The 143,887-nt window shown below is 42.3% G+C and overlaps 5 protein-coding genes across 11 annotated transcripts in view; 3 read left to right on the forward strand and 2 right to left on the reverse strand.

Annotated features, from left to right (window-relative positions):
- The first annotated feature begins 4,621 nt into the window (after positions 1–4,621).
- On the forward strand, positions 4,622–29,202 carry ITPRIP (inositol 1,4,5-trisphosphate receptor interacting protein). The gene is made up of 2 exons (XM_083741609.1): positions 4,622–5,054; positions 27,291–29,202. Exon 2 carries the CDS (start codon positions 27,304–27,306, stop codon positions 28,951–28,953), a length of 1,650 nt encoding a protein of 549 aa, XP_083597735.1. The 5' UTR covers positions 4,622–5,054; positions 27,291–27,303; the 3' UTR covers positions 28,954–29,202.
- A 5,046-nt stretch (positions 29,203–34,248) lies between these two features.
- GSTO1 (glutathione S-transferase omega 1) lies at positions 34,249–42,959 on the reverse strand. The gene is made up of 6 exons (XM_083741620.1): positions 42,833–42,959; positions 40,691–40,799; positions 39,543–39,765; positions 38,188–38,289; positions 37,227–37,333; positions 34,249–34,705 (listed from the first exon to the last, which is right to left on the reverse strand). Exons 1-6 carry the CDS (start codon positions 42,948–42,950, stop codon positions 34,552–34,554), a joined length of 813 nt encoding a protein of 270 aa, XP_083597746.1. The 5' UTR covers positions 42,951–42,959; the 3' UTR covers positions 34,249–34,551.
- A 5,483-nt stretch (positions 42,960–48,442) lies between these two features.
- Positions 48,443–102,213, forward strand: CFAP43 (cilia and flagella associated protein 43). 2 transcript variants are annotated; one of them, XM_083741533.1, is made up of 39 exons: positions 48,443–48,670; positions 49,927–50,180; positions 51,849–51,945; positions 53,120–53,287; positions 55,089–55,239; positions 55,456–55,615; positions 56,892–56,942; positions 58,426–58,505; positions 61,080–61,211; positions 62,914–63,030; positions 65,063–65,143; positions 65,656–65,804; positions 66,452–66,555; positions 67,709–67,849; positions 68,854–69,023; positions 70,459–70,611; positions 73,023–73,153; positions 73,841–74,012; positions 76,294–76,392; positions 83,390–83,467; positions 86,288–86,413; positions 86,890–86,994; positions 88,371–88,487; positions 89,850–90,056; positions 91,169–91,375; positions 91,889–91,978; positions 92,080–92,160; positions 93,485–93,610; positions 94,576–94,695; positions 94,776–94,883; positions 95,612–95,698; positions 96,591–96,679; positions 97,621–97,828; positions 98,503–98,615; positions 99,063–99,222; positions 99,536–99,700; positions 100,099–100,179; positions 101,159–101,312; positions 101,862–102,213. In XM_083741533.1, exons 1-39 carry the CDS (start codon positions 48,606–48,608, stop codon positions 102,035–102,037), a joined length of 5,073 nt encoding a protein of 1,690 aa, XP_083597659.1. In that variant the 5' UTR covers positions 48,443–48,605; the 3' UTR covers positions 102,038–102,213. The 2 variants fall into 2 exon arrangements, with proteins under 2 accessions (XP_083597659.1, XP_083597660.1); XM_083741534.1 differs by lacking the exon at positions 48,443–48,670 and adding an exon at positions 48,844–48,961.
- A 423-nt stretch (positions 102,214–102,636) lies between these two features.
- On the reverse strand, positions 102,637–106,097 carry SFR1 (SWI5 dependent homologous recombination repair protein 1). Of its 5 annotated transcripts, none has more exons than XM_083741622.1 (4): positions 105,653–106,097; positions 104,850–104,971; positions 103,983–104,393; positions 102,637–102,965 (listed from the first exon to the last, which is right to left on the reverse strand). In XM_083741622.1, exons 2-4 carry the CDS (start codon positions 104,949–104,951, stop codon positions 102,774–102,776), a joined length of 705 nt encoding a protein of 234 aa, XP_083597748.1. In that variant the 5' UTR covers positions 104,952–104,971; positions 105,653–106,097; the 3' UTR covers positions 102,637–102,773. The 5 variants fall into 5 exon arrangements, with proteins under 5 accessions (XP_083597748.1, XP_083597750.1, XP_083597752.1 ...); XM_083741624.1 differs by lacking the exon at positions 105,653–106,097 and adding an exon at positions 105,443–105,583; XM_083741626.1 differs by lacking the exon at positions 105,653–106,097 and adding an exon at positions 105,311–105,436.
- A 20,488-nt stretch (positions 106,098–126,585) lies between these two features.
- The window catches only part of COL17A1 (collagen type XVII alpha 1 chain), a 59,261-nt gene continuing 41,959 nt past the window's right edge, over positions 126,586–143,887 (forward strand). Inside the window, exons 1-10 of one of the 2 annotated variants that reach the window (XM_083741535.1) lie at positions 126,586–126,855; positions 134,761–134,822; positions 135,771–135,815; positions 137,204–137,302; positions 139,653–139,784; positions 140,627–140,674; positions 141,355–141,390; positions 141,923–141,970; positions 142,576–142,719; positions 143,698–143,853. In XM_083741535.1, coding sequence (XP_083597661.1) covers positions 134,768–134,822; positions 135,771–135,815; positions 137,204–137,302; positions 139,653–139,784; positions 140,627–140,674; positions 141,355–141,390; positions 141,923–141,970; positions 142,576–142,719; positions 143,698–143,853 — 763 coding nt within the window. In that variant the 5' untranslated portion in view covers positions 126,586–126,855; positions 134,761–134,767. The remainder of the gene's footprint in view (positions 126,856–134,760; positions 134,823–135,770; positions 135,816–137,203; positions 137,303–139,652; positions 139,785–140,626; positions 140,675–141,354; positions 141,391–141,922; positions 141,971–142,575; positions 142,720–143,697; positions 143,854–143,887) is intronic. The other variant, XM_083741536.1, reaches the window with a different exon arrangement.

Below are 143,887 nucleotides of genomic sequence, written 5' to 3' on the forward strand. Positions count from 1 at the left end.
AAATCCATATGGCTCAACAGATTAGTCTGTTAATCAGAACCATTTCTTCCTATTTTCTTGCTTTGCCCTTTCTTCTTCTGTCCTCTCCTTCTTTGCAGATGTTTGTCAATATTGTCTCTTGGATAGATGTATCTGCATCTTTTGACTTAAATAAACATAACAGCCTCTGCTGATTTGATATTGGTGACATGGCTTATCTGCATTGCAACCAGCATTCAGCCGGAACTGAAAATTTCTGAGAATCAGTGTAGGCACTTCTATTATTGCACTAAAATTAAATTGCACCAGTCCAAAGAGAATAAGATTCCCTCTTCAGACTAAGGCACTGCAACAAGCATGCAGGCAGATTATTAAGGCTTACTTTTGTTCCTATAATATTACTGTGCTATTAATTATCTCTGTGTGAAATGATACAGCCACTGAGAACGGTTGTAAAAAATGACAATGGCTTTCGACCCTGTATCTTCTGCTCTTTCTCAACAAACCACAGCATGCATATATGTGTCTGAATGTTTTGCTTTGTGCCAGCAAGGTTTGTAAGCATATGAAGTACTGCAAACATGAAGTATTCCAAGGTACGTGACCTGGCATAAAGCAAATGATCTATGCAGGCTGTGGCTTCTTGAGAAATAGCTGATGATGTCAAGGCATATAAGAGTAGAAGAATAAGTTATGTTAAGATTATTACTAATATGCATATGTGTTATATTTAAGTTATTTTTTTCTTATTACCTTGTGCCTGACTGTAACACAGTATGCATTGATTATATGATAAAACAGAAAAGCAATTTTTTAAAAGAGAGAAATAGCTGATGATGCAATGTCAGTGTGTTATAAAAAATGCAAAGTAAGCTACAAAAATATTAGCAATATTTTACAGCAAAGATGTGGCCAATAAAGTTCAGACCAGTTTATGTGACTATTTGGTGGATACTGTATATGTGTTTTACCAGTTTTGTAATCATAGCGTTAAGGCAAAAGTTTAAAGCCTCCGTTGGATTGCAGTGGCATTGAAGTAGAAAACTGTTCAGGGGCTTCAGGGGCCATTTCTAATTCATATACAATGAAACCTCTCTACTGTCTCCGCACCTATAAACTCTCTTGGAAGACAGGTTACCCAGGAAAGAGCATTTGCTTATGCATTGTTATAATGAAGAAAAGCACTAGATGGCACTATACAACCATAATCCTACAGTGGAGATGCTTAGTTTTTGCCTAAATTCTATTTTTTTAAAGAGTAAACTCATTCCAAAGCTTTTTTATGTAATGATTATTCCCCATCTCCTTGATCATTGCTTTTTCTGTTCCTTTTCCATTTCAATTATATTCACCTTGTAATCTGATCATGTTGTGTGTTGTCTGCTGAATCTTAACAATCTTAATTATTACTATCAGGCTACACACAGCTGTTGATAACTATAGGTTTATTAACAATTTTAAGGTTGTCTGCGGTTTCATGGGAGGTAAGAGATCACAAACTCACATGGAAAAGATATGTAAATTGCCTGCAGCCTGCCCATCCCCATTGTCCCCACTGGAAACCATGAAGGTTAAATTTAACCATGAAGGGCAAGCATGCAAACATTCACTTACACCTTACGCTAGCCACCTGCGGCCTGCCCTTTAAAGGAGAAATTGCGAATTACAGAAGTTTAAATACCCATCATCATCCTTGGCCTCACTCAATTTTGTGTACAACACTCTTCCATTTTCTTCTTGTGGGGAGGGGGAGGGGGAGGGGCCTCAGAAGTGAAGTAGCCTAGAGCCTCTCTTCATCTAAATTTGGCCCTGGGGTGTTCACTGTCCCTCAGACCTTGCGGGGGAGCGGACTGTGGGAGAATGAACACATTCCTATGCCCCACAAATAACCCAGAGATGCATTTTAAATAAAAGGACACATTCTACTCATGTAAAAACACACTATTCCCAGACCACCTGGCAGGCCAGATTTAGAAGTCGATTGGGCCGGATCTGGCCCCCGGGCCTTAGTTTGCCATATTAAGTCAAAGTACAAGCAGGCTTTCTGTATGGGAAGAAACAAGAACACACACTATTTTTTTTGTGGTCCTTCCAGGGCTGTGTATTCAAATAACATGTACATTATCACCTTTCTAGGAGTAAAACCTGCTAGAGGGCTGAAAATTATAAGGGAATATAGCAGAATTATGCTTGTTGAAAAGACATAACACCATCAAAAGGACTATCACAAGCCAGTCCCTGGGAATGCTGACTGGATGAAATTTGGGGGAGGGGGGAATCCCCATCTGAGAATAAATGTCCCAGATGTGCTGCCCTTTAGAAGTACTTTTAGATGGAAAGGTTAACAACATTAACATTCCAACAGATCATGCTCCCCGTTAGGTGTTTGAATGAGAATAGTCAAATGCAGCAGAGGGAAAAGCAACAGGCATGAAAACAGATTGGCTTGGTTCTATGAGACTATATCGTTCTGGTTGGATCTCTTTCTCTACCCTGGACATGACTGTGCCAAGCTGTAGGAGAAATGCTTCTCTTTGATGTGTCAGTCAGTGATACAAAATGAACAGTATGTTCTACTCTCAACATTTCGTACTGGTTCGGTAGTACAAGGAGTATACCGTACTAGACAGAGTGCATCAAGCAGAACTGGCATGTCCAGATAACTGGAGTCTCCATTATTCCCAATAGTACATTTGATGCAAGATCAGCTTATGCCGCGTAACTTCCTAAATGGACTGCAAACAGTGCTGGATTTATGTATAAACTAAACAAGCTATAGCTTAGGGCCCCACTCTCTTGCCCCGCCCCCAAATGTAAAGGAATAAAACTTGGATGTACATTTCCAAAATATAAGATAAAAAACAAATAAAACCTACATACAGCAACAGTGTTTTGTGATGTAAGTATGATGTAAGTAATGGGCCCCGCCTGCTAGCCTGCTCCTTAAAATATCACTGGTAATTATTTCACTATTAATAAACTTATTTCAGTTCAACAATTACTTTGATAAAATACATATTTTTTGATGTCCAAGTGGCTTTAAGATACCTATTAGGTCCATAAATTACCATATAGCATATATTCAACACACAAAAAACAGCAACAATTTGTTGTTGACAAAGGACGGCTGGACATATAAAGGGCCCCATTACCTTCAGTAGCTTAGGGCCTCATCAAACCTAAATCTGGCCCATAAGTACAATGTAGTAGAATGTAGAATCGGATGTATAGATGCCACCCTTCTTGTGGCCTGTACATCAGGGCAACCAAAGCCAATAAAACAAGTGCTCTGGTGCTAGAGCAACCTCTTTTTGCAAACTAAAAAACACACACACATGCATTACAACTGATTCTATTGGTTTTAAGAGAATGCTCATTTTAAGCCTAACTTATTATTATTAATCTGGAGCATTTGTACCTCACTCTTCAGCCAAAAAGGCTCCCAGAGTGGTTTACATACAATCAGCCCACAGGCTTGAAATCTAAAATAAAATGACATGGGTACCAATCTACACTTGCTGTGTGTACAGTGGTACCTCGGGTTACATACGCTTCGGGTTACAGATTCCACTAACCCAGAAATAGTACCTCGGGGACGGGTTAAGAACTTTGCTTCAGGATGACAACAGAAATCGTGCAGCAGCGGCGCAGGAGGCCCCATTAGCTAAAGTGGTGCTTCAGGTTAAGATCAGTTTCAGGTTAAGAACAGACCTCCAGAACGAATTAAGTTCTTAACCTGAGGTACCACTTTATAAGGAATAAGAGTCCAGCATCCTGTTATCATCATGGCCAGCCAGGAAGCCTGCAAGCTGAACATGACACCAACAGTACAGTACTCTGCCCAACCTGTGCAGCCCAGCAACTGGCATTCAGAGTTGTGGGAGTGGAGGTGAAATGCAGCCATCTTGGCAAGTAGCCATCAATCACAGCTTAAGAAGCCCAATCCTATGAAGAGTTAAGCACACCTAAACCCTTTGAGTCCAATGGCCTTAGGCAGGATCAGGCTGTTCATATGCAAAGTGTGGTCCTTATCTCTCTTGTCCATTATTATGTCTTCTTTCACAGATTGGGGGGGCGGGGCGGAAGAGTCTGAGAAAGGATGACCTGCCCACAGGGAGGCCAGGCAGCAAGTTCTAGGCACACGTGACACTTGAATCCAGCCTCTTGCACCGTCTGCCAAACAAACGCTGTTGCATATTAACATTTAATATCTACGTTAAATTGTTTAAAATGCTTTTCTCATTTGTTTCTTCACTCTCCTCCCAAGGAGCTTGAAGTGTTGGGAGCTCACAACCACCCTGGAGGGTAGGGAAGAGCAGGCTGCACGCTTTCACCAAAGCAAGGCCCGCGGGTATTTGAACCTGCATTTATAACGTCCAAATTCTTGGCACCGGCAATTGACTATTATCGAGCAGACTCGAATATAGCGATTGGCAAGCCGATTTTACCAAAAAAGAAAAAAAAGTAAAGAAAGAAAGTGAGTTTCTGAATTTTTAATAGGGTGTGTGAAAACACAGCCTATATAGAGGTAGCAACGGGAGTTGCTTCAGTTCTCGCTCTGTATTTCATATATATTGCAAGCCACGAGGAGCAAACTCCGGAAAGTTGTTGCGTCGTTGCTTTTCCCCTTTCATCGCGTCTTGCACAACAAGCAGAATTTAAGGGCGTCCGCGATTTCTTCACCCCTCCGCGAGTTTCTGCTGTGATCGCCAAAGGCTGAGAGCGCTGATTTTATTTTTTTTAAAGTCTTCTCTTGCTTTCCACCTTAAGGGCGTCCCGGGACTCGACCAAAACTTGTGCGCGTGGGAAGGGGGGGGGGCGGGGGTTGTCAGAACGAAAAACAGCGGCCGCCAGGAAATGAGTAAGTTAGAAAGTGATCGTCGTAGTAACGCCAGCTTCGTAGGAACGAGCGTGGAGGATGCCGAGAGAAACGGGAAGGAGCTCCGACTGAGCCCTTTGTCCGCCTAAACTTATCCGGTATGAAAGCCGCGTGAAAAAGTCCGGCGTAGGAAAGGACGCGGGCAAAGAGATCCGTGTTAACCGTTTAGGGTCGTATAAGAAGTTTGCAGGACGCTGTAAGTATGAAGTTTAGCACATTCTGCCACCAAAAGGTGGCCATGCAATATATTACTTTGGTGTGTGCGCGCGCGTGTGTTGTGTGTCTTTGTGTCTGAAAACGCGGTTCCAGGTTTGAGCCCGTGTTGCTTGTAGAGGAGGCACCTCCATCTTCGCCGACCGGGGGATGCGAGTCTTGCCCCCTCGCTTTGCCCGCTTCCGCCCTCCCCTTCTGCTGCGCGCAGCCCCCGGAGGTCGCCTCCTCGTGAGGAAGGGCGAGCAAGGCAGAGCTGCTTCTCCGAGGGTCTGCGAGAGGTATGCGCGATGTGGCCTTAACAAGAGGAAGTTGGGCTTGTAGTGAACAGGGCAACAACATCTTTCTTAGTTTCTTGAGAAATGAGAGCGGAAGAGGCGCATCAAGCAGGGCAGGGGAGAAAAAGCACCATTTAAAGACATAGTCTCTGTCCCAAACCCTGCACTTCCCCCACGAAAATAACTTCGTTTTTGTAGCTTGCTGCGCATCCTTTCTTCTTTTTTTTGCACACACGCCTGGGTTGTACTAAATGCATTTGCTTAAAAGTAAGCCCTACCGACTTCTGCTTCACTTAATATTAAAGAGATGTGCTCATGGACGTAGCCAGGATTTTTGTTTGCGATTCTGTCCCCCCTAACAAAAGGTCCCCCCCTGGTTTGCTATGGATTTTTATGGAGTTTTATTGAGGGGGGCAGCTACACCCATGGGTGTGCTTAGGATCAAGGCCTTGAACATGTCATTGACTTGTTAAGTTTCTTGGCTTCCCGGTCATGCAGCCTTTGATTTGCTTATTCAGAAAGTAAGGGCTGCCATCAGATAGTAAATGATACAACATTCTTCAGATAACGCGGGACAAAGAATAAAGGATGTGTTAGTTAAATAACACTGACTTTGTTCTGTCCATCAAACCTGCAGTATGGACTGTTCATATCCAATCTAGTTTCTCATCAGGTAGGTACTCTAAGGACCTAATGCTTGGAACTAATTTATTTACAGTATTTATATGCTGCCCAATAGAACTGGCCTCTGGTTGACTTATGACAATAAACCATTACAATGCAATTACAATCAATAAAACAATAACAAGTAGCATAAACATGTCAGTGGCATCAAGAAAAAAAAGTATAATAAGATGCACTGTGTTACTAAGAGAGCACAGTAGATCTACAATTTGGAGGATTAAGAGTGTGCAGATGTAACAGAGCCTATGAGAATTGAATGGTTTTCACCTGGTGCTGAAAAAGGCTTTAAAAAGCAGCAGGTAAGCCTCCCTGGGGAGGACTTGGGCAGCAATCCTGCATACACTTATTTGGAAGTGAGCAGCACTGGGCTCAGTAGCACTTGTTTCTGAGTAAATATGCATAGGGATGGACTACCAGACTCATTTAATTCTACTGCTTTGGATAATACATTGCTACTTCTGACTAGAAGGGGACTGGAGTATGAAGTCTCAATAGCTACTAGTCACGGGTTGCCTCTGCGATCAGAGGCAGCATACCATGCAATGCCAGTGGCCAGGGAGCAACAATGCGAGAGTGCTGTTGCGTTTAGGCCGTTCTTGTGGGCTTCCCAAAATTATCTGCTTGGCCACTGGTGGGGGGGGGGGAAGGATGCTGATGGTTTAAATAAAATTTTCAGCATAGTTCTTCCACTGGCCAGCAGTGCTTGCAAAAGCATTATGATTATTGGTGGAAGCACCTGATAGAAACATTAGCAGCAGAAATTAGAGGAAACCAGCCACTAGGGTAACCAAAGAAGGGGCTCAATGAAATATGACACTATATTTTGCATATTTGGCTTGACCCACTCACTGCTGAACTGAAAAATATACCTGACACAACTCTGAGAAAAGATGCGGTGTGTGCCTGTGGCTCTATTATATACGTGCAACAAAATGTTTGCCTGTAACTGTGTCACAAAATTTATGCCCAGCTGCATAGTTTCCATTTAGGTTTTTAATAGCGGAGTGCTCCTGAAAGGTAGACATTCCAGTTCTAGGTTGGGAGCTGGCACAATTAGGGTGTGGCATGGGCAGGGATGCAGCTGTGATTGAGGATGCCTGGCCCACGTGCTGCCAGAAGCAGTAGGTGCCAGCTCAGCTGTATAAGCAAAAGCCCTGGCCCACATTTTTTTAGCAGAGAATGTGCTAAATGTGCAGGATGTGAGGCAAATGGGAAAGAATGGAGCAATGTGCAACAAACAAAACAGATACATGAGGAAAAGAACCACATATTTGGAACCTTGCACAACATTAACTTAGTGGAACTGGTGTAAACTTTGAATAATATGCATGTTAACCATGCGGGTGGCGCTGTGGGTAAAAACCTCAGTGCCTAGGACTTGCCGATCGTATGGTCGGCGGTTCAAATCCCTGCGGCGGGGTGCGCTCCCGTCTTCGGTCCCAGCTCCTGCCCACCTAGCAGTTCAAAAGTACCCCTAAGTGCAAGTAGATAAATAGTTACTGCAAGTAGATAAATAGTTACCGCTTTATAGCCGGAAGGTAAACGGCGTTTCCGTGTGCTGCGCTGGTGCTGGCTCGCCAGAGCAGCTTCGTCACGCTGGCCACGTGACCCAGAAGTGTCTCCGGACAGCGCTGGCCCCCGGCCTCTTAAGTGAGATGGGCTCACAACCCCAGAGTCTGTCAAGACTGGCCCGTACGGGCAGGGGTACCTTTACCTTTAACCATGTCTACTTCTGTCAACCGTGTGACACCTTTCTGAGGCACATGTTGCAGTCCAATTGGCAGTAGTCTAGTGCAGTTTGAACCAACTTCTTCAGCACTATGGACAGTTTTGGAGAAAATATTTTGAGTTGTGGATTGCTGCTGTTTTGCAAGTTTATGTAAACATTTGCATACATTTAGTGATGGCTCATCTAGGCCCCTTCTGCAATATACATTAAAAGCAATACAGTGGTACCTCAGGTTACAAACCCTTCAGGTTACAAACTCCGCTAACCCAGAAGTAGTTACCTCAGGTTGTGAACATTGCCCCAGGATGAGAACGGAAATTGTGCGGCAGTGGCACAGCGGTAGCGGGAGGTCCCATTAGCGAAAGCGCACCTCAGGTTAAGAACAGTTTCGGGTTAAGAACGAACCTCTGGAACAAATTAAGTTCATAACCTGAGGTACCACTGTATTACAGTATACCACTTTAAATAGTCATGGCTGCCCCATGCCCCCTGGAATTCTGGGAACTGTAGTGTGTTATGGGTGCTGAGATTTGTTAGGAAACACCAATTCTCCTCAAAGAGCTACAATGTCCAGAGTTCCCTAGGAAACAGGATTGACTGTTAAAGAGAATTGTAGCTCTGTAAGGTGAATAGGGGCCTCCTAACAACTTTCAGCAAAATCTTTTCTTCATTGAGAATCACTATCTTCCTGAGGATAAAGATCAGCAACCTAAAGTTCAGATTCTGCAGAAACAGTGGTATTTGGACCAGTCTCCCCAAACCATTTAATAGACACAGTTGGCAGAATCTGCACCTTGTCAGGACAAACAACCAAAACTTTTCCATCTTCAGTAGTAGGACAGGTAACAGCTCATGCAAAAGGCAGAAAATGGTTGCAGGCAAACCTGGTTTGAACATGATTACATAGCTTTGTTCATTCCTGCAACCTACTGCATGTATTGGTTGTGGCTGGCAGGAACTGTACTTCAAAACAGCTGGAGGGCATCTGGATGGCAAAAATACCCTTAGGCCTGCCAGATGCTCTAATCATGTGAAGTGTTTGGCTGTCAAGATGTCTACCCTCATGAAAGGGGTAAGATTACTTCTTGCTAGGGCTTTCACCTGATCAAAGACATCTTCATTGATTGAATTTGTTGATTAAATGTATTAAATCTGCACAAGTTAGCACGTGACTAAAACGATAGTATTGAGGAAAAGGAGTGCTTTCTTTGTTTTTAAATGAGGTATGCATGTATCACAGGAGGCAGCATTTTAGAAGTGGGTATCTGATACTGTGTGGGAGTAAAAGGGGAAAGCCTCCTTCCTGCCCACTGCAATTATTACCAAGCGTTGTACTACAAAGAAGCAACACGGGGAGATTTTTTAAATGTTTCGCCCAATTAATTGGGAACACTCCTTCATCAAATAATGCAACCTATTAAATAATGCAACCCATTAATCAGTGAAAGGTTGCAGTTCAGCTTCCTGGATGGTCTCTGTTCAGTGAAGAGGAGCTCAAATGTACCAAGCAAGAAGTTTTATTAAATAACTGTGTACAACAGGGCTTCTTTCCTTTGGCTACTTCCTCTGGCTTCTAGCTCTGCCTCTTGCTCGGGGTTGACCTCTAAATTTGATATGGGAATTGCCCTTAAAGGAGGGGTGCGGAGCCTCCAGCTCACAGGCTAAACTTGGCCCATTCATCCTCCTCACACTTTATGTTATGTCAGATACGGGGCAGATAAGGGCAGGATTTTAAAGGAATATTTGGGAGCTTAAGCTGGGCTCAGCAGTGCCTGGCACTTGGGAGCCCCACAAGGGATTTTGACAAGTGGATGGGATGAACCACCTGAGAGCCAGTGTGGTGTAGTGATTAAGAGTGGTAGTCTTGTAATCTGGGGAACCGGGTTCACGTCTCCGCTCCTCCACATGCAGCTGCTGGGTGACCTTGAACTAGTCACACTTCTCTGAAGTCTCTTAGCCCCACTCACCTTACAGAGTGCTTGTTGTGGGGGAAGAAGGGAAAGGAGAGTGTTAGCCGCTTTGAGACTCCTTAGGGTAGTGATAAAGCGGGATATCAAATCCAGACTCTTCTTCTTCAGTCATGTGAGATGTGATTGGCAGGTTGATGCCCATACCCACCTGTCAGATTTGACCCCAAGACCAATCCTGATAAGCATCTGGCTCATGGAGCCAGAAAGGTTATCCAATCCTGCCTTTAAAGTGTGGCGTTGAATTCAAGTAAGTTGCGCTAGCAGAAGCCAATATAAAGTGCCCTGCTAGCGCAATGGGACTTTCCTCCCTTACTCCACCCACACCCCAAATCAGGATGGTTGCCAGTATCTCCAGAAGAGCACTTGGGGTAGAGAGGGAGCAGGGAGATATGCCATGATCTCCTTAGTGTTATGTTGAATTCCACCCATAGTCATATCCTTACAGATGGGTTCTCCCCCTGCTCCTGGTCTTTGATTCAGACTCTTAACCAGGGTGGATTTGATTTAAATCAAATTGATATAAATCACAATTTAATCACTAGTCGGTAAGACTTGGTTTAAATCACAAGTCAGTAAGACTTTATTTAAATCATTTTTTTACAGTAAGACTCATTCTTGCTGGTATAATCTTAATATTTGCAACCAGATGAAGGTTTCATTTTCTGAGAGCCAGTGTGGTGTAGTGGTTAAGAGCGGTAGTCTCATAATCTGGGGAACCGGGTTTGTGTCTCCGCTCCTCCACATGCAGCTGCTGGGTTACCTTGGGCTAGTCACACTTCTTTGAAATCTCTCAGCCCCACTCACCTCACAGAGTGTTTGTTGTGGGGGAGGAAGGGAAAGGAGAATGTTAGCCGCTCTGAGACTCCTTAAAGGGAGTGAATGGCGGGATATCAAATCCAAACTCTTCTTCTTCTTCTTTTGAATAATGATAATAATAATAATTTATTAATTATATCCCACCCATCTGGCTGGGTTTCCCCAGCCACTCTGGGCAGCTTCCAACAGAATATTAAAATACAATAGTCTATTAAACATTAAAAAGCTTCCCTAAAGAGGGCTGCCTTCAGATGTCTTCTAAAAGTCAGAGTAGTCGTACAGTTATATAAAAAATTATTGATTTGTTTATACTATTAGAAATACATAGACAGATAATTATGAAATTATTGTGAGGTTTAATAAGTTAACTGTTTATATTTGGACAACTTTTCTGCTGTACTTTTTTGGAAGGAGAAAAATAATCATTTCCTTAATAACAATTTAAACAATTTATTTAACTAAAACAATCAGATCAAAGCATATGTATCCATGTTTGTAAACTGATGTGGTTAAACGGTTGTTGTTTTTAAAAAAATTAGACTGTTTTAGCACACATGAAAAACTTAAAACAAATCCTTATTTCCTGAGGAATAGCCTTTGGACTGTAATGCAACTTAAATAGAAAACTATATTTAAAAAGATTTTTCCTTCAAAAGCATTTTATTTTAAAAATCCAATTTAAATAAAAAAAATCCAATTTAATTTTTAAAAATCTGATTTATTTATTTTTAATTAAAAAGTCATTGATTTTTATCCACCCTGCTCTTAACTGGAAAACTGCCCAAATCTGCTTTTTGACATCTGGCAAAACTGCCCAACTCTGCTTTTTGACATCTGGAACAGTATTATCATTTCTAAACAGAAGGTATAGACACGGCGAGAGTCTCTGTGTCACTGTGAGGCCTTAGAGTCATGATGCATCATTTCCCTGGTGCTGCAAATTAGCCTTCTAATGGGAGAAGAAGACTTCCATTTGGCTATTCTACAAAGCAATTCTTTGTTGCCTCCTGGTTACAAACCAAGCAACCATTTTTGCTCACCACAGACGTGTCCCAGATGAGTAATGTGTTGGCCAATTGCCTTGTATTTGGTGGATCTGCCATGGAGACACATGGCATGGCCCTTCTAATATTTTCTGCTGCTTCTAGAAGGAAGAGGGTGAGTGATATTTAACTAAATTTAAATTATAAGATCTAAAGTTTCTGGTAATATCGGAGCATCCAAGGTGCACCTCTGCACAATGCCTCTTCAGTTGTTGCACTGCAGCTCCCATAATTTCTTACTTCTTTTAAACTTTTTATTAGGGAATTGTTTGGTTTTATGTTTTTTTATTGTGGACTGCTGTGATATATTTTCATGATGCAGCGGTATATAAATCTTTATAGAAAGAAAGCAAGAAAGTTATATTGGCATTCTTCACTTTGCGATGAAAGTGGGTGAAATGCTTTGGTGAGTCACCACACCTGTCTGTTCTTGTACTCTTTATTCTCTGCTTCTGTTTAAATGTATGTGATGCAGAAACTCAGCTCTCCTTCTGGAAACTGCATGTGGTGTTAACAGTACAGTGGTACCTTGGGTTACATACGCTTCAGGTTACATACACTTCAGGATACAGACTCTGCTAACCCAGAAATAGTGCTTCAGGTTAAGAACTTTGCTTCAGGATGAGAACAGAAATCGTGCTCCAGCGGCGCGGCAGCAGTAGGAGGCCCCATTAGCTAAAGTGGTGCATCAGGTTAAGAACAGTTTCAGGTTAAGAACGGACCTCTGGAACGAATTAAGTACTTAACCAGAGGTACCACTGTACATGTTTTATTTTAGCATCTTTACTACTGGCAAATTCATTGTTCCTAAGGGGCTTTCACTTTCTTCATCTCTTACAAACAGGAAAGGAAAAGCAAATGTCCATCAGATGTGAACTGTTGATTTCACGTGAACTATTTCCCAAACTCTTCCCCATCATTGCAGTCACTTGTAGGCGTCTGTCTTTCATTTATGGCAAGACCCTTGACAATTTAAATTGTAGAGGTCAGTGTCTGGAGTATGCTTTGGGTCCCTTCAAGGGTTTTGACATAAAAAGGGAAATCTGGTGACATTCTGATGCATTTCTAAACATTCTGTCTCATTGCTGGTGTAACTTTCCTCACCTTCAAAATCTATAGCTTTAGTTTATTCTTTTATAAATCAAACGAACTAGAGAAGGAGTACCTTTTAAAAGGCTTAAAGCAGTGTCTTCTGACACTGTCCAGTGACCAAGTAAAATAAAACTAGAAGCAACACAATTGAGCAAATCAGCTGTAAATGGTTGAAAACGAGGTTATTAAGGTATGGTCATGCAGCCTGCTAGTCTTTTCACACTTTAAACAATATTACACTTTATAGCTTTAGAGTTTCTTATGGGCATGGTTTATTCCTGTTAAGGAAAATTCCTTTTTTTTTTTTTAAAGAAATTTTTATTAAGAGTTCTTTTTATAGCAATAGAGAAGACAGCATAGCAAAAAAGAAACGGAAAAAGAAAAACAAACATAAAATTTAGCATCGTACATTAACCAACTTTTCTTCATTTTTTGGACTTCCTCACGTCTCTCGCTCCTACTTTCCCAATTTATAAAACTTTAACCAGCAATTTATCACCTTATTTCCATTCTTATTGTACACTTTTCTGATGTTTTGTCCCTAACTTTGAATATTTTTATCTAGGTCTTAAATATCTAATCTTACCATCATATTTATTCAAAATTTATTTTTCTCACAAAATTCACTCATTTTCACAGTCTTTTCACCCAATTTTTATGGTGCCCTGTTATTTTCAAATCCCTCATCCTTCTTAGCACTCATATAATTTACAGTGTTTTTGTAGGTAGTCCTTGAATTTCTTCCAGTCCTCTTCCACTGCTTCCTCTCCCAGGTCTCGGATTCTGCCAGTCATTTCTGCTAGCTCCATGTAGTCCATCAGTTGCATCTGCCATTCTTCCAGCGTGGGCAAATCTTGAGTTTTCCAATATTTAGCGACAAGTATCCTTGCTGCTGTTGTCGCATACATGAAAAATGTTCGATCATTCTTTAACACCCTCTGGCCAACAATGCCCAAAAGGAAGGCCTCTGGTTTCTTAGGGAAGGTATACTTAAATACCTTTTTCAGCTCGTTATATATCATTTCCCAGAAGGCCTTAACCCTGGGGCAAGTCCACCAGAGGTGAAAGAACGTTCCTTCAGTTTCCTTACATTTCCAACACTTATTATCTGACAGGTGATATATTTTTGCTAGCTTGACTGGGGTCATGTACCACCTATATATCATTTTCATAATGTTTTCTTTCAAGGCATTACATGCCGTAAACTTCATACCGGTGGTCCATAACTTTTCCCAGTCAGCAAACATGATATTATACCCAATGTCCTGTGCCCATTTTATCATAGCTGATTTAACCGTTTCATCCTGTGTATTCCACCTCAGCAACAAGTTATACATTCTTGAAAGTACCTTAGTCTTAGGTTCTAACAGTTCTGTTTCCAGTTTCGATTTTTCCACCTGGAATCCTAACTTTTTATCCAATTTAAAAGCCTCTTTAATCTGAGCGTAATGTAGCCAATCTCGCACTTTATCTTTTAGTTTCTCCAAACTCTGCAATCTCCAATTGTCTCCATCTCTTTCTAATATCTCCCAGTATTTCGGCCATTTGACCTCCATATTGGGTCTTTTCACAGCTTTAGCTTCTATAGGTGATAACCACCTTGGGGTCTTATTTTCTAATAAGTCTTTATATTTTGTCCAGACATTAAACACTGCTTTCCTTACAATATGATTCTTGAAATTCTTGTGAATCTTAACCTTGTCATACCACAGATATGCATGCCATCCAAAAGCATTGTTAAATCCTTCCAAATCTAACACATCAGTGTTTTCAAGGAGCAGCCAATCTTTCAGCCAGCAGAAAGCTGCTGATTCATAATACAACCTTAAGTCTGGCAGGGCAAACCCCCCTCTTTCTTTAGCATCAGTTAATATTTTAAACTTAATTCTGGGCTTTTTGCCCTGCCAAACAAATTTAGAAATGTCTCTTTGCCACTTCCTGAAACACTCCATTTTATCCACAATCTGTAAAGTCTGAAATAGAAACAGCATTCTTGGCAATACATTCATTTTTATAGCAACAATTTGACCCATCAAGGAAAGTTTCAATCTTGACCAACTTTCTAAATCTCTCTTAATTTCTGACCAGCACTTTTCATAGTTATCCTTAAATAAACTCAGATTTTTTACTGTTATGTTCACCCCTAGATATTTTACTTTTTAAACCACGTTTAACTCTGTCTCCTTCTGAAACCTTTCTGACTCTGAAACTGTCAAATTTTTCTCCAATACCTTAGTTTTTTGCTTGTTTAATTTGAAACCCGCCACCCGACCAAAGTCTTGAATTAATTGTAATGCCCTTTTCGTACTAGATTTTCCTGTTAAGGAAAATTCCAAGGTGAGCTGGGCTGTTGAGTATCTTTACATCATGGGATTTTCCTTAACATTCCTAATCAACCATTGAATTCCTGGCGTTAAATCTTTTTCATCGTCTGAGAAATTGAAAGGGATCATTTTAGGGTTACCTTGTTTCAAAAAGTGAAAATCTGGACACACAAGGTTTTTTTGGGGGTGCCTTCGACCACAGTATTCTGGGTATGTTTGGACGTATGGCAACCCTGTCTGTAGCAGTTATGTTGTTGGCTTTGGAGCTGCTATTGAACAGAGATGCCTGAATGTTCAGCCCTTTTTATCTGTGATTTGAGATAGATGTTGTAAGCTGCTGTAAATGCCCATGTTCTGACCACGCAGCCTGTAAATGACTGCATATCCTTAGTGGTACAAACAAGACTTCTCTTAAGTTGTCTGAGGGATGAGGAAACATTTGAGCTCTTGTTTACTTTTATACCTAGATCTAATTCTTGTTCCTTTCTTAGTAATTGGCAAGTGTCCAAGTGGGGAAGCTTTTGGTCCAGGAGTGCATTTTGTCACCATGAATTCTCACCGCTTTCTGCCAAGTTTTCTCCACTTCCTCCTTTTGTTTTGACAACTTCCTGTTCCAAGGCATGATCCGAGGGCACATGATGCAGCTACTTTGCTGAAGCAAATTAGGTCTGGATCTGGCTGGTCAATTCCTAGATGGTGGACTGCCCTGGAAACCCACCTGTCCAGCCTTGAGTTCCATGATGAAAGAAAGAAAGTTGGGAGATGATAGATAGATGAATGATAGATAGATGATAGATAGATAGATATAGATATAGATATAGATATAGATATAGATAGATGATAGATATAAATGCTGGTAGGAGAAAGGAGAATGGCAAGTGGTTGTATAAAGGAAACCATAGTTACTGCTGGAAACAGGACATCCAGGTATACAGGGGTACCCATTCAGCCCTATCTTTGTTTCAGTCCATAAAACGAATGGGATAGGACTGCCTCTCTGCCTTCAAAAAATGTGACAAATAGGTAACTGGGCAAGTATTTCAGTAGAGCAACTGGATTGGTTCCAGAAGCAGCTGATTTGAATAAAAGTATTTGCCTTATTGACCAAGAGAAAAAACACTTAAAGTCTGGCAATAATTTTACGATAATAACCCAGTACATTTTTTGTGTGCAGAAGCTACCCAGCCCAGTGTTCCTGTTGGATATATAGGGATTTTTAGTCCTATTGAAATACTACCAAAAAAATTGCTGTATGAGAATCTTGTGGGATCTGCTGGTCCTGGGTCTTACATATTGTTCCCTTGCTGATAGGAACACATCTGGCCAATGGAAGGAAGAAATGTCAAAAACTATGTGTAGTGCTTGTATTGACTAGGATTGTTATTGCGTATGGCCCCTTTTCATAGGCATTGTTATTTTAGGGAGTCCCTAAAAGCAATTGTCATGAGGCAATGTGATCAAATGAACTGCTGCTGATGCTGCTTTTAAGCTTCTCGTTGAAACCAGAGCAACTTTCATAATATTGTAGCACAGTCCTCAAGCAATAAATGAAAAAAGCAGAATGTCATTTTTGACGCATGTAGTTGTGCCTTGTAAAACCTCACGACCGAGAAGTGCTGAATTAGATTTGGCTGGGTGCTAAGATCTTCTTCAGTACAGCATACTTTTAAAGACAATTTAGAACAAGATGCTAGGTTTCAGATAAAACTGGTCGAGAATAACTTTGGTTGTGCAATTTTGTTCAACTATTTTTTTCAGGAGAAAAAGTGGATCATCCTTGCTTCAGGAATACTACACTGCTTCTGTTTGCTTTGTACAGGAAATGTTCTTAGGCTGTTAAACAATATGTCACTCCTATTGTTTTCTGAAAGAACAAATACTTGACCCTGTCTCCATTTGTGCTCTGGTAAAGGAGGAGCCACTTTGAACATCACACAGGAAAAACGTCAGGATTTCCATGAAAATTATTTACCCGTAATAATTGAAAGGGAGGTCCTTTCCAAAAGATATCAGCATGTATGCTGGAAAGAGTGGCCAGTGCTGGCTGGCTATGTGACTGACTGCTCTGGCAAAAGCTGGATGTTCCTAGTATTTGTGATCAGTGGCAGCATTTTGGCAAAACGAAAGTTTTCTTTTGAATCTCCACAAAGCTATCTGGAGATGTCCGATCTGCTGTGTACCTATTCCTAATTGGTAGCTTAAAAAGCCACATTGATGGGGAAGGGCAATCACCTCATTATTGCCATTTTTGGCATAAGTAGCACAGGACCCATCAGAAAGAGTGTTCATAGTGGGAGGCAGAAATGGGCAATTCACATTTTTCTTCTGCTTCATCCCCAGGTCTAGTCTGATACCCAAAAGGCTGGTAGAGAAAGTACTGATGCACTGGGCCCATAATCAACAGGATCCCCAGACTCCTTTTGAAGTCAAATGTGCAGCTCTCCTTCTAAGAAATTTCTGTGAGATGAGCCAGTCTAGCTATTCCTGCCTTTTAGTGTTTTTAACCAATAAATAAAGGCAGTATTGTGATTGATTAGTTGTTTAGACAGCAGGTGATAGGAACCCCTGGTGTTGCTATCCACTCCTCTTGAGTGCAGTTTTCCTGCTTCTGTCTTCTTTTCTACTCTTTGGAATCTCCATATTTTGCTTTTCCTTTCTCCTAAGCAACCAGGATGGACCTTCCTGTGGTGGACTCTTCTGAGATCAGATACTCCGTAGAAATTAATTTTTGAAAATCCCGCTGGCACCGTTGCTGACATCAGATATGAAATTGGCAAAGATGTTCCTGGCCATAGAGACAATGTGATACGAAAAGCTTCCTTTTCTTTATTTCTGCATAGTGCCTGCTGTTAAAGACAAAGGAACACTATGTATGCTGTGGCAGTGGCAATCCTAGATAGCATACAATCTTGGTGGAATACCAAAAACGCTGTGAAAATGCTTTTTTAAAAAACGTTTTGGAAAATATATTGAATTTGCCATAGCTCACTATCTCCATCTAGTGTCACATTTGTATATTGCACTTTACAACACACCTAAAACGTTTTATTTGCCACTCTATAGCTGAGTCCCTAGAAAACATGGCCAGAGAAACTAAGAATCAGGATATGTTAGAAACACAAAGGAGAGTACAAGGAAATGCTGAGGCAATATTTGCTGCTTTTAAAAAGATGTGGGTGGAATTCAATATCGTTCTAAGGAGATTGTTCTCTCAGCACAAGCGTTTATGCTTCCGTGATGAAACGACCTCCCCATTTCACCCCCGCCCTGTTATCAGTTAATACAGGGATAAAATCTTATCACAAATCCCTCATCAAGGCAGAATCAGCTAAATAGTTAACCTTTGGTAGTACGCACAGGCATTTTGCTTTGATTTTAAAGTAAAACCTTGTATTAGACCATACGGCATTAGCTGAATAATTTTAAACTCAGCATTTGAACACCACCAAGGGTGAATGCCATTGTTGCAGGCATGCTTAGAGACCACAAAAATATAAATTGCTTTGCTGTAACCTCTGCACACTTTACTCTCTTATGTGTAACAATCTTCCTTGCTGATCATCTTTCTAAGGTGGAGTTTCCTAATCTTTTAAAACTTTCATCATATCACATAAGCTGTCTCATGATAGCGGGTATCACTAGAATTCATAGATGATCCATTATTATAGCAAGAGCTTTGAAGAGACAGCAGGTGTAATTGAAACAACTGCCTATCTATGAAGTTTTACTCTCCTTGTATAGCCATTCCTTTAACGAGGTTTTAAAATGTGTGTGAGCTACAGTTTGTCAAGACAGATTGGCCTGATTCATTTGTAACGCTAAACCATAATTTAACGCTTCATGCAAGAGCCTTCTCCTTCTCCTCACCTCCAAAGTGTCCACAGATCAGAAGTGTCCCTCGCAGTGAGGGAACCACCAAAAGTCCCTCAACACTGGACCTAAGTGTCCAGGTAGAGCAATGGGGGAGCATGGAGCTGTCCCATATAGGGACCAATCCTGCAACCTAGGCATTACCGGCACTATGCACTGACCAGCTGAGCTATCCAGGATGATCCCTAAAGACGCAGGACAGCCGCACCCTGACCCCTGTAGAGGTCCAAGGTGATGTCTGAATTATCATCCCTGCTCCTCTTTGCCCTCCTCCTGGATTGCAGCCTCCAAAGATGCTTCCTTATGGAAGGCACCTGGGGCGTCCACAAGTCATCCCCTGCAGGAGAGGCAAGCTCTGGAAGCATCTGCAAAACCCTGTCATAATCTGCAAAAACTAAACCATGTAAGGAACCAGTGAAACCAATGCTTCATGGACCACACTATTCAGGCCGGAAACGCTTCCAGGCCATCGAATTCTAGGGCAAAGCCCTAGGATCACCTGCTAGGCCAGGTATAAATGTCTCCAGTGAAATAGCAGAGTTGAGGTAGCCCACAGCCTGTCCAGGTACCCCTGCTTGCCCTTTTAGAGGGAAGCACCCCTTCAAGAAACCCAAAGTTCTTTTACCACAAACGGGCCGAACTACAGAATAGCCCAAAAGGAGCAGTTTGTTTTGTTTTGTGATAACAATGGCTAAGAGGGGGATATGAACCCTGTCTCCCAGGTCCTAGTCCTACACTTTAGCCACTAAGCCACAATGGCTCGTCTCTAAAATGGCAGTCGCCACTATCAGGGCAAAACAAACTTAACAAAAATAAACTTGTTCAGAAACAGCATAGTTCAAGAGCATATACAGAGTGCTCATAGTCATTGGAGGCACAGAGAGCCTCTGTCGCCCTGTCTGCCTCAGATATACATTAGCAGCAACTGAGCCTGCAAGAAGATACATTCTTAAGAGAGGTCAGAGACTTAACAGTTAACTGCTACCTGTAGCAGACAAGGCTTGGAAGTTATGTGCAGGCCAAATAGGCCTCCCTGCCTCTGCTCTTGAGAATCTTAGTCTCATAGCAATATTAAAAGAACTCAAAATAGTGCTCCCGCTCAAGGCTAGATTAATATTTGGCCAACAGCGCTGCACACACTCAAATAAAGCCAATCTTCGGGGGTGCTATAAACGAAAATGATTCCAGCTAAGCTGGGAACAGCCCTGACTAGCCTCACAATTTACAACAGGAGAAATGGGGGAAACCTTTTTGCGAAAGAAAGCCCCTACCAGGGGCCCTCTCCCTATTGGGAAAGGCAAGCCACAGATACAGGGAGAATCTTCCCACAGGGCAGGGTAAGGGGTGGGGTGGGAAATCGAACAGGAAAAGGGGGGAATTAAATTATTTAAGGGACTAAAGAGGATTAAAAGAAGGGGGAAATAAATAAATGTAACCAGACAATGAGAAGATTGAATCACTGTCCTCCAGACAGTCCCAGTGCTCCATGTGATCCGGTGTCCACAGCGAAAGAGAAAGGAAAGAGCAGTGGACCTTACTTAAATAGCCTCAGGTCCCACACCTAAATTGGCAACATCATATTTACCCCAGCAACTCCAACCTCCAATCTGATTCAAGGCTCTTGAATCTATCCTGCCTGGCAACTATGGGGTGTTCTGTTAGCCCCATCCGCAAGCCGTGCTCTCTTTCAGTGAGAACATGCTTTGTAACGCTAAACCATAATTTAACGCTTCATGCAAGAGCCTTCTCCTTCTCCTCACCTCCAAAGTGTCCACAGATCAGAAGTGTCTGCAGTTTCTCATAAATAAAATAAAAATTAAATAAATGTTCACCCTGTTTAGCATCCCAACCAGAGCCACATTCCTACAAGAATCTGCTGCATTGAAATGTCACAGAAGGAAATAGCATTTTTGGTGCTAAACAGAAGAGTGTTCAGAACCTCTTTCGAGGAGCTTATCCCTATGTTTGAGTTTCCTGCAAATCTTGCCCCTCCCAAAGTGAGTTGCCTCTATTGAGTTCATCACTAACTTTGTAGGTGAGGTCGGGTGGCGATGTTTCTATTTTACTTAATGTACGTGAGGGGTTTTGTGTCAGCGTCGCTTCTGCAGGTTCTCTTTGCTATTCGCTTGTGTTGCTTTGGTGTTGAGAGAGGTTGGGCGTTGGCCTGGGGTGTGGTTGTTCATTTGTGATTGGTTGTGGTGGGGTGGGTGGTTGTTTTGGATCCGGTTAGCCACACACACCCCTCCACCTCTTTCCACCTTTTCTTCCTAATGTAACACTAATGTCTCAACAAATGAAACTGATCTGTAGAAAATGTAATTTGAAAAAAGAGACATTCCACATACTTTTGTAAACCAAGAAATCTTTAATAAAAATACATTTTAATATTTTTTTTACTAACTTTGTGGGGGTAATGAAAATATGGGAGATGGGAAGTTGGGGAACCTTGGCTTCTATCTTTATGGGCTCAAACAAGTCCAGAAGCCATTTTCCTCTTTCATAATTGGCAACACAATGAAAGCGAAGCAGCTTAATCACTTGGTAACAGAAGCCAGGTAAACACCCCCTGAAGGGTTTATGTCAGAGCTGCTCTGCTCTTTTTTCTTTCTTCCCTCTACACTACCCATTGAAGTAGACATGCAAAGTGGTGTTGGTGACGCCCTTGTTCCATCTGATGTTGCTAACCAACTGGTGTGCACAGGTAGGGTGGGAAAGCATGTATAAATATTAATAAAAGCTTTGTGTGTTTGTCAGGGCCGGGATTATGGTTGTTATGCATCTAATCTCTCATACGCAAGAAGCGCGGCCACACCTTTCAGCCCCAAGGTGAATGCTGCTGGAGCACTAAGATCAACCAACATAGCTTGCTTCTCACCAAAATGTCAGGTCTCTTAAGGAAAAACCTTCAAGGCATGCAGGTCTTGCTATGATCTTGGCTTGTGGCATCTCTTCCCACCGGTTCCCAGAAAACTTGTTAGATTGCACACCCTTGCTTTGAAAGGAGCATGTTGGTGGTGTTGCTTGTTTTCCATGTAGCATTTATACATAGAAATAGATGTCATGCACACATACTTCATATAAAATCTGCTTGTTGGTTTCCCCCTCCCCCTTCTGTCTCTGTATTATGCCCTGCTGAAGCAATTTTAAATCACCCTTTTGTTTATGAACTGTGGCCTCCAGTTGACTGTAGAAGAAGCCATGCCCATTTGATCAGGTAAGGGACTGGGGCATGCCCCTAATGAGCGCCCGCCTGTTATCTTGTTGCTGTCAAGCGTCTTCCCTGCTCACTTCCATGTCAGAGGCGCCTTTAGTTAGTGTTTCAAGACCAAAGCCCCGTCGCTGGCAACCCGCCATGCTATATTTGAATCTCAAAACATACAAGCTGTTCTCTAAAAATACAGAGCCAAAAAAGGAACTCTGTGGCACTTCCTGAAGATCTCTTGCAAACGGATGAAGGCACCTTGTAGCTTATTTTTAAACAACCTCGGTGGGATTTGGGTTTGGAAAATAAGTATTTCCTCCTCTCTCTTTTTTTTTTTAGTTAAATAGGATATATTTAATTTTATATGGATGCCTTCTAATTGAAGTATTACCTAAGAGTTTAAGATAACACTTTTTTTAGACCATTCATGGTCCTCCCCCATTGCCTCTTCTAAACAAAGCAGCCCTAATACTCTTGGCTGTTCCTTGTAGGAAATATGTTCTTTGCAGGGCTGCTTCTGCTATGCAGCAGGGTATAGTGAGGAAATATATGAAGGAAGGTATTTGGTGTTTGAATGGTGCATCAAGACTTGAAAGGGGAGGTAGCTAACCCAAAGTCCTCCAGATGTTTTGGACTACAACGCCCATCATCCATGGACGTTAGCTATGCTGACTGGAGGCTGATTAGAGATGAAGTCCAAAACAACTGGAGGGCACCAGGTTGGCTACCCTCATTCTAAAGTGTTTGTCTTAGCAGAGGAGGATTTTTTTTTCTGGCTTCAGGCAACAAAATATATTGGAGCAGACCTGGTTCTATGTGCTCAATAACCCTTTGCTTCTCACACCGTATACCCCTTGCAACACCCCTATGCTGGTTTCTAAGCCCCTCTTGGAATTCACACAAACTGTTTGTCCTCATTTTCATGATCTTGTGCCAGCTTCCCCCACCTGATCTTTCTGCCCTTGTCTCTCAATAAGCCCTTTCCCACTGATTGTCACTCCTTCCAACTCTTCCACCCGTAGTGTAGCGGCAAATCCAGATGTTCAGGGTCCCTTCATGACAGTCACAGTCATGCTCCTTCTAAGATTATACAATAATCTTATAATTATACTGTAATAATAATTGGGGATACATTAAGAGGATCTGTGCAGATCTCCATATGTTTCCTTTCAGATAGCTGTACTGTGCATGTGGTTGGGCAAATGATTCAGTGTGCTCCCAGTATCTTCTTCTGGAGTGGCTTTAAGTTGTACTTTCATGAAATTTCATTGTACGTAATAGAACTTGCACAGCGTTCTCTTGAAACTGAAGGAAGCGCCTTGTGTTTCCAGTGTTCCTAAATGCTTGGCGTTGGGGCATATAAAAACCCTGGGCCACTACCCGACTTTGAGCCACTCCAAAGTTGCCTACTTTTTCAAGCCACCTTTTTGGCAACCTCCTCTCAGACCATCTGCATGGTGCCCTTCCTTCAGATCTCTCCTCAAAGCCCACCTCTTCCATGAAAAGTTTAGCATGGCCCCTTAATTCATTCCCACTACCACCATAATGAAGTCTAAAACACCTGCAATTGCATTGGATCAATTTCTCATTACCCTTCCTGCACTCTCATCACTCTTCCCCATCATTATCAAAAGCTGCAAGATCCTCGAGGCAGAGGCCTGAATACTTCTTTTTCAATAGGCATCAAGTCATACGCTAGTGACTAGATCTTTGCAGTTTGATTCACCAAACAGAATTCAGTCTTGTAGCTAGTAAATCTGGTTTTTCTCTGTCAGGGACTGCAGAAACAGGTTTATCTACCCCCTCCAGGGCTATCACCAATCAAGGGTGGTGGATTAAATTCCACACTGTGCAGGGTGTTGTCCACCAGCAGCACTTAATTAAAAAATCTGGCAGATTTTTGTGTGGTTTTTGTGGTTGTGTTCTTGCTTTTAAAGCATCTGTGTTTGATGAGGTTTAGCTTTCCCTTTGGAGAGTGGTGTGCTGGAGAAAATGACAATTTTCTAATAATGTGCAAATGACGGCCATGTGAACGTCTGCTGCTGCAGATCCAACCTGATAAAAATTAATTGTGCTGCACTTGTAACAAGGATGTGAGGATGTCACCTAGGAAAGGGTGAGACAGGAAGAAATAATACCATTTCACTTTGCTCTTCTCAAATCAGTTGCAGGATTTGTGCTGATATCTCTGTGCTCTGGTGATGGATCTAGGGGTGTTCTTTTTAATACTATCATTGAAAGCAAAGAAACAAGAAGATAGATGGTTCGCTGTCCTTATCTACTCAGCAAGACTGGAGCAACTCTAAAATGTTTGCTAAGATGAGGTTGAGCCAAGGGACTCATACGCCTGCCCTTACTTTGCACATCCAGTTTGGCTAATTGTGAGTTTTGACAAAGAAGTCAAGATCCTATGTGTTCAAATGGTTGTAATCTATTGTCCTTCCGTCTGTCCGATAACACTTGTATTGTTGCTACAATGGGGATTGAGCTAGTACTGTTCTTCTCAGCCTGTAGACAAGACAGATAGGAAGGGCAGCATTTATCTCATGTATTCTCTTGTGCTGTGTAAGAGTAGATGGATCGTTCTGCTTTTGAAAAGGTCACTCTACCCTATTTTTAATCTGGAGTGCATTACACTGCATCACCTATACGGACTCCAGCATCTTGGGGAGAAACAGCAATAAACTATTGATCCATCTTCCAGTAATACTTTTTAACCACCCCACTACCACCAATCTAATTCATACTCAACCGCAGTAGGGTCAACTCCCATGTTAAATAGATGGACAAACGGTTTAAATTTTATAAAAGCCCCGATTAATGAAGTGTTGTTGATGATGTTGTCAATGAGATTGATATGTTTTCAACTGACAAAATTGAATGTGGTGCTTCAACGGTTGCCTATAGTTGGGAAGGTTTTTACTCCTCTGTCATATGTATGTGGTTCACTTGTAAATAAAGAAAGGCCTTGCTTTACGGCCATACCCAATCTGGTTGCTATGGTAACTAACTGCCAGGATTGAGGGCAAGGTGGCAGCTGGTAAGGTAGTGAAAGATCCAATCTTAGAATTACAAAGGGGTGGCTATGCCTTAGCCCCGCAGTGAAACCAAGCCAGTTGATGCTACCTAGTGATGAAAATGTGTCACTGGACAGAGGGGCTCCTTACCTGGCTTCTCACACCCATCCTCTTAAAAATCTCTGGACAGCATCCATGTTCTCTTTCCTCATGATTGTGATGTGCTCTGTTGTGGGAATTCTGATCTTTATTGCTAAAGTAGCAAAAAGTTCCTTGTATATTGATTGCTTTATAAGGTAGGATAGGCACCAGGTTGGGGAAGACTGGTTTAGGCCTTTCTCAACCTTGGGTCCCCAGCTGTTTTTGGACTACAACTCCCATCATCCATAGCTAGCAGGACCAGTGGTCATGGATGATGGGAGTTGTAGTCCAACAACATTTGGGGCCCCAAGGCTGAGAAACACCGCTTTAGAAGGGTATGCGAAGAAGGGTTCCTGCAGTGATGTCAACAGTGCAACAACAATCTTTCCTGATCCTCTCTCCTTTCTTGTTACATTTTTCCTCATGTTTTTATCTGTGTTTGCATCTACATCTACATTCTTCATTATTTTTTTGCACCTGTCTCCCTTAAGTGCAAAACCCTTGTCTCACTTTCTTTGGGATGTGCACAGGCTGCTAAACATATAAGGACACCTAGATGGGAAACTGCGGGAGGCAGTGGAAGACAGGAGTGCCTGGCGTGCTCTGGTCCATGGGGTCACGAAGAGTCGGACATGACTAAACAACAACAACAACAAGATGGGAAATCAATTTGCAAAACAAAAGAGACTTCATCTAAAAGATAAAGGCTGTGATCCTAACCCCATTTACCTGTAGGCCACATTGAATTCAGGAGGACTTACTGAGTAGACATGGCATGGATTGTTCTTATTAGTTAAGCTGGTGTGCTCGGTTACTGCAGAGGGGCAAATCTTTGAATCACATTCATTTACAGGCTAGAGGGGAATAATTATAGGTTACTGGCAACTGTGGGAACAGGATGGGTGCACATCAGCACTGTGGAAATATTAAATGGAGTCCTTTTGGATTCAGAATTATTATCTGCTTCCTCTCACTGTTCACATTATGCAGGATGTATATTTGGGGTGGGCTGCATGTGGCAGCCACCACTTACCTGTGACTCCTTCCATCACATGACTAATTTCTATACCTGCCATGGAGCTGGGTCTTTAGATCCCCTCTCCCACACACCATGAGCTCCGTGCTATTGCCATACAGTGATGACGTGATATGTGCTACACCATGAACAGAACTCTTTCTCAAATAGAAGCCTGCAACGGCAGTAGCGAGGGCTTTTATGGCATCCCAGGAATCACTATGGCGCCATGATGTTGGCTGCAGGGACAGCTTCTGATAGTGTCTGACCAAGGAACAGAGCATCCTATGGACCACAGCACTCTAGAGCAGGCATCCCCAAACTCAGCCCTCCAGATGTTTTGGGACTACAACTCCCATGATCCCTAGCTAACAGGACCAGTGGTCAGGGGTGATGGGAATTGTAGTCCCAAAAATATCTGGAGGGCCGAGTTTGGGGGTGCCTGCTCTAGAGGCATGATCCACAGGCCATGTGCATAAGGGAACACAGATTATTCAGGCAAAACAAGTGTTCATAATAAAGTAATTAGATGTGTTACACACCCACCCTTCACTAATAAGAAATCAATTTCATTTCTCTCTTTGCCACATACTCCTGAAAACACAGCCTTGCTGTATACTGGCCCTTAACAATATCTTCTTAGGAAAATATAACTACTTTCTATGGGAAGTATTCAAGTAATGTTTTGTGCTTTGAGATTTTATTACAATCAAGCAGTAAATAAATATTGTGACATAAATAAGGATTAGTGCCACATCAATTGAGATTCCCCACCACCACCACCATCCCCAAATCTGCTCCAGAGGGTTGGAGGAAACCCCAGCACAGAGTTAGGGGGCGGGCAGGGAAGAAATATTTGCACAGACGGAATCTTAGCAATATCACCACATTGAATACAACCCTGTATCTGAAAGTTCGCAGATATTTCTTGTGTTCCTGTTTGTTTGTTTTTATCCACTAAGCCGAGAATTCATCTGATTTCCTTGTGTGCATGTGCAGATCTAAACACAACTGACTGTTTCCTCTACCTCTTCCTCACAGGAAAGTTTTTGCCATGCCAGCAGGAATCTTCCGGGTGTGCCTGGTGGTTATCACAGCTATTGTCAACCATCCGCTCCTCTTTCCAAAGGAAAATGTCACTGTTCTTGAAAACACACAGGAAGTCATCCAGAAGATGAAAGAGCGGGAGGAGAACCTGAGGCTGGAGCAGCTTAAACTGGAGCAGGAGATTGCCATGCAGGAGACCTTAACAGAGCCTTCAGTGAAGGCTGCAGAGACAGAGGAGCAATACAGTCATAATCCCCTCTCTTGGAATTTCTGGACTGCTTTGTCCATGGTGGTTTTCCTTCTGATTGAGTTCTGGCGGCAGGACTACAAGGAAGGGACTTGGCAGAATTATGCCAATGAGGAGGATGAAATTAGTGTCCTTGGGAAAGCGCTCAAGGGAGTCGTCCTGCCAGACAATGCCACATTGGCCAACTTCTATGAAAAATGCCTCCAGGTTGTGACGGATGATATCGCCAGAAACCGAGAGCTTGTGGAAGGTTTTGCAGATGACTTGCTGGAAGCCCTGAGAAGTGTGTGTAACCGAGATGCAGACATGGAAGTGGAAGAATCCATAGGAGTGGGGAGCATGTATGAGAACTGGAGAGCTCACAAGCCCTTAGCTTGTGACTTCATTGTCCCTTTTACTCCTCCGGAGCCATATTGTTTCCAGTTAGAAAGCTGGTGTTCGGAAGAAACCGTCTCCCCAGACAAACAGGGTTATGGGATGATAAAGATCTTGCGGGCGGATGAGAACTCAACAGGATGTATCTGCGACAAGACTAAACTCGGGGAAGACCTGCTGTGTCTTCTTCACAGCAAAATGAACCAAGCTAGGCAGAACCAACATATGGAGGACCTCCTTTGTTACAAGGACACTCGATACCTTGATTCTGACCAGGTTATGACATGGTTCCAGCTTGCGCTTACTAAGGCATGGAACAAAATTTCACACAAGTACGAGTTCAACCTCACTTTCAATCTCCTGGATGCGCCTGGGGCTCTAAAAATCAAGTTTCGATCTGGAAAGACCATTACTTTCAACCTCACCCCGGTGGTACAATATGCTGATTCTGATGTATATTTCATCTCCCATTTCCCATGCAATAGCCTGGCAGAGGGCCCCTCTTCCAGCATTCACTGGCTTCTCACGTTTGCAGTATATGAGAAGAGATACATCCAGTTTATTTCCAAAACTCTGCCTGCCAACTCCTGCCACCTCAGCTCCCTCCAGATTCTGTCCTTCCTTCATGGAAAGCAGTGCAGTCTAACAGGTGCAAGCAGCCTTACAAACTACCACTTGAAAACAGTGATGCTACATTTACTACAGACGCTTCCTTGTGCAGACTGGGCTTCTACACAGCTGCGAGCCAGGCTGCAAGACATGCTCAGATTTTTAGAGAAAAGCTTGCAGGAAAAGAGGCTTTACCACTTTTTCGTTGGGAACAGGCACCTGCCAGAGGAACTTGGTATCCCCATAGAGTTCCAAAAGGCAGAACCTCTAAACCTTTTCCGACGCTTTGTATTGCAACGAGACGCTTACAGAAAGACTATGGACACGTTTCATGAGATGCTAAAGAACACAGCAGCTTTAATAAATGAATATGCTATGCATGTTCCCAATGGACGAGTGACCTCACTACATAAAGAACCCCTGTAGCCAAATCTCTGAGAATTACAATATGAACAGATCTCCCCCATTGGGAGCAAACTGCTTTATATGCTCACATAACTCCAAAGATTGGTAGAATGGAGATACTTTTCTCATTTTCTTCCCAATGTTGTTGGCTGATATTTATGCAGCTTCTAACGTTTAAACTGTTGTGTATAAAGTTTGTTGTAAATAGTTTAAGCAAAGGAGGTATCTAATTTATTCCTATATCGACATTACAGACCTTGGGATTTGGTAGAGTCTGTGTGGTTTGTTTATGTGAAGATGGAGATGGTGACAGCTCTGCAAAAGGAGTCCTTGTGGGAGAGAAAACATAGTTTGAAAATTGGTGATAGATGGTCAGCCCTGTACTTCACAAATGATCAATCATCCACTGTGAAGGGAATTCTTTTATTTTGTCCTAAACTATTAAGCAAATGCAGAAATAGGTTGCAGAAATACCAGTTCAGTAGAGCTTCCTGCAACTATAGCCACTACATACTTTCACACCCTGAGCCCCTGGAGAGGATCTAGAATTTCTGTCCACCTCCAGTGAAATATATTCATATCTATGAACCAATGGGAATACCCACAAAAAGCTATCCAATGATGCAAGCATCATGCAGGGTATTTGAGCATGCCTTTTCTACATTTCCAGCTACTATTACTTTTAAGACTTGACACACCACTAAAATTCCTTTTTTGTATTTCTCTCCAATAGCACCAGACCTAACTGGCAAGAATATTTTCCAGAACTGTTAGATTAACCACTGGCCTAAACAGATCATTACCTTGGTGCCAGGGATCTGAGTTTATGATGCATTGCACACACTCTGGTTTATTTTTACATGTTAAGTGTCACAGGCAGACCACAGCAATAAACTGCTGTTCTCAACAAAATGAAAGAATGACCATATGTTTTAAGATTTCCTGAAATTCAAGTTCTTCTACAAAGATGACATCCTGGATTGGTGTCCATATGTTTGGTGTAATGTGGGGGAAAGGACAAAAATTCAGGTATGGGTTTTTTTTAAAAAAAGGATCCTTTTGAAAGGCAAAGGTGCTACTAGTTATAGTGGCTGGGCTCTGGCTCCACATTTGTAAACAGCAATTCTTCTGAATACCAGGGATCCACAGGAGGCGAGAGTGCTCTTTGCCTTAGGCCTGCTTGTGGGTTTTCCGCAGGCATCCGATTGGCCACTGAGAAAACAGGGTGCTGGATTAGATGAGCCATTGGCTCTTCCTTTGCTGCTTTCCACCTTGCATTTGTATCTGCCGCGATTCTGAACATGTGCTAGGTTTTTTTTTTTCTGGACAGGGGCTTTGGAAATGGCAGTTATCACTTAGGAAGTAAGACTTTGCTGCTGCTGCTGCTGCTGCTGCTGCTGCTACTACTCCTCTCTAGTGCCCAGCTGCATTGCTACGCTGCTACTTCTTAGACGGAACACGCTGTGTTCTAATAGTTAAATGCCAACAGTACTGCGGGGGGGGGGGGGTGTTGTTTTTGTTTTAAGAATGGTCTCCTGAATGGAGAACTTGACTGCTGGATAAACAGAAGTACAACCACCACATAGGTTCATAAAAGAACCAAACGTGATGATAGGCAGAATTTTCATCTTACATAATAAAGCACTGCTCTCCTGTACATTACCTGCATGCCCATGTAGCAGTGTAGGTCCACTCAAATGACACACAGAGAACATGGTTCCTGCCACCACAAATCTCTATTTAATCAGTTATTAGGAGGGAGAATATAGGGATCAAATTGTGCCCCTGCCCCACTCCCAGAAAACAACAACATAGCATTTGTGCTTTGTTAATAGACCAGCCAATGCCTTTGCAACCGGGTCTCTGGGTGGAAGGAACCATAGATGCATACATTACCAGTATGTACATGTAGTTCTTATGCACATTTATGATTCTAGCTGGAAAGAGAGCTTTCTGACATCTGTATTTTCATTAAACTCTTGTCTTCTGCCAGTTCCTTTCATGGAGCTACAATTCTCAAGATTATCCTGGTAAGATCATTAAACCACTCGGGGAATTGTAGCTCTATGAGGGGAACAGGGGCCTCCTAACAACTCTCAACTACCTTGACAAACTACAGTTCCCATGATTCTTTGGAATGGCACTGTTTTAAATGTGTAGTGCAGATGGGGCTGCTAATAATAATAATAATAATAATAATAATAATAATAATAATGGGCCAAAAAAGTGCATTTCAGCAGGTAAGCTAATTACACATCCTACCGGAAAGAGCTTGCTCACACAGTGCTATTTTTCTAGAAAAAGAGGTGACAGAACTTACCATGAACACAAGTTCTGGCTGGGGGGGGAAAGCCCTGCCCACACACTTCTTTTTAAATCAGCCCACTGGTTATTTCACTGACTGTGCAAATGCTTATTTGTTATCCAACTGACTTTAGGGACAGTGAAAGCTGAGCAACTCCAGTCCCTAGTGGAAGTGCTGAAATATCAAACCAAGTGTAATGTGCTCCTTTTGGCTCACACTATAAGGACATAAATCAATGATTGAGAAAAACCATTTATATAATGTAAAAAACTTAAGCGGAAGATGGAAGAAACAGTTAAAACCTCTCTACCTTTTTTTAAAAAAATAGTAAAGGTCTGGAAAATGGGTTTTGAAAAATGACAAGTCCAGGGAAGCCATAAAAAGGTGTCAGACACCTCACTGCAATACCTTCCTCCTTGTAGCGTTCTTTTTCTAGGCAGCTTCTGCACTTTTAAATTTTTAATGTTTCTTCCATTCTTGTCAACGTGCTATATAATTGACTCCTTGTAAAATAGTGGCTCCAGTTAATAGGCCTATTAAACAACCCATTGCGACTTCAGTTATTTTATTTTAAGTAATTACATGGTTGAAGTGGAAAAATCTCTCTCTTCTTTCTCAGTCAGCAATATTTCCAGTTTTGCTGGTCTTGAAACAAAGCCCTCTGAGGAAACACAAAATCTGAATGTTTATAGTATGACACTTTTTGAGGCTATGCGTTTCCACAAGAGTTGCTATCCTTATCTAGGTCGTTATCAAGCACTCGTGAGGGGTTTAATTAAACTGATGCTTTAGTAAGACTTTAAAAACACATACATTTACATGTAGTCTACAAAATGCAAGGTATTAAAAATGTCTTACTCAGCAAGCAAACCAGACTGGTTAAAACAATTTGAAGTATACATACTATACTTACCTTCCTAAACCTTCTGCATGAGCGGAAAAACATTTTGGAGAAGGGTAATACTAAGATTTCAACTGAGTGCATTCTTGCTTGGTAAGCCTCATGGAAAGCAGTCAGACTTTTCTGACAAAGCAGTATGTAGCAGTATGCTACTCAGACCAGCTAATAGGCTTTGCTTCTTTCTGGATGTCCAGTCTTGTGAATGTTCTGGAATATGCCTAGGTTGCCGTTGAAGGAGGAACTCATGGCAGAAATGAGAGACTCTCTTTGCAGGAATCCAGTACGGCCTGCACTGGATTTTGACGCTGAATACACAGGACAGCTGCCACCTGCAAAGACTAGTTTAAAGTCATTTCAAATGGCAGCTGTCAACCTGACAGAAAGGTGCTTGGGGATGCCTCAGGAAGAGTTAAGTGATATTTCCATTCCATCATTAAAAAAGAAAAAGAAAAGGCAAGCAGCCTCCATTGTATGCCTGTAATGTATGCATTCACCCTCAAGGTGACCTGAATAAGATTTATGCTTTATGTATTATTAATGGAAATCCACCAGTGGCAAAGGCGTTGTGTAACCAAAGAAAAAGGGGAAATTGCTCATTTTCTTACTTTGCATCCTTTCGGCTATAGCTATCTTCCCAAGAATAAGAGAACGTGCGTTGTTCAGTAAGTAAATCTGCAATTGGGCATGTTTTATGCCGATTCCAATTTAAGCAGAGTCCACACAACATACAATCATTCAAAAAATCTTTTATTTCATCTTCTACCATTGCCATTCCTTGCCTCTTGTAAAGGACCCAGGATAATGGCTGACACTAACTGGTAAATGACAAAGTAGTACTGTATATACCGCTTGTTCTAATTATTTACTGTTTCCTGTGGAACTGCCAAAAACTTCTAAGACAACAGCAGCTGCCCACATGTGGTATTTATCCATGAAGACATGACTTCTGGGATAATCATCCTTTTCTGATGCAGCACCCACTGCTGTTGCTCTAACAGCCTTGAGAATTGTGCATTGTTACACTTTTTTGGTTGGCTACTTGCAGCTAGAACCAGCCATGGAACCAAGCTGCAATGTACAGCACAGAGGTTGAATCTAAGCCATTGTGTTTGTGGAACAACTACTGCACTGCCCCTAAATCTTCTCTAGAGGGTCAGGAGAATCCCCAGAGCAGATTGGATCACAGGGGAGAGGAGGAGAGAGAGGGTAAGCTCTGTTAACATGACTGGCAGTTGTTCTTTTCACCCAATAATTGGATTCAAGCCCAGGTGGGCTGGTTTTACATGCAAATGGAAAATTGCAAGTAACTGGGGCAGAGTGTGGACATAAAATTGTCAGATGTAGAACAACTGAAAAATAGCCAAGAGCTGTACCTCTGCCAGATAGAAAGGCAGTAACAAGTAACTTCAACTTCTTCTTCTTCTTCTTCTTCTTATTATTATTATTGCCCCGCCCATCTGTCTGGGTTTCCCCAGCCACTCTGGGCAGCTTCCAACAAAATATTAAAATACAATGGTCTGTTAAACATTCAAAGCTTCCCTAAACAGGGCTGCCTTCAGGGCTGGTTGAATAATATCCCTACATGATGTAAAGCTGTTCATACAAGACCCCTCATCTATTTAAGTTAGCAAGTACAAGTGCTGCTTTGCATAAGGTTGCCAGCTTGCCCAAATTCTATACTTATGCCATGTTATCTGAATAGTAAAGAGGATGGGCTGTCGCTCAGTGGTAGAGCACATCCCTTGCATGCCAAAAGATCCAGGTTCAATTCCTGACATCTCCAGGCAGGGCTGGGAAAGACCCATCTAGAAAGTCATTGCCAATCTGTGTAGACTTCTGAGCTTGACGGACCAGTGGTCTGACTGTATAAGCAGCTTCCTATGTATGGGGGAAATGTATGGATTTTTTTATATGATCAATTTTTTGTTTCCACAATTAAAATAAAAGCAGCAACACAGCTTGCTTCCTAGGGTGCACCCTGAACTTTTCAAAGGCACAGCAAAACTCAGCCTAGCATGCACAGCATTATATTTTACTTGCACGCTAACATCTCCAGCGACATAACCTCTCCTGTGGAGCAGCAAGGAAAATTAACAGGAAACGCCTGTATTTTTAAAAGTGTGTTTATTTCAGAACAGCGGCAGAGCCAATACACATGCCTACCTGAGGGAAAAAGACGTTACAACTTTGCTGGGCAAACAAAGTTAGGCAAATTCTGAACATCACCCTTTTGGAAAAGAAAGCCTTATTTTTTGAGGTGACCTGTCACTTCAGCACAGCCATATCCCTACTGTACATCAAACAGAAACCAAACCAATAGTGGACAGTGCAGTGCAGGTACCAGCTCTGCATGTGACGGCAGTAGCTCCATCTTCCTTTTCCAACTATTGAAAAGGCTTCCCTCCACTAATTTTCAGAGGCCGTAGTCGCAGGCCTCGTGGCTGTTCTTCAGATAGAGCTCCAGGAAGCCTTTGTATGTCTGAACGTCAGTTACTGTAGCCTTGACAGCCGGATCCAGCTTCATGGCTTCAACCCAGTGTTTTAGCTCTGGTGTGTGGTCCAAACAGCTGCAGAGAAAATGAAAAAAGTCACTGTGAAGCCTACATCTATGGTGGTTTGTCTGCAAAAGGTCTCCAGTACAGCACATGTTTTAAATGCAGAAGGTCCCAAATTCAACCCCTGGCATACTTCTGAAACTCCAGAGAGCTGCTGCCAGACAGTGTAGAATACAATATTAAGCTCAATGCATTGTTTGTCTACTTCTCTATAAGGCAGCTTCCAAACTACTAAGCTGTCTGCATTTAGCTCTGTTGGAAGAAGAGAGGTTTTTGACATCCGTTATGCTTGGCTTCCTTAGAAATGATGAGATGCTTCAAAATAGATAGGGGGCACTGCTGCACTGCTCTAGTTTCGGAGATCAGGTGTGTCATTTCAGCACTTCCCGATTCCAACAGTTTGAATTAGAGGGGTTTTTCCAGGCTATTTGGCCGAGAGATCAGCCCACAGGCAATGCAGCCTGAAATAACACACTTTCCATGGCAAGAACTATACTGCTGGACCAAGAGCCATGCTACATTAAGTTTCTACTTCCATTTGCCAGCCAGAGGATTCTGGATACCCACAAGCAGGGTATGGAAGGAGTGGTCCCCTGTTTACTCCCAGCATCTGGAAGTTCCATTTGGCCAGCACAGCTAGAAGCTATTCATAGTCATCTTCTCCAGAGTGGCTCAGAAAAAAAACAACACCCACATCTCCTTCCTAGTTGTGTGCTACAGAGCCAAACTGGTATGGGATGTATAGTGCAGCTGTCTACAACCTAGAAATGGAAAAAGCCTGCTATCTGAAGGTGGCTCCACAAGCTTAACTGTAGAAGGGCCATAGCTCTGTGGAAGTGCATGATGCTCTGCATGCAGATGGTCCAATACAGTGGTACCTTGGGTTAAGAACTTAATTCATTTTGGAGGTCCATTCTTAACCTGAAACCGTTTTTAACCTGAGGTACCACTTTAGATAATGGGGCCTCCCGCTGCTGCTGCTGCTGCCGCACAATTTCTGTTCTCAACCTGAAGCAAATTTCTTAACCCGAGGTACTATTTCTGGGTTAGCAGGATCTAACCTGAAGCATCTGTAACCTGAAGCGTCTGTAACCCGAGGTATCACTGTATTCAATTTGTGGCACCTCCAGGTAGGGCTGGAACAGACCCCTGTCTGAAATCATTTGAGAGCCACTGCCAGTAAGTGTAGGAAATACTAAGATGGACCAACTGCCTGACTCAGTATAAGTCAGCTCCCTATGTTCCTATCCTGTCCCTAGTCAACTCATCATTCCATTTTTTTTAAAGGAAAAGTATACAAATGTCTTTCATAGGATGATAATCCTATACACTGTGTGCACCTGAGATGGCTTTGAAGTCAGATCTAAACCTGACATTATGCCAAAGAAAAGAAAGTAAAACCTGAACTACTATTATCTGATTTGCTGTACAAGTATAATACAAAGGGAATTTCTCAGAAATCCCAGAGCACTGAGCCTGACCCTGGACTCTTCAAGGAGAGCAGAGAAAAGGCAAATCATCAGAGGAGTCTGATCCTCCTCTAATTACCCTCTGGACACCTTGCGGCATAGTTTGATAACATTTAGCCTCGGCAATGTTTCTAATGAGAATTTTAATCCTCCCACAGTAATCACAAAACTGTTAGGTTACATTTAAAATGTTTTTTAAAAAAAATATGTGCAGGAGTGGCTGCATCAGATAAAGCAACAACAACAAAAACTCCATTAAGCTGCCACTAGAGCCTGAGAGATTGTGGTAGAAGCTTCATCAGCCTCGTGAAACATGCAGGTATTATTACTCATGGGATCCAAATATATCACATCTCAGCTTAACAAGGCAAGAGATGAGCAAGCCTTTTGACCAAGCATTTAGCTTCTTCACTCTTCCCTTTGCAGCTACAGCCAACACAACCAGGTAATTTTCTGTTAACTACAGTTTCTCAGTTTGGACAAAATGAGAAACCACAGTTAACAGCATTAGAACAAGGTAAGTTTCTAAACCACGGTTTGAAGTACATTTAGTATCCAAACTTGTTCTGAAGCTCTTAACTAGTTTTTTTCCTCCCTGAACTGGGAAGCTGTGGTTAACAGAAGACTTTGCTTGCATGGGGAAGACCAAAGGGGCTGTGCATACAGCCAAAAGGGCTGTTCATACCTTGGACTTATTAATCAGAGGAATGATCATCCAAGTGTGGCCATTATCTGTAGTGAGAAAAGAAACCCATTGTCTTGATCGAATTCAAATTGAACAGAACCGAATCTGCCAGTAAATACCAGGATAGATCAGAAGGGATCACTCCAGAAACATATATTCAAGTGAGTCAAATGTGCATTTTCAAGTGAGAAGAATGATTCTCCTCCTCTTCCGCACCCACTTCACTTCCGCCAGACACCCCATTGCCTTGCAGATGAACCAGAACAAATGGCAGTAGCTCTCCCCATCAATGCTGCCCATTGGCGAAGGGACAAGGGAAGGAATATAGCTGGAGAATGGTACTCAAATGTGAGAGGTACAAATGATTCAAAGGGCTTACTCATATAACTTGTAGGGCTCCATACGCTCAAACCAAGGCCAGATCAGATAGTCGATCATGGAAACAGTGTTCCCACCGAAATACTTAGTCTTGCGGTTTACTAGAATCTAAAAGGGAAAGAGACACATGACATTCCTACATAAAAAGCACAGTATACCAAGAGAGCTTGCAGAAACTGAAATCTAGAGTGAGGAAGGGGAAAGGGGCTGCATATATAATAGACAGGACCTTGTTATACAGAGCTCAGTAGTTTCAGAACTTCTACCCCTATGTTGCAGACCTGTGTGGAGATTTTAACCTGTACTGGTCCCGAGTAGACTGCACAATAGATCACAGACCAAAGTGGGTTGTGCAGCTGGATTTTAAGAACTTCTTGGCTGCAATTCTAGATTCAGCAGAAAGCAAAACTGCAACCACTGGAAAGCCCTAGGAGCTTTCTGTCTGGAAACACTCTTGGTTTTTTGTTTGAAAATCCCTCTTGTCAGACAGAAACAAATCCATCAATAAAGATATGAACATGGCTCCCTCTAGTGGGCAGCACTAGAGTCTGCTCAGCGTAAGTAATCCCAAAACTAAATTATGTGGAAGAGTCACAAGTTTCAATGAGCTCTTGTGTGGGATGCGGAGGATCAAAATATTAGACTTTCATTGCATGAAGTACAGCTATGGAAATAAGATACAGAGAACAGAGCAATATGTTCCCTAACACAGGTTCAACAGATCTCTTCAGTCTAGTAACGGAGTAGATGAGTTGCCCAAGGACATAATGCTTGAATTTAATTGGAAAACCGAAGAGACCTTTTGTGTGGAATGGAAACGGGGAACCTCCTCTTTGTAACCTTCAAAATCTTAACAAAAATCTATTGAAAGAAAAAAAAAGGAAAAGGGGAACCTCTCTCCTTCACAATCAAGTTAATGTATAGCTTTCGTTGGAACAATGCCCCCCACCCCCAACTCTCACCTCTTCAAGTTTCAGAAGCCTTTCTCGGAGCTCATTCTTCACTGCAGAGGCATTGTCTCCACTCCTGATGGCCAGCAAATACTTGTGACACAGAGGAGTTAGCTAAGCAAAAGCAGAGATTGCCATGTTACCAAGGTGCAGAAAGGTGCTTAGCATTTTAATTCAAGGAACATAAATGCATGCTAAGAACGACAGGTAATTCTACCAAGACTAAATTTACAGCAGTAGACAGCTCGTCCTCAAAGCCCTGTCAGTAAGAGGGTGTAAGTTGCAGCCCAGCATGGCTTCCGCTGGCCAACTGTTCTGAACTGCAGAGGAGTCCTTTCACCTTGGTAGAACATCCATCCACACCATCTTTCCATTAGTATGAAGCAGGAATGAGGAACCTGTGGACCTCCAGGTGTCACTGGATTCCAAATCCTATCAGCTCCAGCCAATGTGATGGGTGTTAAGAGTCCAATAAGAGGGCCACAAGCTCACCACCCCTGCTATAAAGATACCTAAACGTGTTGTTTTCCTCCTCTAAACTATTTGGTTACCTATTGAGATTCACACCTTTCTCTTTCACACATTTAAGTGCATACTACAGAGAGAAACGTGTCCATTTTAGTTAACACAGGGCAACTTTCCACTGTGTGATGCTACAGGAGCTTGGATGTGCCTTATTTAAAAAAATCTAATGAATTTTGTTGTCATAGAAGTGAATGGGTTTAAGATGGAGAGGTGGAAACACAAACCAAGGGAGATAAACCCACAGAAAGCATCTCTCAATGCAGGAGAATGTGGAACAACCCAGAAGATCAAACCAGATATCAACACACACCCCTTCTACTCAGCATCCAGACTAACCCTGGTTTAATGTAGAATTCCAAGTAAGCTCAAAGGAAAAGCAAAGCTACACAGTACATTAGCAGTTCCGCTTTGCTTCTATACTTTAGTCCTATGTTGGGACAAAATATAGCAGCCACCTTACCCTGTCTGTATGTTCCACATTCACCAGTGTTGTCGCTAGTCTACAAAATCCCACTTTCTCAGTTATACCAGCCTGGTCCTGTCATCTTTTACCAGGATCTGCGCAGGATGCCATAAGTGGCATGTCAACACACTAAAACTCTTTGTAGCAACCAGTTCCTAGTAACACCAGCATTAGGTCACATTGTCCAGTAACTTTAAAACCACTGTCTTTCTTCCACAAATGTTTTCTTTGCAGATCTCACTTTTTGCTTTCAGGCACATGTTTAAAGCAGGGCAGTGGTGCTGCCTAGCAGATTGCCTGTAATCATAACAGTGCCTTATCAAGTGTTATTTTCATACTACACACTGAAATGAGTTTCCCGTTACTCCTCTGTACACACCTTGGAGAACTGTTCCAAGAGCATCTTCTGATAAGCTTTCTCATAAGGATCTGCAGGATACAGCTTCTTCTCTGGATATGCTTCATCCAAATACTCACAAGTGATTGGAGACTCATAGATCAACTGGCCCTTGCTGGTCTCTAGCACAGGGACCAATCCGAATGGGCTTTTCTCAAAAAACCAGTCTGGCTTGTTTTTCAAGTTGATATTGACAATTTCATGACTAAAACGCATGAGATGGAAAAACACAGGAAGGTTATTTTGCCAACTTGCCTGTTACAGTTAGAGTCAACTTCTGCTATGTTATTGAAATCATCTAAAGTTCTGTTTCATATAGGCTACATGGTTACAGAACTCCAGATCCAGCCCTTTAACCATTAGGAAGTAGAAGGCCAGGGGTCTAGATGACGAATGGGGAACCACTGGCCTCTGGGCTTGATCCAGACCATGGGTAGGCAAACAAAGGCCTGGAGGCCGGATCCAGCCCAAATCTCCTTCTAAATCTGGCCCGCGGATGGTCCAGGAAGCAGCATGTTTTTACATGAGTAGAATGTGTCCTTTTATTTAAAATGCATCTCTGGGTTATTTGTGGGGCATAGGAATTCGTTCATTTCCCCCCCTTCAAAATATAGTCCGCCCCCCCCCCAAGTCTGAGGGACAGTGGATCAGCCCCCTGCTGAAAAAGTTAGCTGATGCCTGCTCCTCCAGACCATGGACTCCATTCTAGCACTCATCAAAGGGTTCTTTCGGCAGCTCCACCTCCTCCTCTTATTGGATGCAAAAACATCACAGGGTCAAAGGGGAATCTGCACATTCCACTGCCTCATGCTGTGGCGCACACTTTCTGGGTGGAGTGCATGGGTGCGTAGAAACACACCCTGTGTCAATTGGAAGGCAACTCCCATAAAGCTTGATATGCGGTGAACATCTGCCAGTTTTCAGCCCCCAAGGTGGTTAAAAACAATTATAATACAATAAAATTAGGACTAAGTGAAATTAGAGAGAACGTTCATTTGATCTGGGGGCTGAAGTATTGTTTGGGGGAGTTGTTGGGTGTGGCCGTTGCTGTTAATTTCTGTATATTTTTGATCTTATGATTTATTTGGAAAGGTGGCATACAAGTAAAATGACTGATTGACTGATCTTACTTGATTCCTTTGGCTTTGAGGACTAGCCTTGTTCTCTGTGCAAAAGGGCAGTAGCGCATACTGTAAAGACGGATCACTCCCTCCGGCACAGGCCCTGGAGCAGAACTTCCTGGAATACAAAGAGACTTACACAGGTCATTCTGGTCAGAACTAGTAAAATTATAGCCTTTTCTGAACAGAAACCATAAGCAAGCCAGGATTTAGGGCAGAGAGAACAAAGAAGCAGAGAGAAAAAGGGGAGCCTTCCAAAAAATAAATTCCTCTGGTATTTGATATGCTCCATTTTCATAACCCTGCAGTCATTCCAAAGGCTTTTTTCACACTGGTGATTCACATCTTAATTCAGATGAATTAGCAGAGGAAAGTAAATGGCGACAGGAGTGGGAGGATGCCAAGCTACCGATCTGAGAATAATTCCACAGCACTCTGCTGAATAGCAATAACAAAGTAAGCAGCTTGTACATTGTAATTGTTCTGCACTTTTTGGAGCTTAAGCCTGCAGTCCTATATCCACTTATCTGAGAGTAAGCCCCATTGAACTCAATGGGATTTATCACTGAATAAACATGTGCAGGAATATGCTGTAAAAAACAAAAACAAAAGATTTGGCAGCATAAGCTTAGCGTTGCAGTACTCATTTCCCCACCTGGTTTGGACTTATGGGGCCCATTCACCGCTATTCATGCATGACTGCAGGGCCAGGAAGAAACAAAATGAATGTCCCAACATGTCTCAACACATCCATCTCTCTCTGTGTATGCAGCAAAGGAACACACACATAACTTCCTTGCTAGACTTGGGCATGTAGGCAGACACAAAGTCACAAGCCAGGAAGGAAGGTTGTGTGGGAAAGACACTTAAGTTTATGCTCTTCCCCAAACCAAGGATGGACGTACTTCACGGGCTTGGGCTATAGGAAAGAGACTATAGCTCACTCAGGATGATCTGTGGCCATGATGGCATCAGGGCAGTTATATGCCATCCCATTTTCAATACTGTTTGCATCTACCAAAGTTTCAGATGGACATGTATTTATTTCCAGTCAGGGAAAATTATCATGTTCTAGGACACAAGAGTGCTGCTTTTTGAGGTTTCATGAGCTCTTACAACCCCAACTCATGATTTTAACAGGGTGCTCTTTCTTTATAGGAGTAACAGGTCTACAAATCATCAAAACTTCAGTGCCAATTGAAAAGTGTCCCATGAATGAACTGGGGTCTGGTGTAGGGACACAGCATGGAAGATCACAACAGACTCTTCTGGGTCTAGCAAAATATGCATCTGGAGAATTTGCCAACTGGGAAAATAGCTACTTACTACAAAATCCACTTCTGATATTACACTGCGCCCTCAATTAGCTCATTACCAGCAGCGGCTAGACAAGAAGTTTAGGAAGCTACACCAACATCTGAACAGACCTTTAAAAGGTGTGCAAATTAAACAGTCATGTTACCAATGCAATTATCAGTGCAAATTATCCAGAGTGCAGGGGGAGGAGGTGACCTGAGGCACATTAAAGTCATCAACGCCAATCCTATTTTTCACATGCAGGACTGTGCACAAACAGCAACGCGCGTATCGCATCAGACGTGTAGCTCAGAGGAGAGAGCTCACGACCGTTGTGTGTTGTTGTTTTTCAATTAAATGAGGAAACTAGAGGAGTGACACGCCGCCATGCAAACTGCTTTGAAGAGCGTTTATTTTTAAAATGCACGTCGCTTTTAGTGAAGTTCGTGGCGAGCTGCTTCGGAGATTTGCTTTACACAGAGTTTCAAGGAAAGAGTCCATTTTGAAACGTTATAATTTCATAAATAGTCCCAGGAAATCCTCCCCGCCCTCTCTTCCTATACGTGCCTCTGAACGTATGCGCCGCAGCAAATCACGTGGCGTTAAATAAACGCAGCTTTGCATTATAATTCTTATTTTTAAAACACATCAGCGGGTGGGGTGGTAACGAGCGGGTTGAGAGAAGGGGAAATTTCTTCCCTGACCGTAATATGGAGGAAAATCACTAAAATTAGTATTTGCTGGGCGTCGGAAGGGCGCCACAAGGAAAAAAAGGCGGCCCGATCCTCCCCACAAGGAAAGGCACAGGCAAGCAGAGAGCATGCAATGCTGTGGGAAAGAAGCAAACCCTCTCACCTTTTCCTAAGCTCCTAGCGAATTCCCCAGACATTCTCCCTGGTGTAGTCAGCAGGCAAGTGATGGACACCGAAGAAAGGGAACCTCCCCGGAGTCGGCCGACTGTCTCCGCCCACATCCCTTGATTCGCCCCCTTCGTTATTCTGCGACGAATCTGTTGCAGAAGCGGCCTCAGAACTTGGCCACTTGAAAGCGCCTGGACATACCAGTGTTGGATTCACGCATAAGCTAAACAAGCTATGCATAGCTTAGGGCTACACTCTCTTGTCGGCCCCCAAAAAATTTAAAGGGGAGAAAAACTGGATGTACATTTCCAAAATATAAGATAAAAAAACAAATAAAATAAAACCTACATACAACAGCAGTGGCAAATGGCTTTAGATACCTATTAGGTCCATAAATTACCATATAGCTTCAACACAAAAAACAGGGACAATTTGTTGTTGACAAAGGACAGCTGGACATATAAAGGGCACCATTACCTTCAGTAGCTTAGGGCCTCATCAAACCTAAATCCAGCCCTGGACATAACACTGAGTGGATATGGATAGCAGTGGGGCTTTAGGTTTCCAGCCTAAAGGTGCTTCAGCTAAAGTCCTACCTCCACTTACACTGAAATCAATATTTTTTATTTATGCATTCATAGCCCACTGTTTATCCAAGGCGCTCAAAGTGGAGTACTTGATTCTCATCCCCAATATTCATTGAAACCCCAAGTTGTGTCTCACACCAAATGTAACTGACCTGTGGAAAGGACTCTGAACGGAAAACAGAGACATTATATGTACAGTGGTACCTCTGGTTATGTACTTAATTCGTTCCGGAGGTCCATTCTTAACCTGAAACTGTTCGTAACCTGAGACACCACTTTAGCTAATGGTTTACATTCTCAACTCAAGTTCCCTGCACTGGGGCAAAGAGCAACTCCACCCTGAAAGTACATATACACTGCAACCAAATGGGAGTAATAATAATTTGCACCTCAGGATATCAGGGCTGTTCCTACCACATGGTTCTTCCCACAGACTGCTCTTTATGTGGTTTGTGTTGGTTGTTTTTTAAAAACTCCCTACAAGAAGAAAACTAGCATGGCAGGAGCAGGCTGGACTTGCAAGGAGTTTGAAACAAGGACAAAAATGGAGTGACTCGTTCAAAAACAAAGTTTTTCAGAGTACTTCCTGGGCCCACAGGTCCCTGACATACTAAGGATGCATGTGATACATGCATAGCAAAGGCAAACACTGAATCATGCACATCGGGCTCACCATGTTCTTTTAATACCTCCTGAGAAGTAGTAGTCCAAAGGATTGCCACCAGGGAGACCAGATGTAAAAGATAATTTTACCTGTTGTAATATCAGCCTATAAAGTTAGTAACCCAGAGTTGAGAAACAGTCTTGTAACACTGTGGCCAAATCGTCAACAACAATGGTGACTCTGTACAGTGGTACCTCGGGTTAAGTACTTAATTTGTTCCAGAGGTCTGTTCTTAACCTGAAACTGTTCTTAACCTGATGCACCACTTTAGCTAATGGGGCTCCCTGCTGCTGCTGCGCCGCCGGAACACCATTTCTGTTCTCATCCTGAAGCAAAGTTCTTAACCCATGGTACTATTTCTGGGTTAGCAGAGTCTGTAACCTGAAGCGTATGTAACCCGAGGTACCACTGTATTTTTATGCACAGTCATCCTAGCTGTGCATTATTCTTGTTTTGCTTTTTGCTATCTTATCTTCCAGCATCTCATGTGATTTTCAGCAGTTTTAAAAATGTGGCTTTTCTTGTTTTAATTTGTGAATTAGGTTGCAAAGGAAATCTAACCTGTTTCTAACAATTTAGAAACAGTCTTCCTTGGTATTGCAGGACTACTGCACATTTAATAATGAAATCCTAGGGCTCAGTCCTAATAAGTGTAAAGTAATAATATATCTTTAAAACACATTCAAAACACGTTCTTGCCCTCAAGGAATTCTGGATAATGTAGTTTACTCCTCGGTTACATGTTCCAGAAACCCTTATAAACTACAGTGCCCAGAATTATTTGAGGGAATGAATTTGTGCTTAAAATGTACTTTAAATATCATTATTACCAGTGTGTGACTTATCTGAGCTACTTACAGCTCTGTCGGTTTGGCTGCATACACGCCATATGGTTAAAGTACATTTAAAGCAACTCCACCTCATGTGAATTGTATTTGTTAAGTGTTCTGGAAATCGTAGCACTTTAAAGGGTAAACTGTCTTTCCCAGGATTCTTAGGGTCGGGGATGTATTTTAAATGTATCCTATAGCCTGTCACAGCAGCAAATGAAAAGGAGGGTAATTGGAGAGACCTCTGCACTATCCTTATAAAACAAAAGGCGTTCCAGCTCCTCCCAGCAACACATGCCTTAGCGTGCCTGGCACAATCCATGATAACAAGAGAAAGAGAACAAAAAGCTCTGCCATGTATCTACGTACTAGAGTTTCACAAGGAAGGAATACAATATCAAGAGTGTATAACAGGGGTCAGCAAACTTTTTTAGCAAGGGGCGGTTCCACTGTCCCTCAGACCTTGTGGGGGACCAGATTATATGGGGGGGGGGGAAATGAGTGAATTCCTATGCCCCACAAATAACCCATACTGTAGATGCATTTTAAATAAAAGCACACATTTTCCTCATGTAAAAATACCAAGCAGGCTCCACAAATAACCCAGAGATGCATTTTAGATAAAAGGACACATTCTACTCATGTAAAAACATGCTGATCCCTGGACCATCAGCAGGCCAGATTTAGAAGGCGATTGGGCCAGATCCAGCCCTCGGGCCTTAGTTTGCCTACCCATGGTGTATAACTAGGAAGGTTTAAAATAGTAGAACTGGAAAGCATTTGGTCTCAAAGGAGCTTGATTTATTTGTCCTTTCCTCTCCCAAAAGTATATGGTGACCTAAAATTAGATTCTGGGAATAAAAAATAACAACCCTTCAACTGAACTTAATTTAGCACACCAACTAAAATAATGTCACCCCCAATTTAAGCATGTCTTGGGGAAGGGACCTAGTCTCTAGTGTTTGCTTTTAAATGCTCTCTTCCCTTATCTATTCAATGTTAGAACATTCAGAAGTTTAAAATTCCAAACTAAAAGACATTATTATTGAAATTGAAATACTTTATTGTCACTCGTACAACCTGTATACAGCGAAATTACACGAGCACCCCCCACTCAGCTCTCTTAGTCTTAATTCCTCTCATTTACTGACACACACCCGAAAGTCAGTTGCCCTGTTGTTATCTTTTCATTCAGCAGCCTAACAGCCCATGGATAGCTGTTCTTTACCCTGTTGGTGCGACTAACCAAGCTTATCATAGAATCATAGAGTTGGAAGAGACCACAAGGGCCATCAAGTCCACCCCCTGCCAAGCAGGAAACACCATCAGAGCACTCCTGACATATGGTTGTCAAGCCTCTGCTTAAAGACCTCCAAAGAAGGAGACTCCACCACACTCCTTGGCAGCAAATTCCACTGTCAAACAGCTCTTACTGTCAGGAAGTTCTTCCTAATGTTTAGGTGGAATATTTTTTCTTGTAGTTTGGAACCATTGCTCCGTGTCTGCTTCTATATCTTCTGCCTGACGGCAGATCAAGAAAGTCCCTGGCAGGATGTGAATCATCCCTGAGAATTTTCCTCTCTCTCTCCTGAGGCAACGTTCTTCCACTATTTCATCCAGCGGATCCATGGGACAGCCCGTAATATCTTGTGCTGTATTCGCCACCCTCTGTAGGCACTTCCTATCAGATGATGTCAAACCAGTGAACCACACCGTGATGCAGTATGAAAGGACACATTCTATTGTTGACCGGTAGGAGATCATCAAATGTTGATTGACATCGTTCTTCTGCAATACTCTGAGGAGATGGAGTCTCTGTTGAGCTTTCTTAACCACCTGGGTTGTATTTATTTTCCAAGTAAGGTCTTCACTGAGATAATTAGCCTCACTTTTGAAAATGCCCCCATAATGTTGTTGGGTTTTTTTAAGCACCTGAACATTTGTCATTTTTATTGTCGTTTGATTATACTAGCATGACAATAAACACAATTTGAATTAACCGTGATTAGAGCTAGACATATTTACTCAGAGGTCAGTCCCACTAAAGTTTCGATAGGACTGATTCTCAGTTGTGTATAGGAGGGCAGCCTGAATATTTTAAAGATGAAAATAATTTGTTTTTTAAAAACGTTCCCGGTTTCGTCGTCTCATCTCATGCACGTTTCCTGGGCAGTAAATTCCACAACGTGGGAGCCGAGCTCCATAGGTCCCCCATAGCATGAGGGGCAGGAAGAGAGAGAGCGCTACATCATCCAGCTATGCAACTTCTTATTTTTTTTTTTATAATATTTTTTATTGATTTTAAGAAATACAGAAAAAAGAATAAAGGATAGATATAAGAGAATAGAATAGAAAAATAACAAATTTCCATGTTCTTTTTTCATCAAATCTAAAGGACTTCCCCACGTCCTCCAAACCCTGCATTCTCTGTCATATAAAACATCAGCAGTTTGTTAACTTATTTCAAAACTTATTGTATCTTCCATTTTATCATGTTCCCTGATTTCAATTTAACTGTAACCCAATTCCTGTACGCTTTGTATTAAACACAATAAAGTTGTTTCATTATTTTACCTCTAGATTCTTGTGTCTTAATTTTCATTTCATTAACTTACATTTGCTGAAGCTAGAGTTTCCTAAAAGGTGCATTTTTTTTAACATTCATACAGCTTATAGTGTTTTTTCAAATAATCCTTAAACTTTTTCCAGTCCCCCTCAATTGTTTCTTCTCCCAAGTCTCGGATTCTGCCAGTCATTTCAGCCAATTCCATATAGTCCATCAACTGCGATTGCCATTCCTCCAACGTGGGTAAATCTTGTGTCTTCCAATATTTTGCAATCAGGATCCTTGCTGCTGTGGTAGCATACATGAAAAAAGTTCTGTCCTTCTTAAGCACTCTCTGGTCCACCATGCCCAGAAGGAAGGCCTCTGGTTTCTTAGGTAAGGTAAATCTCAATACCTTTTTTAGTTCATTATGGATCATTTCCCAGAAGGCCTTCACTTTCGGGCAGCTCCACCAGAGATGAAAGAATGTCCCTTCCGCCTCTCTACATTTCCAACATTTGTTGTCAGACAGATGGTATATCTTAGCTAGTTTGACTGGGGTCATGTACCACCGGTATACCATTTTCATAATATTTTCCTTCGAGGCAGTGCATGCCGTAAATTTCAAACCGGTGTTCCATAACCTTTCCCAGTCTACAAACATAATGTTGTGCCCCACATCCTGCGCCCATTTTATCATGGCGGATTTGACTGTCTCATCCTGTGTATTCCACTTAAGCAGCAAGTTATACATTCTCGAAAGTAATTTATTTTTTGGCTCTAACAATTCAGTCTCTAGTTTCGATTTTTCCACCTGGAATCCAACCTTTTTATCTATTTTAAAGACCTCCTGAATTTGCGCATAGTGCAGCCAATCTCGCACCTTGGTTTTCAGTTTTTCCAAGCTCAGCAACCTCCAATTGTCTATGCAACTTCTTAGAGGTTGGCTTTGGATATAACCCCGCCCTTCCAGCGCGCGGAAGGAGTCAGTCACGCTCGGAACACGAGAACTGAAACGGCAAGCGGGGCGGAACGAGTCATCGACGGAAAGCCCGTCTTAGCCAATGGCAGGAGCGGCCGGGTGTTGCTAGGAGACGGGTACAAACTGCTCCGGGCAGCGCTCTGGCGAAGCTGAGGGTAGCATGGACGGCGGGAAGTCGGGCGGCCGCCGCCCAGGCTCCGCTCACAGAGCTGATCTCGAAGTGAGGTGCGAAGGGGAGGGAGCGGAGGACGGGGCCTTGCCTGGTGTTTCTTGTGTCCGAAAAACCCCTTCCTCAAGGAAGCCTCTCCCCTCTTCGTACGGCCGCCTTCGCTAAGGTGGCCCTCGCCAGATGCCTTGGACTTACACGCGCTGGCTGGGGCTGATGGGAGTTGTAGTGCAAAGCGTCTGCGGGCGCCACCTTGGCGAAGGCCGCCATGCACGCTTGTTTGGGAGAGAGTTGTGCTGAGCTCAGTGGGGCTGATGCCTAAACGGACGATAATGCAGAGGATTTGCTCCGTAAGACCCCGTCCTTCCCTCTCGTAGCTTGTCTCCCAAAGCTTCCCACCCACCTTCCCGAAGCCTTTTATTTCCCCCAGGGTGGCTCACACTTCTTTGTGCCTCAGTTTTAGTCAGTCCTCTGGATTTCACATCATTAACATCATTAACGTACCTTTCTTCAGGAATGTAGGTGCAGGAAAGCTAGCTAGACCTTGGGGGGGGCAACAAATGTGTGATAGTCTTTTATTACCCTATCTGAATCCAGAGGTGAAAATATATTCTGTGATTTTTAAATGTTAGTCTTGATAACGACAAAGGAAGTCTGGTTTCATTCCCTCCACCTTGTATGTAATCTGCTTTTCATTCTTCAGGATATGATGATGATGCTAACAAAGCAAATATATTTATTGAAGTCCTAAGTAATTCCAGCTATCTGTCTGGTCATTCATTCAGTATAGTGAATGAAGGCAGATATAGCAACACTCCTGTAAATAACAAGATATTGCCAGAGTAATAACAAAGAGGTGGTTTCTGTGTCCCATGTTCTTTTAAAGTGAAGATTTAGATAAACTCTGGTTCACCTCATTTCACAGTCCTTTCCAGGACTATTTTCAGAGTCTTTGTTTATGTTCTTATTGGAGGGGTCTATGGTTTTTTTTTAGTTACTTAGTAAGTTGCAAAATTTATAAATATTGTACAATCTATTACTGCTTTCTGTTTTTCTTCGCTTTAAATATTGTGATGCATTTTGAACCATAAATAAATTATATTTGCATTCATTCAGTTTAAACTGAGGGGAAGTGCTGTTACATCTTTTTCTAGTTGCAGGTTGTGTATGTAATTAGTGAACACAAACAACAGTGGTTTTCCTCAGTGGAAGCTTTGTTTTGTGCCACATTATCCATTTAGCAAAAAACAAAACTCTTTGTTTCTTTTAAAATGTCATATAATCCTAACTTTCTTTCTTTCTCCACCCCTTCAAGATGGGTACAAGGATTCACCAACAGGAATGTTGGCTTTGTCACCAAAAGAACTGTCTGCTATCCTTGTGGGAATTACATAATATTTGTTAACCTTGATACACTGGAGAGATCCATCTTGCGGTGTCACAGTGGAAAGGTAGAAGCTTTTGCAGTGAACCCAAACCAGAATGTCGTTGCTTATTCTGACAGGCAACTGAAACCTGTGATTCACATCCACAGTTATCCAGGACTAAAGAGACAGGCCAAATTAAAAGGTGGGTCTGATGGTTAATCGAAACCATCTTGAAATGGTTTTTAGAATTTGGTGTGGGGAAGGCATAAGAGTTGTGCTAGATCAGACCAACAATCTATAGCAGGGATCAGCAACCTAAGGCCTATGGGCCGGAAGCAGGCCATGGAGGTTGTTTGGCCCATGAGTCGGCCCCAAACTGAGCTGCCTGCTTGCGCGCTGCAGTGCGAAGTGGGGACTCGCTTCGACGCCGCTGGAAACCATGTCTGCGTGCGTGCAGATGCCAAAAACCACGGGCGCATGCACACAGACTCCAAAAATTGCAGGCACACATGCAATCCTGCCCACGGAGGGATCTCCACAGGACCGATCCAGCCCAAGCTGACCCCTGGTCTATATAATCCAGCATTCTCTTATTACAATGGACATTGATATGTCTCTGAGAAGTCTGCAAGCTGTACATGAGTGCAATAGCGTGGGAACCTGAAGGTCATATGACTAGTAGCAAGTGATATATTCCATGAATTTATCTCATTCTCATCCCACTTGGAGACTACTACTGCATACTGTGGTAGCAAATTATACATATACTGTTATGATATTATACTTGATGCTTATAATTTTATAGTATTAAAATGTTCAGAGATCAACCAAGTAGCACATGAATATTTACATTTGTGTGTTGCCTTATTCCTTACAAATTGTGCAGATCTTGAGCTTGCATAGAATAACCTTTTCATGGGGCTTTAAAAGCATTAATAAGTGCAGCCTCTCAAAAAAAGAAAGGCTGCATAAAAGAGACTCTGGACTGTTATTGCATGGTATTCATGCAGTGGGATCCAGATAAAATACAAAAAAGCCCACAAATCTAGTCAATATGAGATCTGCAGAGACTAGTTTTCTGATGTATAATTTCATTAAAAATGGAGCAAGTTGGAGACCAATTACACTTGATTAAAGAGAGGGATAGAGAGGAACATATGCAACCTGACTATTGAAGATTGATAAAAAATAATATTGTTCTAGAGATTCTACACCTGCAGTAAATAGTTTGCCCCAAAGGAAGGTGGTACTTTCAATACACTAAGTGCTGGAAAAGTTCAAATTATTCATATTGTTTCATGCCCCCCCCCCCCCAATCTCTAAGCAGGGTGAGATTCCAGGGGTTCCAGGTGCTTACCCAGGCTTCCCATTTCCTTTTGGAAATGAGGCACAGTGGAGACTTGGGTGTCTTTATGATATGTGGTTTATTTACACATACTGTATATATTACTTTAGCCTACGATGGAGGGGTTTATGGCACCCCGAAATGATCTTGTGTCTCCCATAGCTGTAGCCTTCAATTCAAACAGAAATCAAACACCATGCTCTGACTCTTTCTCCCCATCACCTCAACAGGTAGCTATCTTGGCATGACTAGCTTTTAACACTTGATAAATCCAAGTATTAGAGGAGTCTGGCATGCACACACACACAACTCATAATATCAATCTATTCAAATGAATTAAGCAAAACCGCCAGGGTTGTACAGATTTGTACATAGTGTTTACTATAACACTCTAGTGAAAGAAAATTGGACCCTCCTATGTTGGCAAGACAAAGCCCTATGATATGGTATGGTATGGTATGATAGGAAATAGCACGACAGCATGAAGCTGCAGAGATACTAAATCCATGCTATTTTATGTTTTAGGACAAGCCAGCCTGGACTACACCTTGCTTGCATTCAGTTACACAGGTCCTTACCTGGCCAGTTACTCCTCAATCCCAGACTTTTCCCTTACAATATGGTAAGCTTACAATATGGATAGATTGTTTGTATTGTATTGTGTCATGTCATGTCATGTCATGTCATATATCATAATATTAGCTACTTAATAATTCATATTACTTACTAATAGATCCTTTGCTGTCTGTAGCTAATTTAACACCTTTCAGAAATAGGAATGTTTTCATTTTTGCATAATACAGACAGGCAACTCACCTTTTGCACGTGATTGTGCAACTGCTGACATGTGCAGCTGCTGACATGTGTGCCATTTTTAGCGCCTCAAGGGGGCAGCGTGGACTTATATATGTCCCGCTGACATGCGTGGTGCCTTGGAATGCAACCCCCATGCACATGGGGAGTTGCCTGTACAGACAAACTCACAAACATCCATTCATGCAAACAGATGCAGGCAGTGAGCCTATGGCCTTAAAACGTACTCTGACTTTCAAAACACTTTGTTCAAGTGACCACGCTTTTGCTGAAAACCACAAGTTAAATTCACTGTGCACAAGTTAGATTCATTTGAAAAAAGTTCCAAATGATACCTCATTTTCCACAATCAGTAAATACTGCTGGTTTCCATAGTCTTCCATAGTCCCCACCACCCCTACATCTGAAATAAGTTGTCTGAGGTTTTAGAAAGACATGTAAAGCCCATTAGTTTCAGCAAGCATTTGGGGGATTGGTTAGTCACTTTCTTGTCATTTTAGGCTACAATTCTATCCCTAATTATTTGGGAGCAAGCCCCATTGAACTCATTGGGACTTAGAGTGGTACCTTGTTTCTTGAACTTAATCTGTTCCGGGAGTCTGTTCAGCTCCTGAAGTTCGAAAACCAAGGCGTGGCTTCCGATTGACTTCAGGAGCTTCCTGCACTCAAGCAGAAGCCGCATCAGAAGTTTGACTTCTGAAAAACGTTCTCAAACCGGAGCACTTACTTCCAGGTTTGCAGAGTTCGGGAGCCAAGCTGTTCAAGAACCAAGGTACCACTGTACTTCCTAATAGACATGCATATAATTGCACTGTTAATTGTTTTCACTTAATCCTCTTTTGCTGGCATTCTATCTGATTCTATGGTTCTTGTTCTGTGGTGTGATTTTATGTTTTCTGTTATAGAGAGGCCGAATATAAATTTACACCAAAAAATTCAAAAAAATAAAATTAATATTTTTGCGTTCTTTCATTTTTGATTAGGGACTGGAACAAAAAAGTTATTTTGTGCAGTCAGTCACAGATGGGAGTAGAAGTGACCACAATGAGTTTTAACCCCATGAGCTGGCACCAATTGTGTTTATATAATGGGACTTCTGTTACACTTTGGACCATTGAGCGGAATAATGAAGAGCACATTTTGAAGTCAAAGTAAGGTTAATAGAAAGAGATGTTTCAAATGTTTCTTTTATTTTACACTAAGATTAATTTTTGTGCTAGATAAAGAGCGTTTTTGCAGTTGATGAATGGTAAAGCATGTTTTCAGGTGAGGGTCTACAGATTAAACAGTTGCTATGTACCGTATTTTTCAACCTATAGGATGCACTTTTTCCCCTCCAAAAATGAAGGGGAAATGTGTGCGCGTCCTATGGGGCGAATACAGGCTTTCGCTGAAGCTTGGAGAGCGAGAGGGGTCGGTGCGCACCAGGCTTCAGGAAGCTATCAGCAAGCCTGGGGAGCCCGCGGGAGTTCCCGCAGGGCTCCCTAGGCTGCGGATAGCAGCCTGCCGCCCAGCGCGTTGTGCGCCCTGAAGCAGAGCGCCCTCGCGCCGGGCAGACATCCGCAGCCTGGGGAGCCCTGCGGGAACTTCCGCAGGACTCCCTAGGCTGCGGATAGCAGCCTGCTGCACGGAGCGCAGGGCGCGCTGAAGCAGAGCGCCCCGCGCTTCGGGCAGACATTGGGGAGATGCAGCGCCGCCATCCCGCTGTTCCCCGACCTGGTTTTGGTGGGGGGAAATAAAGGAAAAAATTGTTTCCTTTATTCCCCCCCCCCCAAATTAGGTGCGTCCTATGGGACGGAGCGTCCTATGGGATGAAAAATATGGTATATCAGGTGCCTAATCCATGTCTCTTGGGCAAAATAAACATGTTCTGTCCTTTGCATTTTAGAAAAATGTATTTTAGAAATATGGAATAGCCCTCGTGGTTCCTTAACTCATTTTCTGTTTGTTTTCTTACATTTATATCCTGCCCCCGCTCTCCCAGTCTTCCATCATGGAACCCAACACAGTGTACATGTGGTTCCCAGTCGGTCACCGATCCAAGCCCTGAAGTGACCCAGACTTGCTTTGCTTCCACAAGGTGGCAGCTTCATGTGCCTTCAGACTATGCCCCTGGACTTTATTAGTGATGCTTTGGATTGAGTGCCAGTCCTCAGACATATGTTCACATTATGCTTACTGTGTATCCAATGTGCTCCTACTACTCATTTTTGAAGCTGCATTCACATGACATAAGCCACAGTCCATATTAGCAGTGGTGGAGGAAGTGGGGAGGGCGGAGCACCCTGGGTGCCACCTTTGAGGGGGTGACAAGAAGGCATCCCGTGGGGGGCTCACCCTGCCACCATCACACCGCCCCAGCCGCATACGGGGGATCCTTCGCTCGCGGCTATACCCTCCACCGCCATCCATACAACGCTCAAGCAGCGCTGTCAGCAAACCCCCTGGGGTCGTGTGCACCATACAGACGGCGCACGCATGGCACTACTCAAGCTCTGTACAGAGGCCACAGGATCCGATCCCTCCGCCACCACATATTAGTCTTGTAGTTTCTTGACCAATACTTCTGTATTATTATTATTTTATTCCTTAAATCAGCTTCAGTCTGATTAGATAATTGGATGTGGAGTGAGCAGAAATGTGAACACATACCCTAACAGCCGCTGCACAGAAGTAAATGAGTGTGCAAGAACAGATGACAGCTTAATCAACAGGCTTGGGGGGAAACCCAGAAGTACAAAAAATATATGCAGGGGGGAATAAGGGAGTCTTAAGAAACTCGAAATAGCCTAATGAGAACTAAACATGCACAGTGACTACAGATTGCTGTTGGAGGTGGAGAAGAAAAAGCTGAATGGGGTATCCTGGGGAGCATGACTTCAACAGTTTGTTGCAGTCCCGCTTGAATTTTCCAAATACTCTTCTTCTGTGCCATTTTTCTCATTGCTTCAGGTCAGTTAGGCTTCCTGCTGAAGATGGAACTTTAGCAGATGAGCAAAACAGCTTCTTTTCCCATCCCATGGACAATGATCCTTACTTTGGCCCTATTCTGCCCAATTCAGCCATTGCTGGCTTGGTAGGAGATGAAGCAGAAACATTTAAGGTGAGTTCTGCTATGGATATAACTACTTGTGGTCAAGATATCTATTGAAATATCACTGATATAGGACAGCACAACTTTTTACAAAACACTCAGTAATTTTCCCTGTGAAAAGTAGATAACTGCAATCAATGCCAGTCAGCACTGAATGAGTAATTTATTTTTTAGTACTATTTGTTTTAGTAACTGAAATGTGTTTGTTTTTTTTTTAAATTGAAGCCTAAAGATGACATTCAACCTTATGTTCACCCTACTTCCCACTGCTGGACTCAAATCTCTGATCTTTTTATGGGCTGTGAAGAAGGATATTGTTTGAAAATTGGTGCAGACACATTCAAGGCTACAGTTATCCATCAAAAGCTTTCCCCAGATGCTAAAGGTTAGTGCAATTTCAAGTCAAAGATTGTCCCCAGCCTTTTCTGATTCATTAGGATGACCAGGGTCCCTTTCATAGAATGAGAGGGGCAACTGCCTCCCCACGTTTTAGACTATGTAATTCTTCTTCACCTGCACCTGTACCTGGACAATTCACTGGTTACACACACTGATCTGGTACTGGTAAGCCAAATAACAGCTTAGCACTAGTACAAGGTACCAAAGAAGAGACAATGGCCCCTTTGCTCCTTCTTCAGTCATTGTACTGCTGTGCTGCTGTGAGTTAAACAGTGGTTTGGCTGAATGTGTCATCACAGTCTGGGTTATTGAAATGTCTGGCTACAGACAAACCAGGAGCTGTAATGAAGGTTTGTTCTTCATTTGTGTTTATCTGGAGGAGACATGGCTTATGCTTGGATTCAGGCAACATGACAAGATAAACCATGTCTTCATCTCGCTGCAACATAGCAGCAGGAAGGAAGAGCAGAACAGCAGCAATCTCTGCTCCAGGAGCCTGCACATGTCAAGAATTGAGCTGCTTTGTAACTACTATTATAAATTAGTATGTTAGTGCCAAAGACAAAAAATCCATTTCTTCTTCTAAATGGTGACTGTTTTAAGAGTGGACCTTTGAATGTTGCTGTGAACTTAGACCCTATCATACAATTCATGCTTTAAAAATATGGAAGCCATCTTCGATTGGAATGGTGTGGGTCTCCTATGGCCACTGAAATGCAATAGATTTATTGAATCCACTAGCTTCACAGCTGGTGGTCTTAAAACTATTTGACCAGTGCTCCTAATATTCTGCCACATTGAACTCCCCTCATCTTCATATTTATTATTTTTAATTAATGTCATCACGTTAAACCACCCCAATAGTTATTTCATTCTGCTGTGGACATTATTACAATACAGACATTTCTTGTGCGAGCACATAAATGCCTTCCATCTTCAAAACTGAGTAGAAGGAAAGCCAAAACATGGTCAATTGCCCATATATCCATGTGTGTGTATGCCTAGGCGACACATTACTACTTAGAATGAAGGTATGCAGTTCCCAAACCAACCCCATAGAAGTGATTATTGCAGTCTTCTGAAACTACAGTAGGTGCTTCACAAATCCAGTAAATACTGGTTCTACACTATAAAAATCTACAAGCAGGTTGGTGTAATGAGGAAGCCTTTGTTTCTTTTAAACTATATCATGTCTGGTCCTCCAGCACACTTGTCAATATACTGTGTAGGCCGCAACTGACATAGCCTTGTTTCCTTTCCAGCAAAAAGAAAGGCAACTTTTCGATCAGTATCACAGAGTATGAAAACAGAAGGTATTTACTTTTTAATGCTAATTGACTTTGCAGGAAGTATCTGCAAAGGGGATTGTATGTTGCTGTCTGGTAGGAAACAGCTAATCAGAGTGGCATATTTGAAATGAGGGGGTGGTGTTTTATTTGGTGACTTCATCAGAAAACTCTCCAGTGTCAGCAGTAGAATTGGATGGCCACGAAAATGAGCTGTCCAGATGCAAATTCCACCTCCAAAAGTTTTATGAATGATAATCCATTATCAAAGTACTATATTTTGTACACTGAAAAACTGGTATACTAAAGAATAGTACTGTAAGAAAAAGAGGTTCTCTCACTCTGTATAATAAAGAGAGCATATGTGCATGCAGACAAGCATTAAACCATAACAAGGATTACACCATAACAATGGGTGTTTGCCACACTTTTACCAGAGAAGAGGAATGGGGGATAGATAGTTTTGGAGGGATTGGAAATGCTGATGGAAGAACTAGAGCCTTTTGATGCTTCCATCGCTCCTTTGGTTTTGTGTTATGCTTTGCCTTATCAGAAGGACAATAGGGATTAAAATAGTAGGAATAAAGCTGAATAATCACAAAGGGACCAAATCCTGATGGGTTTCAGGCAGGTGTGCAACAGGGGAGATGCATTATCACCTTTGATTAAATCACTTTTGCTCCCTCTGTTAACTTTTACTTTTTTATGTTGTTTTTTGATAAAGTGAAACTGCATTTTTGGCTTTATTTTGAAGGGAGCAGAAGCTTCAGCCCTTCTCCTATTTATCTTCTTAACTCAGGGCTTCACCCCCAGTTGCAAAAAGAAGGCCACAGTGATGTTTTCTACTCTGGGCTCATTATTGCCCATAATCCCCTTGTGGCAGACCAGGTCCTTGGCCTTGGAATCGTAAACATATTTTTCTATGGAAAAATGTGGCAGTGCAATTTTCAAAAAGTGCAAATTCAAGTGGCTATAGACGGTTCATAGCCTCTGTGACATAACCATGGTTCATTTTGTGATGATCCAGGATCCTTTACTTGTGGTGATCCTTGTTTCAACAGAGTGACACTCTACAAGGAGATAAATAAGCCTTTGCGGCTGTATCCTAGCATTAAATATAATTTTTGACTAGTAAGAATTTTGAAAGGTCTGTATATGTAAATGAATCAGCCTGATTCACACTTCCCAGACTAATATGCAGCTCAGATTGCAGTTAGGCTTGGGGTTTTGTCTTTCTTCAGATGTTGTGATACACATTTTATGTGCCCTTTGATACATTTTTTGAGCCAAAAACTGTATTATTGTTCTTAAAACAAAACCTTAGAATGGTGCAGAAATGGGTTGGAATGGACTTATGAGTGAGTACATATAAAACTGAAACAGATGAAAAATCCATCCATCCCTGTTCCTTATTATTCCACGGTACTGAGTGGCAGTACTGGCTTTGGAGATTAGTTATGAAATTTAAGTGATAATTTTTTAAAATCTCTTTTATTAATTCTTTTTGTAGCTGAAGAAAAGAAGGAAGCTCAGAACGTCAGACTGCTTGCCATGGCACTTCATAAAGATGGACTCTATACAGCTGGAAATGTATGTAAGGCAACATTTGGTAGAAGACTGTAGCCTCATTGTGAGTGCCAGCCAGCCAAACTCCAATGTTAGCTTTAGTCCTATGCTAATTGCAGGTGTGCGGGTGGCGCTGTGCGTTAAACCACAGAGCCTAGGACTTGCCGATCAGAAGATTGGCGGTTCGAATCCCTGCGACGGGGTGAGCTCCCATTGCTCTGTCCCTGCTCCTGCCAACCTAGCAGTTCGAAAGCACGTCAAATGCAAGAAGATAAATAGGTACCACTCCGGCGGGAAGGTAAACGGCGTTTCCGTGCACTGCTCTGGTTCGCCAGAAGTGGCTTAGTCATGCTGGCCACATGACCCGGAAGCTGTACGCCGGCTCCCTCGGCCAATAAAGCGAGATGAGCGGCGCATCCCCAGAGCCGGTCACGACTGGACCTAATGGTCAGGGGTCCCTTTACCTTTACCTAATTGCAGGTGTGCAGGCCGGATTCAGACTGGAACAACATTGAGGGTCAGAGTGTGAAAGCCCCCAGCCACCCCTAGTCCTGACCTGTTTGGAGCTCTAAAGATAGCTATTTCTGCAAGAAAAAATGTGCATTCTAGAGCAAAGGATGTGTGATAGGATGAGAGAGAGAGATTTGCCTAAGATCACATAGTAAGCTCATGGTAGAGATGATATTCAAATCAGGGACTTTGATCTGTAGCTCAGTCACTTAGCTGCTATGCTACACCGACTCACAGGCATCAGCCACACCCTTCTGCTAATTCCCCACCTGCTGCCACAATATGCCATCCTGGAGTTGCACCTAAATTAAACACAGAAACTTGTTGCTTATACCTAAGACCTAAGAGCCAAACTAGACGTAAGGCATTGGAGATGGTGAGTGGATATACTGTATTGGCCCGAATATAAGCCACACTTTTTCCTCAAATTTGGGCCGTGAAAAGTTAAAATGCGGCTTATATTTGCAACCTTACTGCATGGCTTCCCCCCCACCCCCACATACCAGGAAGCAGCCCAGGAGTGCTAGGCAGTGGCACGCTGCCCACCTGCCACTCCCAAGCCTCCCCCAGCTGCCAGAAATAAGGGGGGAGGCCGCCGGCAAAGCAGCACAGCTCCCTCCTCCAGAGAGCAGCCCGGGAGCGTGGGGCGGTGATGCGCGAGCTGCCGTAAAGAAGGGGGAGGCCGCCCGCAAAGTGCCCCACCCCCGAAAGCAGCCTTGGAGCTTGCAGCCCACCTGCCGCCCCCAAGCCTCCCTTGGCACCGGTGGGGAAGGTAGTGCCGGGAGTCGATAGTGCTGGGAGGTGGGCCACACCCGCAAATAAACCTTGAATTTTAAAGGTGTGGCTTATTTGTGGGTGTGCCTTATATTCAGGCCAATACCTCTTAATTATTATTACTTCCTTTTTTTTAAGTAGCCACAGGATGGCAAACAAATTTGGTTGGGGCTAGAGCACTGACCAGTGGAAGACAGAAGTGCCTGGCGTGCTCTGGTCCATGGGGTCACGAAGAGTCGGACACGACTAAACGACTAAACAACGACAACCACAACAGAGCACTGACAGAGGGAAGAGGTTAATCTTTCTCCTTGCACCATGATCCCAGTTTAAATTTCCCCTCTCTAAGTTGCTGTTTTCCCATAAGGGGCAAATACATGTACAGTGGTGCCTCGCAAGACGAAATCAATTCGTTCCGCAAGTTTTTTCTTCTTGCGAGTTTTTTGTCTTGCGAAGCATGGTTTCCCATAGGAATGCATTGAAAATCAATCAATGCGTTCCTATGGAAACCGCCTTCAGACCAGGTCCGGGGACAGTCTGTCCCCCGACCTCTTCTGAAGGCTGGGGGGGGGGGACAAGGGCTTTTTTCCCCACCCCCAGCATTTTAAAAAACCCCGGGACAGCAGAGGACTTCTCCGCTGTCCCGGGGCGATTTTAAAATGCTGGCGGGCGGCAGCGAAGCCTTCGCTGCCGCCCGCCAGCATTTTAAAAAACCCCGGGACAGCGGAGGAATTCTCCGCTGTCCCGGGGCGATTTAAAAGCCCCCAGGAAGGCAGGCAGGGGGGGACAAAGACTTTTGCCCCCCGCCAGCCTTCAGAAGAGGTCCAGGACCTCTTCTGAAGGCGGGCGGGGGGCAAAAGTCTTTGCTCCCCCCCGCCTGCCTTCAAAAGCCGTCCGGGACAGCGGGAAGCGCTTCCCTGCTATCCCGGACTGCTTTTAAAATGCTGGCGGTGGGCGGGGGCTGGAGGGGGGGGAAAGGCTTTGCTCCCCACCGCCAGCATTTAAAAGAGGTCCCCGGAGATTTCCCTATGGGCTTTCTTCTTGCGAAGCAAGCCCATAGGGAAATTCGTCTTGCAAAGCAACTCGCAAACGGAAAACCCTTTCGTCTTGCGGGTTTTCCGTCTTGCGGGGCACCACTGTACATTTTCACTAACAGTGTGTTGGGAGGGTTTTATTTAGATAATAATTAGGAAATTAGGAAAACATCGGGAAAACACAGGATTGGGAAAACACTGTCCCTATTTAATTCCACCTAGTTGGTTGCTATGCTGTCTTGCTAATTATGCTTTTAAAGGTGTGTCTGTTTTTGCCTAGGATGGCGTTGTGCGTTTATATAAAATCAAAGGCAACAGTTTTCAGATGGAGGACTGTCTGGAAGTGGAAGAGCCCATAACAAATCTTATCTTCTCCCCTGACTACTTTTACTTATTAGTAGAAACAGAAAAGGTATATTGTGAAAGGCAAAGTTGCTGATAAATGGTTCCTACCTTAAATTGAGATATTTTAAAAAGTGAGCCCATAATCAGTACAATTTGGGGTCTATCACACGCAACAGAAGTGCAACTATTGTAGGAAATAATCAAATAGTGCTGGATACTGATTTTGCATCTGATTTTAATCTTTGCCTTAACATGCAAATGAAGATTGAGGTATGAAATTCAGAAGATTAATTCATATATCTAAAATAAACTTTTAACCACTTACCACAGCTCTGTAATTGGGAGCAAAAATGCTGGGGGGAAACCCATGGTTGAGTGTGTATATGTGTGTCTCTGCTTGCTTGAGTCAAAACAAAAAAATTCCTTCCAGTAGCACCTTAAAGACCAACTAAGTCAGTTCTTGGTATGAGCTTTCGTGTGCATGCACACTTCTTCAGATACCAAGATACTGCTTGCTTGAATATGTGTGCATGCCTGCTTGCCTATCTGCTCACCTCTGTATATCTTTCTCTGCCTGCTTGAATGTATCTGTGCTTTTCTGCTAATATGTCATTCCCCCACTGAGTGTGTGTGTGTGTGTGTGTGTGTGTGTGTGTGTGTGTGTATCTATGGTGTGGGCAGGGTGTGTGTGTCTATTTGTGTATACATGTGCTTTATTTGTGATTATTTGTGATTTGGGGTATGTGTGCTTATGTGTTGGTTATGCTCACTTTGGTCACATCCACATGGCATTTGGCCCCTGGAAGGATGGCAAATCCTCAATGTGATGCTCAGGTTAGCCACTCTGTATCAAAGCCCTGGAAAGATAAGATGGCTTTACCTGGCACTGAGAATATAACATCATGGGCACCCATTGAGACTCTCTGGGCTGAGCATTCCACAACCATATTGGCAGTCCACCACTGAAAAGTCCCTTCCTTTAATAGCCACCCACTACACTTCACCTAGGGACGTGGGTGGCGCTGTGGTCTAAACCATTGAGCCTTTTGGGCTTGCCAATCAGAAGGTCGGTGGTTCAAATCCCCTTGACGGGGTGAGCTCCCATGGCTCGGTCCCAGCTCCTGCCAACCTAGCAGTTCGAAAGCATGCCCAAAAGTGCAAGGTAAACGATGTTTCCGTGCGCTGCTCTGGTTTCGGTGTTTTGTTGCGCCAGAAGCGGCTTAGTCATGCTGGCCACATGACCCGGAAAAACTGTCTGCGGACAAACACCGGGTCCCTCAACCTGTAAAGCGAGATGAGCACTGCAACCCCAGAGTCGTCTGAGACTGGACTTAACAATCAGGGGTCCTTTACCTTTACCTTTTACACTTCACCTGGCAGGAGCACCTGGAGAAGGGCTGTTTAAAAATATCTCAGAGTCTGGGCACTTTACACCTATCTTTCTTCTTCTTAGAAAATAGCTACCAGCATTTCCTCATTGTGCTCTGCCATATTAGCAGTAAATGAGGATCAAAAAAGTAGTCAAATGTCAATGAAATTGCATGTGGTTGTTATAGAAAGCAAGTTGTTAGTGTGACAGCCAGTTTTTCAGTCCTTTATGGAAATGCATAAAATAATTGAATCATATAACCTGGTGTTTGTCAATTTGAGTTCAAATCTACTTCTCAACATCTAAAAAAGAAAATTGAGAAAGATAGGTGCATTTTTCTCAAAGAATTTAGGATATGCTTTTTCTGTCCTCATAATAGATTATCATATCCACTTAACAGGGATCACTCTTTGCTTTTAATCCTAATGATAATGAAGATGTTATCAAGTTAATGGATGCCAGTATAAGCCATTTTGTAGGAGCTGAGTTTCTTGTTCCAGGAAACAAGCACTGTGTGGTAAGGAACTCTTATTTTCCAAATAACAGAAGAGAGAACCAGTGTTTTTTAATGCACTGTCACAACCTTTGCCAGCTTGCAGTCCTCCAGATGTTTTGGACTACAACTTCCATTAGCTGTAGGAGTTGTGCTCCAAAACAGCTAGAGGCCACCCAGTTGGGAAAAGGCTGCACCATCATCTTGTGAAGGCTATTACAATTCAAGATTCCAAATGAGATCCGGAAACCTATTTCCATATTGATTGTTCTACTTTGATGTTTTTATCCTATTCATTTTACAAAGCACTATAAGCAGTTGGATAAGGCAGGCTGTAAATAAAAACTAAATACAGGCAGTGACCGTTTTTGGCTTGTCCAATTGACACACGATCACCAATGCATAGGTCGTTTTGGACCCAGAAGAGGGCAGAATGGGGGTGTAATGGGGCATGGTGGGCTTATGCATGCTCTGCCAAATGTACGTGGGGGCTGGGAACAAGACCCCTGCACAAAAATGGTCACCACCTGTAACAAACAAATACAGTGGAACCTTGGTTGTCGAACTTAATACATTCTGGAAGTCCGTTTGACTCCTGAAACATTCAAAAACCAAGGTGTGGCTTGCAATTGGCGTAGGTGTCCCGGAAACCAATAGCCGCCAGCTGCATCGGATGTTTGGCTTCCGAAAAACGTTCGAAAATGAGAACACTTCTGGGTTTTTAGTATTCGGGAGCTGATTTGTTCGTCAACTAAGCTGTTCGAGAACCAAGGTTCCACTGTAACTAACTGGCATTTTTATTTTGATGTACATAAGCCATGCAGTGGGAGCTGTGCTAATGAGACCTGCTTTAGTCCTTCTGCTAGAGAAGAAAGAGGATGAGGCATTTCACTAGTAAGCCAAACATAGGAGTAGGCAGGGTTGTGCTCTCCAGACCTTGCTGGACTCCAATTCCTGTCGTTGCCAGGCAGTATGGCAAGTGGTCAGGGATGATGGGAGTTGAAGTCCACCAACTCTCTTTATACTGAAACTCTTGGTGCAAAGTTGTTGCATCCCTTTGCAGTGGTAGGTAGTTTAAGCACCATCTTTAGATGTCAGGCCTCTTTAACTATCTCACATGACTCCCTTTTGGAATCGGTGCTTCTGGACTGTCACAGTTTTGTGAGAGGGATTCAAGTGCATACTAGAGGGAACATTAGGTTTGTGCAGTTCAACTAGATTAAAGGGGTCTGCCATCCTAGCACAGCAAATCAAAAGAAACTGGCCTTGTGTGGTTTAGCGAGTAATAGGGAACTGCATTAAAAATGGCGGGACGAATGAATTATCAACAGGAAGCCATATAAACATGCTACAAGCAAATCAGGATGAATGTAAAATGAATGCCCATTGTTGCATAACTGCCCCGTAAACAAAGAAGGAGAAATGCTCACTAAAATGTGGACATAGTGTAGCCACAAGTACGCCCTCAGTCACAAGGTGTGTTAGCTTGAGTGTCAACAGATTGCTAACTTACTTAATTTCTCTAGGAACTCTGTTTTGTTTTGTCTATAATAATGTCCTGGGGGGGAGACCAGATAGATTGGATAGCGCATCTTTGTGTTTAAATTTGGAACTGCTCTAGTAACATAGAAATGGGGTTTAGGATCTGATATTAAAAGCAAATGGGTTGCATGAAGCAAGGATCTGAACCCTCTTTCCTCCTATGGCTTAATACCACCTTGCCCTTCTCACTAAATACTTTCTCCCTCTTCAGAGCCAGAGTAGCATCAGCTTCAGGTTTCAGAGTCCCAGATAGGATCAAAGTGCCTGGAGAGTAGTGCTGATGGGAGATATCCCAGGAGCCCGGTCGGAAGCTCTGAATTTCTCACTCGCAAACTTGCTTTTGCTTTTAAAGTTGGATCCAGCATACAAAATTGCTGCCATTACATCTGTTGGCTCTTAAGTAAACTTGTTCAGTGCAAATAGAGCACACTGGTGTGCATAGCTAGTATGTCAAGTCACCAACCTGATTTATTTTCAGTTGTTGCTTACAGTGTTTTTCCCTCTCATATTGTAGTCTGTAGCAGGATCAGGAGAGGTCCATGTTTGGCAGTTGGAAGATGGTGCTTTTGTCAGCAAGCTATGTCTACATACCTTGGTATGCACAAACAGAATCTGAGTATGTAATTAATGAGACATTTTATCTGTTGTCTTATTCAAGCCAGCAATACATTTGGTCCAGCAGAGAACTAGAGTTTTGAGAGAGACCAATATTATTTTTCCTAGTAAAACAGTCTATCCAATAGAGCTTTTGGTATAGAAAAACCAAGAGTACTCTGATGGTACTTAATGAGAAAAATGAAAAAGAAGATGATATTATATATATGGATTCACTGTTTGCTATTTTACAAAGCATGCTTTTGAACTTCTATGGAATTTTAAAAACATTTCTGAAGCTGTTTCATATGCAAATGTGTCAAGAATAAAACAAGAAGAATTATGTTAACTAAGTATGGCCTAATAATGATCCTTGCATGATTGATAGGATTCTTTTTCGAAACCCCATAAAAGTAACTTGCACTTGAAAAACTAAGAATCCTTGTCATTGCCATAAAATGTTTCTTAAGATCCTGTCACGGTGAAATTCACTGTCATTTGTTCTTTCCATAGGTCACTGCAATGGCCTGTAGCCTTTCATGTTCATGTGTCACAGCGGGAACTAAAAAGGGCCAACTTTACTTTATAGATCTTACTGCCGTTGAAACGCCTAGGGTGGTTCACCGAGTTTCCATTTCTGAGCATCCTATTCAATTTTTGCAGTAAGTATATTGAGAAAGCAGAGCAAAAAAGACTGCCTGGGCTCAGACACAAGCAGGGGGCCCACAGGATACAAAGGGGTCAACAAACCTTTTTTGGAGGGGGCCAGTTCACCTTCCCCCAGACCTAGTGGTGGGATGGACTGCGCACGTGCGATGGAGGCAGCTTCTCTCTCTCTCTCTTTCTCTCTCTCTCTCCCCAGCCCCTCCCCTCCCCCAAACCTAAATCCGGCCCTGGTCGGGCACCAGCAGCCCGTGGAGGGAGTGACAGATGCCACCATCTCCCTGCCATATCAGTTGCCATATTTCAAGACAAAAACAATACTTAATTAAGCATGGCAGACCCCATCCTCTGGAACTCTGCCTATTTAGATCAAGTAGGCACCGTCACTACTATTTCGGGTGCCTGCTAAAAGCTATTGTGTTTATACACACCTACTCAGATGCTTAGAAAATTGGAGTAACTTTAGTCTGTTAACTTATGTATGCTTTAAAGTAGGGTTATATTTTTTTCTTGATTTACTGTTTTATCTTTTGTAAACAGCTTTGAGGGGTTTTTTTAAAACAATCAAGCAATGTATACTTTTAGTGAAATAAATAGTTAATAAATAATTTTTGATGTACTATATTTGTTCCTTTTCCCTCTCAAGCTATGAACAAAGTGGTCAGTTTCTCATAACGTCAACAATAAATGGATATATCTTTATTTTAAATGCTCTGCCCATGGAATCATTTCAAGTCCTTGGATACGTAGGTAATACAGTACGTTCAAAATTCATGGATATTTGTTGCCTGCATATGCTAGCTGCAATATTTCCAAATGGTAATGGATATTATTTCCTGAGCATTTTTAAAGAAGATGATACTCTCCAGAAACTGAAGGTTTTACTTCAAAATAATAGTTTGTCTTAAGGCTGAGAGAGAATATCATCCAGCCTGTGTACTATCCACATTTAAAGGAAATTCAGTGACTCTGGATTTTTGCTAGCACCCTGTGAATATTTGCTTTAGTTTCCTTAAAAATAAGTGTCTGCATAGCTTCTATAGCTACAGAAGAAAATCCGAAAACACTATGGCAGGTAATTGGGGGAGGGGGACTGTTTCCTAAAGGCTCTTTCTGTTCATTGGAATTTTGAGGACCAGCTCAATTTTTTTTAGTGGGTTTATAATAGAACTGATATATATCCACTCATTGTGACCTGGTGTATCTATCATGTTGATTTGTTTTTGGAGTGAGCAAGCCTAACTTTACGCATAACACCCTTGCACAAAGGAGCTGTAATGTGCGTCCTTGAGTTTTTAATAATAAAGTGATGAAAAGAACAGTTATCAGAACTCCTACATTCTTTTATAAGACTGAATGCATTTGTTAGGTCCCCAGTTCAGATCAGGGTCATGGTGCTGGCAAAGAGAGATTTAAACCAGGTTTCTAATTCTGGTTTGTCCACCTTCCAAGCTGCAGTTTGCAATATGCTTAAGTTGTGTAACAAATTACAAGTGATTAAGAGTGCCTTCAATTGGGACTAGGTGTTTATGTGTATATGTGTGATATAAAGTTGACTATCTTCTACTTCCAATGTTGCTGGGAATCAGAAGTAGGAAGTGTGCTGTTGTAGTAAGGTCCTACTTGCAGGTTTCCCATAGGCATCCAATTGACTATGGCAAGAACAGGATGCCTGAATAGATGGGCCTTGCGCCTAATTCAGCAGGGCTTTCCTTATGTTCTTAGGTTTTTCCCTGTAGAGAAATAGTCACAGACAAAGAGGCCCTAATTTCAAAAGCTAGTCTACCTACCTCTTTACTTGGTGTTACCTTCCCAGAGCTCCTAATATATTGTACGCCAATAGAAGGAATATATCATTGTGATTCTCTACCTTGTTTGAAATACTGATTTCTCTTCACTTTAGCAATGACCAGTGAGATTCTTGATATAACTTCAGTCTATGATGTAGAAAAGAATTCAACTGAAGTGATTGTACTCCTTTGTCCACCGGAGATCAAAAGGGCACGAGTGGAGATATTTAATCTTCCTTCAAAGATTGTTCTGGGTAAAAATGAAATACCGTGTGAAGTTCTGCTATAGTTGTGTCCTGTATTAGTCATTTTTAAAAATCACGTATGCTAACTGCAAACCCATTCTCCAGGTGTGGAGCCCTTCCTTGCCAAAATGGACCATCTACACACGGGGGTGGGGGTGGTATTAGCAGACTAATGAGAACCCCAAGGTTCACAACAGTACAAGCATTGTTTGGGGTGGACTCTAAAGAGGGGAGGGAGAACAGGACTTGCAATATTCTGTGATCATGAAATGCTGACTAACTGGAGGCGGGAACAGAAAACTGGAGTTGGGAGGGTGGGAATGGAATGGAATATCCTGGGAAGGGATGTGGCTAAGCAGGAGTACTCTACCACTCTGCACATTTCATTGTGGGTACTTCTAATTCTTTCTCTCTGGGTAGGGTAATCACAGAGAATGAAGGGAATCTAGCATAGTAGAACCAGGAACGAAAAGCAAGAAAATGGAGAAAGCCTTTGCTTCTTATCTCCATAGTGTCTCATTTATAGGGAGAAGTGTGAGGATGCACACTTTGGGCTTGTCTACACTTCCGCTTGTCAGGTGCCAAGAAAACATGGGTCCCAGCTGTTCTCTGTTTGTCCCATGCTTTCTAGGCACGGGTCTGAGTGGTTTAGCTGTTGCCCTGCCATTTTTCCCTAGAAAACCAGCTTTTTAGTGTTAAATCGGAGCAAACATGAATCCAGAGAAAGCCTGATTGATGTATGTTCCAATTCAGCAGTAAATGGGGTTTTCGCAGGGGAAAACAGAAGTGTGGATGAGTCCTTTGTACAGATATTCTAGAGATTCAGGCTATAACTACACATTTGATTGAGATTTAACACTTATCATGTGCTATTTACACATGCTATTTATACAAGATTTAACACTTATCATGTGCTATTTACATTATTATTTTTTAGTGAGAGATAACTACTGACATGGAAGTAACATCTTTCTCTCTTCCACGTCCCACTATGAATCTTTTTTTTTCTGCAGAAAATGATGAGTGTATCAATGAAAGAGGGCAGTTGAAAGAAAGTGTCATTCAGACCCGTGGGTATGAACTGGAATATGCTCTAAGTTCTGTGGTCAAGCGGAAGGACAGCATAGTGTTTGGCTATGCTAGCCAGGCACCTTTCATCTGCAAATACCATCTTACGGCAAAGGTATGATCCTATTGCACAATAAATGAGGTGACCTAAGACGGTCAACCTAGATGTGAAATTTGTTAACTGCATTTCCATTTATTTAAGCTCTTAGAATTCACAGCCTTGGAAGCTCTTAGAATTCACAGCCTAACAATCTGGGTCCTACAGCAGTAGAAAGAGGGCTTAACTCCTATTCCCATTTTCCTTATGGACTCCCCAGTTTCCCAAATCTGACACTTTATCCTAGATAAGTAGCTATGTGTGGCTTTCTACCATCATCTTGCAGGATGCACACTTGTAGTTCACATGAGCCTCATGCTTTGCATCAATAACAATCTCTGTGTCCTTGATGCTGGCCTCAAACCAGTCTGCTGTGCTTTTTTGCTAAAAGAGGACATAGCTGTGTTGTAGGTTGCCTCTTTGATGTAGTTCTACCTTGCTTCAGTGCCAGTGCTTGTTCGATGGTATCGGAGAAGCATTCACAAAGTTCAGGTATGGCTGTTGCAGAAGTGTTGATTTGAGGCCACACTTTCTGCTTTGTGCTATCCATCTCTTTGGCTGGAGATGGATCTTGCTCACCACCAGGGAGTGATCCAAGTTTAATAACATGTCCAAAAAGGAACTAGTTCCAGTTCATGATCTTTCATATACAAAATGAAGTAGTTCCTTCATGTTGATTTCACAGTTCAAGTTCATCCAGTTGGTCCTCAGTAATTTTCCTCAACATTCAGAATGTTGCAAGCTGCTGTGGTGAAGTATAAAATAATCAAGTTGGAAGTAACTTAAGGCTGTACATCAAGGGAGAATGAACTTGAAGATGAACTAGAAATTGTTTGGCGTTCTACACCAAAATGAATTTAATTCTCATTCAGTTCACCTGCAAGTACGGGAAATACTTTCAGGCATAGTTCAGAGATTTCTTTAACTAATTTAGGAAACTTCATTAAATCAATCTATTTAATTCCAAGCACTGATGACATCACTGGCACATGCCAGGGCCTGGCAGTCTCAGTCCCTGATTGGCATTCGCATAGTAGATAGGAGATTCCCTGCCATGCTTCCAAGGCTCTGTTTGCAAAGCCAAGAGCTGTAGTGGGGACTGTTGGGTTGACACTGAGCATCTAGGCAACCTGGTACTCACAAGAACTTCACGGGGCCAGCAAGACTGTAACGTCCTGGAGAGCAGCTCCAGTTTCTGCTTTACATTTAGTACTGGTGAATTGTATGAAATACAGAAGCGACTTGGTTTCTGCCCAAGAGAACTACATGTAGGGTTGGCAGTAAAACCTACTAAAAACAGCAATCCCCATAAAGATTTAACATAGCCCTGTCTTAAGTCTTAAAAATTGTCCATCCTCTTATTTATTTTTGTTTTCTTAGCTATTTTACATGAGGATTCTTGAATACTACCACAATCACATCTGCTATGTAATGTTACCTGTTCGATTCACAGATAACCTGGAAAGACCAGCCAGTCATATTTGCAGAGAAGACGACACCAAGCAAGCAGTTTGGACGGGGTTTCCTGGAATTGTCAGCGCATGGCAAGTGGTTAGCTTCAGCTTCAGAGAGTGGCCTCTTATTTATCCATGATGCTTCAAATCTGGTATTTGTCATATTGTGGCTCCCATTAACCTTTGCTTGTCAGAAGTATTTCATAGGTGCTTAAGCTAACTAATAAAATAATCTATGCAGCTTAATCTTTCATGCACGTATTATTCCAATTTTAACCCCTCCAGTAACACTATTAGTGCTACTAATAGCAGATTGCTGACAAAAGAATATCCATGCATTTTATCTCACTGGTCTCAGTTAAAAATAAAATACCACTTTCCCCCCTTTCATTCAGTGATCTGTTTACAAACGAAGCAGTCTTTATAACAGAACAACATGCTCACATTAAAATTTGTGCATAGTGTTACTGTTTCTTCACATTTCTATTATTTGGGTACAACTTAATTCAGCTTAATGCAGGATTGGGTCTTACCCATGGCATGCAAATCTTTGTGTTTTGGCTCTGGTTCAGGCAGACCAGAACACAAAGGACTGGAGGCAGGTGACATAACCTAAGATAGGAGTTCTGAAGATGGCAGATGGGAGAAAGGAGGATGCATGAGTTCAGCAGCTTCTCCAACGGCACGTTGTACAGACTAAGTCGACTGTTGTCAGAGCTTTATAGGTCCTTATAGGTGGGTGCAGATTGGCCTTTGAGTTCAGCTGATGTTCTTCAAGTTCATCCTGAAGCTATAAGTCATTGTTGAGCTATGGAACTCTGTCATGGTTTTGCTGAAGAACCACCCTGCACTACATTGAACCATGCTTAAGAAACTAGGAGCTAACCATGAGATGGTGTACTTTTTGTCCCAGCTCCTCCCTTGTCATGCATGAATTCCCCAAAACATTTCTGATAACCTTAACCATGACAAGGGGCTATATTTATCAGTTTCAACCTAGTTAATGAGAATCAGGTTCCCTCTTAACCAGCGTTTGCAGACCTCCTTCAAATTCCAGTTAGCATTAAACATGGTGCAGATATAACCCTTAATCAAAATTAAGATTGTCATGGTAAATATGTATAATTTGCAATCTGTTGGAATCAGAGGCCTTTTTTGGTATTATTCTGAAAAACTTGTGTTCAGCTGAGCATTCTGTGAGCCCTCCTTCAAACCTTCTTGTGAAACATGAGAAGTTTTTGGATGGCATGGGTCTCACCAACATGCACAGACATTGAAGATGGGACGGCTGTGCAAAATCCCCTACACAGTGTTAAAACACAGAATAATGCCTGTACAGAGCTAGGATCTTACTTCTTTCCAGGTATGAAAGAGTGAAGTGTTTCCTGCACTTTCAGAGCTTCATCTGCCACAGCCATCAGTGAGAAACTCATGTGCATGTTACGCTCTAAATCATGGCCTTTGTCTCTAAATTAATATTCAGCTTTTCTCATTTAAATGTGAATATAGTGAACCACATACCTATTAAAATGGACATGGCTGCAGAATGTGTTTTAGATGCATTTATTTCTCTGTTGTAATCCTTCCAAAACTCTTTGGTCTGATGGGGTACAGATTACAACAATTAAATAAACTAGTCAAGTACTGACATAATGTTTCCAATCTCTCTTGTTTTAAAAATAAACTTTAATTTTTTTTTAAATGAGAACAAAATGCAAACAACATTAAACATACTGATAAAACCTGGGTGTGGTGGCGGAGGAAAACTAGAATGGATAAGAGGAAGGGGAAGAAAAGGGAAAATAATACCCTACATTAATTCATGTGCTGCATTTTTCATCAGTATCCAAGGCATCGAAAAATTAAAGTAAAGTAAAGGTACCCCTGCCCATACGGGCCAGTCTTGACAGACTCTGGGTTTGTGCGCCCATCTCACTTAAGAGGCCAGGGGCCAGCGCTGTCCGGAGACACTTCCGGGTCACGTGGCCAGCGTGACATCGCTGCTCTGGCGAGCCAGAGCTGCACACGGAAACGCCGTTTACCTTCCCGCTAGTAAGCGGTCCCTATTTATCTACTTGCACCCGAGAGTGCTTTCGAACTGCTAGGTTGGCAGGCGCTGGGACCGAGCAACGGGAGCGCACCCCGCCGCGGGGATTCGAACTGCCGACCTTTCGATCGGCAAGCCCTAGGCGCTGAGCCTTTTACCCACAGCGCCACCCGCGTTGAAAAATTACTTTATCCTAATCTTCTAAAATATATCTTCTCCACAAACTTAATTGGATCATTGGGGGTCTATGTACCGTCTCTGTTGTATTGATGTACTGTATATAAAAAAATTTAAACCAAATAGCATAAAAAACATCTGATTTAGATTCTTTCCTAGTTACTTTTCATTGATATGTGAGATGCTCAGAGAGAGCTGTATCCCAGATTCTACCAGCCCAATCTCTTCACCATAGTTAAGAGAATAAAAGCAGGCTGCGGAATCTCAATGTCCCTCTCTCTAGAAGGAATTCCTTGACTATCAGGTAACAGTGGTATTTTTTCTCTCTTCCTGCTTAAGGAGGTTCTGACTCGTGAATACTGCCATTCGTATCATGGACAGGGAATCAGATCTTTGGCATTCTCACTGGATGGCCAACATATTCTTGTAAATGGCATGCAGGACGGTGCACTTGTTTGTCTGAAATGGAAGTATGTATAAGCTGAAGAATGCCTGTATATGACATAAAACAGCCTTTCAGCAATTCCATTAGGCTATCATTTCCTATTCAACAGAGCAATTTAAATACTTTTATATACTTATATCTCTATTATTTGACCCCAAACAACTAGTTTTATGTCAGCTAAAGAAGGGCAGCTAAGGGTCTCTCCTGCTTTTTTTTGGTAGGTGTGTTTTCTAATGTGTCATTTACAGTATACTGGATTTCCCCCACATTTTTCTGCTTTATTAGGTGTTCTGCAGTGCTTCCCAATGTTACTATATTATTGCTATCTGAGTGGCAGTGGAGGGTGGGACTCTAGCACCATAGCAAAAGAAAACCTGCACAAAACTTGTGAAGTTGGTGGTGTAAAAATTTACAGGATTTTGGGAGGAAGTAGAGCAACATGCAGTGAATGGAAATGGAAACTGCAGGTGCAAACAGTATTGAAAGTGGGAATGCATATAACCATCATGAGCACAAATCACCATGAATTGCAATAAGAAAGATGTCTGGAATGGCTCAAATTTAATTGACATGGGCTACTATCCTGACCATTTATTTTTGAGCAAATAAGCATTGGATTTAGATATAACAATCTTTTGATCAGTCCATTAATTATGGTGGTACAACCTTACCAATTTCCTAGTCGTTTAATTTCTCTCTCTTTTTTTTGCAGGAAACTGGGAGAGCGCAAATCAAAGGAGGCCACTGACTTCGGAGCTTACCTTCTTAGCAACGTACTCAACAACTATATTTTCCAAGGAAATGCACACCTAAAGACCATGCGAGAATGGGCAGTGGCATCAAGTCCCATATATAAGTTATCATTGGATAGCATTTCTTCTCAGGTTTTAAGACTTTTTAAATATACTAGTGTGGTATTTGAAACATAGGTGCTATATAGATCCGTGATGTGCATGTATGGAAGTTGTGGATGAGTTACAGTGCATCCTCGATCTGTTGTTAGAGGATGTATGGAGAAAATGACTGATGAATGCTCTGGATAAAGTGATGTGATTGGTGGAGGTATTGCGTGAAGCTGCCATAAACTAAGCTTAGTAGGAATAAAATACAGAATTGATGAAGATATATATATATACATACACATACATACATACATATATACATATACATATACACACACACACATATATATATATATATATGCATGCAGAAAGGGCATAGGGAACTGGGTATGTTTGTATTCTCTTTCACTAGATTTTAGGACCATCTTCCTGTTCAGCTTATTAGAATGATGAAAACTAGTGAAGACTGGCAGCTCACTGGATGACCCAGACCTGTATTGTCAAGCTATTGGGGAAGACAAAATGAGATAGCCAGGGCTTGACATTCTTGCTCATCCCCCTTGCTATGGTGACAACCATGTTCTGTTGATAGAGATAAGCCTGAAGCTTCCTCCCAATACTGGAGCTACAGAGGAGGGAGCTCAAAACATGAGCAGGTTCTGCAGTATGTTTTAGATCTTCATTTTCCGCATACAAGCAGAAAGCAAAACAAATGGCTACCTTCATACTATGGTTCTAAACTAAAGACGGACAATGGAGAGGCTCATCTCTGAGCCTTCCATGCAGTTATAATGTCTAATGTGCTAGAGGAAATAGAGCCCTGGATGCTTTCCCCAACCCTCAGAAGCTCTGAACTGCAGGGAATTGGCTGAGAGTTCATTTTACCTGTCTCGCCTTGACCTAGCCACTGTGATCCACGCGGCGGTCACCCCCAGACTGGATTACTGTAACTCGCTCTACGTGGGGCTGCCCTTGAGACTGACCCAGAAACTCCAGCGGGTGCAGAATGCTGCAGCGAGACTCCTTACGGGGTCTTCGCTGCGAGATCACATTCACCCGGTGCTATACCAGCTGCACTGGCTCCTGGTGGAGTACAGGATCAGGTTTAAGGTGCTGGTTTTAACCTTTAAAGCCCTATACAGCCTAGGACCCTCGTACCTACGGGACCGCCTCTCCTGGTATGCCCCACAGAGAAACCTACGGTCTTCAAATAAAAACATCTTGAAGGTCCCAGGCCACAGAGAAGTTAGGCTGGCCTCAACTAGAGCCAGGGCTTTTTGGCTGTGGCTCTGACCTGGTGGAACACTCTGTCACAAGAGACAAGGGCCCTGCGGGACTTGACATCTTTCGGCAGGGCCTGCAAGACAGAGCTGTTCCGCCAGGCCTTTGGCCAGGGCACAACCTGACTCCCTCCCTTGGCAATCTTCGCGGAGCTCTGGCCCAATGGTGGCCAGTGGCTTGAATTTAATTAATTTTATAATGAATGATTTTAGAGTTGTTTGTGCTGTACTTTTGTGCAGTTTTATTGTTGTTAGCCGCCCTGAGCCCGACTTTGGCTGGGGAGGGCGGGATATAAATAAAATTTATTATTATTATTATTATTATTATTATTATTATTATTATTATTATTGTTCCTGACCTCATTTTGTGCAGCATGGTATCAAGGATAAAACCCCACCCCATGAGGCAGGGGCATGTCTTAATTATGAGAAGTTTATGACTGGCCAACATGGCCACCCAAAGGATATTGGCTCCTTGCAGTAACCCAACTATAAGCGTCCTGAGCTCTTTGAAAGAATGGTAAGATAAAAGTGATAGAGGCCATGGATCATCATTCAGTCCCACTTGGCATTATGCATCTACTGTTGTGATGATGTTTTAGTAAATGTAATGCTTAGTATAGCTCTAATCCCTGTAGAAGCAAGGAAATGTGATGAGTGGCAAAGGTTTGTAGGGCTAGGCAGGCCCCAGACCAGCATAATAGTGAACTTAGTTTTCTGATTAGTTTCTATAAACAAACATTTTTATATGATAATAGTAACAACCATGGTAGTCTGCTACCAGCATTGGCAAATCTTGATGGGAGTCTGTGCAGAGCAAGTAGTATAATAATTATTTCATTTATTCAGATTTATTTAAATTTGCACTCTCCCATCCTATAAGAAAAATTAAGAGAGCAAATGTTAAATATCTTAAAATGAAAATTCAGTATATAAAATGGAAATCAAAAATACAGTACTAACATATTTTGGTGGCTGAAAATTCTGAAGATAAATTGATAATAGCTCCTGTCTTTCTTTCTTTTTTTAATATAATGTTGCAGAAGGCATCATTTATTGATACAACAGAACAAGATGAATACTTTCTTCTGACTCAAGCAAAACCTGAAGAGACGACATGGTTGGACCAGAAAGCAGACATGGTAATTTGTCCAGTGCTGCAAGAAAGTCTCGGTGGCAACTGAAATGTGTTTTGGTGTCGTGCTGCTCTGTTTTTAAAGCTGCCCCAGTATCAAAAAACTGGTAGAAATCGCTTGGGAGTGAAAACCAAGCAGCTTAGGCTATGTATGTACCAATGCCCCTCTTTTCATTTCTGTTTGATTCCTCTTTAGACCAGTTTAGACATTACCAATCTGGTTGAAAAAACATGGTTTGCTGAACCGGGAAGAAGCAACAAACTTGAGAGCCCACTATTCCCCAGTCACTTTTCATTTTGCATGCCTAGCTTCCTGATTAGTTTGTTTGCTTTGACATCCAAGCCTGCAAAACTAGACTTCCGGAGGCGGCGCGAAGGGTAATGGCTGCCCTTTCCTAACCGGGAAGGGAGCTCCGCGCGAAAACGGGTCGTCCGCTACGGCGAAGCGGAGACCCACATCGGAAAACCGCAGGCGGCAGAAGCCTGCGGTCTTGGGACCCGGCGGGCGCCAGAAGCAGCCCCCAAAACGCAGAAGGAACCCCATAAGGGGCTCTGGATCGTGGAGGAGGCTGTGGCGCTGAGGGTCGTTCCGCAATCGGCGGAGTGAAGCCGCAAAGCCGTTGCCGGTGAGCGCTGACCTTTCTTCCTTGAATTGGCACCTTGGAAAGCAGCAACCCGTGAGTAATAAGGACTTTTAATTAAGCTTAAAGATCAAAGCTCCTGAATTTGGCTGAAAGCGGAGGACGTAAAAAAAGGAAGTCCGTCTTCCGCTCACACTAAACTTCAAAGCAAAGAGCAGGAGGAGTGGAGGCAGTGAATGAACTCTTTTACAATTTGGATTTGAGCATTCAGTGCATCACTTTAATGCAGAAGAGGATTTTAAGCATTGGATTTATGCTAAGATTTGGACTGTAGGATCTTTCTCTGAGGAATCTACATTTTAAAAAAGGAAACCCAGGTGCTGGAACTGCCTGGCAACAGTAGCAGTCAGCCTGCAGACATAAATACTTTGAAACAAAATTTGGAAAAAATCTGAGGGGCTTGGACTTTGCTACTTTGACATCTTATGAGGTACCAGCAAGCACGGCTTGAAACATTGTGTTTTTGTAAAACCAACTCTGCTGAAGATTTAGCATTTGAAGGCTTTTGGACATGGGTTTTGTTTTCTCTGTGAACTGTATTTATTGATTCCCTTCTGAAAGACTTTTTAAGCTCCCCCTAGAGGTTTTGGACTTTACAGCAGTGACATCCTTATACTTTCTGTTTCCCGGTCTCCTGGTTGAATGTTACCATCTGGGTTGTCTTTTTCTCATGGGAACAACTCAGCTTGACCTTGAGCCTTAGATAAATTTGGAATGAGTGGCGCAAAGAAAAAGGAGCCAAAAGAAAAGGAAAAAGAACAAAGACCGCGAACTAGACAAACAACTTTAGCCTCAGCCTTGCAGCAACGCAGATCTTCGGTACCCACTGTGCTCTCTGAGGAAGCAGCAGCTTCTCTGCCACGTGCAGGGGAAGGAGAAACAGAGGAACTACAATTGGAAGATATGGCCTCAGGAACAGCTGCCTCCATTTTAGAAAAAATATATGAAAAATTGGAATCTTTGGATAAGAAAGTGGAATCCTTGGATAAAAAAGCTGATGAGCAAACTTTTAAAATAGACCAAAACACCGAATGTTTAAATAAATTAGCTGGACAAGTGGCACAGAACGTGGAAACAATTGCAGAATTGAAGGGAGCTACAGGGGAGAACAGAAAATTGGTTGAAGACACCAGCCAAAGGCTGGGAAAGTTAGAAAAAGAGGTGAGGCCACTCAACAAACAAGTTGGTGAACATCAGACCTATCTCTCGATGATTGAACTGAGAAGTAGGGAGACCAACTTAAGGATTAGATCGATACCCGAAGTGGAAGAGGACAACCTGGCTGAGTTTCTGACCAAAATATTTTCCAAGCACTGGAACCTAGAAGAGACGGACTTTAAGATTACATCAGCTTTCAGACTTGGAAGACTGACAAAAAAAGACAAGCCCAGAGACTGTTTGATATCACTGAGATCAAAGGAGGAGAGGGACAAGATTTTGGGCCTACACTACGGAAAGTCACTGGACATTTTAGATAAGAGGATTGAGTTATACAAGGACGTTCCCAAACAGCTTTTGGATTTGAGATCGGAATATTTGGAATTAGCAAGACTTTTGAGGAGCAATGCCATCATCTTTAGGTGGGATTTTCCACAAGGACTATCTTTTACTTTCAGAGGGAGGAAGATCAAAATTAGAACATTGGAAGACAGAGACAAATTTCTGAACCAATACGGAGAGGACCTTCATAAAAAACTTGGATTACCATCGGAGCTCGAAACACCAGAGGTACCTGCACCCTTGGATCCTGAAGATTCAGTGAAAAAGGTACCACCCCCAGAAAAATAACCAGATCTATCCAGGATGTCTCTGCAACTTCTGAGTTGGAATATAAATGGCTGCAACATTCCGGAGAAAAGGAGGAAAATTTTTCACATATTAAAAAAGGAACAATTGGACATTATTTGCCTGCAAGAAACCCACGTGACTAGGCTCCACAGAAAAGTGCTGATAAATAAGAGACTTGGCCAAGAATTTATATCTTCAGACATAGTGAAGAAGAGAGGAGTGGTGATATATGCAAAAGAGAGCCTTTCACCTAAATTCTTATTTAAAGATGAACATGGCAGAATTTTGGCAATTGAAATACAGTATCAAGGAGAAAAAATTTTGATATTAGGAATCTATGCACCAAATGATGGGAAATCGGAATTTTATAAGAAGTTGCATGAAAGCATGCTGGAATATCTGGACTATGACAACATCATAATGATGGGAGATATGAATGGGATTGTATCAACTAACATGGATAAGTCGCAAAGTCAAAAAGTTACCAAAGATGGCAGACTACCAAAGACCTTTTTTGAAATGACAGAAAATATGGGCTGGATTGACATATGGAGAATCAAGAACCCCCTAGGAAAAGAAGGAACATTTTTCTCTGAGGCTCAACTGACTTGGACAAGAATCGACCAAATTTGGATTACTAGAGGTCTGGCACCTAAGGTCAGGAAAGTGGAAATCTGCCCAAAAACCTGCTCCGACCATAATGCCTTGAAAATGGACATGACATTATTACCAACCGGCTCCTTTAGATGGAAGATGAATGACAATTTGTTTAGAAATCAGGAGATCATTAAGAAGGCCCAAAAAGTTATAAAGGACTATTTTGAAATAAACCTGAACACCGCGGTGGAAAAAAGAACAATTTGGGACGCAAGCAAAGCTGTGATGAGAGGGTTCTTGATACAACAGAATGCCATAAGGAAAAGGACACAAAATGAAAAGAAAGACAAGATTCTGGAGAAAATTAAAGAACTAGAGAAGAAGCTAAGAGCCAATCCGAAGTCACAGCCGATTTTGAGAGAAATTAAACTTCATCAGGCACAATATTCAAAACTGATAAACCAGGAAATAGAATGGAAGATTAAATCAATGAAACAAAAAACGTTTGAATCGGCAAATAAATGTGGGAAACTGCTGGCCTGGCAGTTGAAGAAGAGACAAAAACTGAACATAGTAACAAATTTGGAAATTGAAGGAAGAAGTATACAGAACCCCGTGGAGATTAGAAAGTGTTTTCAAAAATATTTTAAAAAATTATATACTCAAGGGCCGCAGAATGAAGTTGAGATTGAACAATTTTTGAGGAAAAACGGATTGAAAAAATTGTCACAAGAAAATAGACTACTCCTGAACAGCAAAATAACACGACAAGAGATTGAACATGCCATTCAGAACTTGAAATTGGGCAAATCTCCAGGGCCAGACGGCTTGACCTTCAAGTACTATAAGACATTAAGTGATTATTTGATCCAACCACTGCTGGAGGTCAGCAATGAAATTATGGAGGGAAAGAAGGCGCCAGAATCGTGGAAAGAAGCGTTCATCACATTGATACCAAAATCAGAAACTGAAAAGACACAGCTCAAGAACTACCGCCCCATCTCCCTTTTAAATGTGGATTACAAAATATTTGCTGATGTTTTGGCAAACAGACTTAAAAGAGTTTTAAGTCAAGTAATTCATAAAGACCAGGCAGGCTTTCTCCCAGGCAGACACATGTTTGCTAACACAAGGAACATTATTGATGTCTTGGAACTTTTGCAAACTGACATAAACACTAAAGCAGTGCTAATTTTTATAGATGCGGAGAAGGCCTTTGACAACATCTCTTGGAAATTTATGAAGGGAAATTTAAAAGAAATGGGAGTGGGGAGGGGTTTTGAAAATGGGATTGACGCAATATATTCAGAACAAAAAGCAAAATTGATTGTTAATAATGTGGTAACAGAAGAGTTCAAAATTGAAAAAGGAACACGACAAGGCTGCCCGATTTCCCCTTTGTTATTTATTTCAGTCCTGGAGGTGCTCTTAAACTTGATCAGAGGGGACCGGTTGGTGCAAGGGATCCAGGTCGGAGCGAAACAATATAAACTTAAAGCTTTTGCAGATGACCTAGTTTTGACACTGCAGGAGCCGGAATCTAGTACGAAAAGAGTTTTACAATTGATTGACAATTTTGGTCGGGTGGCGGGATTTAAGTTAAACAAACAGAAAACTAAGGTGTTGGGGAAAAATTTGACAGATATTGAATCAGAACAGTTTCAGAGAGAAACAGAATTATCATTGGTGAAAAAGGTAAAGTACCTAGGGGTGAACATAACAGCAAAAAATCTGAGTCTATTTAAGGAAAATTATGAAAAATGCTGGTCTGAAATTAAGAGAGACTTGGACAGTTGGACAAAATTGAAGCTTTCTTTGTTAGGCCGAATTGCTGCTATTAAGATGAATGTATTGCCAAAAATGTTGTTTTTGTTTCAAACACTACAGATTATAGACAAGACGGAATGCTTCCGGAAGTGGCAGAGAGATATTTCTAAATTTGTCTGGCAGGGCAAAAAGCCCAGAATTAAGTTTAAGATACTGACTGACGCAAAGGAAAGAGGGGGCTTTGCCCTGCCAGACTTAAGGTTGTATTATGAAGCCGCAGCTTTCTGCTGGCTAAAAGACTGGCTACTTCTCGAAGACACTGATGTGTTGGATCTGGAAGGGTTTAATAATAATTTTGGTTGGCATGCATACTTATGGTATGACAAAGTTAAGATCAATAAGGCCTTTAAGAACCATATTGTCAGAAAAGCAGTGTTTAATGTCTGGACAAAATATAAAGACTTATTGGAAAATAAAACCCCAAGGTGGCTTTCACCTCTGGAAGCTAAGGCCCGAAAAAGACCCAATATGGAAGCCAATTGGCCAAAATATTGGGAAATATTAGAAAAAGATGGAAATAACTGGAAATTACAGAGTATGGAAAAAATGAAGGATAAAGTGCGAGACTGGTTACATTACGCTCAGATTAAAGAAGTTTTTAAAAATGACAAAAAGCTAGGGTTCCAGGTGGAGAAATCGAAGCTGGAAACTGAACTGTTAGAACCTAAGACTAAGGTACTTTCAAGAATGTATAACTTGCTGTTGAAATGGAACACACAAGACGAAATGGTTAAATCGGCTATGATAAAGTGGGCACAGGACATTGGGCATTACATTATGTTTGAGGAATGGGAAAGGTTGTGGACCACTGGGCTAAACTTTACTGCATGTAATGCTTTGAAAGAAAATATAATGAAAATGATATACAGATGGTACATGACCCCAGTTAAGCTTGCCAAAATATACCACTCGTCTGACAATAAATGTTGGAAATGTAAAGAAAATGAAGGAACATTCTTTCACCTCTGGTGGACTTGCCCTAAAGTGAAGGCCTTCTGGGAAATGATATATAATGAACTGAAAAAGGTATTTAAGTATACTTTCACTAAGAAACCAGAGGCCTTCCTTCTGGGTATTGTCGGCCAGAAGGTGTCAAAGAAGGACAGAACTTTCTTTATGTATGCAACAACGGCAGCAAGGATACTCATCGCAAAGAACTGGAAAACTCAAGAGCTACCCACGCTGGAAGAATGGCAGATGCAGCTGATGGACTATATGCAGCTGGCGGAAATGACTGGCAGAATTCGAGACCTGGGAGAAGAAAGGATTGAAGAAGACTGGAAGAAATTTAAGATTTATTTACAAAATTATTGTAATTTGATGGAATGCTAAGAAGGATGCTTGATTATAAACAATTGGCCATCACTAAATTAGATGAGCATTATTAGACTATATTGTAATGATTGGTTATAAGATTACAAATAAGATGGTAATTTGCTTGAAAAATTTTATGAATAATGTATGTGCGAGCGGATGACGCGAGGAAGTCCAAAGATGTTATGAAATTTTGTAAAGACACAAACAATGCTGTTTTTCATTTTTGTATCTCTTTTATTAAAAAAACCTAATAAAAATTTTGGAAAAAAAAAAAAAAAGCCTGCAAAACTAAGTCACAGTTTCCCAGTTTGGATACCATAGGAAATCATGTGGTCTGCTCCATATATCTAGAATCACATTGTTAGTTACTTAGCAGCTCCCTCAAGGCATAGCATCTGTTCCTGGCTACCTCTTCTCTGCTCTTGGTCATTACCAAAAAATTCTCAGTCCTACCCCCGGAGCAATGTCATTTGGTGGGGGAGGCAGCCCTCATGTTCTTGTATTCTACATTTCATGTAAGCCAACTTGAGGATCTTTCTTTTCTGTATCAAAAAATACAGGGGTGCTTGAAGCAAAACAGGAAGTGCTGCACTGCTGCCAGCACCACTATACCTGCTGTGCCAATTTTGAGAGATCTCACCCGAAATCAAGCCAATGTCAGCATCACTTCTTCACTGGCAGAAGTGGAAGGGCACCTGCAGGGGGCTTCTGCTGCCTTAAGTGGCGGCCTCACCCTGCCTGATTCAGAAAGATGGGTTAGAAATCAAATGAATGATTAATAAACAAACATCTTTTCCTCTCTCTCTCTTTGTCCTTATCTCTATTACATCCTAGGCTATGAATGTGGAATCCAGAAAGTTTCATGGAAAGAGAAGAGAAGTAAAAATCAGAATTAAACAGCTACGCAAAAAGGTGTGTGTTGACAGATTGTCAGAAGCATTTTCAGGGCATTGCCCTTTAGCTTTTCCATAGCCATAGATTAACACTGCCCATTTCATAGGTAAAGGTAAAGGTGCCCCTGCCCGTACGGGCCTGGGGTTGTGCGCCCATCTCACTTAAGAGGCCAGGGGCCAGCGCTGTCCGGAGACACTTCTGGGTCACGTGGCCAGCGTGACAAAGCTGCATCTGGTGAGCCAGCACAGCACACAGAAACGCCGTTTACCTTCCCACCAGTAAGCGGTCCCTATTTATCTACTTGCACCTGGGGGTGCTTTCGAACTGCTAGGTTGGCAGGCGCTGGGACCGAGCAACGGGAGCGCACCCCGCCGCAGGGATTTGAACCACCGACCTTTTGATCGGCAAGCCCTAGGCCCTGAGGCTTTAACCCACAGCGCCACCCGCGTCCCACATTTCATAGTGGCTTTTAAACATAGCTTTAAATCCATTCTCTGGAGACCCCTAACCTGAATAGGAGCCATTATCCCCTAATGACTGGGAGCTAATATGGGCAGAAGAGATCAAATGAGTCATTTTCACAGAGTCAAAACTCAGTTGCAGCTGCATATAAAGGGTATTTAAGAGCAGACCCACATCTATGTGCCACTTAGGGAGGAATTTCAAAGCCTGCATCTTTATTCTGCATTTTATCACAACATACAAAAAGCGAGCCTTGCATATTCTGCAGCAATAAGTTAGGCTGAGGTTGTCTCTTATATGTGGAGAGGACACTTTTGGCCAGAGTCAGATGCTAATTCCAAGTGTCTTGCTCTTGGATTTCCTTCTGCCTTCATGAGATTAGATAACAGTTTTGATGTGTACCGCTGGACTCTTTAAGGCTGATTTTATTACAGCAGGTAACTGGATGCCACTGTAAATGTTTCCATTTGGTTGCTGCTATGTGCAAGTGTTGATTACCACATAGACTGGCATGATCATGTGGAGTTTCTTTATGCCAGTGTCCTATGTTCTGCTGCTCTACTTTTTATTATTTGATATATTTTATTATTACAATGGTTTCTGTCACTTATTTTAATGACTGCAGTTCTCCAGGGTGTTTTATAGCGGGAAAGTGTGATGATAGCAACAATATCCTTCACTTTTGGTGGTGATGTGCCTCTGAATACCAGTTGGTGGGAAGCACAAGTCAGAGAGGGCTGTTGTGCTCAGGCCTGCTTGCATGCTTCCCATAGGAATCTGGCCTGATTATTTATACTAGTGAACATAACTAGGACTATTGTAGAGAATCTTCATTTGACAGAACCATTCCATGAGATAAGCAATTCCTACATGTTATGGCTTCCATTTGGGAGCACCACACCATGGAGCCATTTTGCCCTTAGATGTTAGAGATAAGATCATGGCAGTGGTTGTCTTCAAAAGGGAATGTTGACTTCTCAAAAGGGAGTGTAATGCCCAATAATGAGATCACGGGAGGCATATGGGTGAGTGTCCAAGCTGCAAGTAAGAGCAGAGCCAGATGCCACATATTGGAGTCAGTGCAATGCAGTAAACCCTGGAGAACTTACAGAGGCTGTAAGTCACTGTCATGAACATGACTTCCCATAGTCAAGATGAGCAGTCTGAGTGGGGGGAGGGTAGTCAGAAGAGGAGGAAAGAGACATGCCTCTTTCTCAACCAACTGAAGGCAGTGGACTACAGCCCCCCTTCTCAGAAGGAGTAGAGACTGTACTTTATCAGTACAGCGAGAGCAGGCTGGTCGGAGGCCAGTTGTCTGAGGAGCAGCCGTTAGTCACCTAACGGGAGGGGGAACTCTTTGTCAGAGGAAGAGGTGGGAGATAACCCTGAGAGTCCCAGGGGTCACAGAAGAACAAAGGTCAAGGAAAGGCATCAATCAAAGAAGAAGAGGGGGTTGCTTTCGTGTTTCCTGTTGAAGGCGCAATTTGAGCTCAGATGCCTCAACTTCATCTTGATGGACGGTCGCTAGTGTGAGCAGCTCTGAGGTTAATGGCTGTATACAATAAATCTTCTTGTAAATACAACTACTGCGTGCTGATTATCTGAGCCGGCAACCTGCCAGATCCTGACAGTCACATAGATCCCAAAGAAACAAAAATACGATCAGCGCATTTCCTTATTAAGATATTCCAGAACAATTATGCAAACAGGATGAACTTTTCAGTTATCCCATTAACAGTGTACAGTGGTACCTTGGTTTTCGAACATAATCTGTTCCGGAAGACCATTCAAGTTCTGGAATGTCCAAAAACTGAAAACTCAATACAGAAGCCTCAATATGGAAAACTCAATACAGAAGTTGCATGGCATGTTCAACTTCCAAGGCACATTCAAAAACCGAAGCATTTACTTCCAGGTTTGCAGCGTTCAAAAACCGAAATGTTCAAAAACTGAGATGTTCGAAAACTGAAGTACCACTGTATTTGTACCAGTGTAAGTCTACACAGCAGGACCAGCAGCACTTAACAATGCTGATCAAGTGTGTGTTTTATGGGTTCTAGCTGCAGAATTTGTGTGGTGGCTATTGGGACTGCTTTTCCAACACCTGCATGGAGAAGGAGCAGTGTCTGAATCATTCCAAACTTTAAATGCACTATGTACCTCCTACAGTTTCATAAGTAGATAGATATTTGCTGATATTAAAACATGGAGATGCAGGCTTCCCAGATACTCTAAGGCACAAAGTGGAACCACTCAAAGGCTGTTTGGCTTCCTCATATATGTCCGCTGTATGTTTGGACAAGCATGTTGCACCTTCACTTTTTACAGAAACATTTTGAGCCTCCCTTACTAATACTTTATCATTTAAAAAAACAGATTCAGGATATGATGTTTGAAAATGCAATGGTACCAAAAAATGAGATGCTGGAGCAATACGAATTCAATCTGGACGTAGAAGAACAAGACAGACAGCAAGTGCATAGTGAAACAGAAGTGGCAAGGGTAAGGTGAACTTGTGGGGAGAGATTGCTGCAGAAAAGAAAGAAACATTGGGGACAGAGTAAAGAACTAGAACACAGGAACACCAAATGCTGGCCGAAGCTTTTAAAGTTACCTAAGGCAGGGGTGGGGAACCTCTTCTGGTTGATGGGCCAGATCCTTATCCCCCTACCCTGGGAGAACCAAACTTGGCAGGTGGCCAGCTGTATCCACTCCGTCACCAATCAGACAAAACCCCACACTGTAATCAGCACACATTCTTATCTGCAGGCAGTTATCTTAACAGGACAAGCAGACTGACACAGGCAAACAACACACCCAGCTCTTGCAGGCTAGGAGATGGGGCAGGGTGGTGCAAACCAGCCCTTTCCTACTTAGTCCTGTAGGTTTGCTTAGCACATTCTAATATATATATGATTTTCATGTAACCTAGTGGAATTTGTATCCTTCTCATTTGTTCTTCCTGTTATTAAAAAAAGGTAAAGAAGGATATAGAGATGGAAAATCTGGCCAACTGCTATTTACGTGAGATCATCAAACAAGAGTGTTGGGATACCATGTTGGTTAAAGGGCGTTCAGTTAAGGTAACATCTATTTACTTTTTCTTTCAGCTTGGTCCTGTTGTAATTAAAGTACTGAAGTAAAGTACTTAACAGAGCAATTCTATACATGGCTACTTGAATTAAGGCCCTTTGCTTTCAATGATGCTTACTCCCACATAAGTGTACATGAAGGATACTGTCCCATGAGCCAGAAGATCTCGTGGACAAAACTCAATAAAATATTAATAATAAAAGAATGGCAGCAAAAACTATTGGAATATGCAGAAATGGCGAAACTCACCGGAAGAATAAGAAATCAAGATGGCAGTCTTTAATTTAGACTGGAAATCATTTATTGAATATTTAAAAAATTATTGTGAACAGATACAATCATTAGCAGGATTAATGTAAAGACGTGCAGTGAGATAAAACCAATTTTGAATGTATGGGATAATTAATAATTAGGTGTAAATTAGGAGATGCAGTTAAAACATGAATTTAAGCAACAGCAGAAAGTGGGGGAGGGAGATCGAAATGGGATATTGGAATTTGATGTAAAATGGGAAATGATAAGTAAAATTTATATAAAAAACAGAAATCAGAATAAACATAGTAGGAGCTTAAAAAAATGAATAATAACAAATTTGAAAACTATGCTAATTAGGAGAGAACTAGACTCAGTTCTGGGTCCAAATGACATGACAAGCTATGATAACTCAGAAGCAAAAGGTGCCAAACTCCTCTCCATACATGAAGAGGGAGCTTGCTTTGGCTTGTTCCTGCTCATTCACATTGCACTAAATTGTAGTCTAGCAGGCTGTGCAAACACAGCCAAAATATTAGTTGCCTTGCATCATATTGACTTAAAAATTCATACGTGTTGTTGTTTTTTTCAGGCCAGAGATACTAATCATAGCTCAGACAGAACTGATCAAAGGGGAGATTTTTTAAGGATCTAGAGAACAGGGCAGCCTAGAAAAGCTCCAGGGCCTTGGTGAAAAATGAACTATGAAGTCTCTTAGTTTGTCTGGTCAAATTGTGGGAAGTCTCCCAGTCCCAACAGCCCATAGTTGTTGAATGAGAAAACCCCAGGTTCAATCCCTGCTATAGCCTAGGGAAGTATCCTGACAAACCTGGAGAGATGCTGCCAGAGTAGACAACACTGATAGGGGGACCAATGGTCTGACTCAGTATGATAACTTCCCATCTTCCTGTGTAAGGCTTCTCTATATTAGCAGGTTATGACTTTGAAATCTTAATTTTGTCACAATTGGCAGGAGCTGACGTTTGTATTGTTGGTGTAAATTTTCAAATGAATGGACAGAGATTGCACATGTCAGTGTTGAAAATTTTCTTGAAGTAACATGAAAGAATCTCACGCACACAGAATCTTTATTTCCCCTTTTTCCACCCAAAAGGCCTTCCACTCATCCTGCGAAGTTCAGAATTACCCAATGAAAGAACAGAGTCCGGAAGAACAGTACATGTTGGAGAGAGTTTGTTATTTAAAGAAGATTGAATCAATAGATCTAAAGGTAGAATCTCTTTACCGCTACCAAAAATAAATCCCCATCCACATGTTAAGATTATATAATAACCCTAATGTTCAAGGCCATCCTCTTAGAGGTTTCGCATGCTGAATGAAGTGATATTGTTCATTATAAACCTTACACCTCATAATTTAGAATTTTGCTCTTAGAAATACTCCCTCATTAGCTCTTTATCCTTAACCATGAATTTAAAACAATTGCATCTACTATGTGTCTGAGCAATACAGACAGAAAACTCCTATGAACAGTACATATGAAACATAGCAATTCATGTTAAAATACTCGAACTTCTTGGAAACATATAACATGGAGTACAGAAGTCAGTATTCCCATGAGTTCAGGGTAGTTGCCCTGAGATTACTGCTGCCCTGACTATTAAATAAACTACTTTTGTCAGAGTTTAGCTCCTTGAATTCCTGCCTTTTTCATTTGAGAGGTTTCCATTAAACTTTTAGGGCCAAAACAGATTTCATGATACTCATTAATTGCACGAGTAGCATCTGTGGTGGGGGCCACTTTGGATCAAAACAGTGGGATGGAAGAGAGTAGGACCTTGGTCCTGATCAGAATCCCTCCCTCCCTCCACCGCTCCCCTGGCAGCTCCTTTGTGCATGAGAGCTTTCCTCCAAATTAAATATCAGTTGGGGCTGAGGGTATGCAGGTCAGAACTGTGGAACTGGGCCCAAAAGGTTAAAATAAATCTCCTCCATCCTATAGCCCTAATTCAGATCAGGGTCCCCTGCAGCTCCCATTTACTTTCTGAAAATTTATGCAAAGAGTTGTTGAATGAGAAATGTCATTTCTGTTTGAGGCCAAAGGAGTAATGTATACTATTATTAAGGATTCACTGTTCATCTCCAGAATTCCTCTTCATTATGCCCTTCCTGTATTTCTGCTTTTCCCATCCCCAAACACGAAGAACTCTAAATTAGACAACTGAGGCTAGTAGCAAACACCTGTAATCTGAGGCTCACTTCTAATGAAGTAAGCTTGTCAAATACTCCTGAGCTATGTAAACTAATCAGATTTCCACAAACATTGTTTCTTTATTCTATTATTGGCATCTTTTCTTTTTTCCGTGAGACTCAAGAGAGGCTCCAGGGAATCCCCCATCCAAGCACTGACCAGACCCAGACATGGTTTGCTTCAAAATGTTTGCTTGCCATGTGCCTTCAGGCGATGCCCTGTTCATTTTGTTTTCAGGCGCTCACCTTGCATATATGTATATTTTAATCTGAAAAATTGTTTCATGCCAAATTCTCGGATATGTGTTCTGTAGGATCTATATCATTTTGGCCCCATGTGTTCAATTGTTCTAAGCTGCTGTGTTGTTTTATACATATCTAGCTTCGAAGGCAAATCGTTGAATTTGAATCTCAACCTTCAGTCATTGAAGGGGAAAAGACAGAGGAAGGGGAGAAGCAGGAAGAAGAAAAAGTAGATGCTCTGGTGGGGAGCCTGAGTTCACTTTACGGTGGAAATACATCAACTTTATACCACCAGCTAGAAGTGCACACTCGAGAGGAGAAGATTAATCAAATTCTATTGCTACGGGTAACTTTTTCATAGGTGTTTGCTTATTATATCTAGTCAAAACTGCTCTTCAGTGTCCTCTAATGGGATAGGGGTTTTTGCTGCAAAACTGTTCATACTATCTGATTTCTTTGAAATTTTGATCCTTCATTTACTTGCTTTTTATACTCTCTTTTTTATAAAAGGGAATGACAGAATGCAGGCCACATAAGCAACAAATGTGGCTGCCCCATTATCACAAATTTTGCTTGGAACCTGTTAATTGCTCGGAACATGCTAGAATCCAAATGATATTTTAAGTCAGTTAATAATATTGATTAAGGAGAGTCCATCTTTGATACAAGGACTGAAGAAGATTGTCTTCTAGCTATGTAGTTCTAGGATTCTATTCAAAGGATAGTATAGTATCCTTTGAAAGTCAGGAATTATGAAATCCCTTGTCAGCTTAAATTTATGTGGCATTTGAATGTGCTCTATCTATCTAACTATCTATCTAATAACCCATCTTTTCTCCAGGGAGCTCAAGGTGCACACATGGTTCTCCTCCTCCCCATAATTAATCCCCACATCAACCCTTTGCAGTAGGATAGGCTGAGAGGCAGTGACTGGCCCAAGGTCACCCAGTGAGCTTCATGGCTGAGTGGAGTGAAGGCTCCTGCCTGATATTTACAGGCAGGGAGTTCCAAAATGTAGGGGCTGCCTACAAGTGTACAACAAATATTATGTGGCACCTGTAACAGTGCTAGTTCCGTAGACTGAAGCGGTTGAGTGGGCATGCTATTAAGAAATAATTTTATTACCACATTTGTTCCAGAGCATAAGACAAAGCTGACATTCTTTGTTGAAACAACATCTGTTGGAATTATGCAAAATTTTGAGCTTCTCAAAGCTCTTCTTTAAGCAGAGTGAGGAAACTGAAACGATGCTTTTGAGTGTGTATTACAGTGGTACCTCTGGTTACAAACACTTCTGGTTACAAACGCTTCAGGTTCTGAGCTCCGCTAACCCAGAAGTAGCTGCTCCTGGAAGCAGCTGTCATTGTGGGGACTAGTCTACAGGTTTCATTATGTGGTTTAGAATTTTACCACATACCTTTTGCAGTATTGCTGCCATCTTCTTACCTGTTATTTCAGAACATCATTTACAATGTGAAGAGTCATTTCAATAAGGAGTTTGATGCAGTCATCCGAATGAAAGACCTAGAAATTGCACGTGTTCAAGAAAGAAACGTTAGAATCGCAGAGATCCTGATGCAGCTGGAGCTCCAAGAAGAAATTTGGGTGCCAGTTCTTTCCGAGAAAGAGAAGCCAGATCAAGCACTGATCATTCTGGACTCGGAGGTCGAGTATATAAAATGCAGATCTTTCTTGCCTTGAACACTAAAAGTGCACGAGTAACCTGAGGAGCTGCATCCCTTCAAAGAGGATTAAACACATCTGGTGACATTTGTCATGGCATATACTTCGGCCCTAGTATTCCCGGGCAGGCAGATGGGGTTACTTGCTTGAGTGCAGGGGTGGGGAACAGGGTCCAGATGCAGGCTGGATCCTGCGCTTCCCCAGCAGGCTGCTTGGACAGATGGGTGGGGCTGCCCAATTGGCTACTCAGTGTGTAGTCAATCCCAACAGGACTTGAGGTTCTGTTTCAACATTGTGACCTTGAAGATGTACCCCTTACTGTAGAATGTGGATATTTTAGGGAATAGGCTCTACAAGGCCATGAGAGAGTCCAGTATTGTTGTCAAGCAGGGATGCTAAGAAAATGACTGGTATTTAGCAGGTAGGGCGGGGACTGTGAATTCTCAGACAGCCTACTTGCTGAAAAAGCTGAATCTGAACGTTTTGTCTTCACAGATCAAAGTGGAAAAGTACTTGACCCCATTGCAGAAAGCAAAAGAAAAAATTATGTCTAGAGTTAACTATAAACGACGTCTTGCTGCTCAGGTAGTTTGGTGACAACAGGGCTTTATTTTCTACACTTTTCACTTCTCTCATCTCATACTCCATTTCTACATCGTTATGTCTTACTTTGTTCTCGCTTTCAGGAGGACAATGCAAGAGAGCGTGGCCTTATGGACATGATGAATGGAGTCCTTGAAATAAAAAAGGAAGATATTTTAAAGATGGTGAGTCCTGTTTTTATCGATTTGTAGCTAAAGCAAGACTTCACATGACAACAAATAAATATAGCATTAGTCTCATAAAGAGAGACCTCAAACACTTGTTCTAGGAAACTGATATCATTCAGCCCTGAAGCTAAGCAGTGCTTAGATAGGTGGCCACCATGGAACTAAACGTATATCATGCTGCCTTGGGTTCTATGACTGAAAAAGGTGGGACGTAATTGTAAGAAAGTAAACAATAAAAATAGATTGGAGAGGTAGTGATGACTCTATGGCTGGGCTTCCCCCCATGGCATGATAGTGGATTAACTCCACTCAATATGCCCCAAGAACTCTCCACCCATGTCTTTGGTAATGAAATGTCACTTGTGTCCAGACTCAGACACCCCTTTCAGAAGCCTCTTTCACTTCAGGTAGCAGCAATAAGGCAAGTTTTTCCTATAACTGGATGCACAAGGCATCCCCAGTTGTCTTTCCCCCAAGTAATCAAAGTGTACCTAAGGGCAGAACAATAACCTCCATGGCATGCAACTAACAGATCAAGGACCCCAAATTTCACATTCCCATACTTATACAGGAAAACAGATATGTTGGTGTAACATGTGAACTAGAACATGGGTAGTCTTGATAACATTCAAAATGACTTTGAAGAGGCAAAATGCTTCCACTTTTGATCATAAACCAACCAAAATTCCCTGTGACACCTGAACCTGGGAAACTGTGGTTCATTTAAATTATGGTGAGAACAAACCAGGATCCAAGTGAGGTTTCAAAACCTTGGTTTCTCCCCTCAAATTCTAGTATAATCTAACCACAGGTCCCCAAGTTCACACTCGGGGGAGTGTTGTTAGTTTAAAATTAAAAGAAGCAGGTTTCAGTCTCCTTGAGGGTTCGGTACAGTGGAGAGGAACTGTGCAAACCTCAGGCCTACACAGCAGCAGTTCATTGATTATTTCCATCATGATATTGAGTGTCACCAGAAAGTAACATTCTGAAATTCAAGGCATACATCCTTTAAGCATTACAGTGGTACCTTGGGTTAAGTACTTAATTCGTTCTGGAGGTCCGTACTTAACTTGAAACTGTTCTTAACCTGAAGCACCACTTTAGCTAATGGGGCCTCCTGCTGCCACTGCGCCGCCGGCATGCGATTTCTGTTCTCATCCTGAAGCAAAGTTCTTAACCTGAAGCACTATTTCTGGGTTAGCGGAGTCTGTAACCTGAAGCGTATGTAACCTGAAGCGTATGTAACCCGAGGTACCACTGTATAATGTTAGTAAATATCCAGTGCTCTTTTTGAATCTCTCTCCCACTTTTATATATTCAGGAGATTCCAGCACCTGCTTTTACAGTAAAACAAGAAGCACTGTGGAATGAAGATGAGAGAAAAATCTATAAAGAATATGAGAAGAAAGTTAAGGAACTGAATGAAGAGAGAGAGAAACACAGAAAGGTAAACAGAAATAAGATGAGAAGGAGGATTATCAAGGTTCTCAGCCTTTAAAAAGTATTTCTACTTACTTTAAGTAAATCCAATTCTGGTATGATTAGCTTGAAAGTTTCTATGACGAGGCAAAATGAAAATGTAAACCATAACTAGCTTTCCAAGAATTTGGTATTGTTATGTTGTTAAAAACTATCTTATCAGGTTGTTTTTTACTCAAATTGTAATTGAACAGAGTGAATAATTAGTTATAATCACAACAGTATTAGATGAACAAGAAATATAACTATCTTTGCCTTGCATTTTTAGATTGAAAAAATCAAGTTGCTATTCATGGCCTGTTTTCACAACTGGACAGTTTACATTAAAATTAACTCGCTGGAAGTGAACAAGTCTTAATGTAGTGAAGTTCTCAGTCAGCTGGGATGACCAAGAAACCTCGTATTGCTTGACTTAAATGTTTCAAAGGAACAATTAATGTTGTGAAATAGGCCTAGAACTAAAGAAAATTGCAAACAAAATATACGGCATGGGATATCTTTAGGTTATTGGTAAACTGGATAGAGAATACATTAATCACATCAGAAATGGGCATATTTAAGCCAAACTGTGGCTGCTGAGAATACCAGCCTTTGAAAACTGGAAACAGTTGTCAGTTGGACCCATTGGCTGCCTTTCTCCATCAGTCTGGGTTTTTTTCCTGGTTATCACCTTTTTGTTGGTTCATTCCCTACCCAGGGCTAATTACCTGCTAAATGACTAATAAGATAAGAGAGGATGCCATGTGTCTTCAGTGTTTCAAACCTGATTATTGCTGGGCTTGTTCTTACAGACATGAACATCTAGAATTTTACATGCTTTAAAAACAAAGTATCAGCTTTTAAAAGAAGCACAAACAAAAAGTTCATTAAGCCGCAATCTTACATATAATCTATATTCAAACACAGCACCTTTACCCCCCTTCCACCCCTTAGATTCTGGACACTGAATTGAGGAAACTTCAAAGTTCTATTCAGGAAACTACACAATCCTTTGATGAAATTGTGACAAGGCTCTTTGAGAAAAAAGTCAACTCAGAAATGGTTATATACCAGGTGAGCGTCTGCACATATTCACCAGTGCTACTTCCTTACAAACTACAGTCTGACTGTTCCTTTTTGAAACCTTTTCCCAGGAAGAACTCAAAATAACTAACCTCCTTTACTCACTACTTTTGGATGAAGAGCTGAGCACAAGAGAAGCTGGGCTCCATCACTACCTTAATAAAAAGAGGAAGGAAAAGGTAAAAATAATTTTTGGAATTTGACAAAGTACCTGCTTCTTAATGGAATCTGCCCAACACTCTACAGCAATTCTTTCTAAAATCTCTCCTCTTACTGAATAAGCCACCAAATACATAGATACCCCTGGTACGTAAAAGGTAAGGTAAAGGGCCCCTGGGCAGTTAAGTCCAGTCAAAGGCGACTGTGGGGCTGCGGCACACATCTTGCTTCGGGCCAAGGGAGCCGGCGCTTGTCCACAGACAGCTTTGTGGGTCATTTGGCCAGCATGACTAAACCACCTCTGGCACAATGTAACACCATGATGGAAGCCAGAGTGCACGGAAACGCTGTTTACCTTCCTGCCACAGCGGTATCTATTTATTTACTTGCACTGGTGTGCTTTTGAACTATTAGGTTGGCAGAAGCTGGGACAGATCAACAGGAGCTCACCCCGTTGCACTGATTTGAACTGCTGACCTTCTGATCAGCAAGCGCAAGAGGCCCAGTGTTTTAGACCACAACACCACCAGTGTCCCTTTTTTAACCCTGGTGCTGTGCATGTTATGCCCTCCTGCTATCTGTTGATGGCAATTTAGTATCTGTGTGAGCATAGAAATACTGTTAAAGAATGTATTGAGTTTCAAGGACAAGGGGCTAATTTTTCTGGGAACGGTTGTATGTACATTATTGCTCACTTTACTTTTTCTGTTCCAAAAGTAGTCAATCATATCTACTTTTTTTGGTGTAGGTCATATCTAATGAAGCAGTTAAGACATCCAGAGCAGAAGTGGATGCCCACAGAGAAGCCTATGACATCTTAGTTGTTGAAGACAAAGTAAGAACCTTAAAACCAGATCTCCAAACTGTTCAGCTGAAGCTGTAGGATTAAAACTCACAAACTCTGTTGAGATTATTTGGACTAAACTAATTTTACATTCAAGTAACCCAACTCAGTTAAATTGTTGATCACATGTATATGTTCCATTCCTATGCAGAAATGGTCTGCATAGGAATGGAACATCCTAAGCAGTACTAGTGTTTTGATACTAAACTGCCATTGTAGTCAGTAAATGGAAATAAATATGCCTAGATATTTGTGGAAAAAATCATGAACTAAGACCTAAATAGCTAGAGGTTGCATGGTCTTGACTGGTTTTCACTTGGTATTTCTTCTTATTCTCTCCACCATTCTTTCCATAACTCTGTTTATTTATAAAGCACCACCAGTGTATTTGACATTCTAAAATGTGTAAGAGGACAGCTCCCTATTGTTTTTTTAATTAAGCTTGCTGTTATAAAACTGAAATGTGAGGGCAATGTTGGCCTGAGATATATGAAATAAAGTGTTAAAATTATGCCTCTTCTCTATACTTTAACTGACTCATAAAGCTGGAGGTTGAGCTCAGGATTTGGGCACTGCTTCAGACTGATAGAAAGGTAAAGGTGAACAGTTAGCCTTGCTTTATGCCAGCCAGCACCTGGGCCTCAGGTTCCCCACATCTTGTTTATAGCATATTGCAAAGCTGCCTTGGTGAATGTCTAGATTCTGTTAATAACACTATATATTCTACTAAAAAGTCAGCTTCTATACTCTGCAGCTCTATCAATGCAGGTTCTCAACTTCTTCAGTGTTTTCTATAGATCTTTCTCATGCAGGATGGTGCATACAAACACTGTTAAACTCAGTCCAGACTGACATAAGGTTGTGCTTTCCTCTTCACTGTTAGCTTATGGAACGTGGGTTTAGAAAGGAATTTTCAGATCTTCCCACTCATCATATTGATCAGCTATTCAAACTTTACAAACGTCGACCAAGGTAAGCTTTCATGTTGATCCTATCCTTTTCCTGGAGCTCATTGTTTTTTTGTTACAGTACAAAGGAAAATACTTTCCCATGGGTGGCAGTGTTTTATTAGAAACAGTATAAATTGCTTTCAAAACCAGCAAATAGAACAGGATAGTAATGATGCCAGAACCATTATTATAAACGATCAGCTTACATTGTTCATCTTGGCAAACAAATAGTTCTTGCCTGAACTGGCATCTTTGTCCTTATTAAACTCAGTTCCATGTGGTTTTTCCCATATTATAGCTTGCTCAACTAGTAAGACTCAGCTTGAGAATCTGTGAAGCTCAGTAGTGGCTAACCTGTGACTCTCTAATATTTTTGGGCTTCAACTCTTTCCAGTCTGTGGACAGCATGGACAGTGGTTAGGGATTACCACTCCAGCAACTTGTTTTCAGTGGCTTATTATTGTGGTTTTGAATAACTCTAAGGACCTCCTTGACTTTCCCTTTCAACTTTCCTTTTATCAGTCTCCTCATTTTGGGGAAGTTTCCTTTTTTGAAGTCAAAATGTGACTGTATGTATTGGACTTTCTTGGCCATTGTCCACTTTCATCTATGTTAAATATGATAGGACCACGGACACTGTTCCCAGTTAGTTCAACACATACATTTTACTTCAAGTCCTGGGTGCCATTTACAATTAAGTCACTAAGCCTCAAGCTATGAAAGTGAGCAGTCCATACTGCCATCCCATTGCTCCATGGAAAGGAATGTAGGCTCTACTGCTGGTCAATATGTGGAACTGTAAAAGTAAGCAAGTAAACAAGAAGGTAGCCAGTAATACCTACAAACTTCGCAAAAGAAATACAGCTAGAAACAAAGTGATCTTAATGACAAGCATCCTTATTCTGAATGCATAAGCAACCTGTAGCAGAATCCTTATTTGTCTGCTCTGTTCCATGGCGGAAGAGCTCTCAGGGCGAAGGTTCCAGCGGATTCTGCTAACCCCTATGGTGAACGGCCAGGCTCTGCAGAGGCTTTAAAGGCTGCTCTTGCCCATTTAATGAAGGGCATTGACGAAATGGATGAACCTGAAAACAAACCTGAGGGTCTTGACCTTCCCAACTGGGAACGTTTCTGTGAAGCTCGGCGAGCCAAGGTGGAAAGTGAACAGATGGTAGGGAAAGTTATTTGTACTGTGCTTTGAAAAATATTTTCATAGTTGAACAACATTCTGGTAATCTGATCTGAACTGAATGTTATACCAGGGGTCAGAGTTCCACAATACTCACCTGATAGGAAATGTATGGGCAGGCTCTAATCATCCCACAAGGCAAAAAGCTCCCTTTTTATTCCTTTCTAGGCTTTGTATGCAGAGAATACATGCGCCAAGTCATCAGCATCACAACATCCTAAACACTCCAATAACAGGGTGAATAACAGTGGTTTAGCATGCCATGCTCTCAAGCTATATCACAAACACACACCACTTTTAGCCCACAGGCTCCCAAAATAGTGAGCAGCATCACAGTACAACAAAGGGTACAATCACAAGATAAGGGGATGAGGATAAAAGAAAGCCTTCCCAAGCTCATGAACACTCAGCAATCCTACATCCCACACACGAGAAACCTGAACAGATTACAAGAGATACTAAACATGTTTACCACAGTTAGAGGAATTAAATGATACTCTTACCTCTGAAAGCATCCTGAAGTATTAAGTTTAAACCACCAAAAGGGTGCAAGCTGCTTGCAGTTCTGCTAAAGAAATTGGATTATAAATTCTGACTCTTGGCAAAGAAAAGGTTGAGTGGTAATGTGAACATGTTCTGCCACTCTGTTTGCTTAGGTGAAGCAAAAAGCACTGATACTTGCAGAAATGCAGACTTTCCTTCAGAAGAGGACTGAAGATGATGAGAGGCTACGGAATGACATTGAGCAAGTTTTTGCTGAGCTCAATCTGTAAGCTTGCTTTTTCCTTTTATGTTTACTGACATTGTGGTATTACAGCCTTAACAAAGGAAAGCTACACTGCAGTCAGTTGCACTCAATCCTATTGCTTAATCTGCTTTAAAAAATATTCTATGCTAAGGCTAACTATGTAACTAATGCCACACCTAACTTGGTCCTTAGAAGGGTTAATACTCATTTTTAGCTACTAAGGTTCATAAGGTGCTGTTATGATTAATTCCTCCTTTAAATTCATTTTCAGGCCCAGACTAACCAGTACGCTGAGTGCTTAGACTGCAATCTTACACCCATCTTGGAGTAAACACAGATATTTCTGAGTAGACATGTATAGGAATATACATTTGGAATATTGCTGGGAGTATTCCAAATACATTTGCCATAGTGTGATTTAGAACTATATATCAGTTACTGAAAAAGTTTTTTTCCTTTAAATTGTAGGCTTCGAGAGCAGAAGATGACATTTCAGCTAGATCTGATGGTCCAGTTTCTTTTTAAGCAAGGACAAGTAGAACTAGAGGGCAGCAATTTAATACCAGATTACAGAGATGCTATTCTTATCAGCAGGACCATAATTGAAGAGCTGAACAGCGTGATCCGGGTAACTGGTCTTGTTTCAGAATTGAGTCTGTACAGATTTGCACTGAAATTCTCAATGGTGTATGCTGCATCCATGTAGTGCAAATGATCTCTGTGCTTTTCCCATCTTGTAGCCATTAATAGGGTAAGCCTTAATAGTGGGCGAGTGACTCAAAAGCCAACACATTCAATAAATGCACAAAAAGGACCCTTCCTTGGAATGTGGCTGCAGTTTTTGTTTTCTCTCATTACAGCTGGGATTTTAGAATTCCAGTCGATAAGTAAATAATAAAGCTATATATGGAGTTAATTTCTCTCCTACCCTGCACCCCCAGGCTCAAGGAGAAAGGAAAGTTGCCAGCATGGTGGAAAGCAAAGATTTCCGTAAAGGGATATTTCAGCTGGAATGGGAACATAAAAAAATGCGGATGCAAGTGGATGATCTGAACCAAAAGGCTCGAGATATTCAAAAGCTGAATGTTACCAAACATCATCAGATTGTAAGTTACCGCTCCACTGATTTTACTATAAATTGAACCAACTGTATGTTTCAGGAAAGTGATTTTTATTCAGTTGTTTATCATCTTTCATTAATTGGTGCATCTAAGAGTTCCACTCTATATGAAGTATGGTGTTACTCCAGTGACATCTTACCCCAGGAATGGTGTTTGTGACCGATATTTTGTGCGTGTTCATTATTACTTCATAACTTTAGTATTAGCATGCTACCTAAGAACTGCTTTGCATGAGAAACTAAAAGATTTGGGCAGTACGCAAAGTCCTAACACACTATTGAAGAATACTTACACAAAGGGATCCAGTTTGCAATGGGCAGCAAGGTTTAATATCTGGAGCATCAACTCTCGTTAGCTTGATTTCTCTCTGCTTTTAATCCCAGTTCTTAAATGCATTAAACTATGACAGCCGAGTGAATCATGAAGTCTCAATAATGGAAGGAACACTCAATTTTCTAGATAAGGTAAGCTTCCTTTGGAAATATGTGTATGGAGTGTCTGCCTATTTGACACACCTACCTTTAGCTCAAAAGTATACAACCACCCTCACCATCCTTAGTTTAGGCACTACTTCCTTCTGGGTTTTGGCTATTGCCATTATTAAATAAATCTAATTTGCTTCCTTCTCTATTCTCTTTTTCAGTGTACAATCACTACCACCAAAAAATCTGCCCTGTCTCCTATTACTATGTGCAGAGCTAGGCATATGTTGTCCAATTGTAAAAGGATTTTCTCATGCTTTCTTCTCCAACTGCTGTATACACCTACACAGCTTTCTCGCTTCCAGTTTATTTGTGTGGTATCACTTTGTGTTGTACCAGTATTTTTTATTAATAAATATAAACAATTTCATCAAGATTTCAGAACAGCTTACAACAATTATATATACAATAAAACTTGTGTTTACACAGTTTTCTTCATCCCCAAACTATTAAAGTGCTGCAAACATTTCAACACTTCCATGGTAGCTAGCCCCACTGGCAACAGTAAGATTTGCTTAAGTAAGGGCATATAGGATAGGATGAATCATCTTCAGTACTGAACATACATATTTCAAAGTTAAGTCTGTTAAAATGAGTGGGACTTAACAAGTTTTTACACAAACACTTTAGAATCCTGATCTTCCAGTTCTAAATGTTTTCACCCGCTTCCTCACCATCTTTTTATATTCCTGCTTTTCATGTAGAACTTTAATTTTTGTGTTAGTTTCATGCTATCAATATTGGATGTGTGTTTTAATGATGATAGTATTATTGTTGCTGTTTTATGCAATTTACTTTGAGCTCTTATGTTAGCCACTTTGCCTGCAGCGGGGAAAGCTTGCAAAAAAATGTGTGCTAAATACCCAAATCTATTTTACCAAGGAAATAAAACTTGTTTTAGCAACTTTTCACTTAACAGTTCTCAAGCAACTTCTATGTTTGTTTATTTTTAAATGACTAGGTTCACAAGAAAAATGTACAACAATGTGAGACTGTCATGAAAGAGCTGGAGAAGCAAATTAGTGTGAAAGACGTAGCAAACCGAAAACTTAGCAAGGAATTACAAGAAATGCTTGTAATTGTGTCAGAAAGGCGGCACATTAATGAGGCTACTGGTGAGTCACAATTGAAGGATTACCAGGTTATTTGATGTCCTCTAACAGAAAGTTTAATCCACTGTTCATATCATTTTTCTCTCTCCTGAACTTCATCCTACAACACTCATACCAGTGATTATGTTATTAAAAGCATACAAATCAATCATAGAATGGTGGGAAAGTGACATGTGAATCAGGAGTGTGAGACAAGATCTTAAAGGCATCACTAATTGCTATGACACTGATAAACTGTGCCCCATTTTTTCCCAAGATTATTTTGGGTTATTTCTATGATGGGGGTAATAGATTACACTACTCAATACAGCCAACTCTTGATATTCATCAGGATGCCAAGGAAATAAGTGTTTTATCAAATGCAAAACTGGAGCTAGTTCATGTTTCCATCAGCAGAATGAGAACTGTTTCAATGTTGTTACCACAATGCTCCCCTTTAAACATATGAAGAAAGCAAATCATATGGATAAGTTTGTCACTCTGCTGCACATTCTATATGACCAGACACATTCTATATGACCAGACACATTCTATTTTATTTATTTTTTACAGACTCGGAGCTGCTTAATCAAAGGGTTACTAAAGAGCATTACGAGGACATTGTGCAGAGACAGCAGCTTGTGGATCTTGCAAAAGCACAGGCACAGGAGTTGTCAGTCCTTCAAGCTGAAGTGGAGAGACTGAGAATGAGAACATTCCCAGCTTTCTTTGATGTGCAAGAGTTTTAGCAAGGTGATTCGTCCGCAACTAGAAGCAATAAATTTCTCTTGTGTTAAATAAAAAAGTGTTTTTTTCCTAAGCACATTTAAGATAGCTTTAGATATTACATTGCAACTCGTTTTGATTCTCAAAAGACATATTATTCACTATGTATTTTACAATGGAATAAAAAAAAGAAAAGAAATACTATATTATATTGTGCTTGTTGTGTGGTGGTGAAACCTTTGAGGCTTGCCAGGATTCAAAGACAGTTGTCTAAAGCACAATACAGGCACTGGGCCAAATGTTGTGCAGTGGGGATATGAACTTTAAATAAAGAAGTGTGAGAAAGAAAGTAGGACTGAGTGAAAACTTCAGCTAAGATGCAGGAAAAGCAGACTGCACCACCTGTAGAAAGGAAAGTAGATTGGCAAAATTATAGGAAAGGAGGAGCAGAGGGTTAGGAAGTTATAAACCACAACAGGGCTACTGGACTTTTAAAATTGCAGCAATGTAAGTATGGCAGTTGTCTTCTATTCTAACAGCAGCTTTAAGACCTAAAGGGGCATTGAGAATCAAGGATAATGGGATGGGGGCTGAGTTTCACATACTGATTGAACTAATCGGGTACTTTTTGCAGCAGTCTTTTAATATTTAAAAGATTCAAGGATTCACAACAGTCCAGCAATGCAGCTCAAAAGCGAAATTTAAACTTTGAAAATATTTATCTTCTGATGTGTTAAGAATGAAATAGAAACACCCGTATCATGCATCTGTAAAGTCTTCTTCTGTTCTAATGTAATGTAACAGTTTATCATCTAATCCAAAATTGTCTATCAATTGAGTGAGACTTAATTTCCTGCTATCTGTAGACAAGGATGACTGTAGCTCATATAGCATTGCTTGGGAACTGCACCGCCATTTTGATATTAGAGACCGCAACTCTGTTGGGTTATTCTGAAAGAGGAAAAGACAAAAAAGCTGAAGTTGTTTGGCAATATCCCAGTATTGATTTAACAAACAAGCATACATCACATTTGACAAGTTCTCTCCCTTTTCCAAATCTGCAATATTTGAAAACTTAAGTGCTACACTCTCAACAATTCTAAAAAATAATAAATTAAAAGATTCTAGTGGTAAATTTACCTAAAAGAATGGCATTTTAAAATTATGTTTTATCAATCTTTGGTATCTAGTTACTTTCCATATTGGACATTAGCCTTATTTTGCAGCATTTGCTTGAAGAACTACTTCCTATTTACACAGAACCATCAATGTACATAGAGAGCTTCACTTGTTCCATCAGCACAAGTACTTTTCACTGTGCAACTGAACCTCCCTTCCCATGCCCCTAAATCTCTTCTGGGTTCTCCCCCAACCCACTGGAGCAGATCTGGGGAAGGCACTTGAGGGTAGAGAAAGGGCGGGGGGAATTCTATTGCACAGAAGGAAATCCTTGGGCTAGCAGAAAAAATGCTATGGATACTATGCAGAACTGAATCACTGAAGGCAATTGACTTAAGTGTCCGTTGATTTCAATGAGTCTACTCCAAGTATGATTAACATTAAATTATCACCTTCATAATTTTACAGAGCTAAAATGAGATATAATTTTTATTCAGGATAAGTCACAAAGGAAGAAAGACAGCAGGAGAGACACAAGGACTTGCACATAAACTTGCACATAAACAAGACTTGCAGAGAAGTGCATTTTTTTTATATCAGCATCCTGTGTCTACAATAAGTCATTTCTATGGTTGATGATGGCTACACTGCAAAATGCCAGATGGGAGCAGCATTTGGGTTAATGTAGTACTTCGCTTAATTACAGTACTAGAATTAAAAGAGAACTAAGGAAATATTGGAACACACATTTCCTTGCAGTACTTGCTTATCAATAGGGCTCTCAATAGGGCTAAAACAAAATGAACATTTTCAATTAAATACATTTTCAAGAACATTTTAGCGTCTCACCTTTGATCTGTACATTTTGACGAGTTTAAGTCTTCGAAGAAATTCCTCCTTTTCCTGAATCTTCTTTGCTAACATTCTCTTTTCATCCAATAGTTCCCGTTGCCTGCAATTTGTTTCTGACCGAACTTCTGGAGAGCTTTGTATAGCTTCACTACATCCAGTATATTTCAATACACAGAGCTCTCTCTCTTGCAAAGCACTTTTCAAACACATGGTGGCATCAGGAACTTTTTCTAAATGTTCACCCTCATTTTGTGACTTAGAACATGTCTCTCCTTTAGATAAAGCCCTTCCTTCACAAGGACTACCGTTGTTTTCATCATCTATTTTAAGGCGCTTTGCAACAGTGAAAGCTGAATGAAAGGACCGTCTTGCTTTCTTCAATCGTTCTCTTAGAGTTGCACTCATTGGCTAAAGTAAATGTAATATGAGAGTAGTAAGAACGAAGGGTTTTTTTTGTTAATAACAATGCTATATGGAAACAAAAAACAAGCTACCTGCATGAACCGATTTTTGTTTTGTTTAATATATGCATGCATATACACAAAACAGGCAAAAACAACAACACCCTAATGTTATCTATTATACCAAGCTTCTTCAAACTGCCCTCCAGATGTTTTTGAGACTACAATTCCCATCATCCCTGACCACTGGTCCTGCTAGCTGGGGATCATGGGAGTTGTAGGCAAAAAAAAAAAAATCTGGAGGACCGGGTTTGAGGAAGCCTGTATTATATATCTTTCTTACTTGGGGTCAAATTTTGTACCAAGATTTCTTTCTCTCATTTGCAGAAACCTCCAAAGATTCAGTGACATAACACCAGTTTAGGAGCAGGTAGGAGGGAGAGACATAATAAAAGCTACACACCTGTTTCCCTGAGCTGCTACTGCTGCTGCTCTGAGCAGATGTCTCGCAGTTCTTTGGAGTGGAGCATAGCAGTGTAGATTTGTTTAATACAGGCGTCTCCATTTTCAAAATGCACTCAGTTGCTGGGGATAGGAAAAAACCCTCAAAAGGCAAGTCTCATATGTACATTTAAGACACCGTTGTTTTTATTCCAGTCAGCCTACAATTTCTCAAAATTGGAAAAGCAGGGTTAACTCAGTTCGTGAGCAATTGGGATATGCTTTGATATTAAAACCTTCACCGATGGCTATGCTCAAAAGACCTCCCCACCCCCCATGCAAGACTTCCTATGACCATCACATGGCATAAATTCAACAGGCAAAATATTCCATTTCATGAAGAAACAGATGGTACAAGGAACACACCTGTTGCATTTCTGCTAAATGTATTAACGGCATATTAATTATTATTATTATTATTACTATTATTATTATGAAAGGACTCCCAGCCTCCTCAATGGCCGTTTGCCTTTGCCGGGCGGAGAGTGGTCTGACTACTGATTCCCAGAACTGACGCGAACCGTCCACTCGTCACTTGGCAGCGAAACTGCCCACCGAAAACTCGCGAGCCGTCCTAGGCATCGGGGCCTCTCCGTTCCGCGCAGGCGCGCCTGGTGAGAAGGAGTGAATGAGTGGGTGAGGTGGGCCTCTTCGCGGATTCGAGCGGGTAGGAACTGGAACGCGGGCGGACAAGAAGCCCCGCCCCTTTGAGCAACGGTTATACTCCTCTGCCCCGCCCATGCGCAGAAAACACCAACTCCTTACCTCAGAGATGATAGCGTCATGTCCGAGGAGCGGGCGAGAGGGAAACCCATCTGCTCAAAAACTCCCGCTCTGAGGGAAGCAGAGGAAGCAGTAGGCAAGGGCAAATCTCGTCTCGCGGTCTTCCGGCGCCTGCGCTCTCTTCTCAGCAAGGGGGCGGGCCGGTGTGGGGCGGAATCGCCGCCTTATATCGAGGGGAGCGGAGCAGGAAATTCCTTCCTGTACAGGCTTACTCGGAGGAAAGTCCTATAGGGTTCAGTAGGGCTTACTCCTAGGAAATTGAATGTTAGGGTTTGCAGCGTTACGAAGAAAAACTCTCTTGATACCGGCCGGGCTTCCTTCTGAAGTAAACATGCGCGGGACGGCGTTGGAAGGAAATCACCTCAGGAATAAAATACGCCGTGTTGTTTTGTTTGGAACTCGCTGGATTTTCCACAGAAAATATGATTCAGGAATAAACAACGGGGGGGCGAGGGCGGGCTGCCAACGGTGTAGTTTGGATGCTGCGAAAAACTTGTATGCTTGACACACAATAAGCACCTGTCTTCTCCCACCCTCCAATGTTGGTTGGGTAAATTGTCCCTTTTGGAAACGTTATAAAACCACAATGTTTTTTTTTATGCAACAACAAAAGAGAGTAGGCACAAGGATGTATAAAGTCACTGATTCGCAGGGAGCAAATTAATAAGGAGGTGCTTGTTATTTGCACGTGCTTCTTATGGGAACGATGTAGCTGTGATTTTGTCAAAAATAGCCGAACCCAAATTTCCTATCTTAAGGAATTGCCTAAGAGTCAGACTTGAAAGTGTTTACATCATCATCATCATCATTATTATTATTATTATTATTATTATTATTAATTATTATTAATTATTTTGAACAAGGTAGAATAGGAAAAAAGGGCTTTAAAAACTGGTGATAGCTGCTTTAGGAGACTATTTGCCTTAAAAGTGAGGTAAAAATAAAACTGGAACAACAGTTTTATTGTGCACTTAACTTTATTGCTTGTTAACTTAAAAAAAATAGGAGCAAGATAATTTACCTTTTCTAGATACTTGTATGGTGCTAAATGAAGCTGAGCAGCAGTTCTGTGAATTTTTACCTGAAACGTGGAATTATGTGAGATTTACTTCAGAGTAAACCAGTGTTAGAAATTGATACACGAAAGCTAGGAGCTAAATGGCACCTTAAATCTCTTTTTTATAACAACAATACAAAGCTGGAAATGAATGAACTGCATATAAAATCTTATATTTTTCACATGGTCTAGTCTTCATCTGAAGACTGCAACAAACAAACAAACAAACACAAAGCCATACTTCCCCTGCCTGCCCCCCTGATATTCTTAGGAGGGTCCCTTCTCCAGTCCTCAGAGAATGGCTGGAAGTGGGAAGGCAGAAAAGGGTCTTTCATTCAGTGGCAGTTTTAATCTGAAATACTAGGAACAGAAAAAATTCCTTCCAGTAGCACCTTAAAGACCAACTAAGTTAGTTCTTGGTATGAGCTTTCGTGTGCATGCACACTTCTTCAGATACACTTCTTCTGTATCTGAAGAAGTGTGCATGCACATGAAAGCTCATACCAAGAACTAACTTAGTTGGTCTTTAAGGTGCTACTGGAAGGAATTTTTTTTGTTTTGACTATGGCAGACCAACACGGCTACCTATCTGTAACTGGTACTAGGAACAGTACTGCTTCCAGAGGTCAGAAACTGCTCGCATTAATGAAATTCCCTGTCGCAAAAAGCGCCTAGAATAATGGGAGTTTCAAACACGAGTAAACAGCCTACGGTCAGGGATGGTCGTTCTTGAAATTGTTACTCAACATCAACATGAATGAGTCACTCTCCAACATCATGCCACTTTAATGGGACAGGAATTCATTACCAAACCTGTCTGTAACATGTTTATTGTGTTATATAAGCACCACCTTATTGATCAATTAAGCTTTCATTTCAACAGCAGGATTCAAACATCGCACAATTCATTCTATATTCTGTGAAGAGCATTTATAATAGTAATTGTGCTAATATTTGACGTATGTAGTGAACACGAGTTGGGGCAGGAGGTGGTCAAGTTGACCTCTCCAGTTGCTTCCCTAAGTCATTTGTCATATTGCATAGTTCAGTTGAACCTATTACCAGGCAGGAAATCCCGAACCTTCCTGTAAAATCCTGATGATGCCATTGTTACTCATACTACTTAGGAAATACGTCTCAGTTTGCATCTCAAGAGATTTTCTACATTATATTGTTGATGTAGCTGAAAGCCAAACAGTTATGATTTACCCTGACAGACAACGGACACTATGCAGTCATATTTCTATAGCCTGGAGCGTTAAGGTGGAGAAGCTTATGCAGTTACCTGGTGTTGCAGAATATCCTTAGCCGTTCCCATTCCAGTATGGGCTTATGGTATATGGTTGTGGTTTTGCTAGTTGAATAACACTTGCTATTTGAACATTTTCTTATTTGTAAATTGCTATGCAACCTGGGCCACAGTCATGAATATGCTGTAGCAAAGATCACTTTGATCAGTGGTCATTTCCTGTCCCACCCTTGGTTCTTAGCCATGTGGTGTGGGTGTGGGCCTCTCCTATTGTGGTGGCGAAGTGAAGGTGTAATCTACCTCTCCCTATGCTATCTTTGTACTTGCCAGCTTTTGTAAAACATATCAAGATGCTCTCTTTTCTTTTAGGGGATATACTTTTTGCCAAATTAATTTGCTTTATATATGTGTGTGTGTACACACACACATGTACACACCTATCACAGCTAATGAAGAATGCTATTTTGCAAAATCCACTTGTCACCAACTTCTTATTCCTTGCATTTACCCAGTTTTGAAGGTCCTTGCTGCTCTTCCTTCATTTTATTATTGTTGCTGCTTAACTTGCCACTGTATTTGCAGCTTAAGTTTTGGGCAATACTTCATATGACTTATGTCATATGGTTTTTTAATTAAATAAAAATACAATTAAAAACCATACACACATAGCACAGCACATGACAATGGCAGGCGGCAAAATCAGTAGTTCGCCAAGACCCTCAGCAGTTTTCAAGTGGGTTCATAGAGTGAAAGGATTGGGAACCACTAATAAAGAGTCTTATTGTGCTTTAAAGACTAACCATTTTTAAAATACAGAATAAGCTTTAGTGGACAAGAGTCCAGCCACTCAGTACATGATTTCATTGAAAACTTTGCTTAATGGAATTGCTTTGCCCATACATATGCCCTTTTTCAAGTTTATGCCTGCAGTTTTTAAAAACTCCATCATTATGCAGCTGTACATTGAAGATTGCACAGCTCACATTGTTGCAACAATAGCACTGAGGCTTCCTTTGAACACTTTATTGTATGCACTTGCTTTTTATTACAGGGCTGGTACTAAATGCTACATGTCAGATCAAAGTAATGAAAGCCCGGATGCTATTTCAATGGGACTGTCTGGAGATTTTTATCTGACAATGCAAAGGGAAATGAATGAAGTGCAAAGTCCCCATTAATCTAGTTTGCTAGCAGAACATCTCAGAAGAAACTTGGGGTTGTATCCATTGCCTCCCCCAAAATTTTGCAGATGTAGACAGTGTTTAAAGCAGAATTTTGAACGACTGCCCTGATTGCATTATGAACGCAAATCATTATGAATGCACAATAAAAGGAATGTCAAGGGGGACTTGAGGATGTTTGTGTCATCACTAGTGACTGTTGTGAAATAATCACTGTTAATTTTGCATACTTTTTAAAATAAACTTTATTATTATTTTTAAAAACAATTGCCAAGCGTAATTGTCTTCCAGGACAAATGCATGTACAGGTGTCAAATCTTAGATAGAGTCATCCACATGGCATCAAAACAGACTTGGAAAATCTTTTACATTGCAGATTATTTTACATATATTTAATTGCGTGTATTAAAGCTTTCATTTAATGGTCACAGGCTCTTACAGAGGGATGCAGCTATCCCTCTGACCAGTGCAACCTAATAAGAGATTGCATGGCTGTTCTTTTTTCTCTTTCATACTGAGGCAGGGCTTTGCACTCTTATAAAATCCTCTGTTGGAGTATACAACTAGGTCACAGCTGTGTTGGCAGGTTTTTACCAACACAATATGTGTGGCACAGTGGGAGGTTGAAAGCCTTAATTCCTAACCTCTCCTACCCAAGGAAGGCCACCTGTACCTTGGTGAAGTCTTATGCTTAATCTGCCAACCAGGCAAGGTGAGGTTCCCATTTCCAGCAGTTGCGCACAATCTGCTGGGTGGTTCCACCACAGCCCCCATGCCATGGACATGGCTTACACCACCTTCCATGTGCCTCTATTTTTCCTTTTACTTTGTACCCATCCCTTGCCCAAGTTGTGAGCGTAGCAATTAGTGTAAATGTATTTGCAACCCCCTGGGTGCTACCCCAGGGAAGGGGAAATCATGTCCATCTTCAGACAGCTTTAAAAAACCGTTCCCAGTCCCCAATCTGCCAAGCAGGGTGGGAGGAGCACACTTCCCTCCCAGCCTGAAGCTGAGCCATGTGGGGTGAGGCTTTATAATATGCCTTATCAAATTTTGTGAGATGTGGAGATTGTGTGTCCCAGAAGATTTAGGTCTCCCTACTCTTATGATGGCTAGGAATTACCAGCTACCATGAGATTACCCCAGCATGTCATGAATGCCTCCTGGCCAGATTTCATCCAAGAAGTGTGACAATTACATAGCTGCCAAGTGTCCCTTATTTGAAGGGACAGTCCCTTATTCCAGCGCCATGTCCCGCTGCTGTCCCTTATTGATGGATGTCCCTTAAATGTCCCTTAAATTTCAAATGAAGCAGCTCCTCTCCCTCCCTCCCTGCCAGCCAGGGAGGAGGGAGGTTCCAACTGTGTTGCTTGGCTGTGTTGCTCACCCAATAAGAAGTCTAAGAATGACTGGGGGTGGAGCTTGAATGCCTTGTGTGTGGCTAGTTAATGCAAGCTGAGGGAGTTTTTGAATGCTGGACGCCATTTGTTGCACGTGCTGCTGCAAACTTTGCAGTGCAAAGCCAGCCGGGGAGCCATCTTAAGTTGAGGCTGCATAGGCCTTGTGGTGCATGTGATTCAGATTCTGATCAGTTGAACCTCTGGTTACAAAGTTGGTTGGACAGTGTTCTCGAAGCTACCAGCATGAGTTTGACCAGACTGCAGGAGGACAGGAAGACTGGAGTGCCTGGAACAGGTGAGGCTGCAGGTCCCTTATTTTGGCTGCTGGTCCCTTATTTTCAAATCTGTGACAGCTATGCAATTAGCTGTAAAGATGGTAGATGGGGTGTTTGCGTCTCTTGCCCAGCAAACCCCCCCTTCCTGACAGCTTACCCTTACAATTCAGGTTAGTTATCTTCTTTTGAGTTTCTTTTCTCTGTAATAAAGAACATAACCAGAGCTCTGAGGATTTATCATAAAGATTAGGAATAGGTTGCCTCTGGAGATTCACTCTTTACAAGAATAATTAGTTCATCTCAATCTAGCACCTCACAAAGCACTCAGCTTTGTGATGTTCAGCAAACTTCAAAAGGGGAAAACACTGTTGGCTAGTAAATTAAACAAATTCTTCTAGAACTTGGCCCAGGTTGCCCTTCACCAGCAAAACAGGGTATCTGCTACCTGCAGGTACAAGTTTAAAGACCATTGTAAGGCTGCCAGATTCCTAATGTCAAAGCAATAATTAGAACCAAGCGTCATGCAATTAAACCGTTCAGTAATGAAACTTGGCAGCCTTGGGCAATGCAACAATTTGAGTCTCAGATTCTAGGTGATGAAACACGTGCTCAGCTTCTAAACATGAGACCAGTTAGTCCCCGTTGCACTTGGTGGCCAAACACACAACTGACATTGACACATCATGTACCTGCAGTATTGTTGCCAATCCTATAAAACAACCTTTGCCAATCTGGAGCCCGTCAGATGTTTCTAACTATAACTCTCATCAGTCCTCACCAGGACATGCTGTGGCTGATGGGAGTTGTAGTCCAAAACATCTGGAGGACACCAAGTTGATGAAGGGTGCAGTTAATATAGTTCCTACAAATTATGCTATGCAGTTCTATATTTAGAGATGGGAGTATCAGTTTGCTCAGTTGCCAGTTGAAATGTTACTTTTCTTTGGACTTTTCAATTGCTTAAACTTTTTGGTTAGGATAATTAATTATTTGATTTGAAATGCCACGTAGCAGAGTTGTAGATTTGGCATTCCCAGTCCTCCCTTAGATGTATGTCTATATAGTATATTAGCGTTAAGATAGATAGATAGATAGATAGATAGATAGATAGATAGATAGATAGATTCTTTATTGTCATTACACAAGTGCAACATTGCACAAGTGCAACGAAATTGGATGCCATCCCTTAAAAACAACAAAAGCAACACAACAACAACAACCAAACAAACCACATTCCAGCCACACCCACACCCACACCCATCAAACTCCCAGGTCACACTATCGAGTTACTGCATTTAAGAAGGCCACAGCTCTTGGATAGAAACTATTTTTCAGTCTATTTGTCCTTGACTTGATGTTTCTGTATCTCCTGCCAGAAGGCAGTAGTACAAACAGACTGTGTCCCGGGTGAGATGCATCCTGCAGGATATTGTTTGCTTTCCTAAGACAGCGGGAACCGTACAGTTCTTCCAAAGATGGGAGGGGATGACCAATAATCCTTTGGGCTGTGGTTATGACCTTCTGGAGCACCTTCCTCTTCCTAGCTGTACAGCTGGAGAACCAGGCACAAATACAGTATGTGAGAATGCTCTCTATGGAGCCTCGGTAGAAGGACACCAGCAGTCTCTCACTCAGATTGTTCTTCTTTAAAAGTCTGAGGAAATAAATTCTCTGCTGGGCCTTCTTCACCAGAGCAGTAGTATTTGCGCTCCAAGTCATGCCCTGATCGATAGTCACTCCCAAAAACCTGAATTCCGCCACCCTCTCCACCCGTTCCCCGTTGATATACAAGGGCTGAATGTCCGCCTTTTTTTTCCTGTAATCCACCACCAATTCCTTGGTCTTAGTCGTATTAAGAGCCAGATTGTTCTCTCCACACCAAGCACAAAGCCGCTCCACCTCGTCCCGATAGGCGGACTCATCCCCTCCTGAAATGAGCCCCACCACCGTCGTGTCATCAGCAAACTTGATGATTTTGTTGCTGGAATAAATGGCTGTACAATCATACGTATAGAGAGTATAGAGCAGGGGACTCAACACACAACCCTGTGGTGAGCCGGTGTTAAGGCTAAGGGCTGTGGACATATGTGACCCTACTCTAACCCTCTGAGAACGTTCTGACAAAAAGTCCAAAACCCAGAGACAGGTGGAGTTGGAGAGTCCAATCGCCTCTAGCTTGGACACCAGTCTATGGGGGAGGATAGTGTTAAAAGCAGAGCTAAAATCCACAAACAGCAGCCTCACATAACTCCCCGGCTGCTCCAGATGGAACAGAGCAGCATGGAGAGTGGTAGTGATAGCGTCTTCCGTGGATCTATTGGCCCTGTATGCAAACTGGTAGTTGTCAAAAGTTGATGGAAGACAGGAAATAATGTGACGGCGCACCAGTTTCTCAAAACACTTCATGATGATTGGAGTCAGTGCAACTGGTCTGTAGTCGTTCAGACTACTGATTGTGGATTTTTTAGGCAGAGGAACAATAGTTGACGACTTCAGGCAGGGTGGGACAATAGACTGGTGTAAGGACTTGTTGAAGATCTTAGTAAAGACCCTCGCCAGCTGATCCGCACAGCCCTTCAACACCTTTCCCGTGATGCCATCAGGTCCAGCAGCCTTCCTCGGATTCACCATCCTCAATACCTGTCTCACCTCATGCTCCTCTACAGTGAATGAGGGGCCCCTATGGGCTGGTGGCTGTAATACCGGCGTCTCAGGTGGCTCCTTCTCGAAGCGAGCAAAGAAGAAGTTAAGCTCCTCCGCCAGCAAAGGGTCACCGTCGACAGCACCAAGGTTAGGTTTGTAGTTGGTAATATGCTGAATCCCCTGCCACATCTGTCTTGTGTTGTTACTCCTTAAATTATCCTCAATCCTCTGCCTATAGACCAGTTTTGCCCGTCGAATACCCCTCTTCAAGTTTGCTCTTGCCACACTGTAAAGCTGCACCTCGCCCGACCTAAAAGCCCTGTTCCTTTCCCGCAACAGGCACTGGACCTCTCTATTCATCCAGGGTTTCTGATTGGGGTAAAACCGGATGGATTTATTTACTGTGACAGTGTCTGTGCAGTGATTGATATAGCACAGAACTGCCGCCGTGTGCTCCTCCAGGTCTGAACGATCAAAAATGTCCCAATTGGTTCTCTCAAAACAGTCCTGCAGCTGATGGATGGCACCTTCAGGCCAAATTTTAACAGTCCTTGATATTGTGGGAGCCCGTTTCCTGAGTGGGATATATGCTGGTACCAGGAACAGAGACATATGGTCGGACTGGCCCAAATGTGGCAGCTGTAAAGCCCTATAGCCGTGATTTACATTCGAATAAACTTTGTCCAGTGTCTTGTCCCCTCTTGTGGGACATTTCACATGCTGATAGAGCGTTGGGAGCACTTTTTTAAGTTCAACATGATTAAAGTCTCCCGCAATGATGTGCACAGCTTCAGGATGCTTGTCTTGCTGGCTGCTGATAAGGCTCTGCAGGCATCCCAGCGCCAAGTTGGCATTGGCATCTGGTGGCACGTACACACCAGTTAGCATAACAGCTGTAAACTCCCTAGGGAGATAGGCTGGTCTACATTTAACAGCCACATATTCCAAATCCGGTGAACAGTAACTGCCAACGGTCTTAGAATTATTGGACCAGCATTTGTTCACATATACACACAGCCCCCCTCCTCTGGTTTTTCCGAAGTCCATGCCTCGGTCATGACGATGTACCACACAGCCTTCCAACTGAATAGCCGTGTCTGGTATGGACGGTTGAAGCCATGTCTCAATGACAAATAAAACGCAGCAATCTTTTACAAGACTGTTCTTTGCCGCCAGCAGCCTCAATTCATCCATCTTGTTGGCAAGAGATCTCACATTAGCAAGAAATATGCTAGGGAGTGGTGGTTTAGATGGACTCCTCTGCAATCTTACCAGGACGCCGGCCCGACAACCCCGCCTTTGCCTCCTGTCTCTACGCCGCCTTCGCCTCCTCCCTGGCGGCATAGTAATCCATGGAGAACCCGGTGGCCTGGCTACTCCCACAGGAGCGTTATCTAGGCGAAAGTAATCAGCTCTCACAGCTTGTTCACACTGTAACCCGACCTTCAGGAGTTCCTGCCTGCTATAAATCTTTCTTGCCCGGCCAAACATACTCAGAACAAGTAAAAATAAAAAACAAAGAACAAGTAAAACAAGTAAAAATAAAAAACAAAAGGAGAGCACTGGGCCGCAGCGTCTCTGCGCGCCGCCATCTTAACTGTCAAGTTAACATGCGTTTGCCATTAGACACATAATTATTAAGTGTCCCCCGCCACTTAATGGATCCAAATGGTTTCCAGAGAGTGGTAGGGGATGCTTTATCCCATGTTGATGGCCTTTCAGCTGATTCCCTGGTGGCCCGCTGGAATGCGGAGTTAACCAGGGCTATTGACTGTTTGGCTCCGAAGCGCCCTCTCCGATTGCATGGAGCCCGGAGAGCCCCATGGTTTTCCACGGATCTGAGGGCAATGAAACAATCGTTGAGACAGCTAGAGCGCCGGTGGCGGATAACTCATTCCGAATCTGATCGGACACAGGTTAGAGCTCAATGTCGAGCCTACCAAGTGGCGATAGCGACGGCGAAGAAGAATTTCTTCACCGCCTCTATTGCATCTGCAGAAAACAGCAGCAGGAGACTTTTTCAGGTGGTTCACAATTTAGCGGAACCACCTGTAACATCGGGGCCCAGTACGGGCCACATATTCTCCTGCAATGATTTTGCAAAGTTTTTTGCAGATAAAATCGCTCAGATTCGGGAAGAAGTAGACTCCACCGTGGGAGCAGGGCCAGGGCGGGAGAGTGCTAGAGTTCTGTCTAGTCAAGTTGAGTGGGATCAATTCCAATCTGTTACCTCCGAGGATGTGGACAGGCTGCTTGGACGAGTGAAACCAACCACCTGTCTCCTGGATCCTTGCCCATCCTGGCTTATAAAAGCTAGCTGGGAAGGACTGGGCGATGGGCTTCGTGGGGTGGTGAATGCTTCCCTCCGTGAGGGAGCCTTCCCAGACCCACTGAAAGAGGCGGTTATTAAACCACTTCTTAAAAAACCATCTTTAGATGCAGCCACAATGGCCAACTATCGCCCAGTCTCAAATCTTCCATTCTTGGGCAAGGTGATAGAGCGAGCGGTTGCCGAACAACTCCAGGCACGCCTGGAAGAAGCGGACCATTTGGATCCCTTCCAGTCGGGATTCAGGCCTCATCATGGGACTGAAACTGCCTTGGCCGCACTGGTTGATGATCTCCGGCGGGCTAGGGACAAAGGTGAGAGCTGTTTCCTAGTTCTGCTGGATCTCTCAGTGGCGTTTGATACCATCGACCATAACATCCTTCTGGACCGTCTTGAGGGGCTGGGAGCTGGGGGCACTGTCCTACAGTGGTTCCGCTCCTTCCTCCTGGGCTGTGTTCAGAAAGTGGTGGGGGGGGATGAGTGTTCAGACCCCTGGGCTCTCACTTGTGGGGTGCCTCAGGGTTCTGTCCTCTCCCCCATGCTTTTCAACATCTACATGCAGCCGCTGGGAGAGATCATCAGGAGGTTTGGGCTGGGTGTTCATCAGTATGCAGATGATACCCATCTCTACCTCTCTTTTAAATCAGAACCAGTGAGGGCAGTGAAGGTCCTGTGTGAGTGTCTGGAGGCGGTTGGAGGATGGATGGCGGCTAACAGATTGAGGTTGAATCCTGACAAGACAGAAGTACTGTTTCTGGGGGACAGGAGGCGGGCAGGTGTGGAGGATTCCCTGGTCCTGAATGGGGTAACTGTGCCCCTGAAGGACCAGGTGCGCAGCCTGGGAGTCATTTTGGACCCACAGCTGTCCATGGAGGCACAGGTCAAATCTGTGTCCAGGGCAGCTGTTTACCAGCTCCATCTGGTACGTAGGCTGAGACCCTATCTGCCTGCGGACTGTCTTGCCAGAGTGGTGCATGCTCTGGTTATCTCCCGCTTGGACTACTGCAATGCACTCTACGTGGGGCTACCTTTGAAGGTGACTCGGAAACTACAACTAATCCAGAATGCGGCAGCTAGACTGGTGACTGGGAGCGGCCGCCGAGACCATATAACACCGGTCTTGAAAGACCTACATTGGCTCCCAGTATGTTTCCGAGCACAATTCAAAGTGTTGGTGCTGACCTTTAAAGCCCTAAACGGCCTCGGTCCAGTATACCTGAAGGAGCGTCTCCACCCCCATCATTCTGCCCGGACGCTGAGGTCCTGCGCCGAGGGCCTTCTGGCGGTTCCCTCATTGCGAGAAGCAAAGCTACAGGGAACCAGGCAGAGGGCCTTCTCGGTAGTGGCACCCACCCTGTGGAACGCCCTTCCAGCAGATGTCAAAGCAATAAACAACTACCTGACATTCAGAAGACATCTTAAGGCAGCCCTGTTCAGGGAAGTTTTTAACGTGTGATTTTACTGTATTTTTGGTTTTTATGGAAGCCGCCCAGAGTGGCTGGGGAGGCCCAGCCAGATGGGCGGGGTATAAATAATAAATTATTATTATTATTATTATTATTATTATTATTATTATGCTGTCATTGCATAAATAATTGTGAGGAGATGATGACTGGAAGAACTTGGGAAAAAATTAGGAACTTAGGCAAGATAGACATCTTTATAGCTGCTATTTGTCCAAGCCAGCTTAATTTGACACTTTCCTATTTATTGAGTTTTAGAACTATTTCCATATGTTCATTTTCATTGGCACTTCCCCTTAATATCTGCATGTCTGTGAACATAGGTTGAAGAACTCCATCATAAAATTGGGCTAAGCACAAATTTAAATGGAAGGCTGTGTTTTGGTTCTTATATTGTTTTGAAAAGTTCAAATTTCATAGATTCAGCTGTAAATGTGGATTGAATTGTATTTCTCATCCATCCCTACCAGGACAGCAAGCCCCGGGGAATTCAATGGAACTTACTTCTGAGTAGCTATGTATAGAATTACAATTTAAGAGACTGAAAAGGTAGGCTCAGGAGGTTTTTGGCTGCCACGTGAGAGGCAAGCACAAGGAAGTGAGTTTGTTGATGTTCTGCTTTCATGTCTCATCTTGCGCTGAGCAGCGTTCACAAGCATCTGCCCATGTGAATTCACTGCTAATATTTTATGCTTCTGGAATGTACCTTTTCATAAAGGACTGCCATTGTTTCAAGTCTGCACTTGGCAGATATGCCCCAGGAAAAACAGGTGCAGTCATGGCAGGCAAGAGCCAGCAGGAGAAAATGCAAGCCCTTTAGAGGGGAATAATCACCCAAGAAATCACAGTAGTCAGCCACACACATACCAAATACAAAAGGCAAAAAGAAAATTGGTGACTTTCCTACAATCCGTCAGAGGCGTCTGTCTGCATCTGAAGTTAAAAATTAATATAGTAAAAGTCTGCTTAACAATGCATTAATATTATATTAATTCTAACCATATATATTATATGAAAGGGTATGTTTCAAATGAAGCAATCACTTTTCCCAAAACTGTAACCAGTGCTACTTAAATTAGGATTTAGTCTTAACCCTAGGGCTGTGTGTGTATTAGTGGTTTAAAATGCAGTGAAGTCATTTCCCCTTTCAAGTCACACTTGCATGTTGTTGTGCAGAGAGGGCACAGATGTCTTCACAAGGTGCACATTACCTGATTTGTTTCCCCCCCCACTCCTGCAGCACCACCATAAAGCTGTCATCCATGCATGCGCAAATGGTTGCCTCACATGTACACACCTCAGCTGAACTGCAAAGGGAATGTGGCTTATGTTTTCCTTTTCATCTGAAGCTGGTTTGAGGGGAAATGCACCAATCAGTTGTGTTTCTCAGGAAACTACAGCTCTACTTCACCGATTACATCATGTGTACATGGATTCCAAAGCCAGTAGTGGGAGTGCATAGAGTGAATGAGCACCCAGCTCAGAATCTGTTTGTCTATTAAAAACTTTGCTCTATATATAAAAAAAATCTCAACAATGTCTCTATCCCTTGTTTGTGAAATTGCCTGTAGCATAATGAGGCTTAGGATCTTGGCCCAAGAACTGTGAGTGTCAGGAACAAGCAACAGCTCTCTGGCAAGAAGATGGTGGTTTTTATATGGCCTCTTATCAGCCAGGTTGTGGGCAGCTTTTTCAGTCTGAGGCCCCCACTCCCTCTTGGGGAAACTTCTGAGGGCTGCTTGCCAGTACTGAATGCTGTCAGATGCAAAGGTGGGTGGAGCCATAAATGTGACTCTTACCTTTGTTCAGAAGGCTGCGTTTTACCCACCCACCCACAAATTGGCGATTCCTACACACACACATATACCATACCTCCCAGAGTGTCCTATTTTAAGTGGGACATCCAGAATCACAGAAGTCGATTTTGGCTTCTGTTTGGGACCTGGAATGTCCCGATTTTGGGTCCGGTGCTCACCTGAAGATGCCCACTCTGGCACAAGTCAGCAGGATCACACCTGAACTCTGGCATGGCCCTGGTGACCAGCACCAGACCAGAAAGCGTGCCCCTCCTGATGTCCCAATTTGGGGGGTGAAAATGTTGGAGGGTATGACACACGCAACTCTCTCCATCCCCCATCCAAATAGAGCAGATGGATTATCACTGTCCAAGGAGATAAATGTGTCAGGAAGCACCTGAGAAGGGTACAGAGCAAATCTAGTGAAGGAAGTGGCCAAGGAGAAGGATGTGCCTAGGAATATTCTCAAAGGTCACATATAGAGGCCTGAAGGCAGAGATGCATTGGGGTCTTGGTGCTGAGGTTACCCCACTCCTGTTCTAAGCATATGCCATATTGAGCCTGTTCACGTGTCAAAGTTTTTTTTCTTCAGCCATAAGAGATAGAAACTCCTCACTTCTTAATAAACCTTGAATTCCTTCCTGCACTTTCTGTGCAAGATTCCATCCAGATTTCATAAAGCAAAAGTGCATGGACACATGGGCGACACACAGCTCTGTTTATCATTCATCACCTACATGGTTGTTTTCATGTGATGATAAAGAAGGGTGTGTCAGACAGGAGTTCAGATATTTTCTGAGTCACCAGATGAATCAAAAACTCAAGACAAGCTTATTAACTTTTGCCACAGCTGACGGTTTCCAAAGCAGAAATGCTGAAGGTGTGGCCTTTGGGTCTTTGTAGGAATCTATTGGGTTATAATCAGAAGCTGCATGTTTGATATCAGTTGCACATCATGGACTGAAGTCATGGAACAATAATATCCTTGAGAGTTTTGGTGCAAGTGATATACTGAGTCCTGCTTGCTTCACTGAAATAGCGAATGGGAGTAACATGGCCCCTGGATTCAGTTTTAGCATGTCACTAGGTTTTCTTTTCAGCTACTAAAGATCAACAAGCTGCATGGGCAAACTTGTTGGATTGGTTAAGCTGTCTCTAAGCCCGCATTGTGTGATATGCATATATAAAGGATGCAGACATGTTATGGCAAAGCAGAGGCACATTTCAAGATACCCTACCTAATGTGCAGTATGCAAGTCTGCAGCCCATTCTTGTATACCAGGAGAAAATCACTGGGCACTTCCTCAGGTTATTGTGGACTTAGTGCAGCTCATGCATGCAAGTCCCCTCCCCACAGTGTCCACACTATGTTGTTCTTATAACAATGTCTTCCCCTATACCCACCGCTTAATCTGGATTTACCATTTCCACAAGTGGTTTTTTTCTACAGAAACCATATCTCTGGATTAAATGGAAAAATAAAATGGGAATGAATTTTGATGTTATATGGATGTATGCTCCATATGTATGATCCATAGGTGTTAACTCTATAGGCCTGAGGATACCTCAGCCACTTCCAAATATATTAGGATGGGGCAGAGCCCCCCAGTCTTGAGGGGCTGGGCCTTGTTGGGCCTACCTATGGCTGTGGCTGGCCCTGTTAAGCCTCCCTGAGGCTGTGGTGGGTCTTGTGGCCTCTACCTGCCATGTGACATCACACATGTGCATCATGCTTGTGATGTTGTGTGTGTGTGTGCCGGGCTCCCAGCACCCAGTGTGCCGGGTGGAATCAAGCAACTATGGTATGATTAGCACCGAGTCCATGGTCAACTGCCTCATGGATAGATCCCCTTGGGTAAAGACGGCCCAGCCAACTGCTCTATTATTAGAGATCACAAACTTAACCCCTGGGGTCCCTTCCTACTCTACAGTTCTATGATTCTATGATCACTCCTGTGGCAGGAATTAGTAAAGTGGTACCTCAGGTTAAAAACTTAATTTGTTCTGGAGGTCCGTTCTTAACCTGAAACTGTTCTTAACCTGAGGTACTACTTTAGCTAATGGGGCCTCCCGCTGCCACTGCACCGCCGCCACACGATTTCTGTTCTCATCCTGAAGCAAAGATCTTAACCCGAGTTACTATTTCTGGGTTAGCGGAGTCTGTAACTTGAAGCGTCTGTAACCCAAGGTACCACTGTACTTGATCTTTCTCCAACAGCCATTTCCCCAATCCAAACCACACCAATCTCCATATGTTTTCCTTTCAGCAGCATTCCAGGTGGAACTCTGTTGGGGAAAAGCCACTAGTGTAGTTTATGCTTAGTGAAGAAAAATCAATGGGGAAAGGTACCCTTTTGCCTCTGTTCCTTTACTTAAAACCACAGCTGTTCAAGGCCCATTTGGGGGAGGGGGGGAGGAATCATCTGCAGTTTCATGTAACAAGTAGTTTGCTCATTAGAAATAATTTTCTATTGGTGATTAAATTAGCTGCCCACAAAAACTTGGGGAGTGTAAATGTAAGTGACAATTAGAGTTTATTAAAGATATTATTTGGTAAGCATAGTGAATTCAAAGAGGAGAGCAACACAATCTCTTTTTAAAGTGCTGAGTTATCAATTATCAACACTTTTCCGGTTTCCTTTTAAGGGAGCTCTGCTCCCTTTGAAAAAATCTTGGAAGTTCAAGAATAAATAGGCAAAGTGATTCATAAAATCGGCACTTTAAACCGTTTGTTGCCAAGAAACACCTATCCGGTTTCTTACTCATTGGGCTACAAAAGGTGATCTAAAATTCTTCCTTGGAGACACCAAACATGTCTGTAGTTGAGGATGCATATTGGATAGGATGAGCACCACAGAGAAAATGTTATGAATAATTTCCACTGGGGATCAGTGAATAGGTATACTTGCTCACTCAAGTTCAGATTGCCATAAGGATGCCTTCTGCAGCAAACGAACCAAAAGTGAAAGTAATTCAGGTCACCAGTGGAGGAAGGCGGGTGCGGGGAGTGTGGTGTGCACCGTGTGTCAGCCGTGAGGGCGGGTGACATCCTGGCACCCCCCACCCCACCTCCGTTTGCCGCGCAGGTGGCACCCCCGGACACTCGCTGCGAGGGCAACTAGCAGCACCCCCCTGCTCACTGTGTGGGTGGCTGCCCCCACCCCCGCACTGCTCCGGGTGCCAGGGCAGATAGCTCTGCCCCTGATTCAGGTGTGTATCTCTGTCTTTGAATACATTTGTGTGTGCACATATGGGAACCTTGGCCTAATGAGGTTTCCTAGATTTATGGGTGCTAGCATTTAAATGTTCACATACAGGCACGTATTACTCCCATTTACTAGATAAGTTTGCTGCAGAAAACGGTGTTTCCTGCCATGATAATAATTTGTAGTGATACCTTTGAATCCTATGTACGCTGAATAATATACAGGTAGGGTTGCTAATTGATCAGGACGAACTTTGGCTTGGCAGGTTATTGGTATTTTTCTGTAAAACAACCAAATTTGTCTTGGTTGCCAGCTTTGTTTGAGTAAACCTGGAATATTTCTCAGTGACATTGTGGTGTAGTGGTTAGAATATAGAATTAGGAGTGAGGAAACCCAAGTTCATATCCCCGTTCAGCCATGATGTTGATTGGACAACTATGAGCCCTTCGTGATTTCTCAGCCTAACCTAGCTAATAGTGTCCTTGTGAAGATAAAATAAAGAGGCTTCTTGAAGGACCCTCAAAGTGTCCCTATTTTCCAGGGACATCCCTGATTTAGAGAAGCTGTCCTTGTTTCTGTTTTTTTTCTGGAATGTCTCACTTTTCCTTAAAGGTAAAGGGACCCCTGATTGTTAGGTCCAGTTGCGGCTGACTCTGGGGTTGCGGTGCTCATCGTGCTTTATTGGCCGAGGGAGCCAGCGTACAGCTTCCGGGTCATGTGGCCAGCATGACTAAGCCACTTCTGGCAAACCAGAGCAGCACACGGAGACGCTGTTTACCTTCCCGCTGGAGCAGTACCTATTTATTTACTTGCATTTTGGCGTGCTTTCAAACTGCTAGGTTGGCAGGAGCAGGGACCGAGGAACGGGAGGTCACCCCGTCGCGGGGATTTGAACCGCCGACCTTCTGATTGGCAAGTCCTAGGCTCTGTGCTTTAACCCACAGCGCCACCCGCGTCCCTCCTCACTTTTCCTTAGGATGTCCCTATTTTCACTGGAGAAGCGTTGGAGGGTATGCAGTTATCCGACCACCCAAGCTGTCTGAAGACAGTCCTGTATAGGGAAAGGTTTTTTTTTAATGTTTAATGTTTTATTATGTTTTTAGATATGTTGGCATCTGCCCAGAGTGGCTGGGGCAGTAAGATGTGTGGGGTACAAATAGTAAAATAATCATTATGGAATGGGACATCTCTATTTTCAAAAGAGAAATTTGGGAGGGTATGAGGAAGGGTAGTCTACATAGCAACAATAAAGGTCAGCTGCATCATTGACACTTAGTTTGTATACTTAACTGTAGGAAGTGCATTCATCCAAAGTTACTGAATCCAGCCTAAACTCATTACTACGAATGCCTACCCTACACTTCTATAAACTTTCCCAGGCCCAAAAATCAGTTGCTATAGAAACAGCCACCTTCAATGCACCGACACTGTTCAAATGCTGCTCTTGTATACAAAGAAGGTATTCACACTGAGATTTCCCCTTGTACTCTGCATCAACTGATACAGCTTCCTTATTAGGCAAAATAGAGTAGTCCATCATTTTGTCTCGCAATGGCCAGTCAGATGCCTATGAAAAGCCCACAAGCAGAACATGAACGCAACCACACTTTCCCCACTTCAGCTCCCCAGCAACTGAGGTTCTGATCAACTGCGTTCCCAGCAACTGCCTGCAATACTGAAGGTAACTGAGAGCTATCATGACCAGGAACCATGCTGAAGTTATTAACTGTTCTATAGACACATCTAGCATAATTTACGGTACTTTGGTACCTTCTGATAATAGCATAGGCATGCTATAATATGGATGATATAGACCAGGGGTCAGCAAACTTTTTCAGCAGGGGGCTGGTCCACTGTCCCTCAGACCTTGTGGGTAGCTGGACTATATTTTTTTTTTGGGGGGGGGGAGGAATGAACGAATTCCTATGCCCCACAAATAACCCAGAGATGCATTTTAAATTAAAGGACACATTCTACTCATGTAAATACATGCTGATTCCCGGACCATCCGCGGGTCGGATTTAGAAGGCTATTGGGCCGAATCTGGCCCCCAGGCCTTAGTTTGCCTACACATTATAAAGACCAGTGGTTCTCAACCTTCCTAATGCCGCAACCCTTTAATACAGTTCTCCTCATGTTGTGGTGACCCCCAACCATAAAATTATTTTCGTTGCTACTTCATAACTGTAATTTTGCTACTGTTATGAATCGTAATGTAAATATCTGATATGCAGGATGTATTTTCATTGTTGCAAATTGAACATAATTAAAGCATAGTGATTAATCACAAAAACAATCTGTAATTATATATTGAGAAATATTTATTTCTAAATGAAATTTTGTCTTGAAGCATGGTGTAGCATGGGTAACAGTCTTAATATAACAACAGTAAAGTACATTGCTACATTGCTCTCGGCAGCACCCTAAGTGGCAGTGGGACAGGAGGGGCTGGGGGGGAGAGAAGCCCCCTCTGCCATGTGCGTGTACACACACACACACACACACACTCCCGCCTACCAGGAGGTTTGTGGTGTGGTGAACTGGCCCACCCCCCAAAAAAGCTTGCTGACTCCTGGTCTTAGGTGACCTCTGTGAAAGGGTCGTTTGACCCCCAAAGGGGTTGCGACCCACAGGTTGAGAATCGCTGATATAGACCCACCTGCTGCAAGTGTTTAGCTGTGTAAAGGGCATTCAGAATTATTGTCTCCACTATGACATTCTAGCAAGAATGCATCAAGATGCTGTAAAATATGAGGCTCCCTTCTACCACACAGGGAGTTCAGCTACATGGGGGAAAATAGGGAGGAAACACCCAAGTGCACAGAATCGTTTATTGAGATTGTAGGTGGAGGATTTCCTCCCCTTTTCTCCTGCATTTGGTGCCTTTTCCTTTGGGTTGAACTACAGACCTTAACTGGTCCCTTGCAGGCCTGTGCCTGTATAATGGTGCCTCCTACAACGTCTCCCATTTCTTACAACAGGATTAAACAGATTCATGAAGGGGAAGGTGGCAAGCTGCCACGATGGCTACATTGAAACTCCAGTTGGGGCTCAGAGAACAGTATGCCACCAAATATCAATTATTTGCAGAGGTCAGTCCTCTGCTGGAAGGGATAATCAGTCCAAGTCTGATAAAAAAATATCAATAAGGTAAAGAACCACAGGAAGAAGATAAAGAACAATATAAAGGGAGAAGACAGGGTGCTGAAGTTGCCCGTCAACGGCTAGCACAAAGCAGGCACACAGATAACCTGGTTACAGTCTTCTCTGGTATTGTGAGGCATATTGTATTTCAATTTATTTTCTAGTCATTTCTAAATTTGCATATTTGAATATAAATTAGCATGTGCAAATTTTGTGTAAATCTGTGTCTTCTTTCGCCCTGAATTTGGGGGATATGTAGCCTCTCTTTTTGGCACCCTATTACCAGTTGCTTTTGTCTTGTAGGCTACTTAGAGGTCCCTGGCTGGCCACTTTGGGAAACAGGAGGCTGATATTCCAAGTGGTTTGCTTGTTTAATCAGGTGGTTCAGTATTTCTATGCCCTCTCAAGGTGACACAATGAATAAAATGAAATGATAAGAAAGATACAAAATTATAAACTAAAATGGTTTATAAAACACCTCAACACAGCCCAACAGATTCCCATGAAAGAGTTAAAACAATTTAAGGCACAGAGTTGCAACCATTCAAAAATTAGCTTAGCATATTTCAACTAAAAGCTGATTGAAACAAAAAGGTCTTCAAGGCCTCTTCGAAAACACAGAGAGAGAAGGGGTCAAATGAACAAGGCTTGAGATGGAGTTCTACAAATATGGAGCCACTATAGAAAAGGCCCAGTTTCTTCAGATCATGAATCTAATTGACCTTCATAACAGGTCAGGAGGAGTCACTAATGAGGGGCACTGCCATGTATCTGACTGCTACTTATAGGGAGGGAGAGGGTGAGGTAGCAGGGAGGTCCTGACTCTGTAGATGGCTCACAGGGTCCTAACAACTCTGAAGCCAGTCTTGAGGCCTGGGCCTCATATGGTCTTTTCTTCAAATAACCTGGCCCTATACTATTTAGGACTTAAGAGTTAAATACCTTCAAATTGGGGCCAAAAATAAAAAGGTAGCCAATAAATACCTAACCCCAACTAGCTGCTTTCTGCATCAATTAAAATTTCCACGCCATCTTTAAAGGCAGCTTCATATAAAGCACATTGCAATAGGCTAGGCTGGATGTATTTGAGCTTGTAGCTTGATGTGTTTTATTTCAGCAGTTAAATTTGATTCCTGGAGGCAGACTTTTTTTTTTTACCCGCACTGTGTCAGATAATTGATAGGGTGGAGTAAGGCAAGAAACCATCACACACCTTTGTCAGGACTTGTTTAGGAAAATTGTTTTGGGGAAAAGAACATACGTGTTTGGGGGGCGTGGGGTAAAAGACATTAAATACAAGTCAAATTCAGCATTTTCTGAGGATCACTCAGTCTGAGAAACACCATACTGCTGAAGGAGTGCTTTATTCAAGGACTTGTGGGACAACATCTGGGATCTGGGTAGAAAGCGAACAATAAGGATTACGAACAGAAGCACTTCAGGTACGTAACACAAGACAAGGAAACACTCAGAAGGGTGCCCTTTTCTACTATAATTCTATCAGATTATTTGATTGTAAAAAAGGGGGAAAGTGTGGGGAGGTAAATCTCAGGCAAAATATGGGCCAAAATAGCTGCTTATTCTATATTAAAAAGTCTAGTAATTATGCTGTAGAGACTGAGTATTGAGACAGTTTGGTTATGGGGAAAATAGGTTTACAATTGGCATTGAAAGAAAAGCTATAAGTATACAACTTAATAGCAATACTCTGAAAGCAAGCCAAAATAAGCATTTCCTCTCACATCTGGGTCCATGTGGTCCAGTCCTGTGGATATTTACTTGAAAGTAAATTTTATGAGACTTATGTCCTAGTAAGCATACAAAAGCATTGCAGCCTTATTAGATAGGTATTCACGAGATTATGGTTATAGCTGTAGATGGGTATGGTATGTCAGAACCCTGGAAGAAAGGCTGACTAATGCATTTTTCAAGGCAGAGGAACTACATAAGCATCATTACAAAAATGTACTTATTGTGTGCTAGTTCTGTGGATGATGTGTGTGGATCCTGTTTTTTGGGTACACTGAACTGTATCTCTCAAAAATGCTTGCAGTTCCTTTGCAGAAAGGAATTTTGTGTTGACTGTGATAACAATAGATTCAAGCCACCTTCATCAGCAAGGAGTATATTATCAGGAATCACTGAACTCCTTTGTATTCCTATATGTAATTAAGTACCTAATCCTGAGTTATGGACTTTCAAAAATTAGCATCATTATGAAAAGGGTGTTTTGTGGGTCATTATTAATTCTTTACATGGTGTCATTTCATGATTCAATTGTCTATTTTGCTCATCTCTGCTACTACTTTGATTTCAAATCTGGACTGTGGGCTTTCAGGCCCCCCCCCCCCCATCTGCAAAATAGTATTTAAATGTTTATCAACACTGATAAAACCTTTGCTAGATTCTACTATAGAGGCAAACTTTTCAGAAATCTTCTGAAGTTAAATGCTGAATTAGTCTCCTGGAAAATATAGGAACAAAGAACATGATTAAAAATTAAGCTGCTCTGAAGAGCATTGTGACTTTTATGGTGTTTCCATAGTGGCTTAGAGGGACCAGAATAAATTTCCTCTACCTATGGGATAACATTCCCTTCTTCTGAAGTGTTAAGGGCATGACTGAAAAAAGAATATCAGAAGAGACAATCTCAGGTGAGGGAGCTGAGAGAAATATTGAGGAAGTGGAACGCACCATTTTACTTCCATTCACAAATTCTGCCCAATTACTGTATTAAGGAAAATGCATAAATATACTCTCAGGGCAAGTTAACTGTTGGCTTCCGGCATTTTAAAAATCTTGCTTTCTTCTGCAGTGTGTAGTACAGATCACTTCACTGAGCTGGCTGGGTGTGTTGTACTGAACATATTCCTTATCCTAAGGGCATTTGTTTCCTAGAGGCATGCATGGCACATCTTGCTTGATCCTGCTCCCTACTTGTGGCGCATATATCAAAATGCAACTAATCTAAGGGTGCTTCCACTTAACCTGCCTACTGAACATTCATCCTGATTTGTTTGCTGGGAGATCAGATGGCTGATGCTTTGCAGTGCATTTTCTTGTCACGCTCCATATAACAAAAGTTTGGTGGGGTATTTTTTTAAAAGTTTGTTGCACAAGACCTCTGAATCAACTAAAATTGTGGCACCTTGATGCCACTTAGTGACTGAATCCCACCTCAAAATGCCAACAACATGGAAGCGCCCAGTGTTAACAGGGCAGGAACTGTGGTTATGGTTTGTTTAGAAGCATGGACCAGATTCCCCCATATCCTTTTCCAGCCTCTGAAGATTCTATCTTGAGCGGCCTATTCCAAGTTGCTTAACTTTGGGGGTTTTTTAAAGCTGAGTTCTAAATGCCTGACCAAATGAAGACTTTCTGTGCTCCTGCTCAAGTGCTTTAATACATCACTGGGAGGGCAGGAAGGGTCTGAGAGAAATCCAACTTCCCTTCGCCTTGGGGCATCTGCATGATGAGCGTGAGAAGTAGCTGAAGGGACCACACAGCCATTGCTGGTTCTGTGCCGGGGTTCACTGGTAGCTGGGTGGAATGGCAGGAGCTGGCACAGACTGAATCATACAAGTGGCTCAATGGGAGAGCATATGTGTTGCGTGCAGAAGGTCACAGGTTCAGTCCCTGGCATCTCCAGGTGGGGCCAGGAAAGACTCTTACTTGAAACCCCGGCAAGCACCACTCAGCATAGACATACCGGTGCTACAGCAGGATCTAACCAGTTTAATGTAGCATGAATATACTCTGAGAAGCAATCACTATTTGAAATTGGGGAGGCATTTCCCTTTTGGGCTGCTGGGGTTTATCACCATCCCACTGTAAGCCTCAGTGCTTATGTCCTTTGGCCATGTTATCTCACTGAACCAACGCCCAAGACATCTAGAGAAAGCCACACAGACTATCCCAGTATTGCTAAGCAGCAGCTGAAGATGGCAGAGATTGCACATAAAGCATAAGCTCTACCTGTGAGCTATGCTCCTTCCCTAAATTGCTCCTTCATTACCGCAGTATCAACCTTGCCATTCATGCTTGCATTTTGCAAGCAATCACTTGCTTTGGATATAATTATATCACTAGTCTATTAAGAGTTCTTCAAATAGAAATAATTTGTTATCAAGATAAAATGATAATTTCCCTTGTTTCTTTTAGATCTTATGCCTATTTCAGTATTTTTTGCTCAATAGTTTTCCATAGTTTTTTTGTTTTATACTATGCCCTGATGCTACAAAAACACCAGTATTAGTAAGAATACTTAATCAGCAATACTATCTTAAAAGAATAATGTTCTGCTCTGGTTTAGTTATAATTGTGAATACCTAGAATTAACATAATTTAACTTTTGTGTTATGCCACACTCCCCATGGCAGCCATTTTGTGTTATGCCACGCCTTTTCTCCCTCCATAGCAGCTATTTTTGTCTAGCGCTCCCACCACTCTGAAAATTGGAAATGTGTCCACTGGTCCAAAAATGTTGGCAACCCCTGCCTTAGTCCAACCTCCTGCTCACTGCAGGAAAGTCAGAGCTAAAATGTCCCCAACAGATTGCTGTGTAGCCACTCCTGGAAGACCTCCAAATTTCACTTGTGATCCTTAAATCAGCTCCTTGAGCAAATGCAGCATTTTCAGTGGCAAGATATATAATAGTTTTTCTTTTGAATTCCCTCTCCTTTGATGTCTTATCACATGATGGGCATCCATGTGAAACACCAAAAGCAAATGTGCCAGCCTGCCGCATTACTAGTCACTGAGATAACCATCTCTGTACCCGAGAGGATGGAACAAAAGAAAGCCTTGCTAGACTTCAAATTCCTGCTGTTGTCTTAGATATTTGAAGGAATGGTACACAGGACCCCAAAGGAGTGGGTAGGCTACTACAGTAGCTTAGCTGTGAAAGGTAAATTTGATTGATAAGTGATTATCAGCAGTGCTGGAAGATCACACAAGCCAACTGGAGCAGTTTCAGCGGCTAAAGTTGCTGTTCAAATCTGGGAAACTATAGAACAAAGGGGTAATTAATGGACAGACCTGATTTTGTTCTGCTGTTGGTGTGCTACCAAAGTTTCCTGTGGCTGCTGTAGGGGGGTTCTTTTTGTCTGCAGACTTCTCCACACCAGAGCAAAAAGTAGACCCCACCCCAATGTTGTCCTGGACCTTTCCGCCTTTAAATGTGGACTTTTTCAATCCTAGCCACTTTGGGCTTTCCAAGGATTGAAAGACCCTGCATTTAAAGGGGGAAAGGTCCAGGACAACACTGGGATAGGGTGGACATTACCAGAGAGAAAGGCAAATCCACATTTGCTCTAGTCTGGACAAGCTATATGTGTATATCTGAATTCTAAGTGTTTGTATGAGAATGTTGATGTTTTATATGAATTTCTAATGGTATAGTGTATTTATTTTGATGCTTTTAAATGTAAGTCTCTTGGAGACCTTGATAACAAGTGAGTCACAAACCTAATAAATACTATTTATTTGTGTCTTTTAACATTGATAATCTGTACTTTCATAAAATATATCAAGGTGGCTTATAGCATATAAAATACAATAAAAACCAGCCTATAAATTAGAAACATTAATAAATGGAGTAGAGGAGATTTCTGGGTTTTTTTTGTTTTTAAATATTTTTTTAGATTGACTAAACAAAGCAAAACCTTTTTATTTCAAAAAGTGAAAATCCAGACACAAAGTTGGCGAGCTTTTTCTAGTTTTGTCCAAGGCTATTGAGCTATTAAGGAAATTCATCAAAATCTACACTTCTGACATTGGGCACATCCGGATTTTCCTGGACATTTAAGCAATTTCTGCCTGGACACTGTTTCTGACCACTAAATCCTGGCTGTGTCTGGAAGATTCTGGACGTATGGCGACCCTAGTTTAAATAGGGTGAAATGACATGCTTAGGATTTGATTGCTGTGACCCAGGGGCCAGTTGAAGAATAATTTAAAGAACAGTAATACTGCATTGTGTCTTTCCTAGGATTACTGAGCATTCATCACCCAACAAATGCCATAGAATAAGTCACAGATGGGAAACCTGTGGCCCTCTACATATTGAACTATCACCATCCCTGCCCATTAGCTATGCTGGCTTGGGCTGATGGGAGCTGGAGTTCAAAACATCTGAAGGGCCACACTTTCCCTGTCTGGGTTAGAGAGTATGCTTCTCAAATAGCTTTGAGTCCTATCGCCTTGAGTTTTGTTGTTAAATTACTTGGCATCTTTAAAATACTTGGAAATGTCCTCTTTGGACCTCTGTGGCAGGAGACTAGAGGGAGGGGGCACAATTTTTCTGTTCACAGCATGCCCGACCAGACACCATCTCAAGTTTACTTAATTGCATTTGAATCCTTTATGTCACCTAAGGCAAGGCTTGGCGAACCTGTGGTCCTCCAGATGGTGTTGGACTCCAATTCCCATTGGCCTCAGCCAGCATGACTCAATGGTCATGGTTAATGAGAGTTGCAGTCCAGCAATATCAGGAAGGCCACAAGCTGCCATCCCTCTTCTAATGAGCTCATAGAAATGTTTGTGGTTCTCCTCCTCCTCACCATTCTAACTTCACAACAAACCTGTGAGGTAGTTTGGGCTGAGAGACTGTGACTGGCCTAAGGCCTTCATGGCCAGGACTGGCCCAAGATGTTTTGCTAGTTGAGGTAAATGACACAATGGCTCCCCCTTCCATGCTCAGAAGCTGACTGGCTTGGCAGTCGACACTCTCAACAGGACAGCATAGCATCCCCTATGTGGTTGCAACAGGCTGGTTGTGTTTGTGTGTGCTTGCAAGGCCATGTGGCACACATAGCTTTGATCTCCACCAGAGGGGAACGGCCAGAGGTGTGGCTGGGGGAGCTGTTGCCTTTGCCTGCCAGTCTGTGCTGCCTGAGGTGATTCCCTTATTCTTCCTAATTGTAGGGCCAGCCTTGCTCATGACAACAGAGTGGGGATTTGATCTTCATGTCTGGTTTGACACCCTCACCTCTATTCCACATTGGCTGCTCTTCCAAATCCTGAAAGCCAAGGTTGAGCAAAAGAAAGGAACATGCAAAAGAAACTTTAGCAAAACAACAGAGGCTGAGAGAGTGAGGCCAAGATGCCACCTCAAGCCAAAATATTCTCATAGACTGGGTTGGGTTTGGCTCCAGGGCTCCATTGTTCCACCCGCCTAAGCTCATCTTTCAAGCATCTTCCTTCAGTGTCAGAGCTTGTTCATTATGCGCGCCAATTATGACTCTGCTTGTGATTCATGGTTTAAGGTGCTGTGGGTTTGCTGAAGCGCCTCAGGCATCCATTATCCTGAGGAAGAGAGCACAGCAGTGAAGAAAGATTTGGGTGGATTTAGACAAACAATTAGGATGGATTTACCCTGAGATGAGACTCACTTCATGTGCAAATATTTTCCTACACAGGAACAGTATTTGTCTAGGAAAAAGGACACAATATAATCCCATACGGAGCTCAGCGAGTTTTAGATTGGCTCATGCATACATGCAAGGCTGCTTCTGTAGGCATCTTTTTAGCCAATGTGGCTTGAGAGGAAATTCCTTCTTTAGTGGCAATCAACCAATCGCCGAGCATGAGTAAAACCACTTTCAAAGTCATCCCAAAGGCAAATAAACCCTCTTTATGAGTTCACTGAGCTGTATGTAGGTGGGTGGAATGAAATTGCACCCACACCATACATTTAAAGCACTTTTACACCACTTTAACAGTCATAGTTTCTGCATGGAATAATGGGAACTGTGATTTACCCCCTCACAGAGTTATAATTCCCAGCACCCGGAGCAAAGTACAGTTCCCAGGATGATTGGGGCAGGGGGAGGCATGTGATTTAAATGTTCCTTACCTCCACAAGTTCAGCAGATGATAGCAGATATGTGGCCACAGGTATAATAAGTACAAAGGCTTCTGTGGTCCTACAGGACCACTGCTTCCCATCTACTTGAATGTGCAACAACAGACCTTGTCCCTTCATAAACTACCTTTGCTCCCATTTCTTGCCCTTTCAGTACTCCTCTTTTTATTATACCCTTCAGCAGAACATATGTTCCACCTTCCTGGTCTCTTTTCCCCCCTAATAGGGAGTCATTGTAGTTTATTAGGGGGAAATTAACCACTATAATTCAGAAATCTGAATGTTCCTACCTTTTAGTGCCAGAGGGGGTGACAAACGCTAAACATAATTGCAAGCTAAAATAAAAGATTTATGTTGTTGTTATTTTGCCCTTCTTCTTGTAGGAGTTTGGGGTAGTGTACAACACTGTTAAAATGCAACAATGTAAAAATGTTATTTAAAAACCTTAAAAAGCTATGTGTCTGAAAACAGGAATCTAGCTGAACAAAGAACACCACCAATACTGCTGGATCCCAAGGACAGTCATACCCAAAGGTGCAAGCAAACAAATATAGAATGTTTTTACAGGAATATTTAAAATTTTGAGGCTTGGAAACATTTGAAGAATAAAGCTGTGAACTACTGTAAATCTGAGCAATATTTAACACTGGCTAAATATTCCTGGGGACGCAGGTGGCGCTGTGGGTTAAAGCCTCAGCGCCTAGGACTTGCCGATCGAAAGGTCGGCGGTTCGAATCCCTGCGGCGGGGTGCACTCCCGCTGCTCGGTCCCAGAGCTTGCCAACCTAGCAGTTCGAAAGCACCTCCGGGTGCAAGTAGATAAATAGGGACCGCTTACCAGCGGGAAGGCAAACAGCGTTTCCGTGTGCAGCTCTGGCTCGCCAGAGCAGCGATGTCACGCTGGCCACGTGACCCGGAAGTGTCTCCGGACAGCGCTGGCCCCTGGCCTCTTAAGTGAGATGGGCGCACAACCCCAGAGTCTGTCAAGACTGGCCCGTACGGGCAGGGGTACCTTTACCTTTACCTAAATATTCCTGAGCTGCCACTAGATGACACTGTTGCTTCACCGACTAAAGCAGTTGTTTTTAAAAACAAGTTTCTACCTTTTAGACACCTTTCCAGGACTTCAATGAAATAATTGTGAACTTCAGATTTTAAACATTCTAACACACAATACCTGTGCCAAATGCCTTTCTCTTGTGAGAGGAATCGGTTTATCTTAAAAAACAAACAAAAACTAAACTTCTAACTGGCTAAGCACTTTCCAGTCTTTATAAATCACACATATTCTCATCAAATAGAAAAAGGCCTATGAAGTCCAGCAGGGACTGTGTGAAAGTGTGCAAAATGCACATATTAAGCTGCTTCCTAGCCTAGCATTGGCTGAGGAGGGAGGAAGGGCCTGAGTGGGACCACTATAGCAAAGTAGCCACCGGGGGTCAGGAATATGTTAACCTTTCCTCTTTCTCTTTACCTTCATGTAGCAATGATATGGCCGCTGTAACAAAGAAAAACAAGCGGGATGGAACAGAAGTCACAGAGAGACGTAAGTGAAACCTTTTCTAGGAATAGATGATTATTTAAGTTGATTCCCACCGACATTGCAGAGGTAAAAGTTAGCATGAAATCATTTCACTCTTCAATATCCTCGTGGTTCAATGGTCTTCTGACATTATATCATTTTTAAAAAGGCTTATATATAATGAAATGTTCATTATGTGGCAATGAGATCTTAGAATGTGAAGGCCCTTACCGCCTGAGTATTCGGATGGAGGAGTCATCTCAGGGTAACATTTCAAAGAAGAAAAGTTTATGTGAATTGGCCCCATGGTTGGGACCAAGTGGAACCTCCCAATTATTTCCCCAATGGAAGTTTTGATATAATAAACCAACCTTGCAAACCAGGTTAATAGCAGCTTAATACTATATGCCATTTCAGAAGCATTATATTGCCATTTTCAGAGATGGTTTCAGCTAAATATTTCACAGGGTCTCAGGCAATTATCCCTGCTGTATACATCCTTTGAAAAGTTATATCTCATGATGCCTTTATAAGTATCTCACCTGTAAAAAATCGAGTCCTCAGAATTACCAAGATGGTTTCCATGGGCCAGAAATGAATATTCAAAACAACATTCAAAAGGAATTTGTTGGTTTGAATTCAAGACTCAAATTCAGCTTAGCAATTTTGAAAAAAAGAGAAGAAGTCGTGGTCACTTACTTATTGCCCCCAAGAAAAGTGAGCACAGATTTGCATTTAAATTGCCTATGTATAGATGTGATTTTAGAAATAATGCTGTGATTTGAAGGGAAATGCAATTGATCTCACCACAGTGGGAAATAGTGTGATCAGGTGACCTGCGTACCTGCTCAATTTGCTATCCAGATGCTAATGATTGAGGAGCAGCATCAAGGTTCCTCTGTAAATGAGGACAACCTGTCGCATGGGTTTATATTTCTCTCTCTCTCTCTCTCTCTCTCTCTTTTTTTACAGTTATTACAGAAACTGTTACCACCAGACTGACATCTCTTCCCCCAAGTAAGTGGCTGCTCTACAGAATTCAGTATACCTGTTTCTGCATGTATGCATCTCAGTTTGCTTTGTTTGTGCCTCTTTGTCAAAAGCCCCTCAAGTGTTTGTGCCACCGAGCTTATAGATCAAAGTATAACAAAAGCACCATCCTACTTACGGTTGCTCTTCTGAAGTTGCCCAAGTTACAGGAAAGACATGGATTAAAAATAGCAAAAGACTTTGTACAGCCTCTCTGTGCATGGGAGTTCACCAGGCCCATAGGCTTGGCTCAGAAGAATATATGGAACAAAATCCAGTTAGATCATATTATTTCTGAGCCAAGGAACATTGCCAGGAGAGGGTTGTTGTTTCTAAATATCAATTGGTCCCTCTCTCCCATGGCTTCTGCATGACCTCGGCCTGCATTGTCCGTGATGATGTAACTTCCCTTCACACTATCAGCCTGGAAAAACCTGGGTGGGATGGGATGTGTTGACTAAAACAGCTGTTTGAGTTTGATATCGAGCACCTTTGCTGAGTAACTTTTGGCCAGCCACACCATCTGTGGTGTGGTTTCTTTACCAGAGTAATTGTAAGGACTGCTAAGCAGTGATAATAACTCTTGATCGTACAACTCTTCTGACTAGGGTTCTAGCCTTCCCTTTCTCACTGAAATGTAATTCTCATTTCAGCTAAGTAGATTCAAAGTGGTCTGTTTTCTAGCACTGAAGCTGTGTTGCAAGTATGACACATGTGAGTGTAGGCAGGGGGACCCACCTAGTCAGTTCAAAATTGACCATGCGGCAGTCCTATTCTTGAGAGGAATTAATCCAGTCCACATTTCCTCAACCTCGTACTCTCTAGTTGTTTTGAACCAGTGCTTTTTTCTGGGGGGACGCAGGGGTACGCATACCCCTAAACATTTTGTGAATCTTTGTACTTTTGTCCGTTTACTATATTTATTTCCCCCGATTTGAACTATAAAATGGTGATTTTCTTGAGTCAAAATGAGAGTACCCCCTAAACATTTTTTAACAAAAAAGCACCGTTTTGAACTATAGTTCCCATCAGCCCCAGCATGTTTGAGGAAGGCTACTCTAGTCTTATGTTATTTCTGTAAAATTGATCATCATCATTCTATTAATAAATGCTGCCCATCTGACTTTGTTGATCTGGCCACTCTGGGCAGCTTCCAGAAAAATATTAAAACTCAATAAAGCATCAAATATGAAAAACTTCCCTGTACAGGGCTGCCTTCAGATGTCTTCTAAAAATCATATGGTTGTTTGACACCATACATGTGAGGCGTGCTCATGTTGTATATGGCCCCACCAAAAGGCCCCTATATTATACCGCAGTCCTCTTTTCCTGCCTTTTCCCACCCACAGAATCTCATGTTGTGTTTACTTTGACAGAAGGAGGCAGTACCAGCAGCCTCAAATCAATGGCTTATAGTGGAGGAGGTGGAGTGGAGAAAAGGACATACACCCACGGCAGCAGTTATGTGACAGCCAGTAAGTGGTTCTCAGACTGAAGGGAAAGGGAAACAACATAAACTAGGAACATAAAAAGGTGTGGGGAGAAAGGGCAGAAGCTTACAATTCAAAAGTGACAAGTGCTATGTGTATGTGTGGGAGAAACATTCCTCCTCTGAGCTTTTGTGGAACTACAAGAGGAGGGAAAGAGTCCTTGCCCAGAGATGCCCTTTAAAATATGGAAGCAGGATCCTTTTTGTGGTAAATGGTGGGAGTTTATACAACTGGTGATTTTTTCTTCTTCCAGGAAATATCACCACACAATTATATTTCCTTGCAATCTCCTGTGGTTCTCTGTCTTTTCTTGGCGCTTCTTCTTGGGCTCAGCACATGGGGGTACAGAGGAATAAAATAAAAACAGCTGCAAATAAACATTAGTTTATTGTATAAAGTTATTTGGTTTGCCTTAGAATAGCCTTTCTGCAGAGAACATGGAAGGCATCCATTTAGACACCCAGGGAACTGTCAACCCGCTGCCCACTGGAGAACCCAAACAGGCTGTGCGGGTGTGCCTTGATATTTTCTTCTGATGAGGCCGACAGCACTGCCATGTTTGAGGGGGCATGGGCAAGGAGACCTTTAGGGACCCTCACCTTGGCTATGCCCTTCTCTCTCAACATGCCACCTGGGCTGCTTGTCCTGCCTTCTCCCCCAGTGCTCTACCAATCTTGTTGCTTTGCCACCTTCTCACCCACCTCCACCACCCTGTCACTGCTCTCCTTCCCCTTTCCAGAAACCCCATTTTCCTTACTAAAGAGGCTCCAGCAATAGCCACCATCTCCATTTCCCATGAGTTCCTCTTTTTCGTGCAGACACTCTGGGGAAATGAAGGTGGTGGCTGTTGCTGGAGCCTCAGCAAGCACTTCACTACAGAGGGCACCCTCTGCCATCATTGCTAGCAGTCATTTGAAGACCCCTGGATTGTAGGGCCCTGGAGCCCCAAAGTCCAGCGCCAACAGAACCACTGGAAGGTAGCCTAGACAGGACAGACCTCACACAGCTTCATTAAACTTTATAAAACCTTCCAGGTGTAAAGGTCTCCATAGGCCACACACACCTCCTAGAAGGAGAAGTAACGCCCCTAGTTAATTAACATGGAACACATTAGCATGTTTTCTTGTAACGGTCCTGGCTTTTTGCAATTCCCCTACATACTTTAGGAATCCATATTGAAAGTATGATGCTGACAGCCACATTAAAAGAGTCAGAGCAGTTTGAGTTAATAAACTCTTGATGTTTCTGTGTCTTAAGTCTGTGTGTTCTAAGTCAGTGTAAAAATTGGAGAGCAGGGCAGAGGAGGGGGAAGCAAAGGCTTCCTCACAAAAGTTCATTGTTCTTCAAACAGTTTAATGGGGAAGCCACTGAATGACACCAGATTCAGAAGTACAAGCAAATATAGGAGAACAGCCCTCTTCCTGGGATTACAAAGGGTACATTCTCTCTTCATAATTTGGAGCATGGCATTCACCCAGTATTCACATGACTGCATCATGTTAGATCACAGCTATCCCTCTGCTTTTGGAGACCTCATGAAAATCCAAGAGCAGAAATATATGCAGCGACCAGGACTTTTGACAAACCACATTTTAACCACACTATTCCAAGTAGGATTTGGGTGGGGTTTGATTTAGTTTGCATTTAAAGGCAAACCTACTTAACTCACAGTTCCTGAAACAATATGCAAACCAAGACACACTCATTCTTCAAAATCCACACTTCAACAGATTTTGCAATGTGTAGCAAACCACACAGGCTTTGTGTGAAACTGAAATACTCCGTAAAGCCCCTAAGTGACTATATGAGACCCCAAATGTCATTGACTTCTAAAGGCTAGTAACCATCCCAGCAGAAGGATTTATGCTTGTGCAATGGGATTCCCCCTCTTTCTCGTCACACACTCCCCCCCCCCACACCCAAATCTGCTCTGGAGGGTTAAGGGAACCCCCCCCCCCGAAAAGATTCAGGGTGTCTGTGGGAGGAGGAGCAGGGTACAGGCCTGTTGTGCGAGTGTAAACCCTTAAGCTGACGGGGTTGTTATTTAGCACTATATTGGATGAAAGCCTGTTGGTGGCTGAATGGAAGATATTTACGACCCTGTGTACAAGCCAGCCTGCTGTACAAAGGTTAAACATTTGCTGGGTCCACTTTTGTCTCTGGCTCAGCCCACCCTGGCATTGTTTCCCTCCTTCCCAAAATAGCAAATGTGACCCTCAAGCTGAAAAAGCTTCCTTTTCTAGGTAATAAATATTAAATTAAAGACCGGACTGTCATTTCCATCACAGTCTGGTCGATTGTACATACATTTTAGGAGGTTTTGTTTCATCTGTAGGTGGAAATGCTAGAACGAATACCTCCTCTTCCTCCTACAAGCAAGCCATCACTCCTTCTTCTACTCTTACCAAATCACCAGGCTCAACCTTTGAACGAAAAACCTATTCCACTCGCCATGCAGCATATGAAGGTATCATAGTCTCAAGGAAACTAAGGGGTGCACAGATTATGTTGGCTAATTATTCAACTATCCTAGAAGCCTGTTTCATTTGCACAAACTCTGGCTTACAGGGACCTCACAAATGTGCTCATTCCTTCAGAGAAGCTCGTACCCACTCTGATCTTTCCTGGTCCTAGCTGACCCAATTTTTAATTTTTTAATTTTTTTGGTGGCTGACCCAAATTTTGATTTTTTGCTTAACCACTGTCTGTAACCATATTACAAGCCTTGGCTACAGATGGTGTTTGAGGAGGAGAGACCTTAACTACAATCCCAAATTACAAGCTAAGCCAAACTTTCGGTTTAGCTGCAGTGCTGTGCTTAAAGGGCCAGAGAAAAGCAAAGTGGGTGTAAGCTCCTCTCTGGGATCCAACACAATTATGTGGTCTCGGGACACCATGGTTTGGCTTACCGTGACACGTGAACCTGGCCAGTGTATACTTGCCCTTTACAGTACTTCTGCTACTTTTGACCCTTTTGTTATTCCAATGAGTCACACCCCATTGTCATATCTATTCATGATCCTTTTAGCCTTTTTGGAGTATAGCACTGTAATCCATTGTCTAACATAACACTTTCGTCAGCAGTGATAATCCTCTCTCTGCACTTTGCCAAGATCATTTCCTGATTTCTCATGCAGACTAATCAATAGATCTTCCACATACGTCCTCGGGACACCTTTTAATTCCAGAGAAAACTACAGGATACTCTATATACCACGATGCTGATACGTTATACTATTGAAATCCCCCTTTCCATATAACACATGCAGTTAAATTTTAATATGAAATCTTCTTGTTTTTTCCCTGTAGGGAGCTCCAGCGCAAATTCCTCTCCAGAGTTTCCAAGAAAAGATTTTGGTACATTTCTGTTATTAATACTATGAAGGCCAAATTGAGGGCAGGTGCATATTAAACGCCTTATGGTCAGGGAGTTCAAAATGTTGAAAAATCCCTATACTCTTGCACTTGAATGAATTATGGAAATGACTCAGATTTGAGTATATATCTTAGCTGTCATGTTTCCATCTGGTGCAGAGCTTTGCATTTAGAAAGAAATGGAATCTTTCTAATAGTTCTGGCTTTAGTAGATAAGAAGCTGAAATGCATGTGTCTAATATTTGGGGATAATATGCAAGTGCCTGATCTACAAAAGTAATGGGCAGCACTCCATCTCTGTTGTGCCAGAGTCCCAGGAAGCTGAAAGGAAGCCCAAGAGCTAGTTACCACTGTACTGCCAGTGCTTCCCATTCCTGCCTGAACTGCTGCAATACAGATTCAGATCAGACCAGGCCCTAGGAAGCTGGGTGGCATCGGAGGGGGATAAAGAGTGATATAGGATCTCATTCCCCTGTCACTGGAAGCATAAATCATTCTTCCAGTGTTTTCTAAGGATGTGTACACATGCTATACCTGTAAAGCAGGTTATTCAAAGAACCTTCTTTCCCCCAAAGAATTCTGGATTTTCGTCAACCTTTTCATCTTCATCACAATTTTTCAAAATAAAATTCAAACAATTGCATTTTCCTTGGTTTTCACAGGTTCCTCTGCTACCAGGGGGCGAAGCCAAACTCGTGGTAAGATATAATATACCGTACACTTTGCAGAGATCCAAAGAGTTAATTTGGGCATGCCCAAGAGTGTGTGGGCATGCTAAGTGTTTGTTTGTTTGTTTTGAAAGCTTTTTTCTTTAAGGCCAAGTCACACAAGTTTTTTAAAAAGTGGTTTGCTATGATGAGGCATGGCAGGTTGCTACTGAGGAAAGCAACACTTTGAAATGTCAGCACATATTATGTAAAAGGAAAATTGGGCTGGTGGGAGGTCTAGGAATGTAAGCAGAGTGCAGTATTATAAAAGTTGCTGTCACCATTGCATTATAATAATAAACTCATAAAAAATGATCAGACAAGCCATGGTGGAGGAGAAATTAGTATTCTGTTTCTATCAAACTTTGCTGCATGTGGTCTAAATACTGACAGAACATACCACATGGCAAGCTAACAACCAGCAGCAATGAACCTTCTTCATGCCAAAGGTGCGTACAGGGTATCCAGTTACCATTACCTCTCCCTTCACAATGAGCCTCTTCTTTCATTTTGTCTTGTACAGAGAGTGAAATTCGAGTGAGGCTGCAGAGTGCTTCTCCATCAACCAGGTGTAAGTGCTTGAGCTATTTTTTGTGGACTTGAACAAAGGGTAGCTGAATCTCCTTGATTAATAATCCAGTAGTTGTAGTGATGAACTCTTCCTCTGACCATTTGGTAGCCCTTCTTTCCATGATGCCATCTGATATTTTCCTAATATCTGTTGGCCGGAAACTGTATACGGGATGACAAAAAATACACGAGGAGCAAGGATCGCTATAATCTAATTAAGACATTTCTTGTGGCCTCAAGGGAAGAGGAGTCCTTGATGTTGAGGTGGAGCAGCCACTATATTTTGAAGCATGTTTGAAACATGTTCTCCCCCCCCCCCCGAATTCTAGGCACTGTGGTTTGTTAAGGGTTGCTGGGAATTGTAGCTCTATGAGGGGTAAACTACAGTGTCCAGAAGTCTTTGAGGTAAAGAATATGCTTCAAAGGTATAGTGTGTGTGTAGCTTTGGCCTGCACAGTTCAGCTCTATCCATCTTCAGATGCATCTGTCATTTTTAAGACCCAAACATATAAAGCATACAATTTTCTACCAACATCATGCTTTTAATTTTCTACCTACGTTGTCAAGTTTTGAGCTTAAGTCTCCAATATCTCTCTTCTCTTTTAGGGACAGAATTGGACGATGTCAAACGACTACTTCGGGGAAGTCGGTCAGCTAGTGCTAGCCCAACTCGATCCCCATCAAGCACACTCCCGATACCTAAAAAAGCTGTTGTGGAAACCAAAATGGTGACAGAGAGCAGCCAATCAGGTATCTCATTGCTGGACCCCAGGAATTCCAGTATATTTCTAATCTATCAAATCACAGAATAAGGTGGAGAGGGTGGCAGAGGCTGCAAATGGTTGTATTCTTTTCAGGCCAACAGTGCAAGGATCACAGGATTGTTCAAAGGTGCATGCTTTTTCCTAATATCCAAAAAGTGGAGTGAAGTGGCTTCAGTCCTTTATTTCTTGGCAATGATTGAGTGGCACCATTGCATGACTCTTTTTTTTAGTTTCATCGAAAGTAGTTTCACACTAGCTATGGGGAACCTATGGCCCTCCAGGTGTTGCTGGGCTCCAGTTCCCATCAGCCCCAACCACCATGGCCAATGATCACAGGTCATAGGAGCTGTAGTTCATAGGTTTCCCACCCCTGTTCTAGACTAAATACCAGGTCAGAGGTGTTAGTTAAAAGCTAGAAGGTCAGGACTCAGGTGTGACTCCTGACAAATAGGCAGCAACTGCAGCAAGCAAATATGCTCAATGTGAGGAGGGCAAGGAAAGAATTTGAATCAAACAAGGGATCTCTGCTGATGTCCAATTCCATGGCCACTGAAAACTCTGCTAGGGATCACCATCGGTTTATGATATTTTAGAACAGGGATGAGAAACCTGTATCCCTCCAGATGTTGCTGGACTACAGCTTCCATTATCCTTGACTATTGGCCATGCTGGCTGGGACTGGAGTTGCAGTCCAACAACATCTGGAGAGCCACAGGTTAGCCATGCCTGCTTTAAAACCAATTTGAAGCACATATTCATGTTTTTCTCTATAACTCTGAAGACTACCGTATATAAACTTGTTTTTTTTAAAAAAGGAAACACCAAAAACAGATTAGACCAAGTTTCATATTTTATGGTGCTGTTTAGGTGAGAGGAACAGAAAAAGAAACCACATTGCCTAAGGATCATGCATTTTATATAAAGAAATATGGTTTTTAATGTTGCTTGTTGATTTTTCTTCCAGTGTCTGGGACATACGACACGACCATCTTGAATGCGGCACTCCCACCATACATGTGGTCCTCCACCCTGCCTGCAGGGTCGTCTCTCGGTGGCTACCACAACAACATGACTCAAAGCTCCTCTTTGATGAACACGGCAGCACATTCTACTGGATCAGGTACATGTTCACAGCATCGGCCATAGCAATTCTG

The sequence above is a fragment of the Podarcis gaigeae genome (assembly GCF_964106915.1).
Source record: "Podarcis gaigeae genome assembly, chromosome: 5".
Lineage (NCBI taxonomy): Eukaryota > Metazoa > Chordata > Lepidosauria > Squamata > Lacertidae > Podarcis > Podarcis gaigeae.

Excerpts from the sequence above, each read along its gene's own strand:
- CFAP43 (XM_083741533.1), top strand. The coding sequence starts at position 48,606 with ATGGACGGCGGGAAGTCGGGCGGCCGCCGCCCAGGCTCCGCTCACAGA. Across the intron at positions 99,701-100,098 it reads TTACCAAACATCATCAGATT|TTCTTAAATGCATTAAACTA; the intron begins GTAAGTTACCGC and ends TTTTAATCCCAG. Across the intron at positions 100,180-101,158 it reads CACTCAATTTTCTAGATAAG|GTTCACAAGAAAAATGTACA; the intron begins GTAAGCTTCCTT and ends TTAAATGACTAG.
- ITPRIP (XM_083741609.1), top strand. The coding sequence starts at position 27,304 with ATGCCAGCAGGAATCTTCCGGGTGTGCCTGGTGGTTATCACAGCTATT.
- SFR1 (XM_083741622.1), bottom strand. The coding sequence starts at position 104,951 with ATGGAGACGCCTGTATTAAACAAATCTACACTGCTATGCTCCACTCCA. Across the intron at positions 104,394-104,849 it reads GTAGCAGCTCAGGGAAACAG|CCAATGAGTGCAACTCTAAG; the intron begins GTGTGTAGCTTT and ends CATTTACTTTAG. Across the intron at positions 102,966-103,982 it reads TCAAAATGTACAGATCAAAG|AATAACCCAACAGAGTTGCG; the intron begins GTGAGACGCTAA and ends TTCCTCTTTCAG.
- GSTO1 (XM_083741620.1), bottom strand. The coding sequence starts at position 42,950 with ATGTGGGCGGAGACAGTCGGCCGACTCCGGGGAGGTTCCCTTTCTTCG. Across the intron at positions 37,334-38,187 it reads GGCTTCTGAAACTTGAAGAG|ATTCTAGTAAACCGCAAGAC; the intron begins GTGAGAGTTGGG and ends TTTCCCTTTTAG. Across the intron at positions 34,706-37,226 it reads GAGCCCTACAAGTTATATGA|CTGTTTGGACCACACACCAG; the intron begins GTAAGCCCTTTG and ends TTTTCTCTGCAG.